This window comes from Microcaecilia unicolor, unplaced genomic scaffold (assembly GCF_901765095.1).
Source record: "Microcaecilia unicolor unplaced genomic scaffold, aMicUni1.1, whole genome shotgun sequence".
NCBI lineage: Eukaryota > Metazoa > Chordata > Amphibia > Gymnophiona > Siphonopidae > Microcaecilia > Microcaecilia unicolor.
The window spans coordinates 34478-178656 of NW_021963104.1; the positions used below are offsets into that span (position 1 = coordinate 34478).

At 46.2% G+C, this 144179-nt stretch overlaps 2 protein-coding genes across 5 annotated transcripts in view; both read left to right on the forward strand.

Moving 5' to 3' along the window:
• The first annotated feature begins 7535 nt into the window (after nt 1-7535).
• On the forward strand, nt 7536-114488 carry LOC115458934 (inhibitor of nuclear factor kappa-B kinase subunit epsilon-like). 4 transcript variants are annotated; one of them, XM_030188795.1, is made up of 21 exons: nt 7536-7615; nt 8958-9081; nt 14294-14434; nt 23549-23678; nt 25199-25380; nt 26652-26812; nt 27068-27178; nt 27939-28118; nt 30179-30375; nt 33130-33194; nt 36867-36958; nt 39378-39479; nt 40737-40815; nt 42657-42769; nt 43269-43345; nt 43991-44030; nt 49672-49773; nt 51889-51985; nt 55864-55964; nt 57006-57077; nt 114442-114488. In XM_030188795.1, the coding sequence occupies exons 2-21, from the start codon at nt 8995-8997 to the stop codon at nt 114446-114448; spliced, it is 2136 nt and encodes a 711-aa protein (XP_030044655.1). In that variant the 5' UTR covers nt 7536-7615; nt 8958-8994; the 3' UTR covers nt 114449-114488. The 4 variants fall into 4 exon arrangements, with proteins under 4 accessions (XP_030044655.1, XP_030044651.1, XP_030044652.1 ...); XM_030188791.1 differs by lacking the exon at nt 114442-114488 and adding an exon at nt 57859-58182; XM_030188792.1 differs by lacking the exons at nt 7536-7615; nt 114442-114488 and adding exons at nt 7670-7824; nt 57859-58182.
• Nucleotides 114489-129456: 14968 nt separating this feature from the next.
• Nucleotides 129457-144179, forward strand: part of LOC115458937 (ras association domain-containing protein 5-like) — a 25012-nt gene continuing 10289 nt past the window's right edge. The window contains exon 1 of the mRNA XM_030188796.1: nt 129457-129842. Coding sequence (XP_030044656.1) covers nt 129750-129842 — 93 coding nt within the window. The 5' untranslated portion in view covers nt 129457-129749. The remainder of the gene's footprint in view (nt 129843-144179) is intronic.

Sequence of the window (144179 nt, forward strand, 5' to 3'; positions counted from 1 at the left end):
AAGGCAGTTACATGCAGAACTGGTGACAATTATCGCCAGTAAGTGAATTAAGTTACGAGTGTGGTCACCTTATTCTGTCACGTGCATGTGCAAATTTGCATGTGCCTTGGAAATTTCAGCACACAAGTTTATAGAATTAAGGGGATAACATAGTAACATGACAGTAGGATTTTATCTACTGTCATGTTACTATCCTGCTTATTTTCGAAGGAGAAGGGCAGCCATCTTCCGACACAAATCGGGAGATGGCCGGCCTTCTCCTAAAGCCGGCCAAATCGGTATAATCGAAAGCCGATTTTGGCCGGCTTCAACTGCTTTCCATCGCAGGGCCGGCCAAAGTTCAAGGGGGCGTGTCGGCAGTGTACCGAAGGCGGGACTGGGGCGTGGATAAGAGATGGCCGGCCTCGGACGATAATGGAAAAAAGAAGGCCGGCCCTGACGAGCATTTGGCCGGCTTTACTTGGTCCCTTTTTGTTCACGACCAAGCCTCAAAAAGGTGCCCAAACTGACCAGATGACCACCGGAGGGAATCGGGGATCACTCCCCTTACTCTCCAGTGGTCACCAACCCCCTCCCACCCAAAAAAAAATAAAAAACATTTTTTTGCCAGCCTCTATGCCAGCCTCAAATGTCATACCCAGCTTCATCACAGCACTATGCAGGTCCCTGGAGCAGTTTTTAGTGGGTACTGCAGTGCACTTCAGGCAGGCGGACCCAGGCCCACCCCCCCCCCTACCTGTTACACTTGTGGTGGTAAATGTGAGCCCTCCAAAACCCACCCGAAACCCACTGTACCCACATGTAGGTGCCCCCCCCCCATTACCCTTTAAGGGCTATGGTAGTGTTGTACAGTTGTGGGTAGTGGGTTTTGGGGGGCTCAGCACCCAAGATAAGGGAGCTCTGCACCTGGGATCAATTTGTGAAGTCCACTGCCGGCCATCTTGTTTCGATAATACGGTCGGGTACGCCGCTTTACGGGGCTGTCAGTAGAGATAGCCGCCCTTATAGATGGCCGGCCCCGTTCGGTTATGCCCCTCTATATGGCTTCCCTTTAATTCTATAAACTTGTGTGCTGAAATTTCACCTCTGACCACCTGTCAAGCCAGCATTTATTAAGCTAAGTTGATGCCATGCCGTAGCTTGAACAATTGTTTACTCAGTTATCTTTAATATTTCTGCTCTATTATGGGCAATTTTGCATGATGCTCCTATCAACACACCAAAATTAAACCTACCCATCTCGGAAACCTTGAAAATTCTCGGAGTTACCATTGACCGACACCTAACGCTTGAGAACCACGCGAAAAACACAACCAAAAAGATGTTCCAGTCAATGTGGAAATTGAAAAGAGTACGACCATTCTTCCCAAGGACAGTCTTCCGCAATCTGGTACAATCATTAGTACTCAGCCAGCTAGATTACTGCAACTCGCTTTACGCTGGCTGCAAAGAGCAAATACTCAAAAAACTCCAAACAGCCCAAAACATGGCAGCCAGACTCATATTTGGAAAACCAAAATACGAGAGTGCAAAACCCCTACGAGAGAAGCTACACTGGCTCCCAATCAAAGAACGCATCACGTTCAAAGTATGCACCCTAGTACATAAGATCATCCATGGCGATGCTCCAGCCTATATGTCAGACCTGATAGACCTACCATCCAGGAATGCTAAAAGATCCTCTCGCACATTCCTCAATCTCCATTTCCCCAGTTGTAAAGGGCTAAAGTACAAACTAATGCACGCATCAACCTTTTCTTATATGAGTGCACAACTCTGGAACGAACTGCCACGCAATCTGAAAGCGGTTTACGAACTGACCAATTTCTGGAAACTGCTAAAGACCCATCTCTTCGACAAGACCTATCACAAAGACCAAGACATCTGAATTTTCTCACATATACCCTGAACGTAATATACTACCTTCTGTTTTTTCTTTTTCCTACTACTATGTATTACATCACCATGCAACCCAATTCCTTTTGTAACACCAAATGTCTACTCTCCTCTCATTTCCACTATCCATGACTTATTGTAAGCCACATTGAGCCTGCAAAGAGGTGAGAAAATGTGGGATACTAATGCAATAAATATGGGCATTTTTGAATGAGTGGAGTAGGGAATATTTACCCCATGAAAGAAACTTGATCACGGGCACAAAGTCTTTTATAGATAATAGTGTCTTGTTGATCAGACCTTGGCAAAAGCCTTGGTTTCTGAGGGTATTTCCCACTTTCCTCATTTCTTTACATTCATTCCACACAACCCTTTGGATTGTGTTTGGCTGTCGTCTCTGCAGGGTAAGGCAAAGTTGTAACATATAGATGAGTAAGAAAGTAGGAAGAATTAGAAAGTAAGGTGACTGATTTGAAGAAAGTTGCACGTGAGGTCAGATAGATGGTTAAATATTATCTCTGTGTCACGTTTTACAAGCTGGAACTAGGTTTGTGAGCCTTTGGAGCCCTTGTGAGCCCTTGGCAAAACCACCCCGCACCGGAGGCAAGGCAGAACTCTGATAAACAGTTAGGCTTCACCTGCACATGGCCACTGTTCACCAGGAGTTGAGCCCCTGGCTGCAGGCGGCCTGCAGGACTTATAGGGCAGGAACAGGATCCCCACAAGGCAGCACAGCACAGGGACTGAGGGTCAGAGGGGAAAGGAATATACAGGGACAGCAAGGCAGGGAAAGGATAAGCTAAAGGACAGGACAGGAAGCTGCAAGCAGCCACTAAAACAGGAAACAAAACACTGAATAACAAGACACAGAACAGAGCAGCCACAAAGATACAAACAGACAAAGACTAAACACAAAACTATAACCCAGAGACAGGACTAGCAAACAAGCAACAACCTAATCTAACTACCCACTGACTAACTAAAACAGACAAGAATCAAGGCAAGGAACCACACTGAGCAGAAGTGCAAACAGCACCCCAACAAACCTCGGGGCCTTAGGCGATGCAAAGGCAAAGCAGAAAGGTTTCAAAATGGCTAATAAGCCCAGCAGCAGCTGAGGCTCAGCTGCAGCAATCACCGGGCAACTACGGGTGCTGTGTAGGTTCAACCAAAGCAAGCAAGTCTGGCAGCCCGGAAGATCCGGACCGGACTGGGCTGAAATCTGGAACGGGGGACAATAACCAGACAGTCCATTGCAGCCACCAGGTCTGGCCACCAGGTGGCGAGAAGGAGAGCACGAAACATGGGCACAACCGTGACACTCAGCTAGGCTAGGAGTGGATAAACATATCCCGCTGCAGTATGTGCAGCCCGAGTCAATCCTTGTGTGTGTGAGTAAGACTAACAAGTTAGTTACTTCTTCCATTAAAGGCTTGGTTGAAGAGCCAAGCTTTCACCTGCTTCCTGAAGTACAGATAGTCTTGTGTTAAGCGGAGCCTTTCAGGCAATGCATTCCAGAGTGTGGGGTCTACTCCGGAGAAGGCTCGCTTGCGGGTATCACATTGTGTAATGTCTTTAGGAGAGGGTGTGGTTAGTGAAAGTCCTTGGGAGAACCTTAGTGTCCTTGACGGTGTGTGGAGGATCATCCTATTCTTCAGATACTCGGGGCCATTTCCTTTCAGGGCCTTGAAGATCAGACATAGAGTTTTAAATTTAGCCCTGTATTGTACTGGTAGCCAATGAAGTTTTTGCAAAAATGGTGTGATGTGGTCACGTCGCTTGCAACCTTCTATGAGTCTTGCTGCTGCATTCTGAATCAGCTGGAGCTGGTGCAGACCCTTTGTGGTCAGACCATTGTATAGTGTGTTGCAGTAATCCAGTCTTGATGTTATCATGACATGCACAACTGGGGTAAGATTTACCTTCTCAATGTAAGGAGAGAGGCAGCATAGCTGTCGTAAATAGTAGAAGCAGGCCTTGAAGGTTGCTTGGATTTGGAGAATCAGAGTAAGTGTTGAATCTAACTGTATTCCAAGGTTCCTGACTTGTGATTTGAGGGGGAGTTCATACTTTCCGAAAGGGATTTTGATATCAGGTATGTATCCACTTGTGTTAGGGACCCAGAGAAGATCGGTTTTACTTGGGTTCAGGCAACGTTTGTTCTGTTTAGCCCATTCTTGAATTGATGTTAGACAAGTAATCAGTTTATTCAAGGCTGTAGGTAAGTCAGGTTCAGTGGGTATGAGTAGCTGCATATCATCCGCATAGATGTAGAACTGAGTGTCCATTGACCGAATCAGCTCCCGCTAGTGGCTTGAGGTAGATATTGAACAGAATAAGTGACAGTATTGATCCTTGTGGTACCCCGCAGGCAGTGCCGTAGTGAGGGCTAATGGCACTCGGGGCGGGTCGCCGCTACGCACATAAGTACATTACATAAGTAATGCCATACTGGGAAAAGACCAAGGGTCCATCGAGCCCAGTATCTTGTCCACGGCAGCGGCCAATCCAGGCCAAGGGCACCTGGCAAGCTTCCCAATGTACAAACATTCTATACATGTTATTCCTGGGATTTTGGATTTTTCCAAGTCCGTTTAGTAGCGGTTTATGGACTTGTCCTTTAGGAAACCGTCCAACCCCTTTTTAAACTCTGCTAAGCTAACCGCCTTCACCACATTTTCCGGCAATTAATTCCAGAGTTTAATTACACGTTGGGTGAAGAAAAATTTTCTCCGATTTGTTTTAAATTTACTACACTGTAGTTTAATCACATGCCCCCTAGTCCTAGTATTTTTGGAAAGCGTGAACAGACGCTTCACATCCACCTGTTCCACTCCACTCATTATTTTATATACCTCTATCATGTCTCCCCTCAGCCGTCTCTTCTCCAAGCTAAATAGCCCTAGCCTCCTTAGTCTTTCTTCATAGGGAAGTCGTCCCATCCCCGCTATCACCCCCCCCGGGTGCAGCACGGCGCGCAACCCCCCGGACCGCATTCTTACCTGCGGGAGGGCCGATCCGCCCCGAATGCACATCACTCAGAGCTGCGTGGGCCCCGCTGGTTCCCTGCTCTCTCTGCCCCGGAACAGGAAGTAACCTGTTCCGGGGCAGAGAGAGCAGGGAACCAGCGGGGCCGGCACCCCCCGAGCGCGTGCACCCAGGGCGGACCGCCCCTCCCGCCCCCCTTCCTACGCCACTGCCCGCAGGTCAGTGTCCATGGTGGTGATGAGTTGCTTCCAAACATTATGGATTGTTGCCTGTCAGATAGGATGTGAACCAGGCAAGTACTGTACCATTGATACCTGTTTCTGTCGGTCGTGCTAGCAAGATATCATGATCCACAGTGTCAAAAGCTGCTGAGAAATCTAGCAGTACTAACATCGAGGCAAATCCCTTGTCTCGGTTTCTGTGAAGATCATCTAGCAGGGATTCGAGGACCATTTCTGTTCCATAACCGGGTCTGAATCCAGATTGACATGGATCTAGCCAGTTACTCTTTTCTAGCCATTCATTAAGTTGAACACAGACTGTTTGTTCTATGAGTTTCCCTAGAAACGGGATGTTGGATACTGGCCTGTAACTTGCAAGTTTGTCCTGGTCACGGTTGTTTTTCTTCAGCAGAGGGTGAACCACTGCCCTTTTTAATGCTGTTTGGTAGTTGCCCATTAGGAAGAGAGGTGTTCACAATTTTTGTGGTGCCTTCTATAAGGCCCATGCTTGCCTGCTGCACTATCTTTGATGGGCAGGGATCGAAGGAGCAGGTAGTTGGTCGAAGGTCTCTTAGGATTTTGTCAAGGTTCTCCTCTGTCATTAGGTTAAAAGTGTTCCATCTGTCTCTGTTAGGAGGGGGCGAGTTTGTGCACCCCTGCTTATAGATATATAACTTAGGAAACGACTTCATATGCTCTGCTCATAATGGAAGAATTGCCAATATAGACGCCAGGCGAGCTTCCTTATCAGTCTAAAATGCCTCCGATGGTTAAATTTGACATGTTCTGTATTATCTTGTTAATTTTTGATCTTCTTTTTTAGTATATCAAAATCTATAGCACTATATCAGGTGCAACTTTTATCAACTATCCAGAACATAACTATTCAAGGACACTTACCTTCATTCAATGTAGTGTGATTGGTTTGCTATTACTACTACTATTAAACATTTCTATAGCGCTACTAGACTTACGCAGCGCTGTACAAATGAACATGAAAAGACAGTCCCTGCTCAACAGAGCTTACAATCTATATTGGACAGACGAACAGACAGCTAGGGGTGGGGAAATTGCCGTGGTAGGGGTGATAAGTGAGGGTGTTGAGTAAGAGAGTCATGGTTAGGAGTCGAAAGCAGTAGCAAAGAGGTGGGCTTTAAGCCTAGACTTGAAAACAGCCAGAGACTGAGCCTGATGTACTGGCTCAGGGAGTCTATTCCAGGCATAGGGAGCAGCGAGATAGAAGGAACGGAGCCGGGAGTTAGCAGTGGGGGAGAAGGGGGATGACAGGAGACATTTACCCACCGAATGGAGGAGTGTAGGGAGAGATGAGAGCGGAAAGGTACTGAGGAGCTGCGGAGTGGATGCACTTGTAGGTCAAAAGCAGAAGTTTGAACCGTATGCGGAAGCGGATAGGGAGCCAGAGATCCTCCGTTTCACCATGAGCTTCCTCGGGAATCAGAACCTCTTTCAACCTTGCCCTTGTGTGAGTCTCTGTTCCGTCTTTATCAATGCCAAAATTTGTCATACTGTTGGGAACAAGGCTGAAGCTTGACAAGTTCAGTCTCTGACCTGTCTCCCCCAGGAGACATCTCTGGATAACAAACTTGAGTCAGAGATCTACTATTAAATATTTCTATAGCTCTACATGGTATAGATAGAGCTTATAGTCTATTCAAGACAAAACAGAACAAATCGAGATGGAGAGTTGCATTTATTGTAGGAATGAATGATTAAACAACTAACCGAACAAGTGAATAAGGGGTTAAAGCCCACCTCTTCAATGTTGCTTTCGGCACCTAACCTTTATACCTATTCAGGTAATCTAGACTGCCCCAATTTGACTGACTGTACACTTGTCCTTTAGATTGTAAGCTCCTTGAGCAGGGACTGTCCTTCTATGTTAAATTGTACAGCGCTGCGTAACCCCAGTAGCGCTTTAGAAATGTTTAGTAGTAGTAGTAGTGAGACTTGTTTGAATTGTAGAGTTTTTTTGTATAGTTTGTTGTGTAAAGAAATGATTTTTATTGCTTTTTAAAATATATTTTGTATGTGATTTGTTCCCTGCTTAGACTTTTAAAGATATAGTGGGTGAAAAATTATTGTTCATTATTAAAAGCAGCTTCAAGGATTTAACGTGCATTTCTGACAGTATTCGACAGACTAAAATCTCACATGGCACCATAGGCTGTCGAGTTACCCATTTCCTGAAGGGAGCTATTAGTCCAGTCCTGGATTGCAAACAACTCCCCCACCACAAATCCCATACTATGGGCAAAAGGTTCCCCTCCAGTTAAACTGAGCAGCAACTTGGCAGCCCTGCGCAGCCCACGAAAAGTCTACCGTCCCTGGAAAAAAAGGTGTTAGTGTCCCTTTAAAAGGCGGGGCCGAACTAGGAAGAGGAGGAAGTGGGAGCTGAAAAAGAAAGTGGAGAGTGTCAGCTGGTGCTGGAGCAAGGAGGTGGAGGGGCTGCCAGTCTGTGTCGGGCACTGCCACCCCCCCGTCACTCCCAGGTGAGGCCCTCCCCCTCCCAGAGATCGCGCCCCGCCCACTGCCCCCCTGGCATCCCTGCTCTGCTCTCTTTTCTGTAGTTTGTGCGTTTATAGCGTGTTTTAGGTACAGCAAAGTGGATTTGAAGGGTTTCAGAAAAGGGTCCGTGAGAATTCGGGCGATCCGTCCTTTACTTTCTTCCGTTTTGTACAGAGGGCAAGCCAGGGAGGAAGTGAGTCGTTAATATGGCCACCGCTAGGGCTATTTAAACCTTTATCTGTGCTGTTTTCCTACTTTATGTGCAGTAGCTTGAGGTGGGTCCGCGTAAAACACAGATCCAACGGGGTTTGCTGTTCAGCTGTCTGTGCTGTATTCATGCTTATGGTGTACCAGCGTGAGCTCTACAACTGACACCGCTCAGCATCTTATCTGCAGCTGTCTGTGCTGTATTCATGCTTTAGGTGTATCGCTGTGAGGTCTGCATGGGATGCTGATCTGGATCTGGTCTTCAGCTGTCTGTGCTGTATCAATGCTTTATTGTAAATTGTATACCTGTAGGGGGCTCTCAATGTAATTGGATTCAGATCGGTTTTTCTCTACCGAGCCTATTGCAAAATAAAATAATATTATTTCTTGAATCAGTTGCCACAAAACGTAAAAGCATTTTTTTTTTCCTTCACACGACCTGAGTCCAGATATAGCCTAACAGGAAAGAGCCAGCCAGTCTTTTATCTTTATTAGCTAAGGAAAATATGGTAAATGAATTTGTTTTTTTAACATCTTCCTTTGGCTGAATGAAGGAGTAGATGCAGCAGTGTAGACACAGCTCTCATCTGCAAGAATAAACATCTGTATTATTGTAAAACAGATGTTGTAAGAAAGAACCAGTAGCAGGTCAGAGAGGAAACGCTGTACTTCCTGCTGCAGTTGGGTAACAAAAAGTCCAGTTAGAGCTGCGTTTATTCAAATAACACCACGAATCCGCACATGGTCCCCTCTGAACTTCACTCTGCAGCTGCCTTGAAAGCACAGGGTAGTTGCTTTTTGCAAAACACTGTGGCAAGGTGACTTTTTCTTTTTGCTTTGAAACTAATTGACACTAAGCTGCTGAAAAGAGAACTGATTTGAAACTGCTCACTGCTGCTCTCTGCTGGTTCCCGTCTCTCCTGTCCTCCAGCCCTTTCCTCTTCTCTGTTCCTGGGCTGAATCTCCACAGGGTTAAAGGTAGAGTTTCTTTTTGGTCCACAGGATATCGGGGTGTCCCTTTCTTTCCCTGTTTCTTGCAACCGGCCTCTAGTCTGCAGGACTTCTCGGTAGAGCAGAAAGTGAATGCTCAGAGGTGACCCGCTCTCTCTCTTCCTGCAGGAAAGTTCGGGATGAAAAGGGCTGCTTGAAATTGGACATGCAGAGTACCCCAAACTACCTTTGGCAGCTGGAGGATGTCTTGGGCCAGGGCGCAACAGCCAACGTGTATAAAGCTCGCAACAAGGTAGGGCACTGGAAGAAACAGGGCCGACACCGCTATTCCCTCTAAGCGGAGCGCATGAGCGATTGCTCGTACATTTTGGGAATGGCGCTCACAAAAGCTTTTTTGTGTGTGTGTTTTCTATATACAGAAATGCATTGCTAATACTGGCGGGCAAAATTGTTGCTTTTTAAAACTTGTTACTTGCACACACCAGGCCACTCCTTAGAGCAGTGGATCCCAAACCTGGCACCCCAGCCGGTCAGGCTTCCAGGATATCCGCAATGAATATTCATGAGAGATATTTGCATGCACTGCCTCTACTGCATGCAAGAATATCAATTGTGGCTATCCCAAAACCCTGACTGGTTGGGGTGCCTCCAGGATCAGGTTTGGGAGCCACTGCACTGACCCCCTCCTGACCCTTATGTTCTCTGGCATTACCAGCATCTGCATTATTTCCTAGTAGGTGGTGACAGTGCCTTTCGCAACCTAACTGCTGGGTGTGCGTTCGCTGTCTCGCAGGTTGAACTGCGCTGGGCCCTGTTGAGGTTCATTCCACAAGACTGCTAGAGTATGCCCAGTAGTTAAATGGGTGGTGGCAGACTCTCGCGTGTCTTAGAGCAGGGGTTCTCAGCCTGAAGTGGCCTAATGATCCTGGGGAACTGGGTTCGATTCCCACTGCAGCTCCTTTGGGCAAGTCACTTAACCCTCCATTGCCCCTGGTACAAAATAAGTACCTGAATATATGTAAACCGCTTTGAAGGTAGTTGCAAAAACCTCAGAAAGGCAGTATATCAAGTCCCATTAACAAGATTCCATGCATAATGTCAAAGAGTAGCAACATTCCATGTAGAACCCCAAAGAATAACAAGATTCCGGAACCCCAAAGAGTAAGTGGTGGAGGAGTAGCCTAGTGGTTAGTGCAGCAGACTTTGATCCTGGGGAACAGGGTTCGATTCCCACTGCAGCTCCTTGTGACTCTGGGCAAGTCACTTAACCCTCCATTGCCCCAGGTACAAAATAAGTACCTGAATATATGTAAACCGCTTTAAATGTAGTTGCAAAAACCTCAGGGTGGTGGACTTTGGTCCTGGGGAACTGAGGAACTGAGTTCGATTCCCACTTCAGGCACAGGCAGCTCCTTGTGACTCTGGGCAAGTCACTTAACCCTCCATTGCCCCATGTAAGCCGCATTGAGCCTGCCATGAGTGGGAAAGCGCGGGGTACAAATGTAAAAAAAGAAAAACGGTATACCAAGTCCCAGTTCCCAGTTCCCTTTCCCTATTTGAGATTATACATGGAATGTTGCTAGTGGAGGAGTAGCCTAGTGGTTAGTGCAGCGGATTCTGATCCTGGGGAACTGGGTTCGATTCCCACTACAGCTCCTTCTGACTCTGGGCAAGTCACTTAACCCTCCATTGCCCCTGGTACAAAATAAGTACCTGAATATATGTAAACCGCTTTGAAGGTAGTTGCAAAAACCTCAGAAAGGCAGTGGAGTGGAGGAGTGGCCTAGTGGTTAGGGTGGTGGACTTTGGTCCTGGGGAACTGAGTTCGATTCCCGGCCCAGGCAGCTCCTTGTGACTCTGGGCAAGTCACTTAACCCTCCATTGCCCCTGGTACAAAAATAAGTACCTGAATATATGTAAACTGCTTTGAATGTAGTTGCAAAATACCACAGAAAGGCGGTATATCAAGTCCCATTTCCCTTCCTTTCCCTAATGGTTAGTGCAGTGGACTTTGATCCTGGCAACCTGCGTTCAATTCCTACTGCAGCTGGTTGTGACCTTGGGCAAGTCTCTTAACCCTCCATTGCCCCAGGTACAAAAACTTAGATTGTGAGCCCTGTAAGGACAGAGAAAGTAACTGCATATAATGTGTACAGTGCTGCGTACGTCTAGTAGCGCTATAGAAATGATAGGTAGTAGTAATCCTCGGGACACAACCCTCCAGCCAGGTTTTCAGGATTCCCATGTTGAATATATTTGCATAGAATGGCCATTTCGAGGGGGAGGTGGTAACCGGGCAGTGATTACCGACAGGTACACACTGGCGCTACAAAAGTAAAACTTTCTGTAGAGCTGGATATGACGCACGCTGGTGGTGGGAACTACCGCTGGGCTGCTGCAATTGCCTGGTGGTGCTTCCTTTTTAGCGAGCGGGATGCCCGTGTTGGGCTTACCGCCGCTTTGTAAAAGGAGTTGATAATGTTGAACCTGTCTGGGCCTACACTGAACCAAAGTTTCTGAGGCCTAAAGCTGCCTGTCTGACCCAGAAATAAGTCTTCGTGACAAGCAAGCTTTGCAGAAAGAGCAGAAATGCTCCAGCCAGGGGCGTTAGAAAGAATGTAGTTAAGAGGTTTTAGAGCTAGCTGGAACTACAGACATAAGAGGTTACTGATGAAATGGACTGGGAAGCAAGAAGGTCATTCCATGCCAAGTGGTCTAAAATTAAAAAAAAGTTCCCACCATCATGTCTTCAATTTTGTTCAAATTTTATCTGTTGTGCGAGTCAGGTGTTAAACAAAGTTTCCCCAAATTTGAGGTCTCTAACTGCAATAGTTGCAGATCTAGACCCCCTTTTCTGAAAGGTTGTCAGTCCATGAGCGCGCGACATTTACCAAATGTCCAAATCTACTAAATGGTGGCATTGCAAAACAAAAACATATCAGTGTTGTAGAGCACAATTTTCTCTTTCAGATGATACTGTTCACAAGCTGATTCAGGCAGACTCTTTTTTAATAATTGGCTTTGAACTTTGGTACATTTTACCATTTGCGCTGACAGTGCCAACTTTGAAGAGATCCTGCAGGGCGGTTATAGAAGCTGGTTAGTTGCAAATCTGGCAGTATTATGTCCAGCACAAGCATAATGCTTGTTCAAACTTTCAAGTCCGTATCTTTGTTTGCATGGAAGTTGTTGCGGTCTGACTATTGGTCCAAATATGTTCCGATGAGTCGTGACCAGTTTTGATGCACACTTTGAGTCAACTTGTTTGACTGGATTTTGCATCCATAATGTTAAAATGTATTTCATCGGAATTAGCATCAAAAACTACAGGATTTGAATTTTTTAGCCATTCTTATAAATGTGTTTGGATTTTATTAGACCCCCAAAATGGCATTTTGGTAAATGTCACGCGCTCATGGACTGACAACCTTTCAGAAAAGGGGGTCTAGATCTGCAGCTATTGCAGTTAGAGACCTCAAATTTTGGGAAACTTCATTTAACACCTGACTCGCGCAACAGTGTGGAGGAGTGGCCTAGTGGTTAGGGTGGTGGACTTTGGTCCTGGGGAACTGAGGAACTGAGTTCGATTCCCGGCACAGGCAGCTCCTTGTGACTCTGGGCAAGTCACTTAACCCTCCATTGCCCCATGTAAGCCGCATTGAGCCTGCCATGAGTAGGAAAGCGCGGGGGTACAAATGTAACAAAAAAAAAAAAAAAAATCAACGGATAAAATGTGAACAAAATTGGAGACATGATGGTGGGAAGGTTTAGACCACTTGGCAGGGAATGACCCTAGAAATAAATATTGTTATCGGTATCATGTTGCTCTGGACCACCCAAAATAATCTTGATCAGTTTTAGAAGAAAAGAGGAACATGAAAAAGGCGGGGTTAATGACGTGTGTCCCATAGACTCAATAGTTTTCCGTATATAAGTGAATGTATATCCTATTTCTGTGGAGATGTGCTGAGAGGCTGCATTTGTCTGTATCTTGTTCTCTCCCATGAGAAAAGCCTTGTATACTCTGCCGTTGTTGACAGTCTATTTTTCTAACACGGTAAGTGAATAAAAGCGCAGTAATTTCTCATATCTTTGTGGCGTCTACTCTGTTTCTCCCTAACTACTGGGAGTGTGTGGAGCATACTTCTGGGATGGGATAAATAAACAGGGTCCTTTAGTAATTTAGTATTGTGAAGTGTAATCATTGTATGTGAATGTTAGGCTGGTTTTGTAAATAGTGAAGGTAATAAATAGAAATAAAACAGAGAAAAGAAAATAAGATGCTACCTTTTTTATTAGACTAACTCAATACATTTTTTTGATTAGCTTTCGAAGGTGACCCTTCTTCTTTAGATCGGAAATAAGCAAATTTCAACAAATATAAGTGAAACACAAACGCTCAAAAGCATTGCAGTGCCAGCCCCACAGGAAGAGGGAGGGGTAGGTTAGGTGAGATACTGGGAGAGCTGGGTGGATGAGAGACAGAGAGAGATGGATGCCATAGAAAATCCAGATCTTTTCGTCCTGTCTTGTGGGTGTCAAAATATTTAATCATTTTGAATTCAAGGGTCTTAACGTTTCTGGATGATCTTAAAGTTTCCTTTTAGTACTCTTACCAAGCAAGGGGGTGCACGGATCAGGTGCATGCTGTTGGCTCCGCTGGTCCCGTGCCTCCTCAGACATCAAGTTCCTGTTCCGGGGCAGGGAAGTGGCAGAGCTGACAACACGCAACCGCCCCGCCCTACGTACACCACTGCTAGCGAAAGGGTATTGGTTGCCTATTAGATTGTAAGTTCTTTGAGCAGGGACTGTCTTTCTTCTTTGTTTGTGCAGTGCTGTGTATGCCTTGTAGCACTATAGAAATGCTAAATAGTAGTAGTAGTACTTACCATAAAATCATTGATGCAGTGTTCCCGTTTTGTAAAGTGCAGTCCCATAGAGGTGACATCCTGGTTGTCACTGGCATTTTTCATATGATGGCTAGATAGATGAAATCTCTTCTTTAGCGTCTGGCTTGTTTCTCCGATATAGCACCCTTCTTCACACTTTTTGCAATGAATGATATATACCACATTTCAGGATGAGCATGTAAAGGGTCCCTTTATGCTGACTGTTTTTCCCATGTGAAAGATTGTAGGATCCTGTAAAATGAGATATGCTGGCACAGTTTGTAGCTAGGCATATTGCAGGGATGTCTGCCATTCTCCTTTTTTTTTTTTAATGCAAATTTGTTGTGGATATCTTGAAAAGCAGACTGGCTTAGAGAACATTGAGACTCCCACAGTATTTTGTGTGGAACAGCCGATCCCCAGCGTAACTGCTGCAACTCCAGCATGCCTTGAGCAGCCCCGTGAGGGGAGGGACTGCGCTGTGGAAATCTCTGAATGTGATGGCTCCGGTGTGCTTATGTCTAAATGTAACTACAACCTTTATTTGAGTAGCTGTTAAATGACTCTCAATTCTACACAATGCTGTAACTTAATTCTCCCGGTGTGTTCTTACAGAAGACGGGCGAGCTGGTTGCCGTCAAGGTGTTCAACAATGTTAGCTATCTGCGGCCCTATGAGGTCCAGATGCGGGAGTTTGAGATGCTGCGGAAACTGAACCATAAGAACATCGTCCGGCTGTTTGCGGTGGAAGAATGCGTACGTATCACCTTCTCCCAATGTCCGAATATCCATGTTGAAGGGGGCATTAGGAGAGCAATGTTACAGATCTGTGCTGGCACTGTCAAATGTCTCTCCTCTCTCCCTCCCCACTCCCAACACAGCACACATACTTGAAACCTTTATCATGGGAGTCAGTGCTTCAGAGACCTGCCAGGTTGACTTGGGGTGGTGAGATTAGGAAACATGAACCCTCTCCATGATCTGTAAGAGTTAATTACTGTCATTCCCTTTTCCACCCAGACACAACTTCACAGATTATTTAAAACTAGCCGTTGAGCTCGTTAAAACGGGCTAGTATGGGGTTTTGGCAAGGCCCCCTCCCCTCGCCGCTACTGGTCCACCGGAGTCGCCGCCACCATCCCTGCACCCGGCCCGGGCCCTTTCTTCAGTATTGAACTTACATTGGCGAAACGCAGCACGCAGATCAGCTGAGCTCCCGACAGCCTTCCTTCTCTGCCTGCGTCCCGCCCTCGTGTGACGTAACGTCGGCGAGGGCGGGACACAGGCAGGGAAGAAAGGGCGACGGGAGCTCAGCTGTTCTGCGTGCTGCGTTTCGCCAATGTAAGTTCAATACCGAAGAGAGGCCCGGGCCGGGTGGAGGGCGGCGGCGGCGGCGACCTCGGGGGGGGAAGCGGTAGTGACGCCGGCGGCTTTACATAGTTACCCTCTATGTCCCGTTCCCGTCATCACGTATTGACGCGGGGGCAGGACAGAGAGGGAAGTCTCTACTGCGCATTTGCGAGTGAGTACGGTCACTCGCCATTTATATGTTTGATGCTTCAATTAAATTGCTTTTTGGCAAAAAGAAATATGATTAGGAAGATGCCAGTGGCATCCGGGGCAGAGCACCCCCCCTCTCCTCCAAGCAAGGGGGTGCACGGATCAGGTGCATGCTGTTGGCTCCGCTGGTCCCGTGCCTCCTCAGACATCAAGTTCCTGTTCCGGGGCAGGGGAGTGGCAGAGCTGACAACACGCAACCGCCCCGCCCTACGTACACCACTGCTAGCAAAAGGGTATTGGTTGCCGGTGACCTTTAGGGAGCTTTCTGTACTGGCCTCTTCCCATTTATATCTACCAGGAATTCTTCTAATTCCTTATGTACCATCAAAATATTTAGTCTTCCCAGCAACATCTTTTGGTTGTACCAACTCTCATGAAGATACACCTGGACACGGCACAGTAGTTGGAACGAAAGGACAGTGCTGGGCAGACTTCTACTGTCTGTGTCCCAGAAATGGCAAAGAAAGACCATGACCATGTACTTTATATTTATTTATTTATTTGTTGCATTTGTATCTCACATTTTTCCATCTATTTGCAAGGTCAATGTGGCTTACATTATGCCGTAATGACGATCGCCATTTCCGGATTGAGAAATACAGAGTGGTATTGTGTTAAAGTTCATAAATGATATCACGTTCATTGTTGGTTTAATCATGAACTGATAATGAGTGTGACTGTTGGGCAGACTGGATGGACCGTTCCACTCTTTATTTGCCGTCATTTACTATGTTAGTATGCTATATTATAATCCTACTACTACTACTATTTAGCATTTCTGTAGCGCTACAAGGTGTACGCAGCGCTGCAGAAACATAGAAGAAAGACAGTCCCTGCTCAAAGAGCTTACAGTCTAATAGACAAAAAATAAAGTAAGCAAATCAAATCAATTAATGTGTACAGGAAGGAGGAGAGGAGGGTAGGTGGAGGCGAGTGGTTACAAGTGGTTACGAGTCAAAAGCAATGTTAAAGAGGTGGGCTTTCAGTCTAGATTTAAAGGTGGCCAAGGATGGGGCAAGACGTAGGGGCTCAGGAAGTTTATTCCAGGCGTAGGGTGCAGCGAGTCAGAAGGCGCGAAGTCTTGAGTTGGCAGTAGTGGAGAAGGGAACAGATAAGAAGGATTTATCCATGGAGCGGAGTGCACGGGAAGGGGTGTAGGGAAGGACGAGTGTGGAGAGATACTGGGGAGCAGCAGAGTGAGTACATTTATAGGTTAGTAGAAGAATGCAACAAATAAATAATCCACACTACATATTCCTTAGAGTCCTTGGAGATGGCCGCCCCCGTTCCATTATCCCCCTCTCTGTCACCTACGAACCTCAATGCAATATAACTCTGTATTTCTCATTCCGGAAATGGCGATCGCCATTACGGAACAATGTAAGCCACATTGAGCCTGCAAATAGGTGGGAAAATGTGGGATACAAATGCAATAAATAAATAAATATTCATTCTGAGCTGTTGAGCAGACGTCACCGATGTGATCGGTAGCCCAAATTCGGAGCTCCGCGGGGACGCGAGGAAATAAGCTGTTAAACCCCTAATCTAGGCGGATTTAATTTCATAGACGAGAAACGGAACTTACCAGAACATATGGCAGCCAGAAAGAAACTTTCAAAATTTAAATATACGGCTGAATCGGCAAAAGCGGGAAGCAGAGGGCCGGCAGGGTTGCCTCCGCGCGAAAACAAAATGGCGTCGGAGGAACCCGAATCGGAGGCCGAACTTGAAGAATGGAGCGGCGGTGAGGTGGAACTGGAGAGGAGCGAAATTATTAAATGGTTCCAGGAGCTGAAAACGGAGATGATTAACACTAGAAATAGCATACACGCTGCTGTTAAAGAATTGCGTGAAGAAGTAAAAGACATTGGTAACCGCGTGGGTGAGACTGAGAATCGCCTGGAGGAGATGGAGGCGGGGGTGGAGAGCCTGGCGAAAACAGTTAAAGAGGAGAGACAGCAACGGGAGGAAATGGAGATTCGGATGGAAGATCTAGAGAATCGCTCTCGAAGGGGGAATCTGCGCTTTAAAGGAGTGCCAGAGGAGGCCCAATATATGGAAGCTGTGAAAGTAGTGCAAGAGATTTGCAACTTCATTCTGAGCCACGGGAAAGACCCCCAGGAGAGTACAGATACGTCTGAAATCAAAATCGATCGAGCACACCGGAGTTTGGGACCGCAGCGGGGGGAGAACCCCAGGGATATCATTGCTTGCTTTCATGATTTCCAGGTAAAAGAGACTGTTTGGAGGAAAGCCCGTGCCTTGGGTGATATACAATGGCAGAACACTAAAATACAGATTTTCCAAGACCTGGCGAAATCTACTTTACAAAAGAGGCGGGAATTCCGCGAAGTGACGAGATATCTGCAAAAAACTGGTTTGCGCTATAGGTGGATTTTCCCCAGTGGCCTTATGGTTACGGTGGGGAACCAGACAAGGAAAATACAACACCCGACTGCAGCAAGGAAAATCCTGGAGAACATGGGGTGCACGGACCTACCGGAGGAGCTGCGAGTCTCCACAAAGGATGGTAATGGAGAGAAAAGTGCCAGCTCAGGCAGATGGCTCCAGCAGGGGAAAAAGGGCACCAGCATAAACAGAGTGAGGAAGGAGCGTGGCCTGGAGCAGCAAGGGGACACTTGAATGGACAAATACAGAGGGGCTGATGCCCGGGTGCTAAGTTTGGTCACTTGACCAGTTGTAGTAAGTGATACCATGTTGGTAATGTTTAACTGATCATATGTCTATGATTAAGATAGAATACATTCGGAATGAATGAAGGAGATGACAGGTTTGAAAGGATGGGGGGGAAAAATGGGAGGCTGGTTCCCCTGGGGACGACACTTTCTTAGGGGGAACATGGCAGCTTGTAGTAGCGGCCAGTCGAGGGGATGGGTAGGGGGGAGGAGGGAGGGGGGGGAAGGGAGGAGGGAGGGAGGGAGGGATTACAGTGGGTTCATGGAATGTAAATGGCTTGAATACACCAGAAAAAAGAAGTATTGTTAGCAAGGAGATACTTAAAATGCAGTGGGACATTATCATGTTGCAGGAGACACATATCCAAAGGAAAGATGTAAGGCTTATTCAATATAAAAACCTGGGTCAGAATTATATATCGACGGACCCCAGAGGGGGGAAAAAGGGAGGATTGGCGATTTATATTAAAGAAAGGGTACCATTTGTGCATGAGCAAACTTTCCTGGAGAGCCAAGGAAGATGTATAGCGGTTACGGGAAAGATCAATGAACAACAGATCACCTTAGTTAATATATACGCACCCAATGAGGGACAAGGGGCATTCTTTGAAAAATTAAGACTAGAGTTGACAAATTTTGTGAGAGGAAAAGTGATTCTTGGAGGGGATTTCAATTGGGCTTTAGCAGATCTAGACCACTCAAAAGGAAAGAAAAAGGGTGGAGTCTCGGCAAATACGACTAAATTACTGAGTCTGGTCAGGGATCTTGATTTGTTAGATGTTTGGAGATTGCAGCACCCTGGGCAGAGGACATATACATTCTATTCGCATGCACAACAAACATATACAAGGATAGATGCAATTTGGGGCTCCCGAACTATCTGGGGGGAGGTGGGAGACTCGGGAATAGGGAGTATACACGTGTCAGACCACGCTCCTATTTGGGCCTCGTGGAGGGGGCTGGGGAGAGAAAAGGGTCACACTTACTGGAGACTGAATGAATCTCTGCTTGATTCAGTGGAGGACTGTGAAGAAGTCCGGAGGGTAATAAAAGATTACTTAGCATACAATGACACGGGGGAAGTGGCTGAGGGGACACTCTGGGACGCTCTTAAAGCTGTGGTGAGAGGACATCTGATTAAAAATGGCAGTCAAAGGAAGAGGGAGGGGCAAAGGCAGGAACTGGAGGTAAGACAAAGGTTAGCGACCCTAGAGGCCCAACATCAAGGTGGACAATGCCCTGAAGTGCCTGTTGAGCTGAGGGAATGCAGGGCAGCCTTACGTCAAATTCAAATTAAACAGATGGATTTTCAAAGGAAGTTGGCTCAGCAAAAGTTTTTTTAATATAGTAATAAATCGGGAAGGATGCTGGCGCGCAGCCTACGCCGGCGAAGGGTGGGCAATACTATCATGAAATTAAAAGGGGAGGGGGACACATTATTATATCAAGATAAAGAGCTTAGAGACCGATTTGCCCAATTTTATGCAGACTTGTATACCAAAGAAAGTGGGGATTCGGGGGAAAAGACCAAAGAATACCTAAACGGGCTGGGATTGCGGAAACTAACAGATGCACAAAGAGAATCATTGGACAAGCCCATAACATTGGAAGAGATAGAAGGAGTTATTAGAGGATTAAAAGGAGGGAAAGCGCCGGGACTCGATGGGTACACGGCTAAATTCTACAAGCTAATGAGCAAGGAGGTAGGGCCATTGATAGTACGGGTAGGAAATGAGTGCTTCAAATCTGGGACTTTGTCTAGGAGTATGTATGCAGCGGGAATCTCGGTGATCCCTAAGCCGGGAAGAGATCCTACATTGTGTGCATCTTACAGGCCAATATCCCTTATAAATATAGATATTAAGATACTGGCCAAGGCTATGGCGGAGCGGATTAATAAGTTTCTGCCCCAACTGATCCATGAGGATCAATCAGGCTTTGTCCCGCGCAGGCAAGTAGCGGATAATATAAGGAGATCTTTAAACATTATATGGGAGGCCCAACGTCGGGGGGGGGGATTTTGTACTTTTAACAACGGATGCAGAAAAGGCCTTCGACCGGGTCGAGTGGCATTACCTATGGGAGGTGTTGGAATTTATGGGGTTCGGCCCAGGGGTATTGACATGGCTCAAGGGGTTATATGCAACACCAAAAGCTTGTATAAAAGTTAATGGGGGATACTCTGATCAGTTTAGGATACAGCGGGGCACGCGGCAGGGATGTCCCCTGTCGCCCTTGCTCTTTGCCTTGGCAATTGAGCCGCTAGCACAGAGAATTCGGGAGACGGTCAGTATTGAGGGGATTAGGGTGGGCGATCAAGAGCATAAAGTGGCGTTATTTGCAGATGATATTCTGTTTTATGTAAGTCGCCCGGAGGAGACTCTACACTCTATCTGTACGGAGCTTAGAGCGTTTGGAGCCATATCTGGCTTCAAAGTCAACTATGATAAGTCTGAGGTGCTGGGCATTACGGGTCCCACTTTGGATATGAGTAACCTGGTAACCAGATTCTCTTTTAAGCATGCCAGGGAGAGCTTTCGATATCTTGGGGTAAGGCTGCCGCGGAACCTTGCACAGGTATATGGGATTAACTATGTCCCCTTGATTAGAGAGCTAAGAGCAGATTTAAGTAGATGGAAAAATGGGTTGCTCTCATGGTGGGGAAGAATAGCGGTTATCAAGATGAACCTCCTCCCTAGGTTGCTATTCCTCTTCCAGACGTTGCCAGTGGAAGTACCCTGGGGTACCCTGAACAAATTACAGGCGGATATGTCTAAATTCGCCTGGGGAGAGAAAAGGGCAAGGTTATCAAAGCGAATTATGTGGAGTGGGGTGGAGGTAGGAGGGAGGGGGATGCCCAACATTACATGGTACTATCAAGCGGCACAACTGAAGCAGGTGGCGGAATGGAGTAAGGGGGAAGGGGCACCAGTAGCAGTGTTAGAACAACTACTGGAAACTAGGTGTAATCTGGAAAGGGGTCTGTGGGGATCTGGAAGGATGAGCACCCCACGTAGGGAAACTGACAATCCATTTATAGGGCACTTGTTACACACATGGGATGTGCTGAAACGCAAATTTAAAAAGGGAGTTAAAACCTCAACATTGGCTCATATTATTCATGAGGTAGAGTTCCCAGGTGGAGAAGAGGGGGGTACGTTTCATGAATGGTATAGAAAGGGCTTGCGGAGATTTCGAGATTTGATGTCAGAGGGTACAATAAGGACATTTGAGACACTAAGGAGGAAGTTCGACCTGCGGGAGTCTGACAATTATGCATATTTGCAAGTCAAACATTATATGAGTAAACAGGGGTGGTTACATGCGGACCCGAGGGAAAAGGAGCCCCTAGAAAATATATGGGTTACACTGGAGGGGGGGAGGAGAGGCATATCCAGGTTATATAACTATATTAGAGGTAGCGCATTGAATAAATTACCTTATATGAAAGCATGGGAGAGCGATTTGAACTGTGAAATGAGTGTGAAAGAATGGGAGAGAGTATGCATTGAGGTAAAAAAGGCATCAGTGTGTGTATTAATAAAGGAAAATGCCTACAAAGTTTTAAGCAGATGGTACTATACGCCAGAACGGTTAAAACGAATGTATTCTAAAGCCTCAGACAGGTGTTGGCGCTGTGACAATGATCTGGGTAGTTTTATACATGTGTGGTGGTCTTGCACTCTTGTACGCTCCTTCTGGGACGATATTACGGTGTGCCTGACCTCTATTCTGGGGGTGCAGTTTCCTGCAGAACCAAAGTGGTGCTTGCTAGGGTGGGGAAATAAAAGGGGCCAGAAATGGCAGAAGCGGCTAAAAAGACTATGTTTATCAGCTGCGAAGCTAGAGATAGCAGCCCACTGGAAACAGAGAGTGGGCCCTACGATGGAAAAATGGAAAACGAGACTCCGAACATTAATGGGACTTGAACAACTGACGGATAGACGGAGGGGTAGATTTGACCCTGACGCGGAGGAATGGATGCATCTAGAGCGTTTATGGACTGCTGCAACTAATATATAGGGAATTCAGCCATAAAGTGAGGGAGGGGGGAGGGAGGGGAGGGGGGGGGAAAAAAAAAATTCATTACGTTTTCAAATGTATATATTGTAGTCCATTCTATTTGCACTGGCTGTACAGCTGTTAGCTGAATAAGTGTATGTACTATGGAACAAAGTGACGGAATAAAAACATTTTTCAAATCAAAAAAAAATATTCATTCTGAGACTTCTTATGGTACATTTAAATGCCTCTTAAAACTTACCACTACACTCGAGCATTCCCTGTTGAGTAACTTGGTGACTCCCTTTCTTGGTGACTCCTACCCTACGGTTCCTTTCTGTGGGTAACAACCTGAGCTCCTGTCCTTATGCTTTTGCACTGCTTTTTCTTATATTCCCCCACCCCCCCTTTTCTTCTTTATTGTACCACACTCATTGTTGGTTTAATGATGAATTGATAATGAGTGTGACTTGGGCAGACTGTCTGGACCGTTCAGATCTTCATCTGCCGTCATCTACTATGTTACTATGTATATGACTCCGCTTATACACCATATTGAGATGTTGTAACATAGTAACATAGTAAATGACGGCAGATAAAGACCTTTTGGTTCATCCACTCTGCCCAACAAGATAAACTCATTTTATATGATATGTGATACTTTATATGTATACCCGAGTTTGATTTGTCCTTGCCATTCTCAGGGCACAGACCGTAGAAGTCTGCCCAGCACTGTTCTTGTACTAAAAGTTCTGAATATTCTGGATTCCTAAAGAGTTGCAAGATTCTGGAATCCCAATTAGTAGCAACATTCCATGTAGAACCCCAAAGAGTAACATAGTAACATAGTAAATGACGGCAGATAAAGACCTGAACAGTCCATCCAGTCTGCCCAACAAGATAAACTCATTTTACAGGGTATGTGATACTTTATATGTATACCTGAGTTTGATTTGTCCTTGCCATTCTCAGGGCACAGACTGTAGAAGTCTGCCCAGCACTCTTCTTGTACTAAGTTCTGAAGCTAACGTTGAAGCCCCTTAAAATTTACATTCCAGCCCATCCTATAGCCCACTCAATCTACCACTCTTGGAGCTTAACAAACACACATAATATTCCATAAAATGATTAACAGAAAGACTAAAAATATATAAACCAAATTTATACATTTTTTATCTGTGTGCCCAGACTATCTGACGTGGAAGGGCATAATCGAAAGGGACGCCCAAGTTTTGCTGAGGACGTCCTTGCAAAACGTCCCGATGGAGGGGCGGGGAAACCCATATTATCGAAACAAGATGGATATCCATCTTTCGTTTCAATAATACAGTCAGAGATGCCCAAACCTTGACATTTAGGTCGTCTTTAGAGATGTTGTAACTTCTACCTCTTGTCCTGTTTCTCTGTCATTGATTTGGTCCTGACCCATTTGTAACCCGCTTAGATCATCTTGTTTCACTTTGTGGGGTATCGGAGAAAGCTCCTTTGTGGAGGATGCCGGGGTGTTTGAATTCTTTGACGGGAGTGATACTGTTGTGTACGGGTCAGTTAGTGACCTTCAATGTGTCCTGGATGCTGAAGATCACGGTAACAAGATGTCTCCTGCCCTCAGGGAAGCACCAAGCAGAAGGTCCTGGTGATGGAGTACTGTTCCAGCGGCAGCCTGCTGACGATCTTAGAGGAACCGGAAAATGCTTTCGGATTGTCCGAGTCTGAATTTCTCATTGTGCTGCAGGGTGTGGGTGAGTGGATTCCCCTTCTGGTACTGGAGGGAAGGGGACATGGATGCCCTTTAGGGTACGGGGAGGGATTGAGGTGAATCCATTGCTTGTAAAAAGTTGAATCACATGCATTCCCCTCCCCCTTCCCTCTCTAACACCTGAAAATGCCCTTCCCCAGGTCTGCATGCCTAGATGTGGTCAATATCTGTCTGTACTTATCCAGATAATGCTGTTAAAAATTACCATGGACCACTGTCTGGATGGTGCAAGGGCAGAACTCGGAGTTACCCGGTTAAGCTACCAGTGTTTAGTAACTCTCCAGGCTGTTCTAACTTTATCTGAGTATCACTTATCACCTGGCAAGTGCCGATGGTCCCTTCATACCAAAACCTTGTTGACCTTGACTGACACTTAGTTACAATTTATTTTGATTGGATTCATTGATTGTGGTTTCTGTTTTTGTTTTGGTTTTATTATGTACTAGTAAAAAAGGCCCGTTTCTGACAGAAATGAAACGGGCGCTAGCAAGGTTTTCCTCGGAGTGTGTGTGAGAGAGATGGAGTGTGTGTGTCAGTGAGAGAATGAGAGAGAGACAGAAACAGTGTGTGTGTGTGTGTTTGTGTGAGAGAGAGTGTGTGTGAGAGACAGAGTGACTGTGTGTGTGTGACAGAGAGATAGAGTGTGTCAGAGAGAGTGTATGTGAGAGACAGTGAGTGAGTGTGTGCTCCCCCCCCCTCGCCACCCGCAGCTACCACTGGTAACGCTATGCGGCCGCTGCTGCTTCTCCTGTTGAGCAGCAGCGTCGGCTACAAAAAGAAAAAAAGCAATAAATGTTTTAAACATCATCAGGCATTGGCTGTCGGCTCTGCAGCCGCTCCTCCTCTCGCCTCTCACGTCGCGGCGCTCCTCCGGCGCCTTCACTGATGATCTCTTTCTGACTCTTTACGTCCTGCATGGGGCTACATACAGGACGTGCACGCAGGGTCGGCGGCTGGGGGGGGGGGGGTCAAATGTAGAGGGGGCCCATGCTCCCGTGGCCCCACCTGGCTACGCCCCTGAGTGGTGTAGTCAGGGCAGGAGTGATCCCCAGTCGCTGTTGTCCATATCGGCTCTACTCTCAAAATGGCTGTCCTGACCTCTTGATGGAAGTCTCGTGAGATTCAAAATGGCTGCCATGACTCTAGTGGCAATCTCGCGAGACTACCACAAGAGGTCAGGGCAGCCATTTTGAGAGCATAGCCAGCACTGGCAGGAGTGACTGGGAATCACGCCTGCCCTGACTACACCCCTAGTCCACTAGGGATTATAAGATAGGCCGAAGGTCACCTACAGGGGAGAAAAGCAACTCCTGTTTGGAGGGCAGAGGGAGTGAACGAAGGAGACAAAATGGGGCAAAGCTTCCACCGAAAACACGTGGTCAGTTTCAGCCGAAACAGAAGCCATAGTATTAGCCTTTTGGCTAAAACTGAAACCAGGCAGAAAAGGGATTAACCAAATTCAGTTGGCCTCTGATCTGACATCTCTTTCTCACTCTTCTCCAGTGGCTGGCATGAATCACCTTCGGGAGAACGGTGTTCTCCACCGAGATATTAAGCCTGGGAACATAATGCGTCAGATAGGGGAAAACGGACAGAGCATTTACAAGCTGACAGATTTTGGAGCAGCCCGAGAATTGGACGATGATGAGAAATTTGTGTCCATCTATGGGACGGAGGAGTATCTGGTGAGTAAAGTGGATAATATTGCCTTGGTGCTGGAGTTAGGGTCCCTGTGTGACTGAATGTTCAGAGGTTAGGCTTTTTTTCCCTGATTGATGCATTTTGTAAGGGGTCTAATCCTAGGTTTGTAACGTAACAGGCTAGTCTGGTAAATCTCTTACAGGTTTGCTAAACCTTGTACAGAAGTGAGACAGATCACAAGCCCATTCTCTCTCCCTATTGTAGTATCTGCCTTCTCTCAAACCTCGCTCTCAACGTTGCTGAAAATCCACCACATTCATCCAGGGTTTAATCCTTAGGCCTCCCTTACAATGATCCCATGTGCCTGTCTCAATCTTTTACACCTCATTCCTCCCTGCTGAGGATTCCTGTATCCATCCTGAGCTTTACCCTTTACTTCCCCTCTCTAGCCCATGTGTCCTTGATTTGGAAAATAAACGGCCTGCTTTCAGTGTTTGTGATACTATGAATTATTCCATCCTTTTCAGGCTTGCCAAATTGAAAAAAAATTTCTCACACAAAACCCCGCCCCCTCCGTCATCACCCTGCCCCTGCCATCATCAGCTCCACCCCCAACATCACTAACCACGCCCACCGCAACCCGCAACGGCCAAAACTTTCCCGCAGCTGGTCGTGGAAAGCCGCCCAATTGGGCGGGAAAACCGCAACCTTGGCAACAGTGTGCTGGGCAGACTTCTATGATCTGTGCCCTGAAAATGACAGATACAAATCAAGGTAAGATATACACAAAAAGTAGCACATATGAGTTTATCTTGTTGGGCAGACTGGATGGACCGTGCAGGTCTTTTTCTGCCGTCATCTACTACGTTACTATGATAGAAAAACAGTGGGTGTGATTTTTATATTTCTGGTTCCATCTATCTCCTGTAGCAGTGGTTCCCAGACCTGGTCCTGGAGGCACCTCAGCCAGTCAGGTTTTCAGGATATCCACAATGAATATTCAGTGCATGTAAATCTCACTCATAAATATTCGTTGTGGCTATCCTGGAAACCTGACCGGCTGAGGTGCCTCCAGGACCAGGTTTGGGACAAATGCTTCATCTTTGCACTCTGACCCACCAGCAAGCTCTGTTCCATCAGGGAATCCTTCAGTTGACCCTGGCTGCAAACTAAACTGAGGATTCTGGGAAGTGTAGTACATAGCAGTGGGAAAGGCGGAAAACCTGGCCTGACCCCTGCTTCCCCTGGATTGTGTGGTGGGCAGACAGGAGGACATTCCCTCGGATTCTTTTCTTTTTTTTCTTTCTGATTTCAGCACCCAGATATGTATGAGCGTGCAGTACTGAAGAAACCGCAGCAGAAGGCTTACGGGGTGACCGTGGATCTTTGGAGTATTGGGGTGACGTTCTACCATGCGGCCACCGGCAGTCTCCCGTTCGTCCCCTTCGGAGGACCCCGCAGGAACAAGGAAGTGATGTAATGTCATCCCAGTTCTAGTGCTTTTCTCCTGTTCCCTTTGTGGGATTTAGGTTGAAGCTCCACCTCTATGAAAGTGAGATGTGATTGCAATTAATTAGAACACGGAGAGGATTTACCCCAGCTATTTCTGCACAGAGCCCTGCCCGTTCACCTCAGTCCTGCCTTGCAGCACCCCTGCTGTTTCCAGGACTGAGACCCTCAGGTGTGTCAGTTCTCTCCAGACATAATTACAAAATCTCTGCCTCTCTTCAGGCATAAAATTACAACCGAGAAGCCACATGGAGCCATAGCTGGAGTTCAGAGGAAGGAAAACGGTGCCATCGAGTGGATGTACGACCTGCCAATCACATGCAGGCTTTCAGCGTGAGTGTGCAGTTTGCATTAATTGCTCAGGACTGTAATTAGCTGATTGCAAAACACTGGAAGCTGTAGTTAGCTGGACTGAGTGATTTCCCAGGATGCCAGGGTCTCGGGTCATTAAACATGATACCTAGGGTAAGTTATTCCAGGCTCCAAAACTGAGGAGAACCCAGCCTGCTAATGAGCTCTGGGGCCTTCTCTCTTTCTCTGCCCTGAGCCAGTACATTGGTGGTTAGTTCTAACTCTGAAGCCGGTGCCAGTCGATGGTAAGGACTTGAATCCCGACCACTTCTCGTTCATGCTGCACTTTTCAGTCTTGGATGTGGTAAATGCAAATGATTTGTTTTCACCAGTCCATGAGGTACAGCTGGTTTGTAAGTGAGACCCTCTGCTTGAAGTAAGAGGGCTTCACAAATCAAGCACAGCTGCCACCTGTTGAACGTAAGGGGGAGAGGAGGGAGCCTAGACAGTTCTTAGGTGGGAAGGGAGGAAAATTTGGACTAATTGTGATTTTCTTTAGATGATTGAAGGGAAAGGTGGAGGAGCATCTGGTTTGATTCATTTAGGGAAGCCACAGAGGGATAAGTGTCGTACGAGACGGGAGTTTATCAGCTTTACAAACTTGAGTTACTTATCTTTGGGGTCTGTATGTGTGCCACGGATTGGTTGAAAACAGGCAGGAGTATGTGAAGAAATCTCTGGCCCACTTCCCAGTCTAAAAGCTCAGCCTGAACCAGTCTCCTCCTGTATGTCTGTTTTTCAGGGGGCTGAAGGGTCCGCTGGTTGCCGTCCTGTCCAATATCCTGGAGGCAGATCAGGAGAAATGCTGGGGATTCGACCAGTTCTTTGCCGAGACCACTGACATCCTTCATAGAATTGTGCTTCACGTCTTTTCCTTGCAGCAAGCCAGCATGCTCAAAATCTACATTCACTCCTATAACACGTAAACTAACCCCCGGCACTCTCTACTACTACTACTACTATTTAGCATTTCTATAGCGCTACAAGGCGTATGCAGCGCTGCACAAACATAGAAGAAAGACAGTCCCTGCTCAAAGAGCTTACAATCTAATAGACAAAAAATAAATAAAGTAAGCAAATCAATTGTGTACAGGAAGGAGGAGAGGGGAGGGGAGGGTAGGTGGAGGCGAGTGGTTACGAGTCAAAAGCAATGTTAAAGAGGTGGGCTTTCAGTCTAGATTTAAAGGTGGCCAAGGATGGAGCAAGACTTAGGGGCTCAGGAAGTTTATTCCAGGCGTAGGGTGCAGCGTGCATATTTATTGCGGATATCCTGAAACCTGACTGGCCAGGTGGTTCCTAAGGATGGGGTTGAAAACCCACAGTTCTAGAAGATCAGTGCATTAGAGGCAGTGGTCCATAGACTTCTCAAGGCAACGGGTTGATGCATACAAGGCAGAGGTCTACTACTACTACTACTATTTAGCATTTCTATAGCGCTACAAGGCGTACGCAGCGCTGCACAAACATAGAAGAAAGACAGTCCCTGCTCAAAGAGCTTACAATCTAATAGACAAAAAATAAAGTAAGCAAATCAATTAATGTGTACAGGAAGGAGGAGAGGAGGGTAGGTGGAGGCGAGTGGTTACGAGTCAAAAGCAATGTTCACTACGTACAACCCTTGGGCAAGGTGTAAATATAGAGCACGTCTGTTTGAACACGAGCAGTATTAAGGGGCTTTCTCGAGGCCGCACAGTAAATGAGGATGATAGGATTGGCCCCTGGATTGTTAGGTCTCATAGCTCTCTGTCCCCCTCCTCTTATTCTGCCATCCTAGAGGCTTTGTCTACAGAATGACATTGGGACGTTTGTCCCCGTCCCTGTGGGTTCTGTCCTCATCTGCAGAAGGCTCGAACACTTATGATTTTATATTTAAATCTTTTATTAAAGTATAAAAAAAACAATATGCTGTGCAAAGTGGGCAAGTCACTTAACCCTCCATTGCCCCATGTAAGTCGCATTGAGCCTGCCATGAGTGGAAAAGCGCAGGGTACAAATGTAACAAAAATAAAATAGATACTATTGGAGATTCTACATGGAATGTTGCTACTATTGGAGATTCTACATGGAATGTTGCTACTGTTGGAGTTTCCACATGGAATGTTGCTACTATTGGAGATTCTACATGGAATGTTGCTATTCCACTAGCAACTTTCCATGTAGAAGCCTGCGCGGCCACATTGGTGATCTGCAAGGGCCGACTTCTACATGGAATGTTGCTAGTGGAATAGCAACATTCCATGTAGAATCTCAAATAGTAGCAACAGTGGAGGAGTGGCCTAGTGGTTAGGGTGGTGGACTTTGGTCCTGAGGAACTGAGTTCGATTCCCAGCACAGGCAGCTCCTTGTGACTCTGGGCAAGTCACTTAACCCTCCATTGCCCCATGTAAGTCGCATTGAGCCTGCCATGAGTGGGAAAGCGCAGGGTACAAATGTAACAAAAATAAATAAAAAACAATAAAATCAAGACGTAACTATAATAACACCCCACCACCACCACCACCACCACCACCCTCTACCCTTCCAACCCCAGCAATAGCTGATTTCTACTATCCCAAGGGATCCTGATCCACCCTGTTAAAATGTCCAGGGGTACAAAATACAACCCGTTCTGTATGCCCCAGAGGGGAGAAATCTGCCCTATGAAGCACTGTAATGATTTTTTAATCTGTGGATGAATAAGTCATCAACAATCTCAGGATTCAGTCTAGCTCTCTTGCCTTCCACAGTCCCTCCTGCAATAGAAGATGTCTTGTTAGAAGATGTGCTGGTAGTAGGATGGACAGGATCCCCCCCCCCCCCCATGCAAATTTTGCTAGTTGTGGCCAGCTTGTTTTTCTAAAAAATTCTCCAGCTTTTACTTTAACACTGGTTTCACTTTGCTGCCAGTCTCGCCTCCATGTGAAAGATGCTAAGTGGCTTCACGTTTGTCTTTGGGTTCAAGAATCTTGTCCGTGACTCATTTATCCTCATGTTTTCTTTCAGTACTGCCATATTTTTGGATGCAGTATTTAAACAGACAAAAATAGCCCCTGAACGTCAGCTGTACTTCTTCGACGGTCACCTCTGTATGCTGAAGCAGAACCTTCCGGCCCAGCAGTTCTGCTGTACCTCGGAGAACAGTCCCCTCGTCCTGGTGAGCACAGAGATGGAACCCGCCATTGGGGTACTCTACAGGGACCGTAAGTACTTTTGTGTTCATTCTCTTGCAGTGAGGCAGGGGTCTGGGAGCCGGGGATCATCGGTTCCTGCTCTGAACTCTAATGACTGCACATAGCCGCCGAGAGGGCGGGGGGGGGGGGGGGGGGGAGAGAACTTCCCCGGGCCCAGGACTCCAGGGGGGGGCCCGGCGCAGGGTCTCTCTCTGTCTCTCTTCTGCTCCTGACGGGACCAGAGTGATTGCATCCTGACAGGAGCAGGAGAGAGAACTCTGGCACAGGCCTCCTTGCATTACCTGCCTAGCAGCTGCTGGGCCCTCAGGCCGCACGTGTTCAGTTTTGAGACTGGGTATGTGTGACCTAAGGAAAGCAGCCGCAGGGGCAGGCAATGCTGGGCACAGGAAGGAGCTGCACTGCCTGCAGCTGGCAGGGTCAGCCAAGGTACTTCGGGCAGGAGGGAGGGGGGCAGCAGCGGCGGCTCTGCTTCAGGCCCAGTTCAGTTTCTCGGCAGCCCTGGCCCTGCAAGAGTCTGCAAATCCACATACCAAAGAATTAAATGTTCCTGGGTTGTTTTCTGTTTTAATTCCCCTGCCCCCCCCCCCCCCCCCAAGGATTTTATCTGCTAAGCTGTGAAATATTCCTGAGCAGGTGTCACACCCAGGAACACAGCAGATGACCGCAGAAAAAAACATTTCACCCATTTGGTCCATACTGAGCACACTAGCAATGGTCTGTCTGAGCTGCTGGTCACAGAGTGTGGCCACTCCTTAATCAGGACAAGTTTTGTCCTCTTTTCCTTTGTACTCCACCCTCCTGGGAAGCTGAGGCCAGGGCCTGCTCAACCTGTGAACCCAGTGAGGCGGTGGCTCAGAGTGCCAGCGATAAAGATCACCAACATCACTGGCCCCCGCGGCAGTCCAGCATCTCTTCCTCTCCCTTCCCTGCCCGCAGTCCAGCATCCCTCCTCTCTCCTGTTCAATCTACCTTCGGACTCCTGGAGGGCGTCGGCAGTGCCTGCTCTGAAACCTTCCCTCTGCAGCCACACCAGAAACAGGAAGTTGGTGATGCTCAGCTCATGTTAGGTCCTAGGCAGATAAATAAAAATAAATATGTCCCTGAGATTCCTGGTTCCCCAGTGATTTGAGGCAGTACCTCTCCCCAGCTATTTAGCAGCATCCTAACAGGTAATCTGGAAGGATTTATTGAAGAATTTGAATTAAATTCGAGGTGCACCATTTATTTAATTATTTAATTATTTTATTTATTTGTAGCATTTGTATCCCACATTTTCCCACCAATTTGCAGGCTCAATGTGGCTTACATTTGCCGTAATGACGGTTGCCATTTCCGGGTAACAGAATTACAAATGGTGTTGCGTTAAGGTGCGTACATACATGGTAACATAGATGGAACAATAACATACGTGGAACAGTTCATGGTATATATATATACTAGCCGTTGAGCCCGTAAAAACGGGCTGGTATTGGGGTTTTCCTTCCTTCCTTCCTTCCCCCTCCCCCCCCGTGAGGTCGCCACCGCTACCGTTCCCCCCCCCCCCCCCCCCGGAGTCGCCGCCGCCATCCCTCCACCCCGCCCGGGCCCTCTCTCTCTCCGCTACTAAACTTACACATCCATTCGCCGGAACGCAGCACGCACATCAGCTGAGCTGCCGTCGGCCCTTCCTTCTCTGCCTGTGTCCTGCCCTCCTGTGACGTAACGTCAGCGAGAGCGGGACACAGGCAGGGAAGGAAGGCCGACGGCAGCTCAGCTGATGTGCGTGCTGCGTTCCGGCGAATGGATGTGTAAGTTTAGTAGCAGAGAGAGGGCCCGGGCTGGGTGTGGGTGTGGGTGTGTGTGTGTGTGTGTGGGGGGGGGGGTAACGGTAGTGGCGACCTTGGGTGGGCGGGTGGGGGGGGAGCGGTATCAACCTCGGCGGCGCAGTTTCCCTCTCTGTCCCGCCCTCGTCATCACGTATTGATGCGGGGGCGGGACAGAGAGGGAAGTCTCTACTGCGCATTTGCGAGTGAGTCGGTCACTCGCCGTTTATATGTTTGATACTAGTAAAAGAGGCCCATTTCAGAGCAAATGAAACGGGCGCTAGCAAGGTTTTCGTCGCCAACACTCCCTCCCTCCCTCCCTCCCTCCATCCCTCCCTGGCCAACCCCTTCATTGTTGTGCCATTGCTCCGCCCCCAACGTCATGACGTTTGACGCAAGGGCGGGGCCCGGAGCGATTTCCCCCCCCCCCCCCCGCCTCCCTGCTTCCCTCCCTGCCAACCCCTTCGTTGTTCTGCCATTGCTCCGCCCTCGAGGGCGGGGCCCGGAGTGGTTTTGGTGGCTTCACCACCACGAACCTTCGAACCTTTTTGAAGGAAGTCAGGGCTTGGCTTCACTGATGTCAGTGTCCTCAGAACGTTGAGGGTGAGTTTTATTATGGTAGATACCATGTGCATACATACATGGTAGAGAAGAATACACTATAGAATTGCACGAAGGTTCCTGAGTGATGATTGGATTATAACATACAGTGTGTTATCGACTATGGAGAGACCATGTTCGAAGTAAGGATAGGAGTGATAGTGCTTGTTCACTAATAGCAAAGAGGTTAATCAGTCAAGTGATAAGATTTCAGTTGTGTCTAGGTCGTGTATGGTCTTATTATTTAGTATTTAAGATGGATGTTTGTGGTATGACTTCTTGAACAGATCTGTTCAATGTGGCACATTGACTGAGCTGGCATCTCACTGCCCGGGTTAATTCTCACTCTCTTTGCCTGCAGCTGCTCTGGACTTCCCAAGGTTCATCCCGAACATTGACGTTGTGGCTGACTGTAACACTGCAAAGGTGAGAAACTCAATGGTTTCTACTGGCAGAGCCTACCCAAACCACCCAACTTAACTCCCGAACCTAATCCACATCACCTACATTAACCGTAACCCATTCCTCCCCCACATCTCTTCCTTCTCTATACAATTGAGTTTGATTCCCAGCACAGGCAGCTCCTAGTGACTCTGGGCAAGTCACTTAACCCTCCATTGCCCCATGTAAGCCGCATTGAGCCTGCCATGAGTGGGAAAGCGCAGGGTACAAATGTAACAAAAATAAAATAGATACTATTGGAGATTCTACATGGAATGTTGCTACTATTGGAGATTCTACATGGAATGTTGCCACTATTGGAGATTCTACATGGAATGTTGCTATTCCACTAGCAACATTCCATGTAGAAGGCTGCGCAGGCTTCTATTTCTGCGAGTCTGACGTCCTGCACATACGTGCAGGACGTCAGACTCACAGAAGCAGAAGCCTGCGTGGCCACATTGGTGATCTGCAAGGGCCGACTTCTACATGGAATGTTGCTAATGGAATAGAATCTCAAATAATAGCAACAGTGGAGGAGTGGCCTAGTGGTTAGGGTGGTGGACTTTGGTCCTGGGGAACCGAGGAACTGAGTTCGATTCCCACTTCAGGCACAGGCAGCTCCTTGTGACTCTGGGCAAGTCACTTAACCCTCCATTGCCCCATGTAAGCCGCATTGAGCCTGCCATGAGTGGGAAAGCACAGGGTACAAATGTAACAAAAATAAAATAGATACTATTGGAGATTCTACGTGGAATGTTGCTACTATTGGAGATTCTACATGGAATGTTGCTATTCCACTAGCAACATTCCATGTAGAAGGCTGCGCAGGCTTCTGTTTCTGTGAGTCTGACGTCCTGCACGTACGTGCAGGACGTCAGACTCACAGAAGTAGAAGCCTGCGCGGCCACATTGGTGATCTGCAAGGGCCGACTTCTACATGGAATGTTGCTAGTGGAATAGCAACATTCCATGTAGAATCTCAAATAGTAGCAACAGTGCTGAGTTATGATTGGAGCGGAGGAGTGGCCTAGTGGTTAGGGTGGTGGACTTTGGTCCTGAGGAACTGAGTTTGATTCCCACTTCAGGCACAGGCAGCTCCTTGTGACTCTGGGCAAGTCACTTAACCCTCCATTGTCCCATGTAAGCCACATTGAGCCTGCCATAAGTGGGAAAGCGCGGGGTACAAATGTAACAAAAAAAAAAAAAAAATCTATGGGATACTTTGTACACAAACATAGTGTTATCTCTGTGACATATTGTACCCATACATTGTAAGCCGCACTGAACCTGCTATCGAGCGGGGTATAAATGTCAGAAATAAATAAATAAATTTTACAGCACAAGTTCAGGGATCCTGTGTGCAGGGTGCTGATTATTATGTAGCTGGGGGAATGCTAGGAGTTCAGGGCAGAGGTGGGGATTGGAACTCGAGAGGAGAAGCTCCCCGGAGCCTGGGTTCCCCAATTCTTCCCTCTGTCATCTCTGCCTTTCCCTGAGAAAAGAGCTGCATTTTTGTCTTTTGTTTTTTGTCCCCGATTGGTGCATTTTCACACATTCCTGAAAATAATTGAAAATCTCAGTGTGGAATAATCCTGTTGGGTGAAAGGTTAGGCAGTGAACTGCAAGAGTTTTGTGTGGCCTGGAGATGCAGCATCAGAGCCTTTGTGGGACCTGCCTGTTCCTAGGGCAGGATCAAGGCATAGGCAGAATAGGCATATGCCTAGGGCCCAAATGTTTGGGAGAAGACCTCCTAAGGTACTAATTCAGTGACCCTCAAGGTAAACTTCTGCAGCTGCTGGCAGAAGGAAGTGTGTATAGGGTTGGGGGGGGGGGGGGGCTGGGAGGGCGGAAAGGGGTAAGCAAAAGCACCCCTGCTCTTGGAGGTCTGTTTGTTCTTGTCGTCCCCTAAAGGAGGAGCCAGTGAGCAGCGCTTCTTCCCTGCACTCTCCCTCCTCTTCGCTCTGAACCGTGCAGGGCCCCATTTGCGGGAGTTTTAAAATGTGTTTGTATTACAGTGGGGGAGTTGATCCAACGTACTTGTTGCCTAGTGCCTACCAAAAGGTTAATCCTGCCTGGCCTGTTCCCCACAGTCAGGAGAATGAGGAGGGAGCCAGAGTGGGTGTTTTAAGTGTGTACTAGTCTATGTAATGGCCCCTGAGGAGCAGCCTGGCTCAATTTGTCGGCCTGAAACTCCATTTGTCCACCTGCTCTGTGTTGTGACAATATGATGGCAAGACTGGTGCTTGGACGTGGGGAAGTGAAGCCAATTGCCGGACAGACTTTGACAGTCTATATGGCAAGACAGATCAGGATGGACTAGAGTGGGTTTCACAATCTAAGGCAGTTCCAGTAGTTAGGAAGTAAGGCCAGTGCAGGGCAGACATTACAGTCCGAGCCCTGAAAATGGCAAGGACAGATCAAGATCAATTATGCGTATTTTATGCCACATTCATATCATATGCTATGGGTGCGGATCCTGTATATCTCAGTGGGGGAGAGGAAGGCATCTTAAAGTGGAACTTAGCAAGTAAAATGTTGTAATAATATTATTGGATTGTTGGTTCAGTAACGATTTGATAATGAACGTGACTATTGGGCAGACTGGATGGGCCGTGCAGCTGTTTCTCTGCCGTCATTTACTGTGTTACTATGTAATCTCTGGTGCATACGTCTAATTAATATGTATGCGTGTGCGACCATGTAGGCAAAAGCACAGCTGTTTCTGAGGTCCCATACTGGGATTTGGGTTTGGATGAGTTAAAATCATCTTATTTAAATACCTTATCCAGTGGTGCACCAAGGGGGGGTGGTGGGGGCGGTCCGCCCCGGGTGCACGCCGCTGGGGGGGTGCCGCGGCGCTCACCTGTGGGCTCCGAGTTCGCTACGCTAACTTCGCTGGTTCGCTGCAGCTCCCTCCTTCTGCCCCGGAAATGGTTACTTCCTGTCCCGGGGCAGAGGGAGCTGCAGTGAACCAGCGAAGTTAGCGTAGCGAACTCGGAGACCCACAGGTGCGCGCCATGGCACATCCCCCCCCCCCCAGCGGCATGCACCCGGGGGGGGGGGGGGGTGCATCGGCGATCTGCCCCAGGTGTCATCGAGGCTAGGAACTCCACTGACCTTATCTATTCCATGTAAGCCGCATTGAACCTGCTATGAGTGGGAAAGTGCGGGGTACAAATGTAAGAAAAATAAAAAAATATATATTCCAGGAAAGGTCCTTAGATTGATGCAGGATTTCAGGATGTCTGAGCCTTCAAGAACTAGAATAAGGGAAGGGAAAGAGCTTTCTTCTGTTTAGCACCTCATTGATGGAGCAGTATTCCAGAAGGATATGTGTACAGTTAAACTCTAGGAAGTTTAAAACCCTGCTCAAAACATTTTACTTTAAGCAGGACTTTGCTTTTATTTGAACAAGGGGAACTTAGGATTTATTAGGTCTCTCTTAATGTGAAAGCAATACTCCTATGTGAATATTCTGGTTGTGTGTCTGTCTTGAGAGCACGTTATGTCTTTCCTGTCAATAACAATGACGTTCTTTTCTTTTAAATTTGTAATTGTTTTGTTAACCGCTGTGATCTGTTTAAGCCAGGCAGTATATTACATTTTTATAACAAACGTAAGCATGGTCACTCCTGATTTGCTTCTCTCTTCTAGAATGTTCTCAGTGCCGTGTATCAGACCTTACGGATAACACAGTCGTTCCTACAATGTCAAGAGCTGCTCCTGAAAGGCATCTACTGGCAGGTGTAAGTACGCAGGGCTCAACTTAATCCCTTGTGCCTTCCTTTTTTCTGAGCAATTTTCATCCAGGGCTACACATGGAAAATACTTGCACCAAGACAGCCTGTTTTCTCATGCTCTGAATATATATATATACCCTGTTTCCCCGAAAGTAAGGCCTCCCCCGAAAGTAAGACCTAGCAAATTTTTGTTTGAAAGCAGGGCCGCAGAGAGCCGGACAAGGCAGCCCCCGGGCCGCCCCCCCCCCCCCCCCCCCACCCGAGGTCGCCGGGCCCTCCCTCCAGCCACCCTCCGGCACTCCCGGAACTAACCTTAAACGCCTCCTTTCACCTTCACAGCAAGCAGCAGCAGAGCAGACCTCTCCTTCCTTCCGTGCCCCGCCCTCGCGGACGTTACGTCAGGCGAGGGTGGGACACGGAACGAAGGAGTGGCCTGTCCTGCTGCTGCTTGCTGCAAAGGTGAAAGGAGGCGTTTAAGGTTAGTTCCGGAAGCGACGGAGGGCGGGCGGGCCAACCCCGATGTTTCCCCGAAAAATAAACAGCCCCTGAAAATAAGACCTAGCGCATTTTGGGGGGCAAAAATTAATATAAGACAGTGTCTTATTTTTGGGGAAACACGGTATATATACACACACACACTTTATATGAGACTCTGAGCCCCAAAATCCTTAATCCCGTCCCCACCCCCCACCCCCCCCGCACCTTTTATTCCCTCTGCACTTGGGACCCTGTGTCCTCACAGGTCCTGCTCTCATTCTCTCCACTTCTCTTTAATTTCTGACTCTCCACCTCTGCTGCCGGATTCTGCCACTACCGTCTCCCGTTCTGCAGTAAAATCTTTCCCTGTGTGCTGCAGAAAGGGACCAACGAAAACCATCTTTCTGTCCTGCCTCCCCAGGATCAGTCTGATATGGGATCATCGTTGCCTCTGCTGACCTCCTCCCCCTACCCCCCCTCACAGGTCTGTCCTGCCCTTTATTAAATGTCATCCTTTTCTCCGGGCTCGTTCAGGGTTCTCCACCTTATCCATCTGCTCCTGAGGATTCCTCGCGCCATCTTCTTCCTCTCATTCTGTTCTCCATTTCAGCATGGATGGCTTTGCCCTGCTTCTTCCTCGCTGTCTGATGCTGCTGTTTGTGTGGTGTGTGCAGAAGGCAGCCCAGGTCAGCGGGCTGAAACGGACAGTGGTGGGTCCCCTACATTGGCTACCCGGAGGGACTTCTTAACTTGCATTGGAAGTAACCATATGAAACGTGGGTCCACCGCATGGCCTTCCAGGGCGGGGCTTTTCTATAACTAGATGCTACATTTCAGTGGCCAATGCCGTGCAGTGAGAACTTATTTTATGTCATCTGGGCGTCAAATTCTGTTCTAGAATTACTAGTATAACCTGGTGTTGGCGCTTCTTACCTTTACATGACTGGCAGCTGCACCAGCCTTAGCCTTGGGGTCACTACGAACATGTAAATGCAGCAGGGACACGTAACTGGGAACCACGTCCACGGTCTTCTTATGTTTGCCACGAGTACCCCCTTGTTTTATGTGCTCCCTTATGGAATAACACTTAAGAGACCTTGCCAGTACCTCCGTGCATGAGTGTACATTTACCCACGAGAGGGCTAGCCATCTGTACGTTTACTTATGCAAGGGACGTGTAAACGAGGAAGATAGAAATAGAGACTGAAATATCCCATGTCAGAATGTGCGCGCAAAGCGGGAAGTCGGCAAAAGAAAACAAGGTTCACACCTAGATTCTAAGTAACCGCAGCAAATGAAGCTTCCTCCTATCCCCGGTTCACCTTCTGCAAACAGGATGTGTAGTGGCACCAGGGCAGAAAGCTGCAGGGGCGTAGCCAGATGGCTAATTTTGGGTGGGCCTGAGCCCAAGGTTCGTGGGCATAGAATTTGCCCCCCTGCCCCCCCCCCTCTGGTTTGCTCCTCTCTCCACCCCTCCCTGCCTCAAATATTAAATACTTGAGCTGGCTGGAATCCTCAAACCCTACTAGCTGAAGATTTCCTCCTCTTCCTCGAGCAGCCAGCACTCTTCCAAACGGCAGCAGGCAGCATTTGCCTCAAACTGATGCTGCTGTCAACAGGCCGTGAATGCTCAGTGCTTATGCGTGTGTGAAAACTGAGCATATGCAGAAGGGCCGGTCTCAGCGTCGGCTCATGGCAAGTGTTGCCGGCTGCCCAAAGAGAGAAAATCTTCAGCTGGCAAGGTTTGGGGATCCCCACCAGCCACAGGAAGAGTGTCACAATTTTGGGTGGGCCTGAGTCCAAAGTGGGTGGGCCCTGGCCCACCTGTGGCTACGCCATTGGAAAGCAGTGGCTGGATTTTCTGAGTTTGTTTTTTTAGAATTCTACCCTTGGGCTGAGCTTTAATGAGACACTTGTAAGTTCATCCACTTATTTTCCCTGTCTTCAGTGAATTCTTGAAGGCTGATTGTGAGAAAGTCTTGGACAGAAGGCGGGAGGCCTGTCTGACTCTGGCCAATGTGCAGAAGACCGAGGTGAAGGTTCTTGCACTGTAAGTGTCACCGCAGTGTTGTGAGTGGTGTCTTGGTGATTGTGTCACACTGTCGGCCCTTCCCGTTCCTTCTACAGGGATTGTCCAGTGAATTCTGTCCCTTGAGGTTCTGGTCCTGTTCTGGCTTCATTACTCTAACCTCAGTACTCTGTGGTTGTTGTGGTCCCACTTTTCCACGTCAAAATAACCCAGAACATGCTGAGATAGCAAATACAAGCCAGAACTGGAACAAAATCTCACATGATGGTGACATGAATAGCAGGACCTGAGGTTTCACGTTGAAGGATCTTTTTCTGTGGGGTCTCTGACCCTGTGTCGTGTATCTAGAACCAAGCCTACAGTTAGATCCCAGGAAGAACTGACTATGGCTTGAACCAGGGGCGCAGCCAGACCTCGTGGTGGTAGGGGGCCAGAGCCCGAGGCAGTGGGTGGGGCACATTTTGGTCTGCCACCCCTCCTTGCCGCCCTATTGCTCCCCTAATTGCTAACTGCAAGCTACAGTAAATACCTTGAATGGCGGGGGGGGGGGGGGGGGGGGTCCCCAACCCCGGGTCCCCAACCCCGGGTCCCCAACCCCGGGTCCCCAACCCCGGGTCCCCAACCCCCTCCAGCTGAAGCCTTCTCCAGCGCTGCAGCGTTGCCTGCCCTGCTCTCTCTTCCCACTCACGTCCTGCACGCTCCTTTTAGTGAAACTGAGCTCAGCTTCACTAAAAGGAGCGTGCAGGACGTGAGGGGGAAGAGAGAGCAGGGCAGGCAACTCGGTGGTGCCGCAGACCGGCACTGGACAAGGCTTCAGGTGGCAGAGGTTGGGGACCCCTATCAGCAACACCAGGGGCCCAGAGGAAATTTGAACTCCCATGGTAATCCGTGGCCACGTGTGCTGCCAGATAGTGGCCAGCCCTGTGTGGCTTAAGCACCAACTATGTAGGCCTCGGCCAGAGAGATGACCTCACGATCACCTGCTTTTGGTGCTGTGCGGGATTGAGCCCTTCATATAGGGACAGTGCTGGGAACTGAATGACAATGTGAGTTTGTGCACTGAGTAGGTCAGACATTCCTTTGGCTCTGGGATACCAGGTCCAGCCTTTAACTTTTGCTTGGGATGAGGAGGGGGGTGAATGGACCAAAACTGTCTCTTCACACTAGCTGTATAAGTTTGAGTAGGTAGAGCCTGTGGGAGCCCATAGAATTGAAATCTGGTTGGGTTCAATCACTAGTAACCAGAACTCCAGTGACTTGGCTTCTGTGTGTGTGCAGGTATCGTGCCATTTGTGACGGAAAGAGTGTGATTCCAGAACTGACAGATAATTCAGACTTGGAAAGGAAACTGCAGATGGTGAGTGGCACCCACAAGTCGGGGGCTGATTTTCCTGTCTTGACTCTAAGGCTTCATCTCCTGCACCCTCTGGAATCCATGCAAGGGTTCAGGTGCTCTGAGCGTAGAGGGAGAATTTTTTTAATTAATATTTTATGTATTTTTAAAAAATACTTATATACTGCAGGCACAGAACCAGAAATGTTTACCTTCCTGAAGAAGAGAGATGCTGGACATTAACTTCCAAAATATCTCTTTTGGTAAAGTTAGGAGATTAATGTTTCAAACTTCCACATTTAGAAATAGTGGTTTTGTCTTGCTGACTTCCTTCTTACAGACAGGTCTTAACAACATAGACAAAATATTCCGTGTGGCCCAGATTTGATCTTAGCTCCATGTCTAACTTTAGAATAGCTTTTCATGCGTGTTCTGCCCTATGTACAAAATAGATTGGTTTCAACCTTTGTGATAGAGAGGTGTGGTAGCCGTGTTAGTCCACTTTTAAAGGTAATCAACAGAAATAAAACAAAATAAAACATGGAAAATAAAATAAAATGATACCTTTTTTTAATTGGACATAACTTAATACATTTCTTGATTAGCTTTCGAAGGTTGCCCTTCTTTGTCAGATCGGAAATAAGCAAAACTCCCTCAAAACACCCAGGGAAAATCTGCTACAGTACAAAGAAAAAAAAGCCACAGACAGAATCCCCCTTATAGTGACATACAACCCAGAGCTGGAAAAATTAAGAAAAATCATAAAAGATCTTCAGCCTCTACTCCAGGAGGATGAATTACTGAAAGAGATATTCCCATCCCCACCAGTACTGGCCTTCCGACAGCCACCCAACTTAAAACACAAGCTGATCAGAAGTAAACTCCCAACACAGACTGAAAAAGAAGAGAATGGCACACATCCTTGCAATATATTCAGCTGCAAACTATGCCAAAACATTTCACAGGACCCCACAGTCATCCACAAAGGAAAAATATTCAACATAAAGGAATCCTTTACATGCTCATCTTCCAATGTGGTATACATCATTCAGTGTAAAAAATGTGACAAAGGATGCTAAATTGGAGAAACAAGCCAGATGCTAAAAACAAGATTTAATTTACATAGACACCATATGAAAAATGCCAGTACCAATAAAGATGTCACGCCTGTGGGGTAGCACTTTACAAAATCAGAACACTGTACCAGTGATTTCATGGTAAGAATCCTGAAAGGTAACTTTAAAACAATACAGGAACGTAAGACCTTTGAAGTCAGAATGATTAAATATTTTGACACCCACCAGACAGAACTTAACAAAGATCTGGGTTTTCTAGCCCATTATAAACCATAAAATTGTACTGCTTTGTCACCCTCCTGTCTGCATGCATATCTCCGTCTCTCACCTATCCACCCCCATCCTGTTAGACTGTCACTGAAATGCTTTGATTTTTCACTTATATGTACTATCATCTACCAACATTTGCTTATTTCCGATCTGATGAAGAAGGGCAACCTTCGAAAGCTAATCAAGAAATGTATTAAGTTATGTCCAATAAAAAAGGTATCATCTTATTTTCTTTTCCATGTTTTATTTCTATTGATAACCTTTGTGATGGTATCTGTGGGTGGGAATAATTGATGTCATGAACCAGACGGCGTTTCTGGTAGTTGGTAGTGTACGGAAGAGCACATGGCATATCTGGCTTTGCGCCTTGGGAAGCCCTTGCCATGCTTGTTTGCACGTCAATATCCACAGGGACTTTGGGGGGTGTTGGGGAACCTCCCCCCTCCTGGCTGCACCGTATAGACTTCTTTCCTGATTTCTGAGCTGTGCTTAACGCCAGTCTGTCTCCTTTGGCTCTAGATCAGTGGGGTGCTGTCCAACTGTTCCCAGAGTGCCGAGGAGAGGCAGGATGAGTTGAGCAGCCTCCGAGCTGACTGGCTCCAGCACTGGGAGCAGGTGCACAAGGACAGAAGGTTAGTTAACTTAATCTCTCTTCCGCAGAATAGCACCCGACCACGTGCCTTTTGCTAAAGATGCAAGCACAGGGTCTGAGCCCTGAGCTACGACTGATCCCCTGCTGGGCCTTTTGGCTAAGATTGAGAATCTGTGTAATGATGGAGGTGGGTAATGCCCTGCCACCTGCAAAGCCCCTCCCCCCCCCCCCCACCGCAACACAATCATTAGGAGTTTGACTAGAAGGATGAAACCTCCTGTTAAAAAAAAAAAAAAAAAATAAGACCCATAGCTGAGGGATGGTCATTATTCAGGTAAATGGAATAACATTTTGAAGGGCGGAAGGTGACAGGATTCCCTGTGCATTTACTCAGGCAGTCAGGAAGTGTGAAATGGGGGTGGGGAGAAGGGGAATAGGTGGACTTAGACTCAGGCGGAGAAAAGTGTCCTGCTACAGCTTTAATTAACCTCTGGCCAGTCTGAGTGTAAAAACGGTGTGTCCCTCTTTCTGTCTGATAGCATCCAGCGGATCGAGTACTGTCTGGAGAAGATGCAGCTTATCTACAAGCGGTTCAGGAAGAGCCGGCTGCAGCCCAGTGAGTACTTGATCGGAGGCACTGACCAGACAGGGGTTACAGGTGGCTCCATGTCAGGTTCAGCCAGTCCTAATTTTGCTCCAGCGCATGTAGGAATGAGATACGGGCAGTAAGACCAGAACTGGCACAGCCTTCTGATGACATGGAGTCATCTGGCTCATTTCGCAATGTACCCCAAAACTACCTCTAAAAACTTGCAGATTTCAGACTGTAGGGAGGGGTGGAGATGGTTGCTCATTTAACTGATGGAATTGTTGCTTTGATGCCTATAAATAATTTGTGATTCACTCATTCTTAAGTGCCATTGCCCCCCCCCCCCCTCCACACACACACTCTGCGCCCCCTGCTGGCCACACACCTTTCTTAAAGTAGCTGCTCAGCACTTGGTATATGGGCAGGTAGCCGGCTGCCCCCATATCTCTTCCTGCGTCCAGGCCTCTCTGGTCTGGACTCCAGGATCTGCTTTTGGTTCTCATCTATACCACACGCGTGTGTTTTAGGGTGGGCACCTGTGTCCCTTTTCTCTGGCCACAATGCTGGTTAAGGGGAGGGGGTCAGTGGCTCAGAGGGACAGTTATCAAGGCTGTAGCCGGGGCTTTGCAGGGAACTGAGACCTGCTCTAACGAGTCTCTCTATTTCTGGTAGGGTTACCGTACAATGATGAGCAGATTCATAAACTGGACAAGTAAGTATATCGCACAGCAGGAGACCGTAAAGATTTTTCCTATTGCATTTCTTCACAGTTTAGCTCCAAAAAGAACTGTACTGAGTAAGCATATTTTACTATTCACCAAATAAGAAGAATGAAAAATATTATTCAGCCGAATACAAATAATTGTAGAGTGGAGGAGTGGCCTAGTAGTTAGGGTGGTGGACTTTGGTCCTGGGGAACTGAGAAACTGAGTTTGAGATTCCCACTTCAGGCACAGGCAGCTCCTTGTGACTCTGGGCAAGTCACTTAACCCTCCATTGCCCCATGTAAGCCGCATTGAGCCTGCCATGAGTGGGAAAGCGCGGGGTACAAATGTAACAAAAATAAAATAGATACTATTGGAGATTCTACATGGAATGTTGCTACTATTGGAGATTCTACATGGAATGTTGCTACTATTGGAGATTCTACATGGAATCTACAAATGTAACAAAAATAAAATAGATACTATTGGAGATTCTACATGGAATGTTGCTACTATTGGAGATTCTACATGGAATGTTGCTACTATTGGAGATTCTACATGGAATCTACAAATGTAACAAAAATAAAATAGATACTATTGGAGATTCTACATGGAATGTTGCTACTATTGGAGATTCTACATGGAATGTTGCTACTATTGGAGATTCTACATGGAATCTACAAATGTAACAAAAATAAAATAGATACTATTGGAGATTCTACATGGAATGTTGCTACTATTGGAGATTCTACATGGAATGTTGCTACTATTGAGATTCTGTTGCTACTATTGGAGATTCTACATGGAATGTTGCTACTATTGAGATTCTGTTGCTACTATTGGAGATTCTACATGGAATGTTGCTATTCCACTAGCAACATTCCATGTAGAAGGCTGCGCAGGCTTCTGTTTCTGTGAGTCTGACGTCCTGCACGTACGTGCAGGACGTCAGACTCACAGAAGCAGAAGCCTGCGCGGCCACATTGGTGATCTGCAAGGGCCGACTTCTACATGGAATGTTGCTAGTGGAATAGCAACATTCCATGTAGAACCTCAAGTGGAGGAATGGCCTAGTGGTTAGGGTGGCGGACTTTGGTCCTGAGGAACTGAGTTTGATTCCCACTTCAGGCACAGGCAGCTCCTTGTGACTCTGGGCAAGTCACTTAACCCTCCATTGCCCCATGTAAACCGCATTGAGCCTGCCATGAGTGGGAAAGCGCAGGGTACAAATGTAACAAAAATAAAATAGATACTATTGGAGATTCTACATGGAATGTTGCTACTATTGGAGATTCTACATGGAATGTTGCTACTATTGGAGATTCTACATGGAATCTACAAATGTAACAAAAATAAAATAGATACTATTGGAGATTCTACATGGAATGTTGCCATTCCACTAGCAACATTCCATGTAGAAGGCTGCGCAGGCTTCTGTTTCTGTGAGTCTGACGTCCTGCACATACGTGCAGGATGTCAGACTCACAGAAGCAGAAGCCTGCACGGCCACATTGGTGATCTGCAAGGGCCGACTTCTACATGGAATAGCAATATTCCATGTAGAATCTCAAATAGTAGCAACAGTGGAGGAGTGGCCTAGTGGTTAGGGTGGTGGACTTTGGTCCTGGGGAACTGAGTTTGATTCCCACTTCAGGCACAGGCAGCTCCTTGTGACTCTGGGCAACTCACTTAACCCTCCATTGCCCCATGTAAGCCGCATTGAGCCTGCCATGAGTGGGAAAGCGCAGGGTACAAATGTAACAAAAATAAAATAGATACTATTGGAGATTCTACATGGAATGTTGCTACTATTGGAGATTCTACACGGAATGTTGCTATTCCACTAGCAACATTCCATGTAGAAGGCTGCGCAGGCTTCTGTTTCTGTGAGTCTGACGTCCTGCACGTACGTGCAGGACGTCAGACTCACAGAAGCAGAAGCCTGCGCGGCCACATTGGTGTTATGCAAGGGCCGACCTCTACATTCCATGTAGAATCTCCAATAGTAGCAACAGTGGAGGAGTGGCCAAGTTTTTAGGGTGGTGGACTTTGGTCCTGAGGAACTGAGTTCGATTCCCACTTCAGGCATAGGCAGCTCCTTGTGACTGTGGGCAAGTCACTTAACCCTCCATTGCCCCATGTAAGCCGCATTGAGCCTGTCATGAGTGGGAAAACGCAGGGGACAAATGTAACAAAAATAAAATAGATACTATTGGAGATTCTACATGGAATGTTGCTACTATTGGAGATTCTACATGGAATGTTGCTACTATTGGAGGTTCTACATGAAATGTTGCTATTCCACTAGCAACATTCCATGTAGAAGCCTGCGCGGCCACATTGGTGATCTGCAAGGGCCGACTTCTACATGGAATATTGCTAATGGAATAGAATCTCAAATAGTAGCAACAGTGGAGGAGTGGCCTAGTGGTTAGGGTGGTGGACTTTGGTCCTGAGGAACTGAGTTCAATTCCCACTTCAGGCACAGGCAGCTCCTTGTGACTCTGGGCAAGTCACTTAACCCTCCGTTGCCCGCCGCATTGAGCCTGCCATGAGTGGGAAAGCGCGGGGTACAAATGTAACAAAATAAAATAAATAATTGAGTTTAACATAACAAATAATGAAAGAAGCAATGCGAAATCAGATCTAGTATTTATTTCAGTAAGATTTAGCACAGTAGAGCCCTGGATTATTCGTATTGGAATTTAAATCTCTATTGGGCAGAATGTGAATAATGCATTCAGGACACTATTCAGGGCCGAATTGAATCGAATATGACTATTCAGCACAGCCCGAGTTCCAAATGGTCAATTGAGGGAGCAGGTGATACCGAGAATCGGCCTCTCTTAGGTTCCTTTTTACTTTTTATTTACGTAATCTTCCTGGAATAAAAATTGCATACATTTGATTAGAGTCCTGATATTTAGAAATCTCCACTGTCTGTGCTGTATTCATGCTTTCAATGTGACATCTGATGAGGATGTGCTGTTCAGCTATTTGTGCTATATTGAGGCTTCAGGTGTATCAGAGTGATAATTGCTTAGGGTTCTGGAAAAGTCCATAGACCGTTATTAAATTGACTTGGGGAAAATCCACTGCTTATTTCTGGGATAAGCAGCAGAAAATGTATTGAGCTTTTCAGGGATCTTGCCAGGTATTTGTGACCTGGATTGGCCACTGTTGGAAACAGGATGCTGGGCTTGATGGACCTTTGGTCTGTCCCAGTGTGGCAATTCTTATGTACTTATAACAGCACAGCGGCAGCCCGATACTTGCTCTAATTCATTAGGGTGTGAGGCATTAAATACTGAGAGTTTTTTTTCAAAAACCTCAAACTGCTGTAACATCTCCTCAGGAACTATGAGTAGATATAAATCCTCCAGGTCAATATTCAGTCCGCGGCAGACCAGGCATCTGTACTAAATATCCAGGCCTAATTCTGTCTGTGTTTGCTTCGGAGTTTCTGTGGGTCTTGGCTGATATTCATCTGGGATCAGCATAAGTAGAAGTTTCTCTGAGGCCCTTTGATACCCCACCAGGCCTACCTCGGTCATCCCTGATAGCCTAGAGGTCCTACGGGACACAGCCCACTTAGTTTTGCGGCTTTGACCTCAAAGTGAACTCCATTCACTAGGCAAATCTCTCCTAATTGCACCCTTCTCCTCCATCGCTAACTCCAGACTCCGCTCCTTCTATCTCGCCGCACCTTATGCCTGGAATAGGCTTCCTGAGCCATTACGTCAAGCTCCATCCCTCGCAGCCTTCAAATCCGGGCTAAAGGCCTACCTGTTTGATGCTGCTTTTGACTCCTGACTTGTAACTTTTATCTTATCCTTATGTGTCCTTCTGTCTGTCCTTCCCTTATCCTTTTTGGTCCTGTCTGTTTGTCCTGATTTAGATTGTAAGCTCTTTTGAGCAGGGACTGTCTTTCTTCTTCATGTTCAATTGCAAAGTGCTGCGTACGACTGGTAGCGCTATAGAAGTGATTTATAGTAGTAGTAGTAGAAAGTGGCCACGTGACCCCTAGTAGCAGTCTTACAGTACTTGCAAGGGGCACGACAGCCATTTTGAGGCCAGAGCCAAAACAGGCAGGAGTGATTGGGCGTCGCTGCTGCCCGTAGGAACCCTAGACCACCAGGGATGACTGAAGGGGGAATGGAGGGGAGCTCGGGCCAGGGCTCTGATTGTCTTTGGTGGAAGGGGGAGGGTGAAAGGGAGGCATCTGAAACTCCAGTGCCACTACTGGGAAGTTAACCAGGCACTGGCCAGTATCCAGATCTGTTCCCAGTAAGCTTGATGGTGAAAATTAAAGACAGCATTTTTGCTGGCCTAATTTTGCCCACTTAACCGGTTAGCTCTCTGAATATCACCATTAACTGGTTAAGTATCGGCTCCGCCCATGAACTGCCCTGCTACTAACCTGACAGTGTAGGGGTGGTTAGTGGTGATATTCAAGGGCAGTGTCTGGTTAACTAATGCTGAATATCAGTGAATAGCCAGGAACCAGCGATTTTAACTAGGCAGGAGGTTCTTTTGCCCAGTTAAATCACTTTGAAAGTTGAATGGACTGTGTCGGTGCCCAGGACCTTGCTCTCAGCTGCCAGAGGCTGACTGTGACCTCGCTGGTATAAGCACATCTTGTTATCGGTCCATAGTGGATTTAATTTTTGATAAATTAAAAAATAAGAAGGGAAGAGATTTTCGATTTAGCTCGCAGCTTTTCAGTAGCAGGTCAAGGTGAGTTACATTCAGGTACGGTAGGTATTTTCTGTCCCCAGGGGGCTTATAGTTTAACTAGCCGTTGAGCCCGTAAAAACGGGCTGGTATTGGGGTTTTCCTCCCTCCCTCCCTCCCCACGAGGTCGCCACCGCTACCGTTCCCCCCCCCCCCCCCCCCCGGAGTCGCCGCCATCCCTCCACCCGGCCCGGGCCCTCTCTCTCTCCGCTACTAAACTTACACATCCATTCACCGGAACGCAGCACGCACATCAGCTGAGCTGCCGTCGGCCCTTCCTTCTCTGCCTGTGTCCCGCCCTCCTGTGACGTAACGTCAGCGAGGGCGGGACACAGGCAGGGAAGGAAGGCAAACGGCAGCTCAGCTGATGTGCGTGCTGCGTTCCGGCGAATGGATGTGTAAGTTTAGTAGCGGAGAGAGGGCCCAGGCTGGGTGTGTGTGTGTGTGTGTGGGGGGGGGGGGGGTAACGGTAGCGGCGACCTCGGGTGGGCGGGTGGGGGGGGGGGAGCAGTATCAACCTCGGCGGCGCAGTTTCCTGCTCTGTCCCGCTCTCGTCATCACGTATTGACGCGGGGGCGGGACAGAGAGGGAAGTCTCTACTGCGCATTTGCGAGTGAGTCGGTCACTCGCCGTTTATATGTTTGATGCTGTTGTACCTGAGAGCTGCAGTGGGAATCTGAACCAGGCTTCCCTGGTTCTCAGCCCACAGCTCTAACCATTAGCCATTAACAATTGGAAAAGTTGAACAGGAAGTGGGTTTTCTGGTTTTCCAATCCTGGGGAATCCTTCAGCGCATTCAGAAATGTGAGCAGTCTTGTCTCTTGAAGTGAACCACAGAACTGGCGCTTCTTTCCCTAAATTTCCATTTGCTTCTCATTAATCACTTGTTTGGTTCTTTTTTTGTTCTCATTCCAGGGTAAATTTGGGAACTCTGGCCCACAAGGTTTTGTCGGTGTTCCAGGAGGAATGTGTGCAGAAGTTTCATGCAGCGCTAGCGACACATGGCATCAGGATGAGGTAAAGATGGGACTTCGCCCTCTGTAGGGGTTCCAGCTCGGCTCCACGTCCTGGTTTTACCCTAGAGGCTGTTTTTCTTAGAGAACTGGGAAACAGAAATTCCACAAATTCGTGGAAATAAAACCAGAAGTGGTAGCTAAACCTGTTCTTCTGTTGTTACTGGATGGAAAATCTTAATCACTCTGTAATAAGACCCAGGGAACTAATTTCAAGAGATTCCAAATTATTTGTTGAGGTCTTTGTAATATAGTAACATAGTAGATGACGGCAGAAAAAGACCTGCACGGTCCATCCAGTCTGCCCAACAAGATACACTCTTATGTGCTACTTTTTGTGTATACCCTACCATGATTTGTACCTGTCCTTTTCAGGGCACAGACCGTATAAGTCTGCCCAGCACTATCCCCGCCTCCCAACCACCCGCCCCGCCTCCCACCACCGGCTCTGGCACAGACCGTATAAGTTTGCCCAGCATTATCCCTGCCTCCCAACCACCAGTCCCGCCTCCCACCACCAGCTCTGGCACAGACCGTATAAGTCTGCCCAGCACTATCCCCGCCTCCCAACCACCAGCCCCGCCTCCCACCACCGGCTCTGGCACAGACCGTACAAGTCTGCCCAGCACTATCCCCACCTCCCAACCACCCGCCCCGCCTCCCACCACCGGCTCTGGCACAGACCGTACAAGTCTGCCCAGCACTATCCCCACCTCCCAACCACCCGCCCCGCCTCCCACCACCGGCTCTGGCACAGACCGTACAAGTCTGCCCAGCACTATCCCCACCTCCCAACCACCCGCCCCGCCTCCCACCACCGGCTCTGGCACAGACCGTACAAGTCTGCCCAGCACTATCCCCACCTCCCAACCACCCGCCCCGCCTCCCACCACCGGCTCTGGCACAGACCGTACAAGTCTGCCCAGCACTATCCCCGCCTCCCAACCACCAGCCCCGCCTCCCACCACCGGCTCTGGCACAGACCGTATAAGTTTGCCCAGCATTATCCCTGCCTACCAACCACCAGCCCCGCCTCCCACCACCGGCTCTGGCACAGACCGTATAAGTTTGCCCAGCATTATCCCTGCCTCCCAACCACCAGTCCCGCCTCCCACCACCGGCTCTGGCACAGACCGTATAAGTCTGCCCAGCACTATCCCCGCCTCCCACCACCAGCTCTGCCACCCAATCTCGGCTAAGCTCCCCCACTCCATTCCTAATTCCCATTTTTTTCATGTGGTCCTGTATTTGGGTTGTGCTCAGAACATGCCCGAGAGGGACCGCTCAGCTCGGCCAGTTTGACCTCCTTGATCTCTAAAGATGCCATACACACTTCTCAGAAAACAGGCACAGCAAGTGCTTAGTAAAGTTTAAAAAAATAATAATAAGGTCAACGCTTTTTAAGCTGACTTCTCTATTCTGAGCATTGTTTCTAGAAATGTGCTGCATTCATTGCCATTAACCTTGCAGAGAAGGGCGACGAAAATGATAAAGGGGATGGGACAACTTCCCTATGAGGGAAGGCTAAAGCGGCTAGGGCTCTTCAGCTTGGAGAAAAGGCGGCTGAGAGGAGATACGATAGAGATCTATAAAATAATGAATGGAACGGGTAGATGTGAAGCGTCTGTTTACGCTTTCCAAAAATACTAGGACTAGGGGGCATGCGATGAAACTACAATGTAGTAACTTTAAAACAAATCAGAGAAAATATTTCTTCACTCAACATGTAATTAAACTCTGAAATTCTTTGCCAGAAAATGTGGTAAAGGTGGTTAGCTTAGCAGAGTTTAAAAAAGGTTTGGCCGGCTTCCTAAAGGAAAAGTCCATAGACCATTATTAAATTGGACTTGGGGAAAATATTTCTGGGACAAGCAGCATAAAATGTTTTGTACTTTTTTGGGGATCTTGCCAGGTATTTGTGACCTGGATTGGCCACTGTTGGAAACAGGATGTTGGGCTTGATGGACCTTTGGTCTGTCCCAGTATGGCAACACTTATGTACTTATGCCTCCTTCACCTGAGCTGTCCAGGGCTTTCCTGGTCTCCCTTTCATCCATCGTTTAAAAACTATTTATTTTTATGCATTGTAATAAATTTGTTTTTATCTCCTTTATCGCAGGATGATATCAGAGATCGGTAAACATCTGAAGTGGATGAGCAGTTCCATCTCCGCCTGTCATGTGGATCTGGAGGAATGCCGAGACTGTCTTGAAAATGTAAAGAGTTTGTTGTCTCTCTTGTTCACATTTTCAAAGTATAGATATGAACAGTGGCAGCATTTAAAACATGTGAAGGGACATTTTTGATTTGACGTCTAACTCCAACTTTGGATGTTTTGCTAAAAAATGTCTAAAATTCAAGTGGGGAATATAGCCATTTTCAAAACAGAAAAACGTCTTTTTTTTCTTTCGAAAATGGCTATTTGCTAGATTTGTACTCTGTGCATTTATCTTTTTTGGTCTGTAAAAAAAAAAAAAAGTCCAAGTGAAAAATGCACAAAATCAAGCCATTGAGATGTAGGAGGAGCCACAGACATCCCAGGAGAGCAATGGGGCACCCTAGGGGGCACTGCAGTGGACTTCAAAAAAATGTTCCCAGGTATGCATCTCTCCATTGTTCCCTTATCTTGTCTGCTGAGCTCCCCCAAAGCCCACCTAGAACCCACTACCCCCAACTGTATGCCACTACAATAGCCCTTATGGGTGGGAACAGTGGGTTTCTGGTGAGTTGTGGAGGGCTCACAGATTCTGCCACAGGTAGGGGGAGGTATGGGCCTGGGTCCACCTGTCTGCAGTGCACTGCACCCACCACTAGACTATTCCAGGGACCTCCATGCTGCCCTAATAGACCTGAGTATAATATCTGAGGCTGGCATAGAGACTGTTAAGTAATGTTTTTGGCGGGTGGGAAGGGGTTAGTGACCACTGGGGGAGTAAGGGGAGGTCATCCCCGATTCCCTCCAGTGGTCATCTGGTCATTTAGGGCACTTTTTGTGGCTTATCTCATAAGTACATAAGTAATGCCATACTGGGAAAAGACCAAAGGTCCATCGAGCCCAGCATCTTGTCCCCGACAGCGGCCAATCCAGGTCAAGGGCACCTGGCAAGCTACCCAAACGTACAAACATTTTGTACAAGTTATTCCCGAAATTGTGGATTTTTCCCAAGTCCATTTAGTAGCGGTCTATGGACTTGTCCTTTAGGAAACCGTCCAACCCCTTTTTAAACTCTGCCAGGCTAACCGCCTTCACTATGTTCTCCGGCAACGAATTCCAGAGTTTAATTATGCGTTGGGTGAAGAAACATTTTCTCCTATTTGTTTTAAATTTACTACACTGTAGTTTCATCGCATGCCTCCTAGTCCTAGTATTTTTGGAAAGCGTGAACAGACGCTTCACATCCACCTGTTCCACTCCACTCATTATTTTATATACCTCTATCATGTACATAAGTACATAAGTAATGCCACACTGGGAAAAGACCAAGGTCCATCGAGCCCAGCATCCTGTCCACGACAGCGGCCAATCCAGGCCAAGGGCACCTGGTGAGCTTCCCAAACGTACAATATATAAAACGCACCTCCAACATTCTAATGAAGCCTCCACAACTCCCAACGTTCTAAATCCATGGTGATGTAGATTGAAATGTGCCCATGAGGGTTTGCCCCGCCCTCGCGTCAAACATGATGACGTCGAGGGCGGAGCGCTGACGAATCGCATCGCTACCAGCAAATGAAAATTAAGGGACCGATCTACACAACCCGTTCCTAAGCTACAAACGTGACGTCAATCGAATCACGAACGCGATGACGTCGAGGGCGGAGCCCTGAGACTCCGGACGAAGTGAGGGAGAAAAGCAGCCTGAATGTGGGAGCGAGGTAGCGAACGAGCCAGCCTAAACGGAAGGAAGTGTTTAATTACCCCTCTATAGACCCCCGTGGGATCCTTCCACACGGAGGTGTACAGAGGGTCTGTTCTTCTATGATCTTGTGGACCGCCTCCCTGAATTGCAGCAATACTCCTGCCAGAAGGCTCAGTTCAGATCTTATTCCCATGACCACAGCTTTCTGTCTCTTTGGATCTAAATGAATCTTTGGCTATTTATGTTCAGTGAGAAATCTTACTTGTGTGTGTGTGTGTGTTAGTTTGCAAAACAGATAGAAGATAGAGAATAAATTGAAGCAAGGACAGAAACAGTGTAGTTAAAGAAATAGTCTTTTTATTCTTACCAATCAGACTTTAATCAGATACATTCATCAGACAAATTCTGGATTCAGCTGACCGGAGCTCTGCGTCCTAGATCCTCCAACGATCTATCGGAGGGAGGGAGGCAGAAAGGGAGGGAGGCAGGCAGCCTGAGCGTCGGAGCCAGACAGCCAACCAGCCAGCCTTCCTGAACGTGGTAGTGGGAGGGTGGGTGGGAAGGCAAGGGGGAGGGGGAAGGAGGGCGAGAGACGGAGGGGGGGGGGGGCCCGTGCCGCACACTGACATTCTTTCTCACACACACACTCTCATTCTCACACACATACTCTCACACAGACAGCCTCACTCTGTCACACACACACACTCGCACATTCACTCTGTCTCTCTCACACAGTCACTCTCCCACAAACACTCTCTCAAACATACACACTACGATGAAAACCATGCTAGCGCCCGTTTCATTGGTCTCCGAAACGGGCCTTTTTTACTAGTTCATTAATAAAACAGGTCTAGACCAAAGTGTCCGACTTTTAGCACTGGATTTTTTGTTTTGTTCCTTTATGGCAGAAAAACGTCCGAGTGTTAGGAACACCCAGATCCCGCCCTTAACTCGCCCCCCTTATGATTTGAACACACTTCTGATGGACTTCATAGAAAAACGTCTAAAAATTGATTTTTGAAAATACCAGTTTAGACGTTTTTGTCAGGCAAATGCCCACCCTTTTCTCTTTTGAAAATGAGCCCCATATTCAAACGGTGGTGGTGAAAACACATGGAAGGTGGTGACTGTCGCTGCCGCTGTTCTGCCGGTCTGGACTTAATGTATAAATTGGTGTTGAATGTTGCTGCTGTCCGGATAATTCTGTGGTTCTGCCTTCCCTCCATCCGTAGTATTGGGGGTTGTTTATACAGATAATAGAGGGCTGAAAATCCATCGGACACGATTTATGTTCTCCGCCTGCCAGCAAATGTATAGTTCGATTGAAGCAGGGGCGTAGCCAGACAACAGATTTTGGGTGGGCCTAGATAAGAAGTGGGTGGGCACCAAATGTTCTCCCCCCCCCCCCCCCCCCCCCCACCACCACCACCAAAAAAATATCTCAGCTGGCAGGAAAATGCTTCTTTCCACCTTGGCAGTCTGCAGCAGGTATGCGCTGAAAACTGAGCATGCGCAGGTGCCAGTATTGTGGAGAGTAGAATTTTGTTACTATCAGGGGAAAGTCTTCAGCTGACAGAGCTTGGGATCTCCACCAGCTACCGCTAAACATGTGCTACTGTTGGGTGGGCCTGAGCCCTAAGTGGGTGGGCCCTGGCCCACCCAGGCCCACCTGTGGCTACGCCACTGGATTGAAGGCCTTGACGTTATTTTTGGATTGCGGAGATGCAAATCTGCTTGCAGAGAAGATTGGTGGTAGGACTGGGGTTAGAACCCAGTCACATGGAGATTGTGTCGGAGCTGGGAGGTTTTACCCATCAGACTTCTTCACCCCATCTTGCACTTTGGGAGGGGGGGGAGGAAGGGTCTTCCTGCCTACGGGGACCATCTTGCTCTTGGTATAGGAGAAAGTGAACTCGGAGCACTGAATCATAAGCATGGATTGAACTCGGGGATCATATTAGGCTTTCATGATCCTTGTAGGATAATTTTTTTTTTTTTTGTATGGCTTCTGATGGGATCCAGATTAATTACGAAGCATCTCTATTTGCATGTCTTCTGATAAAGGAGGTCATGTAAACCAATTAATTAGTTAGTAATTGGAAGCACAGTGATGAAAGGAAGGATGTCTGTAGGAGGTAAATGAGTGGTAATTTGGCTAGATGTCGAGAAATCATCGGTACATATTTTCTCTGCTGTGCAACTCCTGCAAAGACCGCTACAATTTAACTTTGCAGGTCCTGGACCAAATCCCTCAGAGAATGCAGCAGGTCCATTTGCCGCAGGCTCCAGCGTCTCCCCCAGCAGGCATCGGCCAGCCTCCGGACGTGGTGGTGGGGTAAGTGCATTTCAGTGCAGTTGGAAGGAGAATTTAAACCATGCATACTGCTATTTCTTCCCACAAGGCAGTGGCGTTCCGAGGGGCGCTGACACCCGGGGCGGATCGCCGATGCGCCCCGCCCCCCCCCCCCCCCGGGTGCAGGGCCCCCACCCCAGTGAAGGAACCCCCCGGGTGCACGCCGGTCAGCGTCGTTGGTTTCCATGCTCCCTCTGCCCCGGAACAGGTTACTTCCTGTTCCGGGGCAGAAGGAGCATGGAAACTAACGACGCTGACCGGCGTGCACCTGGGGTGGACCGCCCCCCCCTTGGTAAGCCACTGCCACAAGGTTGTAGCATTACCAGCCCAAAAGAACTGGTTTCTTTCCATTCATCCTGTTTTTGTACTTTAGCAGAAGATCCAGTTAATGTGGAGGCAGCCATATTATCTGTCAGTAATGATGAGGTGGCAGTAGCAGGGTTATCTTTAGAGGAGGGTAAGTAGGGTGGTGAACTCGGGTACCACCAGGAGTCCCGAATGTGTGTGAACCAGGAGCACCGCACAGGCCCCTCGCTGATCCCACCCATCCCGAGGAGGCACAAACCAGGAACACCATGTGGTCTCCTGCTGACACAATTCATCCCCCACTCCCCCCCCCCTCCATCTGTGGGTAAGAGGGTGCCATCTGCCCAGAGCAGCCCTGTACGTTACATCACCCATCACTCCCTGCTCTTTGAGTCCCTTTTCAGTTCCCATGTATCTGCTTGTTGTAAACAATTCAGAAGACTATAAGGGGGCAAGAGCAAAAAGTAGGAGGCGGTATTATTGCAAGTGATTTTTGAAAGTAGCAGAGGTTAAGACATCCCCACTCGAGATTTTAAAGACACAATGAAAGAACAATGTAGAAACATTGTTAGTTTCATTTCCCCTGAATTTTAAGTGTTAGAGGAAGGAATTCTCCAAATAGGATTCTCTGTAGACTCCCCTAGGAGATGTCACCCAGCAGATGCTTTGCAGGGTGAGTTTGAAGCTCAGCGCGCTCTCTCTCTCTCTCTCTCTCAGGTTGCAGCATCTCCTGGGCGAAATAAAGGCAGTGGCCCATGATCTTCAGCACAATAACAGCATTATACAGAGGTGAGAGAGAACCACATTGGACTCCACAGCTTCCCCAGAGGTTTGCAGGGAGACTGGCAGGTAGTCTGGTAGATAGATAATTATTTTACGTGTGTGTGAGAAGATAATTCAGGAGAATAGTTTCTAAAGGAATTTCCTCCGTTAACTCTGGTGAATTCCCCCCTCCCTGAGCTATCTTTTCACCATAGGGAGAAGGGGGCAGGAGCTGTTGGGGGGAGGGGAGGGGTGGTGGGTTAGTTCTGAACTCCCTGTGCACATTTTCCACCTGCTATAAAGAAACTGTAACGTTCATGTGTATTTTGTACCCCTGGTTCCCTCCAGCCCAGAATTTTTCAGTGGGAATCTCCATGGGCAATTTTCCATTTAAAATGGCCTGAAGTTATTTTCTTTGTGATTTTGGAAGGGGCTTTTTTTGTTTTTTAAGGAAGGGGTTGCTTCCAGTTTTCTGCCCAGTAACCACTATAAAGTCCTTATCAGAAAGCAGTTACAGGAGGGCATCTGAACCCGCCCCCCCCCCCCCCCCCCCGATCCGTGATAGAGCCCCACAAGAGCTCTAAGCTGCCGTGGATGGAAGACTTCTAAGCAGTATATTAATAATAAAAACTTGTAGCATGCGGCAACCCTGAATCACAAAGCAAAATAACTTTTTCATAACAAGGGGCAAAATGCTGAGTTGCCCGAGTGTGGGGGCGGCTGATGGAAGCCAGGAAAAGCACTTCACGTTAAGCGACTTTTTCTTCCACGCGCAGACCAACTAAGCGTTTCAATTCTGTTCTGACAGGCTGAGTGGAGTAACCCCTACACTAGGCGTCTGAGATGTAACGAGGACCAAGCAGTACTCTTAACCAAAGCACGTTCAGAAGAACAGGAGGCTTGGGTAAAAAAAATACCCTGGATAAGCAGAGGAAAGAGATTCACGGAGGATAATTAAAGGCCGAGCCATTCCCCGGCACGTCTTTCACTTTGATACAAGAGAATTTGGGTGGCTGACAGGATCCAGGATGTAACGTTCAGTCCAGTCAGCCAGCCGGAGGGGGAGAAATATGAAGGTGAGGCAGTGGCGTTCTGAGGGGCGCTGACACCCGGGGCGGATTGCCGATGCACCCCGCCCCCCCCGGGTGCAGCACCCCCCCCCAGTGCAGCGCGCCCCCCCCCCCCCCGGCGAAGGGACACCTCCTCCACCCCGACTAAAGAACCCCCCCCGGGTGCACGCCGCTGGGGGGTGCCGCGCGCTGGTCAGCGCCGTTCGTTTCCATGCTCCCTCTGCCCCGGAACAGGTTACTTCGTGTTCCGCGGCAGAGGGAGCATGGAAATGAACGACGCTGACCAGCACGCGGCACCCCCCCAGTGGCGTCCACCCGGGGCGGACCGCCCCCACCGCTCCCCTCTTGGTACGCCACTGAGGTGAGGGAGAGGGTTCTGTGTGTTGAGCACTTTTGAAGGTAAACATTTAAATTTTTTTGAAAAGGACTTAAAATATTTGCAAATAACTAAAGTGATTTAGGCCGAAAATGTTTCTTAGCCCACTAGGGACAGAGAAAGAACCTGTATATAATATGTAAACCGCTTTGCTTGTACCATGGAAAGGTGATATATCAAATCTCTTATGGACGTTGGGTACTTTTCTCCAGGTGCAAAGGGCATGGGCGTAGTTTGACAATTTTATTTGGGGGGGCAAAGGGTGGGGCGTGTCTCTCTCGATCTCCTTTGAGCCTCCCCCCCCCTCCGCTGCCACCACAGCACTGGTGTCTTCCAGTGGCACCCGGTATCGTCCCCCCTTCCCCGGTCTTCCAATCCCCCGAGCTGCCAGCAGCCTGGGAGAAAACAGCATGCTGCCCCGGAGGCGTTTCTCTCTCCTACAGCTTCCTGCCTACACAGGAACAGGAAGTTGAAGGAGAAGGAGAGGCTTCCAAGGGCAGATCTAAATTAGCATGCGTGCTGCTTTATCGCAGAGGCTGCCAGCGGCTCAGGGGATTAGAGGATGGGGTAGCAGCTCGTTTGGGGGGGCACGGCCCCCCCCCCCAAACTACACCCATGGCAAAGAGTGTGTGCTTTCCATGTTAAAACAGCCGCACATACAGAGGAACTGCGTACTTCAGCATAAAAATAATGGGTGTAGATTTGAAAATACAATTTACATGACCCTCCCCAAAATTCTCCTAGGATTGCCACCTCCTACTGTGGCTGGAAGCCATTGCATTATGAAACCCCACAAACCGTAGAAGTCTGCCCAGAACAAGGCCCACCTCCCAACCACCAGCCCCGCCTCCCCCCACCAGCTCTGCCACCTAAGCTTAGCCGAGATTAGGTGGCAGATCCAGTAGGGGGAGGCGGGGCTGGTGGTTGGGAGGCGGGGCTAGTGCTGGGCAGACTTCTATGGTCTGTGCCCTGAAAATGGCAGAAACAAATCAAGGTCAGATATACACATAAAGTAGCACATATGAGTTTATCTTGTTGGGCAGACTGGATGGGCCGTACAGGTCATTTTCTGCCGTCATCTACTATGTTACTATGTTTTCAGGTGCCATATTGTCTGACTAAATCGCCTTCCAAAAGTTCTTACTGCACGAACACATGAGCTCCATGGGGCTCATATTTCCCTGATGTTGGCTCCTGTGTAAAATTCAGGTTTCTAAATGCAGTTCATAAAGATTCCAGGAAGGATTGGATTATAAACCTGTGCATCCATCTTTTAAACAATAAAATACCTGTATGAGAAGGTTCTTTCTCTTGTCATGAATAGCTGTAATATCGCTGTCATTCCAGCAGCAAACAAGAGAGCAAAATTATCTATCGCTGCAGTTTAAAGGTTCCTCCCATTGGGCTCTTGCTGTCATTGTAAGGTAGAACAGTTGAGGTGCTGCTGAGCTGTTCATCAGCAGAATCATATGTGATGTATAAGTACCATCACACAACAATGGGCATAAAACCACTGTATTATCATATATGGGAAAGGCAAAAAAATCCCATAAATACACACACACACTCAAAATGCTTCTATTTCTAATAATATTTAATGTGCTCATAAATATTTGAGAGGACCTCAAACTGATAGGTCTAAAAATGTCCACAAGGCAACTAATCGTTGCACATTTTAAAAGATTTTTGTGCCATAACGTGCAAATAAGTAAAACTTCAACTTAACTGAACTTTCTCTGCCAAAATTATTGGGTCCCAAAACAGACTGTGTTTCGCAACACTGCTGTTTCAAGGAACCAGTTCAGTTTCTTCATATCGGCGGTAGAGGTCCCTGAAAATAAATGAGAAATCAAAGTGAAGACATCTTTCTTAAACCTACTGCATTAATCCATTCTGGCTAGTAAAGGAGGAAACTCTCTCTTATTTCCAAAATTTTTTTCAACTGGCAAAAAACGGCGTGGCAACAGTGGCGATCCTTGGTCGGCTGCCACCCGGGGCGGAAAGCTGCTGCGCACCCCCCCCCCCCCCCCGGTACATTCGGTTCCATAGGTTCCCTGCGCCCTCTGCCCCGGCACAGGAAGTAACCTGTTCCGGGGCAGAGGGTGCAGGGAACCAGCGGAGCCGACAGCCGCATGGCTGCTTTCTGCACCTCTCCAGCAGCGTGCACCCGGAGCGGACCACCCCCACCGCCCTCGGTATGCGCCTGCGTGGCAACCTCTTTTAAACATAAGGGAGCGCGCCACTGAACCAGGAATATAATTAAAGAGATAGTAATGATAACTTATTAGCAGCACATAAGGGGTCCTTTTACAAAGCCACAGTAAAAAGTGGCCTGCGGTAGTATGAGCGCGTCTTTTAGGCACGCACGCTAGGCCCTTTATTACCACGGCGGGGAAAAAGGCAATTTTTAAAGGGCCTGCGCTAATATTCAAAGTAGCATGTGCCTATTTGTGGCCTGAGCCCTTGTCTCGCCACCCATTGACCTAGCGGTAAGGGGTCACGCATTACCCACCTGCTAATCATGCAGCACACGCCAACACCAGCGTGCTGCTGGGAACACCCCCTGTAATAGAAAATAGGAAATTATTGTCTACCTGGCAGTAGTGACGAATGGAGGTAGACCTAGAGGACATGAAATGAGGTTGAAGGGGGGGGGGGGGGGTCTGACTCAAGAAAAATGTCAGGAAGTATTTTTTCACGGAGAGAGTGGTGGATGCTTGGAATGCCCTCCCACGGGAGGTGGTGGAGAGGAAAACGGTAACGGAATTCAAAAATGCTGGGCAAGACTTACACGGTCTGTGCCCTGAAAATGGCAGGTCTACACATAAAGTAGCGCATATGAGTTTATCTTGTGGGCAGACTGGATGAACCGTGCAGGTTTTTCTCTGCCGTCACCTACTATGTTACTATGATTGGACGCACGCGTTAGCCCTCCAGCACCTTTGTAAAAGCGCCCCTTAATAAATAGCTTATCATAAGTAATAACTTATTATAAATAAGCCCACCATTCCCGTTCCCTGTTGAGACCCTCGGGTTCTACTATATTTCAACGATAGATTCAATATTGTCCTTGTCTCCAAAGTTGCTTAACATAATTTCTACCCCTCCTCCCACTGTCCAGTGTTTCAAGTACTACAAGTCTCAAATCATTCACATCATGACTAAATGTGCTCCAGTGTTGAACCAAAGGAGGTTGTGACCTTCCTGTCTGAATTCCACTGCGGTGTTCAATTCTACAAAGTTTTATTGCACACACACACTTTGGCCTATGTACAATTTTTGACCAGGGCGTTTAATCGTATAACTCGCCCCTTCAGTGGTACAATTTGGGTCTGATTTCAATTAATGCTGCTGAATGCCGATAGGATGAAAATACCACATTGGTGTTGGGTCTAAAAATGTCCAGAAGGCGGCTATGTCTGTGACAGTCCTAAAACGTATGCGCACATCACCCTAAATGCCAGACAACGAAATATCAACAAAACTAAACAAAACCTAACTCCCTATACTGGGCTACCCCACTTATTCGGACACGTGGAACGTACTATGCACCACCACCTGTCGTCCATACTGCAAACGAACTTTCTATTGTTGACTGTCTAACTACCATTTACTCTATCATTTATGAACTTTAATGCAATACCACCTTGTAATTCTTGATTCGGAAATGGTGACCACCATTACAGTGTAATGTAATCACTCTTTCATCTATGAACGTTCAGGCAATTTCAGTTTGTAATGTACATGCTATACCAATCTGTATTTCTCAGATCCGGAAGTGACGACTGTTACGGCATTATGTAAGCCACATTGAGCCTGCGAATAGGTGGGAAAATGTGGGATACAAATGCAACAAACAAATAGATAAATATTACTAGAAATAGAAGCACTTTGAGTATAAGTTTGGATTAATTTATGGGATTTTTTTTTTGTAATAATGACGTATAAATACAGCAGAAACACAAGTTTTATTCTAATATGGTACAGTTTATCGCTTATGACACATAATTGAAATAAAAAATGTAGGTAATTTGGAACAGAAAAGAAAAGGAGGAAAGTACGAAACCAGATGGAGAGAGGAAGCAAAAGACTGAACTGGGATCGAACTGAATGAAGCTGCGCTGACAGCGTGGGCTGTTTTTGCCGTGTGTTGAGGCCCCTTTTACCGCAGTAGGCCAAAAAAAGACATGAAACATATAAAGAGGAATCCAATCAAAATTATATGGAAATATGTTTGATTTTAACAAAATATTTCTAAAAAGCAAGGAAAAGACTTCAAAACGCCCGACCGCGGTGGCTTTAACTGGGGGCGTGGTGTTCATCACTGGTCATAAAACCTTACTTGGGACAATTATTTTAACTTTTAATTTATTTCCAAAACGATTTTAGCAATTTTGCTCTTTTTTACAAAAAAGTTTTTTTTTTAAATACGTTGACAATATCAATGCTAACTTCAAGATAAAGTCAAGTCGAGCACTTATCTGTTGCCCAAGTGCTCGACTTCACTTTATCTTTGTAAAGCTGCTTTATAGCACTTCATGAGAATCAGTGAAGGTTTTTATGAACTAAATAAATTTTGAAGTTAGCATTGATATTCCAAGCAAGGTTTTTATGACCAGTGATGAACACCACGCCCCAAGCTAAAGCCGCCGAAAACTGAAAGTAAGTGGTCGGGCGTTTTGAGGTCTTTTCCTTGCTTTTTAGAAATATTTTGTTAAAATCAAACATCATATTTCCATATAAGTTTTATTGGATTCCTCTTTATATGTTTGCTGACCTTGTACCTTGGAGTCCTGTATAGTGACCCTCCTGTTATTGTTTACAAAAAAAAGACATGGCCATGTGGGGGGGGGGGGGTCTCTCTGCCACCCATTGAGGTGACGGTAAGGGCTCCTGCACTATCCGAGCGGGTAGCGTGCAGCGCTGTCCGATTACCGCCGGGTAACACCTGTAGAAATATCTTGCTAGCGCAGGAAATGCGGCATGCTGGGGGTGGAACGTCTGCCGGCATCTGCATTGGGCCGGCGGTAGCTCCAGATTGCCAAGGGCCCCTTAGTGAAGCTTTGAGGCAGGGGCGCCAAGAGGGGGGAGCGTGCGCTAAAATGTTAGCGTTGCCTAGCGCGTAAACAGGGCCCTAAATAATGCTTCCTCGGTACACCTGGACCAGGATTTTGCAATTGCAAAGCTGGTCATACGGACAGTGGATCATTTGTTTTAATTAGTTTATCCAGTCCTTACATGCACATGGTTTTGCTTTTTAAACCCAAAGGTTTCCTATGATAGCATTGTGCATATTTGAATGAGTTTTTTTTTGTACACGTTTTGCTTGATTTGTCTTTATTTGAAATAAAAATGTTTAAAATGCATCTTGTCAACAGGGGGCAGGGCTAGGTGGGGGGCAGAGGGCCCCACCGAACTGGTCTGTACAGGGCCCCACAGTTGTTAAGTCTGGCCCTGGCTGAGGAATCGGTTTCCAGAGTACATGCCAAAACTGGGAGACATGGGCACATAGCTGAGTCCAAAAACGCAAGATGATAGGGTAAGCCCAAAAACATGTGGCCCAGGTGCGCTTCAGCCCGGGAACACTTAGGACAGGTGGTGGAGATGAAAACGGTAACGGAATTCAAACATGCGTGAGATAAACATAAAGGAATCCTGTGCAGAAGAAAGGGATCCTCAGGAGCTTAGCCTAGAATGGGTGGCAGAGCTGGTGGTTGGGAGGCGGGGCTAGTGTGGGCAGACTTATACGGTCTGTGCTGGGGCTGGTGGTTGGGAGGCGGGACTAGTGCTGGGCAGACTTATACGGTCTGTGCCGGGGCTGGTGGTTGGGCGGCGGGGATAGTGCTGGGCAGACTTATACGGTCTGTGCCGGGGCTGGTGGTTGGGAGGCGGGGATAGGGCTGGCCAGACTTATACGGTCTGTGCACTGAAGAGGACAGTACAAATAAAAAAGTAGCACATATGAATTTATCTTCTTGGGCAGACTGGATGGACCGTGCAGGTCTTTTTCTGCCGTCATCTACTATATATCAGGAGGACGCAATCTCGAACAGAAGGCTCTATCAGGAGATACATACACTCGCATAATAAGCTTGATGATGCAGCGTGCTCTGTGGTTTTGTACATATTTAGAAGACAGAATTAAACTGGCAACCCTGAAAGTTCGGGCCCCTTTTCTAGGAAGTGTGTCATAATCATGTTCTGGCAATTTCTCTCTCAAATGGCCATGGCAGTACTTGAGTGTCTAAGCCAAGAATCACGTGAAAATGATCCCACGCTAATGTTGCCAAAGAAGAAACATAATGTTGTAATTGGACATTGGCAAATATATCCTTAGGAGTTACACAATGGTAAAAAGCTTGCAATTCCCCCAAAGGGTTAAGAGTGTCTTCATCGGTCAGGACATGGGACAGATGCAAAATCCTCCTCCCCCCCCCCCCCACCAGCCCTCCAACGCTGAAAGGAAGGGGAAGTGCTCTCCACCAGAAAAGCCGCTTGTCTGCCAGGAGAGGGGCAATAGAAGACATACCCCCATTATCTAAATGGTGACACTTCCACAACCAAGGCCCTGCTTTTCACAACCCATTAATGGTGAGAGGAAAAGTGCATTTCATAGCAGCAGCTGTTTACGTGCTGACTGTTGCCTGCGGAAGGATTTATGTGGACTGTTCTGAAAAGGACCTAACTGGCTGTCTATGCCCATATGTCTTAGCGCAGGCGCACGCCAGCCATAGAGCCAGCAGTGTAAATGTCACACCTGGACTGGGGCAGATAACACACGTTAGTCATAGTGTTCTCGAAGTGCATAAGAGTGAGCCCCCCCCCCCCCCCGCCGCTGTGAATGCCCACTGAGAGCACCACGTGCAGACAGCAGGGACAGCCCTGCCACTAAGCGGGTTTTGGTACCTACCTAGGGCAGCAGAATTTGGGGGCAGTTGGCACAGCTCCAGTGTGTATGACAGCTTTTCCCTTGCCAGGTTTTGCTGTTGCCAACTCCTTACCTCCTGCTGTGCCATCCCCCAACCCAGTACAGGCCTACAGTGAAGCACTGCTTTCTCCCACCACCTCTGAGGCAGACTCCGCTATTGCAGGGGGGGGGGGGCAGGTATGCCTTTCATAAAGTAAGTAGTTCTGATCATCACAATTTATAATACTGTTCCTACATTTCCTTGTTTTTACTGCATTCTTTACCATGTAAGATGCTTTCTTTTACTATGTAAGCTGCATTGGACCTGCTGTATGTGGGAAAGAGCGGGGTACAAATGTAATAAATAAAATAAACCCCAAAGAATAGCAAGATTCTGGAATCCTAAAGAGTGACAAGATTCCATGCAGAATCTCAAAGAGTAGCAACATTCCATGTAGAACCCCAAAGAATAGCAAGATTCTGGAATCCTAAAGACTGACAAGATTCTATGCAAAATCTCAAACAGTAGCAACATTCCATGTAGAATGTTATACTCAATCCCTCATCTTCTTCCCTCCATCCTTTACCATTTCCCTCCCATTCCCCTTCCCTTTCGCCTATCATATCCTTGTCTACCTTCCCTATTCTAGTTCATTACGTTCTTTTCACATGTCCTTTGTAATGCCTTTCATAATGTAAGTAGTTATGATCATCACAATTTATAATACTGTTCCTACATTTCCTTGTTTTTACTGCATTCTTTACCATGTAAGATGCTTTCTTTTACTATGTAAGCTGCATTGGACCTGCTGTATGTGGGAAAGAGCGGGGTACAAATGTAATAAATAAAATAAACCCCAAAGAATAGCAAGATTCTGGAATCCTAAAGAGTGACAAGATTCCATGCAGAATCTCAAAGAGTAGCAACATTCCATGTAGAACCCCAAAGAATAGCAAGATTCTGGAATCCTAAAGACTGACAAGATTCTATGCAAAATCTCAAACAGTAGCAACATTCCATGTAGAATGTTATACTCAATCCCTCATCTTCTTCCCTCCATCCTTTACCATTTCCCTCCCATTCCCCTTCCCTTTCGCCTATCATATCCTTGTCTACCTTCCCTATTCTAGTTCATTACGTTCTTTTCACATGTCCTTTGTAATGCCTTTCATAATGTAAGTAGTTATGATCATCACAATTTATAATACTGTTCCTACATTTCCTTGTTTTTACTGCATTCTTTACCATGTAAGATGCTTTCTTTTACTATGTAAGCCGCACTGGACCTGCTGTATGTGGGAAAGAGCGGGGTACAAATGTAATTAATAAATAAGACACAACAGCAGTTCAGTGTGGGCTTGTACCTGGAGGGACTTATAGTGTTCACTCTTTATTTTATTTTTTAAAATTCTTTCTTGATTAGTTTCATAAGGAACAATGAGTAGAGAGGTGTGGTAGTCGTGTCAGTCCACTTTTAAAAGTAATCAATAGAAATAAAATAAAACATGAAAAGAAAATAAGATGATACCTTTTTTATTGGACATAACTTAATACATTTCTTGATTAGCTTTCGAAGGTCGCCCTTCTTCCTCAGATCGGAAATAAGCAAATGTGCTACCTGACAGTGTATATAAGTGATAACATTCAAGCATTACTATGACAGTAAAATAGATACCATTGGAGATTCTACATGGAATGTTGCTACTACTGGAGATTCTACATGGAATGTTGCTATTCCACTAGCAACATTCCATGTAGAAGGCTGCGCAGGCTTCTGTTTCTGTGAGTCTGACGTCCTGCACGTACGTGCAGGACGTCAGACTCACAGAAGCAGAAGCCTGCGCGGCCACATTGGTGATCCGCAAGGGCCGACTTCTACATGGAATGTTGCTAGTGGAATAGCAACATTCCATGTAGAATCTATAGAAATCAAACAAAATAAAACATGGAAAAGAAAATAAGATGAAACCTTTTTTATTGGACATAACTTAATACATTTCTTGATTAGCTTTCGAAGGTTGCCCTTCTTCCTCAGATCGGAAATAAGCAAATGTGCTGGCTGACAGTGTATATAAGTGAAAACATTCAAGCATTACTATGACAGTAAAATAGATACTATTTGAGATTCTACATGGAATGTTGCTACTACTGGAGATTCTACATGGAATGTTGCTGCTATTGGAGATTCTACATGGAATGTTGCTATTCCACTAGCAACATTCCATGTAGAAGGCTGCGCAGGCTTCTGTTTCTGTGAGTCTGACGTCCTGCACGTACGTGCAGGACGTCAGACTCACAGAAGCAGAAGCCTGCGCGGCCACATTGGTGATCCGCAAGGGCCGACTTCTACATGGAATGTTGCTAGTGGAATAGCAACATTCCATGTAGAATCTATAGAAATCAAACAAAATAAAACATGGAAAAGAAAATAAGATGAAACCTTTTTTATTGGACATAACTTAATACATTTCTTGATTAGCTTTCGAAGGTTGCCCTTCTTCCTCAGATCGGAAATAAGCAAATGTGCTAGCTGACAGTGTATATAAGTGATAACATTCAAGCATTACTATGACAGTAAAATAGATACCATTGGAGATTCTACATGGAATGTTGCTACTATTGGAGATTCTACATGGAATGTTGCTATTCCACTAGCAACATTCCATGTAGAAGGCTGCGCAGGCTTCTGTTTCTGTGAGTCTGACGTCCTGCACGTACGTGCAGGACGTCAGACTCACAGAAGCAGAAGCCTGCGCGGCCACATTGGTGATCTGCAAGGGCTGACTTCTACGTGGAATGTTGCTAGTGGAATAGCAACATTCCATGTAGAATCTATAGAAATCAAACAAAATAAAACATGGAAAAGAAAATAAGATGAAACCTTTTTTATTGGACATAACTTAATACATTTCTTGATTAGCTTTCGAAGGTTGCCCTTCTTCCTCAGATCGGAAATAAGCAAATGTGCTAGCTGACAGTGTATATAAGTGATAACATTCAAGCATTACTATGACAGTAAAATAGATACTATTTGAGATTCTACATGGAATGTTGCTACTACTGGAGATTCTACATGGAATGTTGCTGCTATTGGAGATTCTACATGGAATGTTGCTATTCCACTAGCAACATTCCATGTAGAAGGCTGCGCAGGCTTCTGTTTCTGTGAGTCTGACGTCCTGCACGTACGTGCAGGACGTCAGACTCACAGAAGCAGAAGCCTGCGCGGCCACATTGGTGATCTGCAAGGGCTGACTTCTACGTGGAATGTTGCTAGTGGAATAGCAACATTCCATGTAGAATCTATAGAAATCAAACAAAATAAAACATGGAAAAGAAAATAAGATGATACCTTTTTTATTGGACATAACTTAATACATTTCTTGATTAGCTTTCGAAGGTTGCCCTTCTTCGTCAGATCGGAAATAAGCAAATGTGCTAGCTGACAGTGTATATAAGTGATAACATTCAAGCATTACTATGACAGTAAAATAGATACCATTGGAGATTCTACATGGAATGTTGCTACTATTGGAGATTCTACATGGAATGTTGCTATTCCACTAGCAACATTCCATGTAGAAGGCTGCGCAGGCTTCTGTTTCTGTGAGTCTGACGTCCTGCACGTACGTGCAGGACGTCAGACTCACAGAAGCAGAAGCCTGCGCGGCCACATTGGTGATCTGCAAGGGCTGACTTCTACGTGGAATGTTGCTAGTGGAATAGCAACATTCCATGTAGAATCTATAGAAATCAAACAAAATAAAACATGGAAAAGAAAATAAGATGATACCTTTTTTATTGGACATAACTTAATACATTTCTTGATTAGCTTTCGAAGGTTGCCCTTCTTCCTCAGATCGGAAATAAGCAAATGTGCTAGCTGACAGTGTATATAAGTGAAAACATTCAAGCATTACTATGACAGTAAAATAGATACCATTGGAGATTCTACATGGAATGTTGCTACTATTGGAGATTCTACATGGAATGTTGCTACTACTGGAGATTCTACATGGAATGTTGCTGCTATTGGAGATTCTACATGGAATGTTGCTATTCCACTAGCAACATTCCATGCAGAAGGCTGCGCAGGCTTCTGTTTCTGTGAGTCTGACGTCCTGCACGTACGTGCAGGACGTCAGACTCACAGAAGCAGAAGCCTGCGCGGCCACATTGGTGATCTACAAGGGCCGACTTCTACATGGAATGTTGCTAGTGGAATAGCAACATTCCATGTAGAATCTCCAATAGCAGCAACATTCCATGTAGAATCTCCAATAGTAGCAACATTCCATGTAGAATCTATAGAAATCAAACAAAATAAAACATGGAAAAGAAAATAAGATGAAACCTTTTTTATTGGACATAACTTAATACATTTCTTGATTAGCTTTCGAAGGTTGCCCTTCTTCGTCAGATCGGAAATAAGCAAATGTGCTAGCTGACAGTGTATATAAGTGAAAACATTCAAGCATTACTATGACAGTAAAATAGATACCATTGGAGATTCTACATGGAATGTTGCTACTATTGGACATTCTACATGGAATGTTGCTATTCCACTAGCAACATTCCATGTAGAAGGCTGCGCAGGCTTCTGTTTCTGTGAGTCTGACGTCCTGCACGTACGTGCAGGACGTCAGACTCACAGAAGCAGAAGCCTGCGCGGCCACATTGGTGATCTGCAAGGGCTGACTTCTACGTGGAATGTTGCTAGTGGAATAGCAACATTCCATGTAGAATCTATAGAAATCAAACAAAATAAAACATGGAAAAGAAAATAAGATGATACCTTTTTTATTGGACATAACTTAATACATTTCTTGATTAGCTTTCGAAGGTTGCCCTTCTTCCTCAGATCGGAAATAAGCAAATGTGCTAGCTGACAGTGTATATAAGTGAAAACATTCAAGCATTACTATGACAGTAAAATAGATACCATTGGAGATTCTACATGGAATGTTGCTACTATTGGACATTCTACATGGAATGTTGCTATTCCACTAGCAACATTCCATGTAGAAGGCTGCGCAGGCTTCTGTTTCTGTGAGTCTGACGTCCTGCACGTACGTGCAGGACGTCAGACTCACAGAAGCAGAAGCCTGCGCGGCCACATTGGTGATCTGCAAGGGCCGACTTCTACATGGAATGTTGCTAGTGGAATAGCAACATTCCATGTAGAATCTATAGAAATCAAACAAAATAAAACATGGAAAAGAAAATAAGATGAAACCTTTTTTATTGGACATAACGTAATACATTTCTTGATTAGCTTTCGAAGGTTGCCCTTCTTCGTCAGATCGGAAATAAGCAAGTGTTGGTAGATGACAGTGTATATAAGGAACAATGAAATCAAACATAATACTTAAGAAGGAAAATCATAGCAGAGGGAAAAGAAATCAATAATTCTCAAGCCCACATCCATGGGAGCAGTCTTGTTTTTTAAGTTCAGGGTGAACAGCAAAGGATGGAGGGAGTTGGCAGCAGCCCAGGAGGTGGGGGAGAGCGGAGGGGTTGGAGAACAGAAGGGGAGATGCTGGCAACCTGTGTGTGTGGGGGAGGTAGAGAGGGGAAGGGGAGATGCTAAACTACGATGGGGGGGAGGGGGAAGGTGCCCTTGGTGGTCGTGGTGGTGGTGCACGGTTGAAGGTTTGTTTAGGGGGTCTGTGACCTTTAGACTGGCCCTGATTTACACAATAGCACACAGCCACATTGTCATTTTACTCACATACCTGCTTCCTAAATCTACGCAGCTCCTTCTGGAATTACCCTCCCCCCCCCCCCCCCCCCAACTGCTTGAATTTGGTGGGGGGTTTCCTAGCAAGCTCCCTCTCTTAGCTTTCATTTTCTCCTGAGCATGATTTCTTTCCTCATCCTGTTCTGTGGTGGGGTTTTTTCTCTCTTCAGTGAGGGTGTAGCACACACAGGAATTTAGCAAATGACCTGGTGGTTTACTGCATGGCTTTTAACAGAGTCCACGTCATTAATTCTCTCTCAAAGCACTGCGCTGCTTTTAAAGGAACTGCTTCTAACAGGAGGATGGGTCGATGCGGAAAGCCCTGCCCTACGGCTGTGCCCCAAGGGCGGCGGGTACAGTTTCTACCCTGGCAATGCAATATTGCCATGGTAGAAGTGCAGGAACTGGCCCTAGTGGTTGGGTGCAGTGGGTTCAGATCCTGGGGAACCAGGTTCATTTCCCACTGCAGCTCCTTGTGACCCTGGGCAAATCACTTAACCCTCCCTTTGCCCAGGTACAAATAATACTTAGATTGTCAGCTTAGGAGCCAACTTTTGAAAATTATTGGGGGTGCTAAGCCCAGTGGAAATAACACTTCCTTGGCCACATACAAGAAATGTCCTCAATATTGGGGGTGCTCAAGCACCCACAGAGTCAGCTCCTATGATTGTCAGCCCATTTGGGACAGAAAGTACCGGTTTGTGTGTGAACCACTCTGTGCCTTACGTGTAGGCTCGAGCAGTTATATCAAATGCGATCAAAAAAAGAAATTCAATGAACATGCAAGTTACTGTTGCATTGCTGTAAAAAACAGTTTCCAAAATGACCCCTTTCCTGTCTGTGCCTGATCTGTGACTAGCTCATGCACTCAGGAAGTGGACCAGTGGTGTAGCCACAGGTGGGCCGGGGCCCACCCAACAGCAGCACACATTTAGTGGTAGCTGGTGGAGATCCCAAGCTCCAACCGAAGACCAGTGGCGTTCCAAGGGGGGTGGTGCGCCCCGGGTGCACGCCGCTGGGGGGTGTCGGCTCCACGCTGGTGCACTGCCCTCTCTGCCCCGGAACAGGTTACTTCCTGTTCCGGGACAGAGAGAGCAGTGAACCAGCGCGGAGCTGACACACCCCAGCAACGTGCAGTTGGGGCGGATCGGCCCTCCCGCCCATCCCTCGCCGCAGGTATGCGCTCCGGGGGGGGGGTGCGCTCCAGCGGGAGGAGGGTGCGCCGTGCTGCACCCGGGGGGGGGGTGCAGCGGAGACCCACCCCGGGTGTCAGCTCCCCTCATTACAGCTCTGCTATGACTAGCTCATGCACTCAGGAAGCAGACCAGTGGCGTAGCCACAGGTGGGCCGGGGCCCACCCAACAGCAGCACACATTTAGTGGTAGCTGGTGGGGGTCCCAAGCTCCGCCAACGGAAGACCAGTGGCGTTCCAAGGGGGCGGTGCGCCCCAGGTGCACGCCACTGGGGGGTGCTGCAGCGCGCGCCTGTCCGCTGCGAGTTCGAATCGCTACGCTAAATTCTCTCGTTCACTGCAGCTCCCTCCCTCTGCCTGTTCCTGTTCCGGGGCAGAGGGAGGGAGCTGCAGCGAACGAGAGAATTTAACGTAGTGATTCGAACTTGCAGCCGACAGGCACGCAGCATGCACCCAGGGGGTGTCATTTCGCTGGGGGGGGGGGGGCATTTCACCAGGGGGGGCGCATCGGCGATCCGCCCCGGGTGTCATTGAGGCTAGGAACACCACTGCTGAAGACATCCTCCTGATGGTGCTGAAAACATTGCTCTCCACTTCAGAAGTCTGAGCTTCCTAAGCTGCCGATCCCGGCACCTGCGCATGCTCAGTTTTCAGCGCATGCCTGCTGCAGGCTGCCAAGGTAGAGAGCAGCGTTTTCCTGGCAGCTGAGATATTTTTTTTTAAGTTGGTGGGGGAGGGGGGGAGAACACATGCCCACCCACTTCTTGTCTAGGCCCACCCAAAATCTGCTGTCTGGCTACGCACCTGAAGTGGACATTTTGAAAAAAAAAAACTGTTGCCACATGAAATATTATCTCCGCACCCCCCCCCCTCCCGAATTCTTAAGTGAAGCATTCCTGATCATCCAATCTCCTGTGACCTCCCTCTGCCCCCCCCCCACAAATAAAAAAAACAAGTAGCCCTGGTTGTTTGTGGCTCCCCTGACCTCCCCCCCCTTCTGCTCCCACAAACAAAGCCCCCCTCCTCCATGTACTTTTAAGAAGAGGAAGGATTGATGCCCACTCACTCCATACTGCCATCTTTGAAAATGGCAATACCTGACCCTATCCAGGCTCCCAAATAAGAGAAGAATTCCCTTCCGATCCCACATGATGTGTCCCAGGACCTATTGCACAGGGCCAAGCACTGCCCTTTTTGAAGATGAGGGGCAGAGGCGGGAGCAAGTGGCCATCGCTACGTCTACCTCTTAAACGTATGCTGACGGAGGATCTGGGGACCCAGGAATGTGGTAGATAGGGCTATAAGTACATAAGTAATGCCATACTGGGAAAAGACCAAGGGTCCATCAAGCCCAGCATCCTGTCCACGACAGCGGCCAATCCAGGCCAAGGGCACCTGGCGAGCTTCCCAAACGTACAAACATTCTATACAATCAAGCCATTGTGACATCACTAATGAGGTTGGCTCTTAATGAGCCACTATGACATCACAATAGGTTAAATCACTGCTCTATGTAATAAAAGTGAGCCAAGTAGAGGACATAAGTACATAAGTAATGCCACACTGGGAAAAGACCAAGGGTCCATCGAGCCCAGCATCCTGTCCACGACAGCGGCCAATCCAGGCCAAGGGCACCTGGTGAGCTTCCCAAACGTACAAACATTCTATACATGTTATTCCTGGAATTGTGGATTTATGGACTTGTCCTTTAGGAAACAGTCTAACCCCTTTTAAAACTCTGCCAAGCTAATCTCCTTCACCACGTTCTCTGGCAACGAATTGCAGAGTTTAAATACGCGTTGGGTGAAGAAACGTTTTCTACAATTTGTTTTAAATTTACTACACTGTAGTTTCATCGCATGCCCCCTAGTCCTAGTATTTTTGGAAAGCGTGAACAGACGCTTCACATCCACCTGTTCCACTCCACTCATTATTTTATATACCTCTATCATGTCTCCCCTCAGCCGTCTCTTCTCCAAGCTGAAAAGCCCTAGCCTCCTTAATCTTTCTTCATAGGGAAGTCGTCCCATCCCCGCTATCATTTTAGTCGCCCTTCGCTGCACCTTTTCCAATTCTACTATACCTTTCTTGAGATGCGGCGACCAGAATTGAACACAATACTCAAGGTGCGGTCGCACCATGGAGCGATACAATGGCATTATAACATCCTCACACCCTATATTTTAGGGGTGTCAAGGAGGATTACAGGGTGGGGGATCAAAAGTGTTGGGTGGTCCAGAGGGTTTTGGGGTGCCATTAGACTCCAAGGAAATCAGTGGCTCAGGGGGTCATCTTGGAGGGGGGGGGGGGATATTAGCATTTCTGCCCCATGCAAAAGGGCAGGCTAAACCTTCTACATCTTCTCGGACCTGGTGGTAAATTTCTCGCATTGTGCTCGTTCTAAAATCTTCTGTGAACTTCCCTGTATCCGGGTTGAATAGGTAATAGCCCTTCATTTTAATATACTCTTCCTGATGTCTACCAGCTGTGTTACCTTTGCATTGAACCTCTTCCTTCATCATGCAGCTGGTACTGTGTGTGCAGATCTCTTGCTAACCATGCATTTCTGTCTATGGAGCTTCTCCATCAGCCCAGACCCATAGGTGCCCTAACAGGCTCAGAGAGGCTGGCTTCCTATCCGTTTCCGCATACAGTTCAAACTCCTCTTATTGACCTATAAGTGCATTCACTCTGCAGCTCCTCAGTACCTCTCCACTCTCACCTCTCCCTACATTCCTCCCTGGGAACTCCGTTCACTGGATAAATCTCTCTTATCTGCACCCTTCTCCTCCACTGCTAACTCCAGACTCCGTTCCTTTTATCTTGCTGCACCATATGCCTGGAATAGACTTCTTGAGCCAGTACGTCAAGCTCCATCTCTGGCCGTCTTCAAATCTAAGCTAAAAGCCCACCTTTTGGAGGCTGCTTTTAACTCCTAACCCTTATTCACTTGTTCAGAACCCTTATTTTATCATCCTCACTTTAATATTCCCTTATTTCTTGTTTGTCCTGTTTGTCTGTCCTAATTAGATTGTAAGCTCTGTCGAGCAGGAACTGTCTCTTCATGTTCAAGTGTACAGCGCTGCGTACATCTATTAGCGCTTTAAGAATGATAAGTAGTAGTCTTTGGGATTCCGGAATCTTGCAACTCTTTAGGATTCCGGAATCTTGCTACTCTTTGTCCTTATCTCTTGTTTGTCCTGTTTGTCTGTCCTAATTAGATTGTAAGCTCTGTCGAGCAGGGACTGTCTCTTCATGTTCAAGTGGACAGCGCTGCATACATCTATTAGCGCTTTAGAAATGATAAGTAGTAGTAGTAAGCCTCTGTAGCCCCAACCACTATCTTCTCCTGTCCGTAGCCACTTGTTCTCCTGATGGCTAGCTATCTTCTTAAGTCTGCACAGGCAACAAGAAATGACTCCCTTCTCCTCCACGCATCCCACCTGCTCCTTTGCCTGCTCACTCGGGCTGTTGACTCTCCAACTTGGTGGCTGTAAGCCATGAGAAATTGCGGGATCACAGCCCCATGGCTCCATGGCCCCATGGTTGCTCATTGTTTGCAGCCACTTGTTGGAGAGGTGGCAGTCCAGCCGGCAGAGTGAGTGGGATGTACAGAGGGGAAGGTTGTGGATTCTATTTCTTGTTGAGTAGCTGGTGAAGGAATAAATGACCAGGGGCGGCGGGAGAGAGAAGATGGGTGATGGTGGTTGGGGAGGGGGAACACAGAGAAAAAGATGAGCGACACAGGATGGTGGCATAAGAGGAAGAGAACTCAGGCAATACTGGATAGTAGAGGCTTGGAGGAAAGAGACTGGATGACGAGAGAGACAGGGGTGATGTTGGAGGGGGAGACAGGGTACTATTTTTTGGCAGATAATTCCCTTGAGTGTGTTCACCTTACGTATTACAATCATTATGGGGGGAGGCAGAGGGACATAGCAATGTAGTAGATGATGGCAGATCAAGACCTGTACGGTCCATCCAGTCTGCCCAACAAGGTAAACTCATACTAAGAGGTACAGTGGGGGAAATAAGTATTTGATCCCTTGCTGATTTTGTAAGTTTGCCCACTGACAAAGACATGAGCAGCCCATAATTGAAGGGTAGGTTATTGGTAACAGTGAGAGATAGCACATCACAAATTAAATCCGGAAAATCACATTGTGGAAAGTATATGAATTTATTTGCATTCTGCAGAGGGAAATAAGTATTTGATCCCCCACCAACCAGTAAGAGATCTGGCCCCTACAGACCAGGTAGATGCTCCAAATCAACTCGTTACCTGCATGATAGACATCTGTCGGCAATGGTCACCTGTATGAAAGACACCTGTCCACAGACTCAGTGAATCAGTCAGACTCTAACCTCTACAAAATGGCCAAGAGCAAGGAGCTGTCTAAGGATGTCAGGGACAAGATCATACACCTGCACAAGGCTGGAATGGGCTACAAAACCATCAGTAAGACGCTGGGCGAGAAGGAGACAACTGTTGGTGCCATAGTAAGAAAATGGAAGAAGTACAAAATGACTGTCAATCGACAAAGATCTGGGGCTCCACGCAAAATCTCACCTCGTGGGGTATCCTTGATCATGAGGAAGGTTAGAAATCAGCCTACAACTACAAGGGGGGAACTTGTCAATGATCTCAAGGCAGCTGGGACCACTGTCACCACGAAAACCATTGGTAACACATTACGACATAACGGATTGCAATCCTGCAGTGCCCGCAAGGTCCCCCTGCTCCGGAAGGCACATGTGACGGCCCGTCTGAAGTTTGCCAGTGAACACCTGGATGATGCCGAGAGTGATTGGGAGAAGGTGCTGTGGTCAGATGAGACAAAAATTGAGCTCTTTGGCATGAACTCAACTCGCCGTGTTTGGAGGAAGAGAAATGCTGCCTATGACCCAAAGAACACCGTCCCCACTGTCAAGCATGGAGGTGGAAATGTTATGTTTTGGGGGTGTTTCTCTGCTAAGGGCACAGGACTACTTCACCGCATCAATGGGAGAATGGATGGGGCCATGTACCGTACAATTCTGAGTGACAACCTCCTTCCCTCCGCCAGGGCCTTAAAAATGGGTCGTGGCTGGGTCTTCCAGCACGACAATGACCCAAAACATACAGCCAAGGCAACAAAGGAGTGGCTCAGGAAGAAGCACATTAGGGTCATGGAGTGGCCTAGCCAGTCACCAGACCTTAATCCCATTGAAAACTTATGGAGGGAGCTGAAGCTGCGAGTTGCCAAGCGACAGCCCAGAACTCTGAATGATTTAGAGATGATCTGCAAAGAGGAGTGGACCAAAATTCCTCCTGACATGTGTGCAAACCTCATCATCAACTACAGAAGACGTCTGACCGCTGTGCTTGCCAACAAGGGTTTTGCCACCAAGTATTAGGTCTTGTTTGCCAGAGGGATTAAATACTTATTTCCCTCTGCAGAATGCAAATAAATTCATATACTTTCCACAATGTGATTTTCCGGATTTAATTTGTGATGTGCTATCTCTCACTGTTACCAATAACCTACCCTTCAATTATGGGCTGCTCATGTCTTTGTCAGTGGGCAAACTTACAAAATCAGCAAGGGATCAAATACTTATTTCCCCCACTGTATGATGTGAGACTTACTATTTTCAGTGGACAGACCGTAGAAGTCTGCACAGCTCTGGCCTTGTTCTCCAGCTACTGAAGCTGAATCTGTCCAGCCACGATCAGGACACAGAATGTAGAAGTCAACTCTGCACCAGTTTGCTTTCCAATTACTGGTGTCCTTCCCTGCTATGTTCAGAAGTGCTGACCCAGTTGTTGCCACCCCAAGGATGCAAACTTGCTAGGCCATGCTGTAGCCCACCCTGCACTGCCCCACTTCAGACTCCACAAACATCTTTTACCGAACCATTTCTAAGCTATCGCTTACTGATGGGCTAATGTCCGCCATGAACCTACATCATTAGTCCAATCTCTGTGGCACAGCACCGATACCCAATATGAAGCAAAGCAGACCAAGGGTGGACGTAAAACGAATCCAAATGACCAGCCCAAACAAGAGAGTAAGAGCTGCAAAGGACTGAAATACAAACCAACTTACGCAGCCGGCTTCTCCTACATAAGCGCACAACTATGGAATGGGCTCCCAAAAGCTGTGAAAACAATCCATGACCACTTGAACTTCAGGAAATCACTAAAAACCAACCTCTTCAAAAAGGCCTACCCTAACGACCCCACGTAACCCTCTTCACCTACCAACACAGCATGACTATGACCGAACAGGACATCACGCAATCTTCATCCATTCTGACCCTCCACTTATACCTCGTACGATCACTATACAACTTTGTATCTGTTATCCACCGACTGGGCAAACGCCTTTGACGGTACTATGTAAGCCACATTGAGCCTGCAAATAGGTGGGAAAATGTGGGGTATAAATGCAACAAATACATAAAACAAGTTGGGACCCAACACGCTCTGCGTTTCGACAACAAGCCTTCCTCAGGGGTCGAGAAGCATAAACTTTCAACACAATGCCAAAAAAACCGTGGAGGTGCTAGAAAAGCACAGGTGGGAGAACGCTGAATCCACAAAGTACACAGTCACAGGGAAACAGCCAAAGCTCCATGGTTTTTTTGGCATTGTGTTGAAAGTTTATGATTCTCGACCCCTGAGGAAGGCTTGTTGCCGAAACACGGACCGTGATGGGTCCCAATAAACTTGTTTTGAAGCTCATACTCTCCTGTTTGGGCTGGTCATTTGGATTCATTTTATTTCCACCTTTGGTCTGCTTTGCTTGTGGTTCTGTGGAAGAGGTGGGACCCCCCCCCCCCCTTCACCCAATATGGACCTACATCATCATTAGGCCACATCTTTTCTGTTGTCTTTTTGTTCCAGGCTTGTCCAGACCCACTGTAAGCGCACCCTAATTTAGTTCACTCAAGCAGGAATGAGAAATGCTCTGTAAAGATTCTGATAGTGTAAAAAAAAAAATCCCCTTGGACTTTTCTGGGGTCGGTGGTGGTTGAGGCTCTGACGTTCACCAGTGCCTGAGAAACTCCTTTAAGAGAAGGGGATTTCTTTGCTCTGTAAACCTCTGAGACATCCCCGCACCCCCACCCCACCCCACCCCACTCCAGCCTGCTGAGAGGAAACCTCCAAAGTGAGCAGATCTTAAGTCAATTACTGTACATTAAACTTTTTTTTTTTTTTTATTAAAATGAGCATGTGGAACACACTGAAACAGTCAAAAAAATTGGAAATTGGGTAACTGAACCAAACGTTTTGCCCTGTGGGTCTAGGATGAAGGGGGGTGGGGGGCTTCTGTCCATATGGTGCAGTTTGCTGAGGCTACCTCACTCCTGCATCTCACCAGTATTTACCTTTAGCGAATGGGAAATGGTCCCAGAGGCTCACTTTAGAGGAGGGGGTCGTTTTTGGACACTTTGCCTGACTTTCGGGTATTTAATCGACTTTACACATATTAATTTGTAGATTAGCGTGTGTTAAATCAGTTTATTGTGAAGCCATCGAATGCACCTGTGACCTGTCTATTTTGGACAGAGCACTTTGTGGCAAGATGAGGCTTCCTGGAGCAGTAGGGAATAGGAGTGGGATCGGGTGGGGTGGGGTCCATTTTCTCTCCCCCCTCCCCAGTAACACCTGAAGGCACCCATGGGTGTAGTTGGGGAGGAAGAGGGCCCCCCCATGCTCACCTCATCTTTCAGGTGAACTGACCCCCCCCATGGGTGTAGTTGGGGAGGAAGAGGGCCCCCCCATGCTCACCTCATCTTTCAGGTGAACTGACCCCCCCCCATGGGTGTAGTTGGGGAGGAAGAGGGCCCCCCCATGCTCACCTCATCTTTCAGGTGAACTGACCCCCCCCCATGGATGTAGTTGGGGAGGAAGAGGGCCCCTCCCCATGCTCACCTCATGTTTCAGGTGAACTCTTCCCTTCCCCCCACGTAAACAAGCAAACTATCCCTAGGGCGATTGTGGTAACATAGTACCATAGTAGATGACGGCAGAAAAAGACCTGCATGGTCCATCCATGTGCTACTTTTTGATGTGAAAGATTTGCCCCAGCCCACCCTTTGCAGTGTTGCATTTGCTCCCCTCCCCGTTCTCTTTCAGAGGTTAGTGCCCCCTCCTCCATCCTCTGAAGAGGGGGGGCGGGGGGTGAGACTTTCCCATTTCTCCACCAGAAGTTAATCACCTGGTCTGTAAATGAGTTGCCCCCAACCTGCGTTCTGGTGTGATGGGGTTGGGGGGGGGGGTTAGATGCTCGAGATTCTCCTCCCCTTTCCCTGCAGTGCTCGGCCGGCCCGGCCCCGGTACTTTCCGTGGAACTCTTCATGGATTCCTCCCCGCCCCCATCCCGGGGGAGGAGCCGTGCGGGCCCTTTAAGAGCGGGGGCGGCGGGCGCTGGAGCTGGGTTGCCCCGGCCCGATCATGGCGTCCCCAGCCGTGCAGCAGCGGCTCTCGGTGCAGGGGCTGCAGATGCACCGGCGGCTGCGGCTCCGACCCGGTAGGGCCTCGGCCCGCCTCCCCGACGTGCGGACCATCTTCGAGCAGCCCAGGGATCCGCGGGTACCGGAGGAGACGGGCGACGGCCACCGCTTCGGCGGCTGCCCGTGCTGGCGGGGCTGGTGCGACCTGTGCGGGAGGCCGGTGCAGGGACAGGCGCTGCGCTGCGAGCGTGAGTACCGAACCGATCCGATCCACTGCACACACAGCCTCCTTTACAGCTTGTTCTGCCCAATTCAGCAAACGAAAGGAATGGGAGCGACAGGGTTCAGCAAAGCCCAGAAATAGAGAAATTACTGCTCCCAGCTTGAAAGGGGAAACGGGCAAATCGGGGGGGGAACATGTCACCCTCCAACCTGACAGCAAGAAATGGGATTGTGATCCTGACGCCCCGCACATCGCAAACCAGCTCTTCGGGTACCAATGGTTCCTGATCACCCCCCCTCCCCCCAGCATTGAGCAAGGGGGGGGGGGGTTGCATTGGGCACTACTATGGGCCCTGGAGGTAATTTAGATTGGGTTTGGCACCCCCCCCCCCCTCTGCCAATAACTGAATAACCCTCCTCCCCCCCCCCCCCCCCCCTCTGCAGGACTCCGTTATAAAGCGATGACAAATGCCTGGACTCCCCTTTCCCCATTCAATGCAGGGGCACCTATAGATTCTATAGGGTCAGTGCGCACTGGTTTTGGCATTGGTGCTGCCCCTCAGGACAGGCTGTACCTTCTCGAACTACTTTTTACCCCCCCCCCCTCCAATACCTTTAACATAAACGGACAGGGTGACCCTATAGCTTTCGTGGCCAGGGGTTAACCTAATCCAGGCCTGGTTTTACCCCATCACGGGCAGTTCTGACTTGCTAACAAAGGCGGGCTGGACACTCCGGGCTGGACTGGCTGCAGATCAGGCGATTGGGGTTTGTGTGTTGGGGGCACTTTGGACTCCAGTGGTGGAAAGGAGCCGGTCAAGACTGGCCTGTGCATTGGGTATATATTTCTTTAAATGGACGTGCAGAAAATTTGGTTTTATTGGGAATGTGGTTACTGGAGGGGAACTGCAGTGTTGATTTATTATGCATTGATTCCCCCCCCCCCCTAATCAAAAATCGATTGCTATCTTGGGGTAATTTTAGTCCCTGTAGCTGCAGGAAAAGTTCTTTTTGGAGGGGGCTGTGCAAATACAGTAAAAGCTGAATGTCGCCTTAATGTCATTTCTTTGACTCTTTGAGAGCCCAGTGGTTTTGCTGCCAGGTGCCATGGGAGTAACCTGGGTCTGGTTCCAGCCTCGGATCTTTCACTCCCTCGTTTTGTTTTTTGAAAAAATAAATGATGATCCAAAATGCATCTGCCAAGCAGCTTATAATGATCATATAACAATGGATAAAATCCATTAGACAATGTAATAGAAACAGTGGGGGCGATTTGCATAAGGGAGTCCCTGTCATGTGCAAAGGCCATTCGGTGGTGGTGGTGGGGGGGGGGGGGGAGTCCTAGTCCATCGTCCCCATGACAATGTCCTGGGATGGGGGTATGAAGTGAGGAAAACTGGGCCAGATCCCACCCAACCCACATTTGAGAGACCCATGGGAGGAAGAGGCGATTGCCAGATGCAGAAACTATTCGGTCATAAAACTGAGCCTGATTGAGAGACGTCTGTCCCGCCAAGGCTTTAAAAACAAAACGGATTTGGGGGGGGGGGGGGGGGTGAGGAGTTCTCTGTTTTTTCAAAGCACCTTTTTGGTGGTCTGGACTTAAATGTGTGGCCCTGGGGATGTTCATGTCGTGAAAAAAGAGGCTTTTGTGAAACATCACTGCTCTTTCTGGGCTAATTCTTGGTTTCCTGGCTGGGATACTGTAGAGCTGCCGAAGATGCCGAAGCTCAGCAAGGTTCTTCTCGGGACTTTGAAAAGATTTTAGGAGTACAAACTCGTTCTAGTTGGCCGAATAGTCTAATGGCTTCTCTCTGTTTTGGCCTTGTTTTCTCCTGCTGTTTGGGTCTGGCTGATCTGCCTCATGAGTTGGTGACAGATGAGACCTTCAGCTGAGTAGAGACTTCAACCATCTGGTATCCTGCCCCCCCCCCTTTTTTTTTTTTATTTTAATGGAGACCTCCACCCTCTCCTGGTAGTAATCATATGCCCAATCAAATACCTTTTGTTTCTCTTGTGCTGGATTTTAATGCATGAAAGTCAACTATCTTGCTGTTTGAAATTCTTTTTATTTTATTTATACAAGTGATAAAACAACTTGCTGGAAATACAGAGAAAGTAATATATAGGAATTATTTCAATCAGGTAATTCTATTCTCTTCCTTAGACCACTAAATAGGGAGAGTGAGACAAGATAAGGAGATCAATTAAACAATAAACAGAAAAAAAGGTGGTATTAACCCGATTATCCCCAGATACTCTATTCCACATTGATCATCTGGTTGGCTTCCTCAAGACCAAATACCGCATATAGTCAAATCATTTCATTGAAAACATACTTATTGTCCAATATTAGTTAGAAATAATACATCTGATTACATTCTTTCTCTTTTAAAAACCAGAAGTTGAAATTCTTTTGTTTGTTTTTCTGCAACTTATCAGTGGCAGTCTACCTAAATACTTAATTCTGAATCTGACAGATCTATTTTTGCAAAACGTTGTGATTCGTCTCAATAAAAGCCCTTTAAAAGTTGAAGGGAGAGTAGATGGTTAGACAGGCTGGATAGGCCATGTGGTCTTTATCTGCCTTAATTTTTCTCTGTTTCTAAAGTAGTTATTTACAATTTGAAGAATGTCGGGTGAGGAAAGGGAAGGTTTTAGTGGCCTAAAATATCCACAAGGAATTCACGTGACAATATAGAAATCTTCAGGGCTTTTTTTTTTTGAGGGGGTACTGAGTACTGGCACCCGAAACCTCCGTTCACAGGACAAATCCCTTCTCTCAGTACCCTTCTCCACCACCGCCAACTCCAGGCTCCGCTCATTCTGACTCGCCTCACCCCATGCTTGGAACAACCTTCCTGAGCCCTTACGCCAAGCCCCCTCCCTGCCCATCTTCAAGTCTTTGCTTAAAGCCCACCTCTTCAATGCTGCGTTCGGCACCTAACTCTTACCGTTCAGTAATCCAGACTGGCCCAATTTGACTGCCCCTCTCGGACTGACTGTTCACTTGTCTTTTAGATTGTAAGCTCCTTGAGCACGGACTGTCCCTCTGTTAAATTGTACAGCACTGCGTAACCCTAGTAGTGCTTTAGAAATGTTAAGTAGTAGTACTTTTCCATTGTCTGCTAAAATTGACCATGGTCCCCAAGTTTTAATGAAAATGCTCAGGCTCTACACATCAATTCTACCTTGTCATAGGTTCTGTGACTGGTTGCAGGGGGCCTAGTTGTTGTGGGGTGGGTCACTCTGATCACTCCACACCTGAAGGTTGGCCTGGCATTTGAGTATGGGCACCTTTTTTGCTAGAAAAAATGCACTGGAAATCTTGCATGCTTGGTTACTGTAGACAGAAATCCTCAGTGACTGGGCGTGTCCTGAGGACCCAGCTGAGAATCGCTGCTCCCAGGTAGAGCTATGCAGAGAATGTGTGTGTGTGTGTTTGACCATAACCCTGTGGTGGGTGTTGCCTTCCCTAAGGCATAGGAACCAGCTCTGTGGGTACCAGCGGGTACTGAGCACACCAAATATTAAGCAAGCTCCATTGTAGCTAGGGAGGGTTAATTTTGCATTGTTTGGCACCCCTTCCCCCATCATGAAAATGTTGGGCACCTATGCATGTGAGTAATCTCTATAGAAGTCGTCTCCTTTAAATCCCCCCCCCCCACCCCATGTGGTCTGGCAAGCAGGGTAGCATTGCCTTGAACTGTTTTTCCTAAATGGATGGGCCTCCAGTAGACACAGCTGAAGTCATGCAAAACAGTGGGAGGGAAGGGGGCAGTCAGTAAGGACAATGTAGATGACATTGGGAGCAGGGAGGGAGGGAGGGAGGGAGGGTATTTTTTCTAGCTGTTATACCCTAGAGTAGTCTGTCTTCCTTTATACTGGGGATTAAATTCCCGAGCTTCTGAACTCTGCTTTCTGGACTTGGTCCAGCTAAGATGATGCAGCTAGACCCAGGGGCTGGAGACTGGTTGAACATGCCTTGTTCCTTAAGTGTCCTTAATAGGGAGACGGAGGAGTCCTGGGAGACTTCTGGGACCAATCTGAAAGTGTTTTTTTTTTTTTTTTTTTTTTAGTCCAGATTATTTATAAATGTATTACTACCAGTGATGAGGAAACCTCAACCTAATATATTGGTGTCCTTAATACACAGCATAATAGAGCTGGCTATGTGTTTCTGAAAGCAGCTCCAGATGTGGTGGTGGTGGGGGGTCTCGCCTTTTCAGTCATGGTGTTGCAAGAGACCTCGGCTGTCTTTAACGGACACTGCTCGGAGCATGACAGTTCCTCAGTAGGGTTGTCTCGAATCCAGTGATTAATGCCAGTGTTTTCTGGGCATAATGACTCTCCTTTTAATGAGTCTGCTGTTTTCTGATTGTGGACGACAAATTGAAATGAATAGGTTTTTTTTTCTTCAGCTGTGAAAAGGTGGAAATTGAACCCCATCTGGAGGGGCGCGATGGCTACTGAAAGTCATTAATCAAAACTATCCCAGTGCTATATATGGGGGAGGGGGAGCTGCCCAATGATAAAGTGTAAGATTGGATCTGCTCGGCTGGTACAGCCCTAGAAATGCTGTTTACTCTATAAAAAAAAAAACAATACAGATAAAACAAACTTTTCTCATGACATTATGCCTTTTTTGTAGTGAATAATGCAGTGGACTTTGATCCTGGGGAACTGAGTTCGATTCCCACTGCAGCTCCTTGTGACTCTGGGCAAGTCACTTAACCCTCCATTGCCCCAGGTACAAATAAGTACCTGTAAATACTATGTAAACTGCTTTGAATGTAGTTGCAAAATACCACAAAGGCGGTATGTCAAGTCCCATTTCCCTTTCCCCCTTTCCCTTATGACATCACAATATCTGAGCCAAGTATCGGGCAATCAAGCCATTGTGACATCACTGAGGAGGTTGGCTCTTATTGGTGGAATGAGTGGAGGAGTAGCCTAGTGGTTAGTGCAGTGGACTTTAAGCCATTGTGACATCACTGAGGAGATAGGCTCTTATTGGTGGAATGAGTGGAGGCGTGGCCTAGTGGTTAGTGCAGTGGACTTTGATCCTGGGGAACTGGGTTCAATTCCCACTGCAGCTCCTTGTGACTCTGGGCAAGTCACTTAACCCTCCATTGCCCCTGGTACAAAATAAGTACCTGAATATACTATGTAAACCGCTTTGAATGTAGTTGCAAAAACCTCAGGAAGGCAGTATATCAAGTCCCATTTCCCATTCCCATCTCTCTAGTGTTGGGAGGGCAGGCCTGGGTGTAGATCTTTTATACAGGGAACACCAATGATTGGGAGACAGGCAGGACCACCAAAGCTCCTGTTGCAGTGTTATCGTTAACCTTAGCTGTTTCTGGACACAGTTGGTTAGTGTCTTTGCATATCTGGTACATACATGAACCATTTCAGTAAACATAACTAGATGCAGATGGGACCCCCAAAGCACTGACCATCACAGGGCAATAATGTGTTAATAAAACCAGCAATTCGATTTTTGTTGACCGAAATGGCTGATGTGGTCCAGCTGAATAATAAAACTGGATGGAAAGATCTAAAAACCATTAATTTGTAAGAACAGTGAGAATGTATCAGCTGTTTTCATTGAGGTCATCATGAAAAGAGAAGCCATTAAATACTGTTTCCCATGAACCACAAACCAATAAAAATAACCCTTCCTGGCAGACCAACCCTTTCCTAGCAGAAAGAAGGTTTACATGTATTATTTAAACTAAAGAAGAAAAGAAAAATTCCAAGTGTGCCGAGTCAGGGACTCTTCTCTTAGATTAATTAAGAATCCACTGAGGTAGGTATTTCCCAGCCTTGTCAGACTTTTCAACGTAATAGAGAAGCTGAGATTGAGAAAAACCCTGAATCACCACTTCTTCCCAATTCCAGTTTCTAATAGAGGTCAGGAAGAGTTAAATATTTAGAAACCAAGACCTAGCAGGAGCACAAATGTTCAAGCTGTGGTGATTAACAGCAAAAGAGGGGCGGTTTTCACCTCACAGGAAACCTGTGCTTTTGACAGGCACATTTGAATAAATAGGGTGCAGTTGTAATTATCCAATTGCAGGGGCTGAGCAAGATTTTCTAGTTTTGGGAGAGGGATTGGGGAGCAAACTATATCTTGCCGGCTTAAAGCAAAGGTTGACCCAAGTGGTGGATCATTGCCAAAATAAGATTTCCAGGGACCTCTTGGCAACTGTGTAACATTTGGAAGTGAGGGGGGGTCTGAAACCCTTTGGAGACAAGTCTTAAGAGTGGCACACTGTTTACCTGTGTAAAAAGCAGATATGGTATATGTAAATTGGCAAATGTGCCTTAGTAATGATTTTAGAAAGCAGGCTGTGACATGCATTTCAAAGAGGCATGTTCTGGGAAGCCCTTGAACGGTAAATGCGTTCTCTATTTGGAATCACTTCTACCCAGGAAAATAGCTAAGGGGACTAAGAACATACTTCAGAAAGTGGAAGAAGGATCTGACTGAGAAGCGTGGGTGTAGTTTGACAGTTTCATTTGGGGGGGGGCAAAGGATGGGGCGGAGCATATTAGCATATTCATTTGCATATATATATATATATGTTTCTATCCAGCATCTCCCCCCCTCCCCCTTCCCAGCATCTGTCTCCCATAAAGAACACGTGGATGCAGCAGCTCACAGGTTTGAGTGAATGGCGACGGCTGCGCGGGGGAGTGGAAGCAGAGATTTACCAAATGGCTTCCTACCTTCCAGTGGACTAGACAGGAGCGAGGAGCCAGCATTTCCCAGTGGCGAGCAGGCGGGTCGGCGAGCGAGCGGAGGTTGTAAAAGCAGCAAGCAGGCACGCTCGTCTCCGTCCGCTTCCCTGCCCTCTCTGAGTCTGTGTCCCAACTTCCTCTGAGGTCATTTCCTTTCGGGCGGGATGCTGAGAGGGCAGGGAAGCGGACAGAGACGAGCGTGCCTGCTTGTTGCTTTTACTCAGTGGTGCCCCGCCCACCAGTTCGCCAAAGCGTCGTCGGGTAAGTCGCTCATCATTTGGGGGCGCACTGCCCCCCCTCGCCCCCCAGTCTACGCCCATGCTGAGAAGACTATGAAACAGCATAAGGAATGGCAAGCCAAATGCAAAGCATGGATAAGGAAGCTTTGAAAAGAAGATTGCCTTGGAGGTAAAAACACATACTGTAATAAGAACCATTTTTAGGTATATTAGAAGCAAGAAGGTGGTAAAAGAATTGGACTATTAGATGACCATGGAGTATGGGGCACTGAGGGAAGACAAGGTCATAGTGGAGAGACTAAATGAATTCTTTGCTTTGGTCTTCACTGAAGAAGATGTGGGGAGATACTGGTGCCAGAAATGATATTTAATGGTGATGAGTTGGAGGAACTGAAACAAATATCTGTAAACTTAGAAGATGTAATGGGGCAGTTTGACAAACTAAAGAGTAGTAAATCACCTGGACTGGATGGTATACATCCCAGAGTATTAACAGAACTAAAAAATGAACTTTCAGAGCTTTTATGTAATTTATCTTTATAATCAATTGTGGTACTGAAGATAGCCAATGTAGCTACAATTTTTTAAAAAGGATTCAGAGGTGACCTGGGAAATTAGAAAGCAGTGAGCCTGACGCTGGTGCCAGGCAAAATGGTAGAGACTATTATTAAGAACAAAATTACTGAGTACATACATAGGCATGGATTAATGAGACAAAGCCAACATGGATTTAGCCAAGGAAAGTCATGTCTCGCCAATATGCTGCATTTCTTGGAAGGCATGAATAAACATGTAGATAAAGGTGAGCTGGTTGATATTGTGTATCTGGATTTTTAAAAGGCATTTAACAAAGTATCTCATGAATGACTCCTGAGGAAACAAGAAAGTCAGTGGCTTAGGAGAGGGTGTTCTATTGTGTATTAAGAACTGGTTAAAAGATAGAAAACTGAGAGTAGGGTTAAATGGTCAATATTCTCAATGAAGAAGGGTAAACAGTGGGATTCTCCAGGGGTCTGAGCTGGGACCACTGCTTGTTAACATATTTATAAATGATCTGGAAATGAGAATAACAAGTGAGGTGATTAAATTTTCTGACAAAACAGTTATTCAAAGTGGTTGAATCACAAGAGGACCTTACTAGACTGGGGAACTGGGCGTCCAAATGGCAGATAATATTTCATGTGAGCAAGTGCAAAATGATGCATGTGGGAAAGAGACACCCAAACTATAGCTACGTGATGTAGCGTTCTACATTGGGAGTCACCACCCAGGAAAAGGATTTAGTTGTCACTGATACATTGAAACCCTCTGTTCAATATGCAGTTTAGGCTATGAAAGCAAATAGAATGTTAAATATTAGGAAAGGAATGGAAAACAAAAATGAGGATGTTATAACGCCTTTGTATCGCTCCATGCTACGACCGCACTTTGAATACTGTGTGCAGTTCTGGTCACCACATATCAAAAAAGATATAATGAAATTAGAAAAAGTACAGACAAGGGTGATGAAAATGAAAAAGGGGAAGGGATGACTTCCCAATGAGGAAAGGCTGAAGCAGCTAGGGCTCTTCAGTTTGGAGAAAAGATGGCTGAGGGGAGATATGATAGAGGTCTATAAAATACTGAGTGGAGTGCAACAGGTAGACACGAATCGCTTGCTAATGCTTTCCAAAGATACAAGGACTGGGGGGCACGTAATGAAGCTACTAAGTGGTAAATTTAAAACAAATTGGAGAATACATTTCTTCACAGAATGCATAATTAAACTCTGGGATTCATTGCCAGGGAATGTGGTAAAAGCAGTTAGTTTAGCAGGGTTTAAAAAAGGTTTTGGACAAGTTTCTAAAAGAAAAGTCCATAAGCTATTCAGATGGGGAAAGCCATTACTTTTTTTTTCTTGGATATGCAGCATAAAATCTGTTTTACACTTTTGGGATCTTGCCAGGTACTTGTGACCTGGATTAGCCACTGGTGGAAACGGGATACTGGGCTTGATGGCCCTTAGTCTGTGCCAGTATGGCAACGCTTGTGTTTAGAGCTGCACCGACTATCTGGTGAATAAAAGGTGTATTTAACCTGGCCCAATCTAACAAGACATTTACAAGGATAGGCAAGAAAAAACATCCCTCCCATCTCAAGCGTTCTTTTTTTTTTAATGCCAAGAATGCTTCTCTGTTGGGTCGATTTTGTAACGTCAGGAAAAATCTGCACCTTTACTCCACCAAAACAGGTTTGTAAATTCCTAAAATACATTTTCATAATATTTTTCAAATCCTGTTCAAAAATTAAGGAAACAATCAAAGTTGACCTTTGTGTAGTCTCATCTACAGTTTGTTCCAATATAGCTGATATATCATCAAGATCTAGATTAGTGTGTGATACATCTTGGGTTTTTTTCCCAATTCTCCCTTAGAAGCTGAAATATAATATAATTTGTTTACAGGCGGTATTGCATTCAGGGGAATTTTCAGAACTTCATTGAGGTATTTTTTGAATAAGTCATGTGGGTTAATCCCAGGGAGTTGAGGAAAGTTCAATAGTCGCAAATTAAGCCTTCTATTAAAATTTTCAATTTGTTCCACTCTTCTTCGAATCTCAAGATTATCTTTTATCACTCCACTTTTAAATTCTTGAATAGAATCTACTTTCTGCTGAAGATCAGTTACTTTCTCAGCTATTTCCCCTTTAATCAGGTCTATCTTTGAGTTCAAATCTTGAAATTTTTTATCAAAAGTGCTGACTTCTCCTGAGGTCTGTTGTAACGTCACATCCATTTTATTCAGCATTGTCCATATCATTGCTAGATTTACCTCCTGCGTTCGTCCTGAGGCTCCTGCCTCTGCTCCCGGCGTCTGCTCTAATGTCTCCCGACCCTCACTGGGAGCCTTGCCCACAACACTTCCGGTAGGACAGCGCTCCTCATCGGGCTTCGCTACTGACACCGGACAAGGAGGTTTCATGGTTAACTGTGGAGAAAGAGAGATATTTCCTCTCCCAGCAGGGTCCCCGCTTCCCCAGAGATCCCCCACTATGGGATCCATACCTCCAATAGATTGGGAGACTGGCGCGAAGAAACGTTCGAGGCCTGCTTGGGTCGTCGAGGTAGGTGGGGGAGCTATCTGCGTCACCCCCTTTCTTTTTGTGTGTGGCATTTTATCGCAAGAAAATTTGTATTTCCAAGTCAGGTTTCAGAGCGTCTCTTCACACAACTTGTTACGCCGCCATCTTGGATCGCCCTGTCAAGACCATCTTAATCAATAATTCAGAGAGAAACCCATATAGTATCTCTAGGAGATTCAGTTTCCTGCTTTTAATGTATCAAAAAAAAATATTTACTATCAGTTTTCGCCTCTAACGCTATCTTTCTTTCAAAATCCCTCTTTGCCTTTCTTATCAGCGCTTTGCATCTGACTTGACATTCCTTCTGCCGCTTCTTATTTTCCTCATTCGGTTCCTTCTTCCATTTTCTGAAGGATCTTTTTAGCTCCAATAGCCTCCTTTACCTCACTTTTTAACCACGGCGGCTGTCGTTTGGTTTTCCGTCCTCCTTTTCTGATACGTGGAATATGTTTGGCCTGGGCCTCCAGGACGGTGTTCTTGAACAGCATCCACGCCTGTTGTAGGTTTCTTACCCTCTCAGTCGCTCCTCTTTTTTTTTTTTTTAATTCTTTATTTATGATTTTAAATTATATACATTCAAGGATAAACCTTGTACAGAAATTCAGGTAGAAATCAAAAACGTATTATTCCAAAGAATTCACATAAACTAATTTTCAATGAAAATTATTTGAAGTATGGAATAATTAAAGAAAACAATACACTTAAGATAATTACGACCTTTCTTAGACCCCAATTTTAAACAAAGGGGGAGAAAAGAGTTAGAGAAGATTATATACAAGCAATTTTTTAAGATAGTAATTCAGGCTACATTTTCTCCAGTAACTTTTACTTCACTTGTTTCATCTCTACAAACGATTTTAGTTGTTCCGGTGTAAAAAAGATGTACTTGGTTTGTCCCAGCCTCACCACACACTTACATGGGTAAGCAAGAAAAAAAGAAGCCCCTATATCTATAGTCTTCTGTTTTAAAGTCCGAAATAATTTCCTTTTTTGTTGTGTAGCCTTGGTGATGTCTGGATAAATCCATATTTTAGATCCATAGAATTGAGCATTCATATTTCTGAAATAAAGCTTTAAAATAGCATTATAGTCTTGCTCAAATACCAAAGATATAATCGTTGTGACTCTGTTAGTTATAATGTCTGAGGATTGTTCCAGTATATCAGAAATATTTTGTAAATTTAGGTTATCTTCTTCAGGGCCTTGCACTCTTTCTCTATTCTTAGGAATATAATAAATTTTATTTAGCGGGGGTACACCCTCTGAAGGAAAATGAAGAGTCTCTATCAGGTATTTCTTAAAGGTATCAACCAGAGATACCCCCGCTATCAATGGAAAATTTAAAAGTCGGAGATTAAGGTGCCGATTAAAATTTTCAATTTGCTCAATTTTTTTGCCTCATGTTTGTAGAGTCCTTCACTGTCGTGATTTTAAAGGCATTCAGGGCTTCAACCTCCTTCTGTACCGATTTAACTTGTGTAGTTATATCGTCTTTAACAGAGTCTACTGTCTTTTTTAAGTCCTCAAACTTAGTATTCAATATTAGTACATCACCTGAAGTCTTCTGAAGTGTAGTGGTGATCTGGTCTAACATCACCTTCAGCGTTTGCAGCGTCACCTCCGAAGTCTGTGCCATAGGGGAAGTAATCCCCCTGGCTCCCCGAGTCGTTGCCTGTGCCTCTGGGTCCTCACTAGAAACTCCTTTCGGCACACCTTCCGGGTCGTCGGGGTTTCCCACCAGGGCCGCTTTCGACATCGGGCTGGGAGGGATCAGTGAGAGCGATGGTGGCGATAGGGAGACTTCCTCTCCCAGTGGGGCTTCCGCTTCTCTGGACCTCCCCACAGCGGGATCCTCTCCCCGAATCCTGGGAGCACCGGGGAAAAAACGCTCCAGCGATGTTTGACCCGAAGAGGGAGTTGAGGTAGGTGGAGGCACTACCCTCAAAACTCCCTTACGTTTATGGGGCATTTCAACGAGGAAAAAAAGAAACTGTTCAGCTCAATTCTCACAGAGCGATTTCATGTCCACCCGGTGCGGCAGCCATCTTGGTTTTCTCCCCCTCTCCTCTTTTTTTAACTGTTCTCATTTTATGATAGCTTCCTTTTTTAAAAGTTAAATGCTAACATACTGCAATCTGCTTCTTGCTGGCCTCCCACTTAGTCACCTCTCCCCTCTCCAGTCGGTTCAAAACTCTGCTGCCCGTCTCATCTTCCGCCAGGGTCGCTTTACTCATACTACCCCTCTCCTCAAGACCCTTCACTGGCTCCCTATCCATTTTCGCATCCTGTTCAAACGTCTTCTACTAACCTATAAATGTACTCACTCTGCTGCTCCCCAGTATCTCTCCACACTCGTCCTTCCCTACACCCCTTCCCGTGCACTCCGCTCCATGGATAAATCCTTCTTATCTGTTCCCTTCTCCACTACTGCCAACTCCAGACTTCGCGCCTTCTGTCTCGCTGCACCCTACGCCTGGAATAAACTTCCTGAGCCCCTACGTCTTGCCCCATCCTTGGCCACCTTTAAATCTAGACTGAAAGCCCACCTCTTTAACATTGCTTTTGACTCGTAACCACTTGTAACTACCCGCCTCCACCTACCCTCCTCTCTTCCTTCCCGTTCACATTAATTGATTTGATTTGCTTACTTTATTTATTTTTTGTCTATTAGATTGTAAGCTCTTTGAGCAGGGACTGTCTTTCTTCTATGTTTGTGCAGCACTGCGTACCCCTTGTAGCGCTATAGAAATGCTAAATAGTAGTAGTAGTAGTAGTAGTAATATTTGTCTTCCTATGTTTACTTTTTTGAAAGAAAATTTCAAAGGCGATCATGTTATGATCACTGTTGTCAAGCAGCCCCCGGACTGCTACCTCCCGCACCAGATCATGCACTCATAGGAGCCGACTCTGTGGGTGCTTGAGCACCCCCAATTATTGAGAAAATTCCTTGTATGTGTCCAGGGAGGGGTTATTTCCACTGGGCTTAGCACCCCCAATAATTTTAAAAAGTTGGCTCCTATGCGCGCCACAAATGACTAAGTCTAGAATTTTTCCTTCTCTTGTCGGCTCCTGTACCAGCTGCTCCATAAAGCTGTCCTTTATTTCATCAAGGAAGTTTACCTCCCTACCGTGCCCTGATGGCGGGTTAAGTGACTTGCCCAAGATCACAAGGAGCAGCAGTGGGATTTTGAACCGGCCACCTCTGCGGATTGCAAGACCGGTGCTCTAACCACTAGGCCACTCCTCCATTGAATGCAATACCTTGAGGTCGTATCATGAGGAGATACAGAGGTATTATAATGGTCTTATTTTGCATCCCTCTCCTAATAATTCCTAGCATCCTGTTTGCTTTTTTGGCTGCCGTCACACACTGGACAGATGATTTCAGCATATTATCTACAATGATACCTAGATCTTCTTTTCTTCAGTGCTGAATCCTACGGTTCATAGGAGCCAACTTTTCAAAATTATTGGGGGTGCTAAGCCCAGTGGAAATAACCCCTCCCTGGACACATACAAGGAATTTTCTCAATAATTGGGGGTGCTCAAGCACCCACAGAGTCAGCTCCTATGCTAAGCTTGACTCTAGTGTCGGGTAACCATGATTCAGATTATTCTTTCCAATGTGCATCACTTTGCATTTGTCCACATTACATTTCATCTGCCATTTGGGTGTCCAGACTTTCAATTTAAGGTTCTCAGCAAGATTTGGTAAAAGGACCCTGTTCTCTGCACTCGGATCTCGCTTCTGACTGGCTGCACTCATAGGCGCCTGGTATCGGAGGCTTGGGGAGGCTAAGCCTCCCCAGCCGAAGATCGGATCCTGATGACGACGACGCTCATCCCAATTGCCCGCCCTCTTCTCCCCCCAAGATCCGTTTCCTTTTTTTCTTTTAAATTTACCTCCAGTCCGGCAGCGCAGCAACAGACAGCTTCAGTAAAAGCGCTTCTCTCTTTTTTCTCAGTGCCCCGCTTTCACTGACGCTGTCTGTCGCTGCGCTGCCGGACTGGAGGTAAATTTGAAAGAAAAAAAAAAGGTAAAAGGGATCTTGGGGGAAGAAAAAGAGGGTGGGCAGTTGGGGCAGGGGAGAGAGTGAGATGAATGGGATGGCAGGGCTCAGGGAAAGATGGGAATTGCTGAATATGGGTGAATGGAGGGGGGCAGGGGAGAGAGGATCATGGATGGGAGGGCAGGGCCCAGGGAGAGAGGGGAATTGCTGGATATGGATGAATGGAGGGGGCAGGGGAGAGAGGAGCATGGATGGGAGGGCAGGGCCCAGGGAGAGAGGGGAATTGCTGAATATGGGTGAATGGAGAGGGGCAGGGGAGAGAGGATCATGGATGGGAGGGCAGGGCTCAGGGAGAGAGGAGAAATTGCTGGACATAGAGGGGAGGGGAGGGAAGAGAGAGGAATGAGATGAGGGAAAAGGAAAAGAGGAGAAAAACTGCACGTGGATGGAGAAAATAGGCAGAAGCTGGATCCACTGGACAGTCAAGTCTGCGGAGGACCCAGCTTTTACTTACAGATGTAGGACAAGAAATGAAGAAGAAAGGCGGAAAGTAAAGAAATAAATGGAAAGGAAGCCCTGGAAATGGAGTTAAGAGGACAGATAGCAGCAGAATCGGATACTGGGCCAGCATGATCAGAAAAACAGTCACCAGACAAAGGTAGAAAAGATAATTTTATTTTCATTATAGTGTTTGGAATATGTCCACTTTGAGAATCAGGTGCTCAACATTAAAAGTTTATATTTACTTATTTATGGCATTTTATCCCACATTAAACATGAATTAGGATGTTTTGTGGCTCTACATGAGAATTGTGATATTATGATCCCTTGTTTCATATTGTTGACGGTCTGCATTTTCCGTGTGGTAGTATATTGGTGTATTAAGTTCTGCCCAGTGTAATATTTATGGTACAGTAAGGTTCTGAGTGTGTGTTTGCACAAAGTCGTGCATAGTGTTTTGCAGTTGAGCGATTGTGCTTAGAATATGCTTTGAGCAACCACTTTATTCTTTGACATATGATACATATCTAATATCTAAATTTAATAAAAGGTATTAATTGTGACTTTTATTTTTATTTTTTTTTCTGTGTGTTATCAGACAATTATGGATTTAAGCTCCACCCCACCCCCCTTTAGCCTCCCCAAACAGTTAGGCCACCGACCGCCTATGGTTGCACTTGATCCTCCTCGGGGTTTACTGTGGATTGATTCTTTGCTGGGTCTGGGGCTATAGGACAGAGCCCACTCTGAAGGCAGGTGATGGAATAAAAGCAGTACAGGATAGGCACATATCTGACAAATGAGTGGGAACCCACCCCCTCTGTCCTACATTGGAATAATTGATAAGTGTATTTAAGGTGGAGGTTTTATTCTAAACTAGTGCTTCATTCAGGCAGAGTGGGGGGGGGGGGGGAATGACATTCCTCAGAAGATGAGGACAGTTAGCGGAAAGAGCTCTGAATTTAGATGGAGGCAGAGGGTTTTTTTTTTTTTTTTTTCCTACTGCAGTGAAATCAATACACAGAAACCTCCCCGTAGCTCCTTCTGTGACACCTGAGCAGAACTTGAATAATTTGGATGTGCTGAGGCTGGAAGGCAGATTAACTCAGCTGTGAAAGACAGAGAATGGTGACGGTCTTTCTCTTAAATTCATTTAACTTCTCCTTCCTCCAAGGTGTTACAATTACTATTTTGTAAATATCTTTTGCTGCTGTGAAGACTAAGTTCTAGCAATCCTGGTGGTCCTGGGCATAAATTCGACTCTTTGTAGGTTATTAATGGAACGTCACATCCGTCAGTGAAAAGATGTAGGGCTTGATATTCAAAGGATTTATAATCAGTTATGCTCCTAAAGTGGCTTCTTTGGAAGTTTAGTAGGGTTCATTGCCTAACTTTATACTCAAATAATGAATTTGACCCAATTGCTGGTACTTGCCCCTGAGAATTACTACCAAACTATGAAGGCAAATGATGAGAGCAATTCTTTAAGGAGGAAAGACTTTTGAAAACTCTGTATTCACTCTATATATTCGTGAATTACAGACTGTTATCAATCTCGAGCATATTTCACCATCGAGATCATGATACAGGTTCCTCATTAGTCAAAACCTCCACTAACATAATCAGTACTATAACTCTGGTTTTAATATGTCTTAAATACCAAAATAACACCTATCTGGGCTATGCGTGGATTGGAGGGTGTGCTAGACAGAAAGCTTCCGTTTCCCAAACGCTTCATCGGGAGCTCCGCCCTCGAACGCCAGATATTGCCCTGAAAAAGTTAGCAAAGAAAGAACTCTTAAATAGAGCATAGAGACCAAACAGACGCCTACAAGATAGAACCCCAAAATGCCTACCTTCAAGGAGCTGGTCAGTCCTACTCCAACAAACATGGCGTCCAGGATTTAAAAGGACGCTAACACCAACCCCCAATCAGCTAAGAAGGAGGAATTAAAGGGACAGGCTCTAATAAGTAGATAGAAAACAGCACAGAGAGGAGTTACAAAAACGCCTTCCACTCAATGCGACTCTTCAGCCCTATTGGCATGAGAGTGTTCAGGCAATAAATCCACCTCTGCTCCCTCTGAATAAGTGCGCGGTCCAAGTTACCTCCTCTAATCGATACTTGCAGCTGATCCATAACTATGCATCGATAGTCTGAGAAAAGTGTGAGACTGGTCAATACTGTGAACTACGAGAGGAGCCTCTCGCTTCTGGGGCACGATGTTAAACTTATGATCTCGTAGCCTATGCTTCAAAGCCCTAGATGTCTGCCGGAGAGGGTGTGGAAACCGAGGTTAGTGTATCTGGGTTTAAAAAAGGTTTGGACAAGTTCTTTGAGGAAAAGCCCATTGTTATTGAGATGGACGTGGGGGAAGCCACTGCTTTGTCCCTGGGATTGGTAGCATGGAATGTTGGTATTATTTGAGATTCTATATGGAATGCTGCTACTCTTTGGGATTCCAGAATCTTGCTATTCTTTGGGATTCTGCCTGGAATGTTGCTATTGATTTGGTTTCTCCCAGTTACTTGTCACCTGGATTGGCCACTGTTGGAAGCAGGATACTGGGCTAGATGGACCATTGGTCTTAGACCAGAATCTTTTGGCTAATTTTAGATCCTGGTCCAACAAACACTTTTTTTTCCTGTGTGACCTTTGCTAAGAGTAAAGACCAAATTCTGGCACTGGCCCCACTCTGGAATCAGGTTTTGTTTAAAAAAAAAAAATGTTTTGAGTTCCTCCTTAGTCAAGTGTGAAATTGTGGGGCCTGGTGCAGCTTATGTAACTGGGACAAGAGCCAGAAGTGAGTTTTTAGAGAGAATTTTTCTCCCTTTCCAGTCACGTAGGATGATCAGGGCTTGATCTTATCTTTCTCTTGCACAACTCACTGGCAAAAACTGGTCAACTTTTATTATCATAGCACTGCAGAACTGATTTTTCTTTCCCTATCAAAAATGTTTCCTCCTTGTGGCTAATGAGCCTTCTTAAACTATACATTGTTTTCTTTTTTTTTTCCCCCATTTAATAGAGACTAGTAAAATTGACCTTAATTACTACTTGACATTTATAAAGCGCTACCAGGGTTACGCAGCGCTGTACAATTTAACAAAGAGGACAGTCCCTGCTCGAAAGAGCTTACAATCTAAAGGACAAAAAAAGTGCAGCCAATCAAATTGGGGCAGTCTAGATTTTTTGAATAGAGGTACAGTGGTTAGGTGCCGAAAGCGACATTGAAGAGGTGGGCTTTGAGCAAGGATTTGAAGATGGGCAGGGAGGGGGCTTGGCGTATGGGCTCAGGGAGTTTATTTCAAGCATAGGGTGAGGCGAGGCAGAAAGGGCGGAGCCTGGAGTTGGCGGTGGTGGAGAAGGGTACAGAGAGGAGGGATTTGTCCTGTGAGCGGAGGTTACGGGTAGGAGCGTAAGGGGAGATGAGGGTAGAGAGGTAATGAGGGGCTGCAGATTGAGTGCATTTGTAGGTTAATAAGAGAAGCTTGAATTGTATGCGGTACCTGATCGGAAGCCAGTGAAGTGACTTGAGGAGAGGGGTGAGATGAGGGTTCAAGAAAAACGGAGAGCCAGGCATCGAAGTCGGTGAGGAAGGAAGGGAGGGACTTATCAGGGGGGCGGTAAATGACTGCAACTCTGAGTGGCAGCGGGTAGAATAGATGATGGAGTGAACTTCAAAGGATGAGAAGCAGTGAGACTGCGGTAGGGGGAGAGGTTGAAAACTGCAGGAGGGCGAAAGTAGTAACCTGACGCCTCCTCCGCGGCCAACTGGGCGGGGAGTGTGGGAGAAAAGATTGCCTCAGTTGCGGCCCTATGCCATGGAGGTTGAGTCGTCAGGGGTGAGCCAGGTTTCAGTTAGGGCGAGCAGTTGAAGGGAACGGGAGATGAAGAGATCATGGGTGAAGGAAAGTTTTTGTTGCAGACCGAGCGGGCATTCCACAGGGCACAGGAGCAGAGCCAGATTATAAAGCCAAAATAAAAGTTCTGTAGCACAAAGAGAATGTTTGTTTGTCTGAAGTACATATCGCTTTTTCTCCAGGGCCTGTGTCAGGCTTTAAGATGTAAGGCAAATTCCAAATGACCAAGGCAAACAGCAGTGAAAGCTACAAAAACTTAATTTGCCACAAAGCAGACTCCAAGACCCTACATGGGCCGTGTTTCGGCACAGAGCCTTCCTCGGGGGTCATAACAATTCAAAGCAAGTCAGCTTCACAGAGTTACAAATAGAAAGACATCAATAATGCACTGGAACAGCATGGACTGCAAGACAGAACAAGGTTTCCATCCATAGTGAACTAGGAAGGTGGTTCCATAGGTACGGAGCACGCCAGTAGTATGAGCTGCCACGTGTGACAGGCGGGATTCTTGTGTACTAGGAGTACATAAGCATTGCCATACTGGGACAGACTGAAGGTCCATCAAGCCCAGCATCCTGTTTCCAACAGTGGCCAATCCAGGTCACAAGTACCTGGCAGAAAAACAAAGAATAGCAACATTCCAAGTAGAACCCCAAAGAGTAGCAAGATTCTAGAATTCTAAAGAATAACAAGATTCCATGCAGAATTTCAAAGTGTAGCAACATTCCATGTAGAACCCCAAAGAGTAGCAAGATTCCATTCAGAATCCCAAGTACATAAGTATTGCCATACTGGGACAGACCGAAGGTCCATCAAGCCCAGCATCCTGTTTCCAACAGTGGCCAATCCAGGTCACAAATACCTGGCAAGATCCCCAAAAAGTACAAAACATTTTATGCTGCTTATCCCAGAAACGAGCAGTGGATTTTCCCAAAGTCCATTTTAATAACGGTCTATGGACTTTTCCTTCAGGAAGCCATTCAAACTTTTTTTTTAAACCCCTTTGCCTTTACCCAGTACGTTTTTACTAGCAAAAAAGGTGCCGGTACTCAAATGCTAGGCCACCCTTCAGGAGTGAGGTGATCACTGAGGGATCCACCCCCACAATAGCCAGGTTCTGGAACTCTCTGCCGGAGGATGTGGTAACAGTGGTTAGTGTATCTGGGTTTAAGGTTTGGACAAGTTCCTGGAGGAAAAGTCTATAGTCTGTTACTGAGATGGACATGGGAGAAGCCATTTCTTGTCCTGGGATTGGTAGCATGGAATGTTTCTACTCTTTTTGGGGGGTTTCTGCCAGGTACTTGTGAGCTGGATTGGTCACTGTTGGAAAACAGGATGGACCATTGGTCTGACCAAGTATCTCTTCTTATCTTCTTGTATAACATAATAGGGGTGACTGTGACCAGATGGGTGTCATGGCCAATCCTTTCTGTCAAGGAAGGGTAATGACACCCTCTTCATCTGTCACCAGGAGGATGGTGCCGAAGGACATGTCTTCCACTGACATAGTGATGGCAGTAAAAGGTCAATTAGCACCCTTATTTCTGTCTAGGCTGCAAGGGTATATCCAAGCTGTAACACTTCCTGCCAGTCTCTGTGCTTAGGGGGGGGGGGGGTGGGGGAAACTTTGACCTTTTCCCTCTGTGCCCTTCACTAGCCCAGTTCTGCAGAATCTCATTGTTTACTGGGTAAAGAAGCAGTTATCATTAGTATCATTCTAGGTAAGGGGTCCTTTTACACAGGTGTGGGAAAAAGTGGCTTTAGTGTGTGGGACTCAGGCACACTAAAGCCACTTTCCACCGCAGCAGTAAAATGGCCAATTCCTCCCATTTTTAAAAATTAATGGCTACGTGTGAGCTCTTAAGGAGACCTATTTTTAGGCAGTAAGGACTCTCTTGCTAATTGTGCTGTAATTAGTGTGCAGTGCGCTAACTGATCAGCTGACGCGCCCACTCTGTCCCCTGACACGCCCGATCTGCCTTACAAATGAAAATAGTTTTGTGCATTCACTAATCTGAGACTTACTGCAGGACCTTCCACGGTTATTGCGAGCTAACATTTACTGCAGCTTAGTAAAATTACCTCTAAATGAACAATTATTTTGTAATATATAATTACTATTATAGACCTGGGTAAATATATAATTGCTATTGAATACCTGGGTAAACAGGCTTTTTGAAATATCCAACTCCCTGCAGGTAAAAATACACACTGATGGTTTTGTGACTCTCGGGGCTTCTTTTATTTTACCTGCATCTGTCATCCTAAGCCACCGCCTAGTTGAGCTGCTCGGGGGCAGGGAGGGAGAAAGAAAGATCGTGTTAAGGAAACGGATGTCATAGGTGTAAAGGTCAAAGGTTCTGGTAAAGTCTTTTTTTTTTTTTTTTTTCCTGAGGGCAAATCTTCTCTCTACTCAGAGGCTAAAAATGTGAATAGACAAAGCCACCTGATAAGCAAAACAACAAACCAGAGATGTGGACATGCATACATGGCTGTGTGTGTGAGATGCAGCTTCTTTCTTACTGATTTCTCTCTGAAGTGAAATCAGTGCGGCAGAGATAACAAGTTACTGTGTTCCAGCCTGGAGATTTTAGGACCCTCCTGGATTTCTAACCACCCCACCTTGGTGCATTATGGGACCTGCAGCACTGATTTCAAAGGGCAGCATCAGGCACTACATTTCCCACACTGCCTTGGGATGTAAGATCAAAACCAGGCCCGGCCAAAAAGTTTCCAACCAGCCTGGAACTGGGAAATTTGGCATCTCTGGTGTGGTGTTGTGCTTGTGCTGTCTGGCTTTTCGTGTTACGCTTCCCTGGGTTGGTGGGTCTGCAGGGGCCAGTGGTGTAGCTAGGTGGGGCCACAGGGGCCTGGCCCCCCCCCCCAAAAAAATTTTGCCCTTTTAGTGAAGACTTCAGCGGTGGCGCCAGAGACTAGAGCTGGACGAAGTCTTCAGCTGGCAGGGGGGACCCCTGCCAGCCAAGATGAACAGCGGTGACAGCAGCGGAGGGGGGTGGCAATGGGGTGGCAACCAAAATGTGTCCCCCCCCCCTACCTTGGGCTCTGGGCCCCCTGCCACCTTGAGGTCTGGCTACGCCCTTAGCAAGGGCATTCTGTGTTTTGATGGATCTAAATCTGGCCTACAGGTGAGTTTCAAAATGAGAGAGAGCTGGAGCTAAAGTCACTGCAGGCTGCTTCTGTACAGGGAGGGCCAGCAGTGTAGGTGCTGAATGACTTCTGCCTTTCTCTGCAGCTCACGAGCTGTGTGTGTGTGGTTTGAGCTGTACAGAGCCAGGGAGCTTTTCCGTTTATTTCCAGTCTTATGTAGGCGGTGTCCTCCGGCACATTTTCTCTTTCTAAGCAGACCTGTTACTGACTTGACACTTGCCCTCATGCAGAGCAGAAAGCCCCCTGTAATCTTAAGTATTACAGGAGGTTTTGGCCACCTGCTCAGTGGCGTACCAAGGTGGGGGTGGTCCGCCCCGGGTGCATGCCGCTGGGGGGATGCTGCGCACCGGTCAGCGTCGTTCGTTTCCATGTTCCCTCTGCCCCGGAACAGGAAGTAACCTGTTCCGGGGCAGAGGGAGCATGGAAACTAACGACGCTGACCGGCGCGCGGCACCCCCCCCCCAGCAGCGTGCCCCCGGGGGTTCTTTCATTGGGGTGGGGGGATGTCCTTTCGCCGGGGGGGGGGGGGGGGCGCACTGCACCCGGGGGGTTTCTTTCACTGGGGTGGGGGTGTCCTTTCACTGGGGGGGGGGGGGGCAGGGCGCATCGGCGATCCGCCCCGGGTGTCAACCTCTCTAGGAACGCCACTGCACCTGCTTTGATAATGCCAAGTTACCCAGTTCCAGGCTGCAGACTTTTTTTGGCCAGTCCTGCTTTTGAACTTGCATCCCAAGGCAGTGTGGGAGATGTAGTGCCTGGTGCTGCAGGTCCCTAATGCACCTGGATGGGATGGTCAAATCCAGAATTGTCCTAAAATCCCCAGGTTGGAACACGGTAATGGTTAGAACGTGTGTCCCCTGTAGGGTCAGGTTTTCAGTGTCCAATCTGGGAGCTGAGTATTTGATTGTGGATGTTTTTTTTTTTTTTTTTTGTATTCTGCCCAGAATTGTAGATGGTGTGGATTAGAATATTTTAAAATAAAAAAACCAACCTGTAACAGTGAGGACCTGGCTAGGTGTTTGAGAGCCAGGCTGCAGGATGTTTCTTCCCCTTTCCTGTCTGTCTTATGGGTCAAGGTCCCTAAGTGGAAGGCACTGTCTCTCTCCCCCAGACCTCTCCTCTAATTCGAGCATGGAGAAGGGATATACATAGTAGATGACGGCAGAAAAAGACCTGCACGGTCCATCCAGTCTGCCCAACAAGATAAACTCACATGTGCTACTTTTTGTGTATACCTTACCTTGATTTATTCCTGTCTTTTTCAGGGCACAGACAGTATAAGTCTGCCCAGCACTATCCCCGCCTCCCAACCACCAGCCCCGCCTCCCACCACCGGTTCTGGCACAGACCGTATAAGTCTGCCCAGCACCATCCCCGCCTCCCGCCATCGGCTCTGCCACCCAATCTCGGCTAAGCTCCTGAGGATCCATTCCTTCGGCACAGGATTCCTTTATGCTTATCCCACGCATGTTTGAATTCCGTTACCGTTTTCATTTCCACCACCTCCCGCGGGAGGGCATTCCAAGCATCCACTACTCTCTCCGTGAAAAAATACACTGGTTTGGCTCTTGTTCTATTGCCCCTATTCTTCCCTTTTTAGCTTCTAATTATTAATAACTTTGCTGTGTATTCTGGCTGTTTGAACAATTGTGTGGGCAAAAACAGAACGGGCGAGCGAGCACAGGACCCTGTCACTCAGCTACTGCTGAGGATGCAAAGCCACTTTGAATATGCCCTGATTAAAAAAAAAAAAGATACAAGCTAATGAATGTTTTTCAGCGTTTCCCATGTGAACTAATGATCCATTTGAGTGGGAGGCTGAAAAACCTTAATTAGTGATTTAAAAAAAAAAAAAAAAGCTTTTCTGAACAAAATGTTAAAATATGTTGTTCTTCTAGTGAGTGGCCTGGAAAAGTATCTTAAAAAGAAAATCTTTGCCAATTTATAAACAAGTCTAATCTTGAGCTTAAAAAAATATTATTGGTAATCAGCAGGATTTTAAAAACCAAAAACCACAAACAGGAGGCTGGCACAAGACAATGCTGAAGATTCAGCATTGCCAGGAAGAAGCAGAAAGGGTCCTCAAACCTAGAATTGCTATTCCAGTAACTAACTCTCAAGGTTAAGCTTGCTGCACCCAGCCCTTGTGCACATCAGAGTAACAGGGAGAATGGAATGGAATTTTGAACCTTTTCCCAGATCTCCGCTTCCCTGCCTGCTTGCCCTTACCTGTCATAGACTGGCTTGGTGGGATTTTACAGCCAAGTTGCCCTGCCCTGAATACCTTCAGCCAGGATGTTCCTCCACAGACACACAGAGGTCGCTTTTATTTCCCTGTAGCAAATCTGATCCATGACTTCTTTTACCTGCCCTCCCCTTAAGCAAGGGGCAACTTAGACAGCCCCTTGGACTTGCCCCTTAAATCAGCTTTCTCCGTGGACTGCTTTAGCTGTATCTGTGTTTTTGAAGCGATGTAATGGCTCTGAAAGGTGGGGGTACTGATGTATGGGGACAAATTAGTGTCTCTGCAGACCTGACCCAGCTGGGATTGCAAGAGTAATGCAAGATTCTCAATGCTGACATGTTTGTTCCTGTTTACCTGCAGCCTGAAAGGAATTTTCTTGATGGCTCTGTAACCATGGAAATGGTTTTTTATTGTACAAAATGTACTCATTTTTAGTGTGGTCTACTGAAGGTTTTCTGTCAGATATGGGAATAAGCATATTTCTGATTCTGGAGATCAATAGAAATCAAACAAAATAAAACATGGAAAAGAAAATAAGATACCTTTTTTATTGGACATAACTTAATACATTTCTTGATTAGCTTTCGAAGGTTGCCCTTCTTTGTCAGATCGGAAATAAGCAAATGTGGTAGATGACAGTATATATAAGTAAAACATCCAAGCATTTAATTGACAGTCTAACAGGGTGGGGGTGGGTAGGAGGTATGCATGGGAACATCAAAGCATTTCAGAGATAACAGGATGGGGGTGGATAGGTGAGAGGAGGGTGATAAACATAGCAATACAACTTTATGGTTTATAATGGGCTTCTGGAGAGAGAGCCTATGTGCCACCGACCCCAGCCCACACTCCGAGCAAAGAATGCAATGGACAGCAAAACACTGAGATGTCCAAGTCTTTCCCCCCCCCCCCCCAAAAAAAAAACTCTTAAAGCATCCTTGACATTTTAAAATGGCATGACTTGTGCATTCAATTCAACATCAAATTTCTCTATGTTATGGGAATCTGAGACAACTGAAGTATCCATCACATTTACAGTAAAATCTAGAATTTTCAGCAACTAGTTCATTGGTTTTTTTAAATTGTAAACAGATTCATAAAAATCCTCATCTAGTGACTTTTTAACCCGCTTGGGGACTGGATGGTTCAGAGGGATTATCTGAGCATCAGAATTCTTCACCTCTGTAACCAGTTGAAATCCAGCTCAGATCAGTAGGGGCTTAAGAAGGTTCAAGCCTGCTGGTGCAAATCTTAGGGTGTATATAGGGCTGAAGATCCTCTACCCCCGCTGTGTTCCCAAGTAGCTGTGGCCCCACAGGGGGATAGAGTGAAACTGCCTTTCTTCTCCTAGTCACCCTCTCAAATTCCATCTTCATTACCTTGCAGAAGAGCTGGGCTAGTAAATTGCCCGTCCCTACTTCTCACACTCTGGTCTTTCCCCCTCCTGCCACTGACATTTTCCCCTTCCATCAGGTTGAAACAGCTGATCTGAATGTCCAGAAGGGAGAGAGGCGGGGGGAGCAGGTTAGAGCTACTGGATCACTGGTGCCACCTGCTGGCAGTGCCCATGTAGAAAGAAGTTGGTGGGGTAGTGGGTGGGGCAAGACAAGGAGGACAGAGGTTCCATATAGCAGAAGCAGCTTTGAATTCTGGGGAAAGAACAGGAATTGAGTTAGGGAGAGTTCCAACTCTCTAGTCTTGGTGGGAGGGGGCAGCGCAGACCTGAGTGAGTGGGGCACGTGAGATGGAGGTGAGGATGGGCAAGGATCAAGAGACGCTGTGAAGGAACTGGAAGGGGGTGAAAGAAAAGGGCAAGGAGGAGAGCACAGAAAATGGTGGTAACAAGCTGGTGACGACGTGGTCGATTTTAAGGGAAAGGATGGGGTTGGCAAGAGGGAGATGTGGTCTGGAAAGAGTCTCTCAACGAGTGGATTTCAGAATCTATGCTTTCAAGTTCAGTGATGCAGAGTGAGATCATACGTAAAGAAGGGAACACCCAAAATCTTCCAATAAAAGATAAATAACCACATTCATCGTTGGAGCCAGAAAGCCGTTAGCTCTGACCATAGTGTGAGGGAAAACCCAAGATTGATTGCAGCTCAAGATGTCACCCAATGGACAGCTTTTGCTGCTGCTAAGGAGAAAACGTAGAGGAGTGGCCTAATGGTTAGCGCAGTGGGTTGCAGACCTGGGGAACTGGGTTCGATTTCTGCTGCTGCCTGGCAGTTGGCAGTGGGTTGAGATCCTGGGGAACCAGGCTCAATTCCCTATGCAGTGCCATGTGACCCTGGGCAATTTAATCCTCCATTGCCCCAGGTACAATATGCAATTTAGATTGTGAGCCCATTAGGGACAGTGCAAAACACCTGTAATAGAAACTGTAAACCACATAGTCGCCTCAGGGGATCACTTGCAATATATCGAAGTGCTGAAAATGAATAAATAGAAATAAGTTGAGAGCTTGGCTAGAATGAGGTGGTCAGAAGAACTACAATGGGCCCTGACCACAAAACAGCTGATAGCCAATCATAACAGCTTAATGTGAGTTCTAGAACTGACTGGCAGCCGATGTGGTGTAACCAAAAGGGACGTGACCTTCCCTGGCCTCGACCTATGTGTACCCATGCATGCTGTGGTATTTTGCACTTGGTAAAGCCTACATTGATGGAATTGCAGTAATCGAGGTGAAAGAGGACCACAGCGTGCTTGACTGTAATCCGTGATCGTAAGGAGCAAACCTGCCTAATCAGCCTTTCTAATCTACGATTCATCTCTGATGACCTGTGGCTCCAGAGAACATGACCTAAGAACATAAGCGTTGCCATAGTGGGACAGTCCGAAGGTCCATCATCCTGTTTCCAACAGTGGCCAATCCAGGTCACAAGAACCAGGCTCGATCCCAGAACAGTAACACAGATTAATGCTGCTTATCATAGAAATAACGCGTGGATTTTCCCAAGTCCATCTTAATAATGATGACCCCCCCCCCCCCCGGCTTTTTCCTTTAGAGGAGGTAACAAGAACCTCCCTTCAACTCCTGAAAGCAGCAAGAAAGCTGTGGCAGGTGCAGGAAAAGAAAACCCAAAGCAGTTGTCCTCGGGTGGTAAGGTCATGGATGGATGAGCATAGGTTAAACATTGTTGAAGTCGTACAGTATTCCAAGTTCAGGCAAAATGCTACCGCTTCCTGATCCCATGGCAACAGAATTTGAACATCGTCGGAAAAGTATAGTACTTATCGTCAGTAACTGCTATCCCTTGCAATATTAATCTGCAAACACTCCTGATCAAGGGTAAATCTGAAACCTTATCCTTTTTTTGTACTTTTTGATGGTCTGGGATCTTTTTCTCCAAAGTACAAAAAGGATAAGGTTTCAGATTTACCCTTGATAAGGAGTGTCGGAAAAGTAAAAGCCTTAAAACCCAGGGACTCAATATTCAAAGCATCTATACTCCCTAACTTTGAGAGTTATAAATTGGCCTCTGAAAATTCATTAGGGCTGAGTGCCAACCGTATAGCCAGGAGGCTTTGTTTTTTCTTTAAGCAGGGGGTTCATCTCTCGTGTGTCCTCCTCATCTGGTACCTTGAAATCATCTCTGCTGCAGTTTTTGCCTAGGCAGGCAGCACTGGCACTCATAAACTGCCTGCACCAGGACTTCCTCTCTGAACCGTCCCACCCTTCACAAAACAGGAAGTTGTGTCAGAAGGGGCGGAACGGTTTAGAGAGGAAGTCCCGATGCAGGCAGCCTCCTAGTGCCGCTGCCCGGGCGAAGACTGTAGCGGAGATGATTTCAAGGTACAGGCGGGGGCTGGGTCTGACGGGGTGCGTACACAACACGTGCACCTTGTATAAATACGCCACTTGTGAGTGCATACATTTTTACTCAAAATTTCACTAAACTCTTATATTTAGGAGCATGAAAAGTGGGTGACAACAGGGATAGATGTAAGGCAGGGGAATAAGGTTAGATGTTTAGCACTGATTTTCAGTACTAGTTCTTATATTAGACTTGTAAATCTAGCCAGTGGTGGAGGAGTGGCCTAGTGGTTAGGGTGGTGGACTTTGGTCCTGAGGAACTGAGTTCGATTCCTGGCACAGGCAGCTCCTTGTGACTCTGGGCAAGTCACTTAACCCTCCATTGCCCCATGTAAGCCGCATTGAGCCTGCCATGAGTGGGAAAGCGCAGGGTACAAATGTAACAAAAATAAAATAGATACTATTGGAGATTCTACATGGAATGTTGCTATTCCACTAGCAACATTCCATGTAGAAGGCTGCGCAGGCTTCTGCTTCTGTGAGTCTGACGTCCTGCAGGACATCAGACTCACAGAAGCAGAAGCCTGCGCGGCCACATTGGTGATCTGCAAGGGCCGACTTCTACATGGAATGTTGCTAGTGGAATAGCAACATTCCATGTAGAATCTCAAATAGTAGCAACAGTGGAGGAGTGGCCTAGTGGTTAGGGTGGTGGACTTTGGTCCTGGGGAACTGAGGAACTGAGTTCGATTCCCACTTCAGGCACAGGCAGCTCCTTGTGACTCTGGGCAAGTCACTTAACCCTCCATTGCCCCATGTAAGCCGCATTGAGCCTACCATGAGTGGGAAAGCGCAGGGTACAAATGTAACAAAAATAAAAAAATTCTTTAAAAAGTGGAATGGATTAACCTAAATAGTCTCAAAATCTTGCCGAGACCGTCAGGAACCAGTCAGGAGGACGGAGAGCAGCGCGCTGGGCAGGAAAGAGGGAGCTCTTTCCTGCCCCGACGTCACTAGACCACCAGGGAACATCGCGTCACGTAAGTAGGGGAGGGCGATCCCGAACATCAGGACATCAGACTCACAGAAGCAGAAGCCTGCGCGGCCACATTGGTGAACTGCAAGGGCCGACTTCTACATGGAATGTTGCTAGTGGAATAGCAACATTCCATGTAGAATCTCAAATAGTAGTAACAGTGGAGGAGTGGCCTAGTGGTTAGGGTGGTGGACATTGGTCCTGGGGAACTGAGTTTGATTCCCACTTCGTTCAGGCACAGGCAGCTCCTTGTAACTCTGGGCAAGTCACTTAACCCTCCATTGCCCCAGGTATAAATAAGTACCTGTATATAATATGTAAGCTGCATTGAGCCTGCCATGAGTGGGAAAGCGCGGGTACAAATGAAACAAAATAAATGGGAGGTCTAACTTTATGAGCAGAACCTTTAAGATGAATTTTCAGCTGAGACATTATGTTGATAGGTTTGGCAGAAAAACAGACCAAACAGCCTTTACCCACTGCGCGTGTCAAAAACATATGCCGATGCCCCCTTTTTGCTGCAGCTTAATAAAAGGGACCCCTAAGTGAAGAGGGCTTGGGAGGGGGTGAATGGGCCTCAGAGGAAGTGCTGAGACAGCTCCCCTGTCAGTACTTTCATTGGAAAGCTAAACAAGCCAGATCAGTACAGATCAATCCCCCACAGGCCTTTTTCACACATGCAGAACTCAAACGGACATTCAAGCACAGAATAAATAACCACAAACTAAAAACAGAAATATGTAGACAAGAATTAAACTAAACCCCTAAGAAGCCAGACTTGCATACAGTGCAGCACCAGAGAAAGAGAAAGGGTGGTGCATTCCCCTCCCCCCTGTGCAAAATGTAAAGATAGCAGATATACCTTCTGCAGCATCAGAAGTTTGAGCTGGCCATGGCTGCGAAAAGTCGGATGATAGTATCTAAGAAAAGAATTTGGTCTATTTTGGACAACTACCTCCAAACTATTCAGGCCACACCTTAAACCAGTACAAAGGACTTATTTGTTAAACACCTGGATGCTTTCCCCTCCTTTTTTCCTTTCCCACCTGTTGTGTTTCTTGCTTCCTATGTTTTTCCATCATTGTTTTCCTGTTATTTGTATTCTTGGAAATTAATAAAATATTTGGAAATAAACATACTTTATCGATGTTAAAAAAAAAGATACAAATTTCAAAAAAGACATATTCCACTCACTAAAAAACTAACAAATAAAAATGGAAAATAAGATGATGGGGGGTTGAATCAGGGAAGGGTGGCAGGGTCTAGAGGGATTGGAGGGGTCACGGTGGGGAGGGGTGAGCGGTGCAGACCACCACCGACAGCTGTGCGGATGCCAGTCGGTGTTCAACGTGGGCACTCATATAGCTAAACAACCAAAGTTAGGAGCGCTACTTACGCAGTCCTGTTCGGTTGCTTACGTATGCGGGCGGCATTGCCCAGTTAAGCTCTGCTAAACATCGGCAGCCGACCCACTACAGGGCAAGAACCCCTCCTGCCCGCTTAAATCACTGTGAATATTGACTGTTTTGTATTTTGCACTGTGTACCAGAAAATTCATTGTTGGCTGAGTCTGGCCTCCTTATGTCTTTTTAATTCATCTCGGTTGTTATCCACATGTTCTGATTATGTGACCAAGTTGAGGAATTGTGCTAGAATGTAATTCTAGCTGTTTTTTTTTTTTTTTTTTTCTCAATAGGGGGTTCTAGGGTGTAATATGCCCTGGTGCTTTTTCATAGGTTGACTTAAGCTGTTTGGTTCCTAGCTGTTATGGTGTGGCAGGTTGCTGCATAATGCTAAGTGTCGTCTTTTCCAGGGTTTTGGGTTGCTGTTTGTGTTGCTGTTACTGATGTGTCACCAGCGATTGTTGTTCTCTTTTAAAAGAATATTCATTCTTGTTCTGTATCCATGTTACAAAACAGGAGATGCAGGATTTCTATTGGGTTGGACATTTTAACAGGGTGGATTAGGATTCCTTGGGGTAGTAGAAATCGGCTATTTTTGGAAGGGTAGAGGGTGGTGGTGAGGAGGGTTATTATCTGCTCACTTGTTTTTTGTTTGTTTGTAATTTATACACAATAGTTGCACAGCATATTGTTCCTTTTTATACTTTAATAAAAAGATTTAAATTAAAATCATCATTGTTTGAGGCTTCTGCAGATGAGGACAGAGCCCGTGGGGATGGAGTGGGGACAGAGCCTGCGGGGATGGGGGCAAACTTTTTCCCCGTGTCATTCTCTAATGGGCAGTTTCACTATATTGTCTTCAATCTGTTAGTTTCCATATTATGCACGTTTGTTTTGTGTGTGTGTTAATGTTTGTTTTGACGGTAACCTAGATCTCCTCATATGCTACTCACTTTTCCTTCTCCTTTTATATCTATTATTTAAACCACTTAAATATTCTATTTTATTTCTGGTATATCAAATGTGAGTGGCACTGAAATTTCAACCCTGGCTTCCCTGGTTCTCAGCCCTCTGCTCTAACCATTAGGCCTCACTTCTGCAAGCTCGTCTGATTTGAGGCAAAAAGTTCCTGTATCCGGACAGAACTGTTAATCTCGTCCCACTTGAACCCACACAAACAAAATCAGAACAAGCTGTAAAGTTGAGTTGCATTCCCCCCCCCCCCCCCCCCCCCCCCCGTGTGGCAGTTGTGTGCTGCACAGGGTTACTATCGGGACACTCTGTAGTACCAGTTGCTACCTGTAGATGAGGCTGTTCACAGAGCTGAGAGCAGCACTGGGTGACTTCAAGCTGTGTTCGGTGCCCACCCAGGGCTTGAAGGCAGGCGGAGAGGCAGGAGGAGCCTAGACCTGCCTCCTGATTTGATGATTCATTATCAGTCTTGTGAGCAAGGTTGTATTTTGGGCTCTGTTTAAACACACTCACACTTTCTCCTAATTAGCCCTCTCATTGCTAGTTGCCAGCTGGTCCCAGTTTCACCAGACAAGGCTGAGCCAGTGTGGGGATGTGGGGTAAGAAGTCCAGCACTGGATGAACCCCGTCAGGCGAATCGGAAGCCAGTCGGCAACCCCACAATCCTGTATCCATGAAGAATTCCTTATATCTAAGAAACTCCATCACACTGTTGTGGATCAGGCCAGAAGTCACACAGGTTCCCAGTGTCACCACACATTCTAGCAGTAATTTTATAAGAGGTTTTTTTTTTTTTTATAATCTGAGTTACCTCTTACCCCTAGGTTATTATTTTTTTTAATTAAAATGAGTGGAGGAGTGGCCTAGTGGTTAGAGCACCTGTCTTGCAATCCAGAGGTGGCCGGTTCAAATCCCACTGCTGCTCCTTGTGATCTTGGGCAAGTCACTTAACCCTCCATTGCCTCAGGTACAAACTTAGATTGTGAGCCCTCCTGGGACAGAGAAATATCCAGAGTACCTGAATGTAACTCACCTTGAGCTACTACTGAAAAAGGTATGAGCAAAAATCTAAATCTAAAAATACCTTGTCTGCTTCTGGCATGGATTGTGTTCTGCATGTTGTTAGGCTAGAATCTCTTATCTGACCACAACATTCAGTTCTTGCTGCTGGGTTTATTCTCACCCCTTTAAGAAGATTGTGGCTATCATAGGTTAGATGTCTCCCCCCGCCCCCAGCCCCCAATGCAGGAAAATGGTGTTTGGGGCAAAGGATTATAAATTCAAACAGTATGGGGGGGAAGGGGTAACCTTAGAATGATATGGCCCTTGGGTGCCTTTATTTTGGAGGGGGGGAGGGCAGAGGTATCTCCAATCAAAGGGTGATTGAGAGATTTTATGCTTTCTGGACATCCTTAATTTTGATAGACAGATGAGGATGGGGTTCACCTTCTTGTGGTTACAATTATAGCAGTTTACATATTATTTGCAGATACTTATTTTGTACCTGGGGCAATGGAGGGTTAAGTGACTTGCCCAGAGTCACAAGGAGCTGCAGTGGGAATGGAACTCAGTTCTCCAGGATCAAAGTCCACTGCACTAACCACTAGGCTACTCCTCCACTCATTCCACCAATAAGAGCCAACCTCATCAGTGATGTCACAATGGCTTGATTAACCAATACTTGGCTCACTTCTGATATTGTGATGTCATAAGGGGACGGGAAATGGGACTTGATATACCGCCTTTCTGAGGTTTTTGCAACTACATTCAAAGCGGTTTACATATATTCAGGTACTTATTTTGTACCAGGGGCAATGGAGGGTTAAGTGACTTGCCCAGAGTCACAAGGAGCTGCAGTGGGAACTGAAGCCAATTCCCCAGGTTCTCGGGTCACTGCACTAACCATTAGGCCAATGTTTCCCAAGTCAGTTCTGGAGTAACCCTTTTCCAGTCGGGTTTTCAGGATAGCCACAATGAATATGCATGATATTCCTGTACATACAATGGAGGCAATGCATTCAAATGAATCTCATGTGTATTCATTGTGGCTATTCTGAAAGCCTGACTGCTAAGGGGTAGTCCAAGACTGACGTGGGAAAAAAGTGCATTAGGCCTGCTTCTTCACACAGGAAATTTGAAGGTGTGCAAAAAAAAAAAAACACAGCCATAAAGTTCAAGGGAACTGCACTGTTTGTATCTAGCTCTCTCCCTCCCTACCCAGGCCAAAGCTTTTAAGAAAGATATGAAATCAAATGCAAATCCCCAGCGGTATAGGCTATTTACATGGTACAGGAAGTTTGTGGGGTTGGAGTCCCAGTTAACAACCAGTACCTGCTGTAATTTGAAATGTTATTTCTGTGGTTTTTTTTCTCTCTACAGTTTGTGAATACACTTGCCATCCCCAGTGCAAAAGCCTCATCCAGCTGGATTGCAACCGGCAGGGTGGATGGACACGGGGCAGACCTTCCCCAGAAACTGTCATCTTCCAGGTAGGTGCCACAGATTCCACTTGGGAGCAGATGGGGGAGCACTGTGAGGATCACTGGACTTACTGAAAAGGTTTCTTGTGCTTTTGCATTATCCAAAGATCACAAGGGTGTGTGGGGAGGGGCAGGAGACAGGTACATAAGTATTGCCATTTCAGAGTTGAGCGGTTAATGAAACAATACTTCCCCTATTGCATATGGACCTGTCTGTGCAAACATCCAGAAAATGAGGTCTAAAAATTCACAACAGAGCTCGGACTTGGAATGTCATTAACCTCGGGGAAAATTTGGGGATGGAACTCAAACTTGTTTCTGGAGGCAGAATAACTACAGGGTTTGGATCTTCTAGAGCAGTGGGGTTTTTTTTTAACCCATTCCCACGTCCACCTGGCCAGTTGGATTTTCAGGATATCCACAATGAATATATAGGAGAATGACATGGGGACAAACTTTGTCCCCATCCCTGCCCTATCCCCGTGGGTTCTGGCTCCTTCCCGATGGGCTCTGTCCTCGTCTGCCGAAGCCTTGAACAATTATGATTTTATATATGATGTGCAACTATTGTGTATAAATTACAAGTAGAAAACATCTTTGACTCTTCTCTCTCCTTCTCTGCTCATATCCAGCAGACCGCCAAGACCTGTCGTTTCTTTCTTTACAACATCCGTAAAATCCGCCCCTTTCTTTCCAAGCACTCTACCAAAACCCTCATCCACACCCTTGTCACCTCTCGTTTAGACTACTGCAATCTGCTTCTTGCTGGCCTCCCACTTAGTCACCTCTCCAGTCGGTTCAAAACTCTGCTGCCCGTCTCATCTTCCGCCAGGGTCGCTTTACTCATACTACCCCTCTCCTCAAGACCCTTCACTGGCTCCCTATCCGTTTTCGCATCCTGTTCAAACTTCTTCTACTAACCTATAAATGTACTCACTCTGCTGCTCCCCAGTATCTCTCCACACTCGTCCTTCCCTACACCCCTTCCCGTGCACTCCGCTCCATGGATAAATCCTTCTTATCTGTTCCCTTCTCCACTACTGCCAACTCCAGACTTCGCGCCTTCTGTCTCGCTGCACCCTACGCCTGGAATAAACTTCCTGAGCCCCTACGTCTTGCCCCATCCTTGGTCACCTTTAAATCTAGACTGAAAGCCCACCTCTTTAACATTGCTTTTGACTCGTAACCACTTGTAACCACTCGCCTCCACCTACCCTCCTCTCTTCCTTCCCGTTCACATTAATTGATTTGATTATTTTTTGTCTATTAGATTGTAAGCTCTTTGAGCAGGGACTGTCTTTCTTCTATGTTTGTGCAGCGCTGCGTATGCCTTGTAGCGCTATAGAAATGCTAAATAGTAGTAGTAGTAGTAGTAGCAGCTATAATAACCCTCCCACCACCACCACCACCCTTCCAACCCCAACAATTGCTGATTTTCTACTACCCTAAGGGATCCTGATCCACCCTGTTAAAATGTCCAGGGGTACGAAATAAAACTCATTCTGTATGCCCTAGAGGGGAGAAATATGCCCTATGAAGCACTGTTATGATTTTTTTAATCTGTGGATGAATAAGTCATCAACAGTCTCAGGATTCAGTCTAGCTCTCCTGCCTTCCACAGTCCTTCCTGCAATAGACGATGTCTTCTTAGAAGATGTGCTGGTAGCAGCATCCCCCCCTGCAAATTTTGGTAGTTGTGGCCAGCATGTTTGCTTGTTTTTCCAAAAAAATCAAGATATCATTGTCTGCATCACTCAAATATAAATAACAATCCAGTTCATTAACAGGCTTCAAAGTACAAAATGACATAGGGACAAAGTTTGTCCCCGTCCTTGTGGGCTCTGTCCCTGCCCCCTTCCCCCTGTCATTCTCTAATTTGCACGCACTGCTTTCTTAGTAAACAAATCTCTCTTGCATATTTATTGCGGATATCCTGAAACCCGACTGGCCAGTTGGTTTCTGAGGATGGGGTTGAAAACCACTGTTCTAGAAGATCAGTGCATTAGAGGTAGTGGTCCTCGGACTTCTCAAGGGTTGATGCATACAAGGCAGGGGTCCTGCTTTTTCAATGAAGAAAGCAAAGAGACCTACGGCAGGACTCCCCAAACCTGTTCTGATGGTTCTATGGCCAGTTGAATTTTTAGGATATCCATATGAATGTGCATGGTCTAAATCGGCATATTTTGATATTCAAAGCTAGTTATCCAGCTAGCAGGCGCTGCACCCTGGAAAAGTGCTGCTAACCATGGCCCTGCTCTGATTTTCGGTTTCATTGTCTGCATAATCCAGCCTTCCCTGGTCCAGGGGTGGAGGCTGGGCAGAGCCTGGAGTTACCTGAAGACTGGTGATTATTCAGCTCAGTAGCCATTTAACCACCCAGATAACTTAGGACCGGATCAGAGCTGTCCAGGTGGTTCATCGGGTAATGGTGTATGAGAAAACATTTGAAGACTTGCATATATAAACCCAAGAGGAGAGAAGAGACAGGGGAGATGTAATAACAGATATTTAGATATTCAAAATGTATTAAAGAAAAATAAATCTTTTTCAAAAACAGGGAAACTGTATAACTAGAGGCCATGAGATAAAGAAAATTTAAAAGCCATATCGGGAAATATTTTTTCATGGAAAAGGTGGTAGATGCTTAAAATCTCCTGGTGGAGGTGATGGAATATTCAAAACGATTGACACAAGCATAGACGATGGAACCAACTCAGAGCATCTCCACTCAAAGGAAAACATCAGTGGTTTTTAAGTGTGAGTCATGGGGGGATGGGGGGGGGGGGAGGGGGGAACCAGCACAGTGGCAGTTACAACCATAACCACCTTTCAAGGCAGACTCGATGGGCCATGCTGATTTTTATCTGCCATCATGGTAACTTTATAAGGTGGTGATAAATAGAAATAAATCAAGAAAATAAGATGATAAACCTTTTTTTATTGGACTAACTTAATACATCTTTTGATTAGCTTCAAAGGTAACGAAGAGCCTAATGTTGACCCATGGAAATCAGCAACTTATTACAAAGCTGACCACCAAGTTCAACAAAAAAAGCTAGATCTTCAATGCCGGGCCTAATCGGTACCGGCATTTAATATCCAGCTCATCAAGTAGCCATGGGGGGACTGACCAACCAGGCAATGCCCGGGGGTCCAGAGGCTCTGCCCAGATGCCTGGCGCGCCGCTGGTGATCTAGTGGCCTCAGCAGGGAATAACATGTTCCTTCCTGCCTGGCCCGCTGGGCTGCTATTCCTCCCCTGCTCGTCACCACTGTATTTAAAAAAAAAATGTTGGCCAAGACTCCCTTTGGAAGTCTCACGAGACTGTCAAGACCTGCGAGACTACTGTGGGAAGTCTTGGCTGCCATTTTGAAAACAGTGGCGGTGGCAGGCGGAGGAGTAGTGGCAGTGCAATGGGCAGGAAGGAACATTCCCCCCCCCCCACCCCCCTCGCAGAGGCCACCAGACTACCAGGACCCTTCAGATAGGACCGGGGCAGCGGGGGCGTCAGCTGCGGCGGCATGAGGGGTGTCAGGCAGCGGCTGAGTGGGGGGCCCAGACCACCCTCAGTCCGTCCCTGAGTAGCCACCAGAAGTTACAAAAGTGGTTACGTGCCACTGAAAATCCAGGTAGGACTTTCTCTTACCCAGTTTTCTTCCTTTGGATCTCAGCTCCGTTTTCTAGATTAGGGGTGGGCCACAACCCAGTCGGGTTTTCAAGATTTCCACAAAGAATATGCATGAGATTTGCAGGCAAGGAAAGCAGTACATGCAAATCAAATAGATTCTCCTGCATATTCATTGTGGAAATCTTGAAATCCCGACTGGACTGTGGCCTTCCACCCCTGGCCTATATAATGCAGCCGATGCTCAGTGGAAGGGGGAGCTTCAGTGGTAGGAAGCCTGTCATTTAATTTTCTGCAAGTTATGAACATGCTTGGCCCCTGTGTGTGTGATGTGTCGTACACTTTTGACTGACTCATTCAAGAACTAGCAACCAGAAGATTGGAAGGGGGGGGGGGGGGAGAGAGACGAGGAGAGGAAAATAACCTTTACATTTCATTCCCACTTAGCACAAACAGAGAGCGGTGGTAACATTTCCCTGTGAAAAAATTTAAATATTCCCTCAATGACTAGCAGTATTCTGCCAAAAAATACCCTAAAACTTTCCAGAGCCACCCCCTCACACAGCAGTGAAAAGGCTTTCATGATGCAAGGCTGGATTAATATTTTCTTCTCGAAATGCTGACGCATCTCAGGTTGAGTGACACACGGGCTGCTGCGTGCTGACATGTTGCACTATTTGCATTTTAACAAATGCATAACTGCGGGGGGAGATGCACCAATTTTAAAGCGTGCAGAAAAAAAGAATCCATTCTGTCTTTCTAACACACAAGATTAAAGTATAGACGTAGAAAATGACTGCTGATAAAGACCATGAGGCATATTTTCAAAGCACTTAGCCTTCCAAAGTTCCATAGAAACCTATGGAACTTTGGAAGGCTAAGTGCTTTGAAAATATGCCTCCATATGGCCTATCCAGTCTGCCCGTCCATACCAACTACTAATCTCCCTTACAGATACTCCACCCGATGTATCTGCTGGCAGCAGTCAACATTTTTTTTAAATGCTGACCATCGCTGGCTAAATTGGCCTCAGATATTCAGTGCCAGGCCATGTGCAGCTATGGGCACTGAATATCTGGCACGCAAGTATCTGATGCTAGCCAACGGAGCTTATGCGGGTTGCGGCCAATATCTAGCCGGGTCCTATTATCAGCTGGAATTTTCATAATTTCCACTGCCCCCACCCCCAAAGCAGATCCCTCCTGTAAGATAGCCCCCCCACCAGCCCGCATGGTGGTCCAGTAGGGGAGGTGGGGCCAGGAACAAACCCCACTTGCTCCTGACTCAAGTGGCAGCATCTTCAAAATGGCTGCTGCGAGAGAGCTTCTATGCTATTTACCTCCAGGGATCAGCAATGGCTTTCCTCAGGTCTACCTTAATAACAATTTATCACCTTTTACCGCCAGGAAATTTGTCCAACCCTTTTTAAAACCCAGCTACATTAGCTGCTTTTATCACATCCTTTTCCTGCTGGCCATTCTTCTCCTAATGCATCCAAACACCCTGCATTTTTCAGCATTAACTCTTGGCTATTGAATTCTAGACCATTCTTCAAGTTTTGCTAGGTCCCCCTTCATGTTATCCACACTTTCCAGGGTGTCTACCCTATTGCTTAATTGCCATTAAAGAATACAGCCTTAGTGTGGCCATTGAAAAAAAAAAAAAAACGTTAGTCTGGGATCTGATTAGCCCAGGAGCTCAATTTCATTTGGAATGTATTAGTTTTTGCCCCAGTCTTAGCTATGGAGAAGAGCGAGACAGATCTCTTTGCTGAGACCCTCTGATCAGTTATATATCATAATTTTTGAGCAGCATATTTCCTGATCTCCCCTGATACTCTTTAGAAAGTAAACAAATGTTTAGATGGCTTTATAATTTATCCATATTTCAGTTACCTGTTATTGTTTGCTGATTACACAGGAGTGGAGGCGTGGCCTAGTGGTTAGGGTGGTGGACTTTGGTACTGAGGAACTGAGTTCGATTCCCAGCACAGGCAGCTCCTTGTGACTCTGGGCAAGTCACTTAACCCTCCATTGCCTGCCGCATTGAGCCTGCCATGAGTGGAAAAGCGCGGGGTACAAATGTAACAAAAATAAAATTTTCTGTTCACTGTTCAAGGTGTGCCAATAAACCTTTTTAGTTTATTGACTCTGCTGTCTGGACTGATAAAGAATCCTGGTGGTTTGTGTGTTGGGTCTTTGAGTGCTTTCTGGGAACTGTGGGACCACTGGGAGTGTGGCCCCAGTAACCTGGAATTCACTGAGGATAATTTTGAGAGCTGGAGACTCGCCAGAGGCGGTTGGGACCCAGTCGGTGGGAGGAGGGTGCTAGTGTAGAGCACAAGCAGCAGGTGAAGACGACCTGAGCTGTGCTGGGGACAGACCCTCTAAGTGGCCATGGGGTAACCTCAGGTGGGTGGCTAGGTGTGTCGTGACACATATGGTTTACATAAAAAGGAATACAGAATAATTTGCTCAATTCAGCAAGTACACAGTAGCTACAAAATAAACTTATTGTAAATATTTCACAAAAATAGCCAATTTTTCAAAGCTTTTCTAAATCTCCAATCTAATTTGCATCTCAATTCACATGGAATTCCATAAATTTGGTATCACTGCACTTCTGAACATAGCATTTGATAATTCAAATTTGTTCCAAAGTACTCTTAGATCTTAGAGTGCATTTTATGACTCGATATTTGGTAAGTCAAGTAGAGATTCACCCTACAACGCTTTAAAAAATTAAGTATAAAAATCAATTCATTCTGACACGGGAAGCCAATGTAATAAATGCAACAAAGGAGTTAACTCTTGCCAATCTGTTTTCCTAATTCAATTTTTGCAGTAGCATTTTTGGATGAATTGCAATCTCCAAATCGCAGTTCGAGTTCTTTTATTGTCGGTCTCCTAAATAAATTTGTCATCGCGTTATTTTGCCAAGGAGTGTGAAGATGTAACGTGTTAGAGAGAACCTGATTTTACATTTTCCTTCAGCAACAGGTGGGGGCCTTTTACTAGGGTGTACTAGTGTTTTTAGTGTGTGCTAATATTTAGGGCGCACTAAACGTAACAATGTCCATATGGGTGTCACTAATGTTTAGCGTGTGCTAAAAACACTAGCACACCTTAGTAGAAGAGGCCCAGTGTTAAATATTATCACTATGTTAATTATTTATTTATTGGTTACATTTGTATCCCACATTTTCCCACCTATATGCAGGCTCAATGTGGCTTACATAGCGCCATGGGGCGAAAGCCTCCTCCGGTGAAGAAACAAATATAGAATGAAATAGATACAGACACATTAGGGAAACAGAGAGAGGGAAGTTATATAAAGTTTGTAATAAGTTTGGGTTTCTTTGAGTTACTGGAGTCAGGTAATTAAGTTGTATAAAGTTTTATATAAAGTTCATTATGTTAATATGAGAATATCTTACAAGACCGCTCTTATGTTGAATTCTGCCATTGTATGTGAAAACAGAAAGGGCTTATTTGGGCTTTTGCAAAAAAATTGAAAACACTTTTGATCAAAAAATTTCTTTTACAGAGTTTAGTTTTTCAATGTGCAAGCTTTACTTGTATTTAGGGGGGGTGGGACTTGATATACCACCTTTCTATGGTTGCAATCAAAGCAGTTTACATATTATATACAGGTACTTTTTTACCTGGGGCAATGGAGGGTTAAGTGACTTGCCCAGAGTCACAAGGAGCTGCAGTGGGAATCGAACTCAGTTCCCCAGGATTCCTTTATGCTTATCCCACGCATGTTTGAATTCTGTTACCGTTTTCATTTCCACCACCTCCCGTGGGAGGGCATTCCAAGCATCCACTACTCTCTCCAAGAGACTTGGCATCTCAAGGGGACCAAAATATTTCTTTACACAGGCTTCTGGATTAGAAGAATAATGGTTATCTGGTTTCAGTGGTTGGAAGTTTATATTTTGTCTCTGGGTATGCATCTCCTAAAAGTGTTGTGTGGGGTGTTTGTTTGTTTGTTTTTTTATGTGTGGTCTTGTGTAGGTCTTTCCTATAAATAATTGGAGTTTTTTTCTTATTTTTTGTTGTAATTTTGTGAACCTCTTTTGATATGTTTTATGTTTAGTGGTATAGCAAATTTTACTAAACCATAAATCATTTGTAAATCTGCCACTTACATATGGTGTCAGTTGATACGCAGATTTGGTATTTAATTATGATCAGGAAGGCTGATCTTTGTCACTTCAGAGGTATCAGCTTGGAAAACTTAATCTGAGGCAAACTTTCACCTGTGATCTGCTTTTATTTTCTGTTTTAGGGGGATGTGGTGTGGGGGGTGGGTACCCAGCTTGTCTGCAGCCTAAAATCTGTGTTTTTCTTTTTTTTTTTTTTTTTTTTTTTTTAACAGAATCTTATGGTGCTCATTCACATATAATGAGTCATTTTTCAAGGTCCAGTAGAGAATTTAGCAGCCACCAGATGGGTGACAGCAACCGCTCTGCTATTACCTAACATCCATGAGTTCAGGCTCTGGCCCTGCTCACTGCTATTGACTGACTAGGTTATCCCACATGAAATCTGTTAAATCTTTGCAAGGAATTGAAATAATTCTGAAGGTTTTCCAGAGTTTTCCACTAATTTCCCATGTTGCTAACTGGAAAAGCACAGCTGTGCTGTACTGACCAGCTGCTGAGAGTATGAGACTCTGCAAGTCCTAGGGATTTATTGAAGTGAATGAAAGGAGAGGTAAACATTATTCACCTGCACTGAGGCATTTGCTGCTGCGTGCCTTACTGGATCTGGGGAACGCCTTGAGCCTGTCTCTGTTCAGCAGCTGCACACCAAAATAAGAAACAAGTAGACAATTTGATAAAACCTTCCCTGAGATGTGAATGATTTGAATGCCTAGAGCAGGCCTATTTATAGACTGCTGAGCAATTAGCATGCCGGATGTGTTAGGAGGTGATGGTGTATTAAAGGCAGTGGGTTCTCATCCCTTTGCACGACAGATTAATCAGACCGATTAATAATGGATTGAGCAATTAAAGTTGGGGGTAGGGGGACCTCCCTCGCCCATCTAACCCATATGCAGGGAGGGTTATATGTTCTCAGTGCTGGGCAGGTACTGATGTAAGCAGGTTGCTGGTGAGTCTGTCTGTAGGCGGGAGGGGTATCTGATGATGGCGCACTAGTGGAGGCGTAGACGAATCGTTAGTGCAGCGCTGCGTACGCCTTGTAGCGCTATAGAAATGCTAAATAGTAGTAGTAGTAGTAGTAGTGGGGACCAGGTTCAATTCCTACTGCAGCTCATTGGACTCTGGCCAAGTCATTAACCCTCCATTGCCCCAGGTGCAATATGTAAACTGCTTTGATTGTAACTTGATATAAGTTTGGTCACAGCAGTGTACAATATAAAGCTAATCATAATATAAATTAAAATTCAATGGAAAAAAATGCCATTAATAGGACAGAAAGCATGCATACCAAGAGGGTGGGGTTAATTGATGAACTGGAGACCATGGAAACAGGTCAAGAACTCGGTTATTAAGTAATATCCAAGTCCTAGCCAAATGGAAAAAGTGAGTTTTGAGAAGAATTTTAAATTTAGCAAGAGAAGGTTCAGATCGAATTGGAGCAGGGAGAGCACCCAGAAATGCCAAAAGATCATCCCAAACTCACCTCAACCTTTACTACCCAACTTGCAAGGGCTTGAAGTACAAGACGATACACGCGTCAACCTTTTCCTACAAGAGCACGAAGTCTTGGAATACATTACCGCGCAACCTAAGAATGATTAACGAACAAGCCCCCTTCCGTAAACTACTGAAGACTCACCTGTTTGAACAAACTTACGGAAAGAGCCAAAACACATAGAGACCACACTCACTGTTCACCAATGCAATACACATCCACTTCTGATCCATCATACCTTTATCCGGTCAATCATACATTTATTCACGGAACTATGTACACTATATGTCTAGGTGTCTAATAATGCCCTTTTTTCCCATTGTCTCCTTCTAATGTTTCTATGTTGATGTCCCATTGTTATACTCCCAATGATATTCGAATGTCTCGCACAACTCTGTTCAATGTAATCCATAACCTAGTCGTAACAAATGTATTTCTATTATTCAAGTCTTATTGTAAGCCACACTGAGCCCGCAAATAGGTGGGAAAATGTGGGATACAAATGCAATAAATAAATAAATAAATAAATAAATTCCAAAGTTTTGGGCCAAGAATGAAGGTGGCAGAGGATTGGGTAGATTCATAGTGAGCAAAGTGGGGCAAAGGTAGGACAAGACGATTTAGCATCAAGGAACCGATAGGTACGGTTGGGTGTATAGGGTATGATCAAGGAAGTTAAGTAAGGGGGGTAAACCAGTGTGAAGGGCTTTGCAAGTTAAAGGATTTTGAAGCGAGGTTGGTATCAGATGGGGAGCCAATGAAGAGATGCTAAAAGTGGAGAGACGTGATCATCCTTGCATGTTCTCAGGAGAAGATGAACCGCTGAATTCTGAAGGGTTTGAAGGCGACAGAGGGAGGACCCGAAATACCACAGAATTACAGTAGTCTATATGTGAGATCAGAAAAGCATGAATCAGAATATGAAGTGATTGAGTATCAGTGTAACTGTAGATGGACAGAGTCTTCGAAGAGTTAGAAAACCTTGCTTGATAACTTATTTGACCTGAGGTTCAAAAGATAGTTTAGAATCAAGGCATATACCTAAGCACTGAGAGCTATCAACTGGGGAGAAGGGCCTTTTAAAAAGAACAGGCGTGAGAGGGACGGGGATGAAAGCTGGTGATCCAGGAAACAATAGTTTATGAAGGATTAAGTACAAGCTTAAGTTTGGCAAGTCACAGCACAAGTGCTTCTAAATAGGTTTGAAGCTGGGCAAGGTCAGGAGATACATGGGAAGTCGGAAAAATCAGCAAAATGTCTGCGTAAAAGAAAAATTGGGTATTCTGAATTACAGGAATTACAGTGGCTAAAGGACTCTGAGAGAGCATGGAGCCCTGGGGGACTCTGCATGCCAAGGAATGCTAAGAGGAGGTCTTAACAGTGAACGAGCAATTGGAGAGATAGTAGGTAAATCAATTGACTACTGAGCTGGAGAGATCAATTTCTTGAAGATGGGAGAGAAGGTCAAAAGCAGCGGACAGATGTAGAGAAACAACTAAAGCAATTTGGCCTCTATCACGAATAGTGTGAAACTCACTAAGGAGTGCGGACTGACACAGTGGTCTCTGTGCTGTGTAAAAACCTGAAACCAGTCTGGCAAGGGTGTAGGACGGATTGCTGTTCACAGTGGCAAAGGAGCTGGTCGAAGACTATTTTTTTTTTTTTTGTGTAGTTTAGATATTAAGGGCAGATTTAGAGATGGGACAGAAATTGGACGGGCAAGAAGGGTAAAGCAAAGCTTTTTTTCAGAAGAGTAACAATGGCTTTCTTCCAAAGAAGAGGAATTATGCCGGCGGTAAGGCTATGTGATATTAAATGGAGACTAAGAGACAGAAGTCCATGAGCTGGGAAAGTGAACCATTTCGAAGGAACTGGATGTAAGGAACATGTGGTAAGATGCATAGAGTGTAGGATAAGTGTGGTCTGTGAAACAGAAGGGAGGGAGAAGGTGTCCCAGACTGAAGGGCCTGAAGGGTGTCCCAGACTGAAGCAACAGTCCATGCTACCAATCCCAGAGCAAGCAGTGGCTTCTCCGTCTTGTTTCAGTAGCAGACTATGGACGTCTCCTCCAGGAACTTGTCAAAACCGTTTTTAAACCCAGATATGCTAACTCCGGCAATGAGTTCGAGCTTAACTATTAGTTGAATTAAAAAATGCTTCCTCCTACAGTATTTCCATGTAATTTGAGTGTCCCCTGGTCTTTGTACTTTTTTTAAAAGAGTAAAAAATTGACTCGTTCTACACCACGCAGGAGTTTGTAGACCTCGATCATATCCTCCCTCAGCCATCTCTTTTCCAAGCTGAAGAGCCTTAACCTCTTTAGCCTTTCCTCATATGAGAGGACTTCCATCCCGTTTATCATTTTGGCCACTCTTCTTTGAACCTTTTCTAACTCGGCTATCTTTTTTTGAGATACGGCGACCAGAACCGAATGCAATACTCAACGGTGAGGTCGCACCATGGGGTAATACAGAGGCATTATGGTATTCTTGGTCTTATTTACCATCCCTTTCCTAATAATTCTTAACGTCCTGTTTGCTTTTTTGGCCGCCGTCACACACTGGGCAGAAGATTTTGGCGTATTGTCTACAATGACACCTAGATCTTTTTCTTGGATGCTGACCCCCCCCCCCCCCCAAGGTGGACCCTAGCATCAACTAGCTATGATTTGGATTATTCTTCCCAATGTGTATCACTTTGAATTCTGCTCAGTGTGCGGTGGTGGCCAAAAAAGCAAACAGGATGCTAGGAATTCAAATTATGTGGGATATAAGTACAAATAAATAAATAATTAGGGGAACTGAATCTGTAAGCTTTGAAAGTGAGTGTGAGCAGCTTAAATATAAATACGCTTGTCAACAGGGAGCCAGTGAAAATTTTGGAACAGAGGAGAAACATGATCGTACTTATATGCATGACAGATTGAGTTTGATAGCAGGATTTTTGTATTGACTGAAGTTTTTTTTCAGATTGGAGTGAGAGCATCCTAAATAAATCACGTTGCAATAGTCGAGTCTGGTGGTTAGATACAGAAGAAGCGAGTGGAAAGTGTCTTGATCAAAATTATCTGCGGACTGAGAATAAGAAAACTAGTTTAACACAAGCTAGAGACTTGAGGAGAAAAAGTGAGTTGAGAATCTAGGATAACTCTTAGGTAGTGAAAACAGTCCGTTGGACTCAACCAGAGAGTTTGAGAGTGCTGGAAGGACCGCCGGTGAACCAACAAGCCACCGTTTTCTGCTTATTTAAGACTAGCCTATGAACACTTAGCTATTCGGAGACGAAACCTTTTTTATTGGACATAACTTAATACATTTCTTGATTAGCTTTCGAAGGTTGCCCTTCTTCCTCAGATCGGAAATAAGCAAATGTGGTAGCAGAGAGTATATATAAGAGAAACATCAAAGCATTACTTTGACAGTCTGACAGAGTGGGAGGGTGGGGGTATGCATGGGGACATCAAAGCATTTCATTGATATTCTAACAGAATGGGTGTTGGTAGGTGAGAGGAGGGTAATAAACAGAGAAATACAGCTTATGGTTTGTAATGGGTTAGAAAACCCAGATCCTTATTAAGTCCTGTTTGTTGTGTGTCAAAATATTCAATCATTCTTATTTCAAAGGTCTTACATTCCTGTATTGTTTTAAAATTACCTTTCAGTATTCTTACTGTGAAATCACTGGTGCGGTGTTCTGGTCTTGTGAAGTGTTGGCCCACAGGGGTGGGGGCTTGACTGGCATCGGCTATTTTCATGTGATGTCTGTGTAGATTGAATCTTGTCTTAAGCATCTGGCCTGTTTCTCCAATATAGCATCCTTCGTTACATTTTTTACACTGAATGATATATACCACATTGGAAGATGAGCATGTAAAATAGTCCTTTGTTGAATATTTTTCCTTTGTGAATGACTGACTGTGGGGTCTTGTGAAATGTTTGGCATAGTTAAAGGGAAACGTGCCCTTTTCTTTTTCCGTCTGTGTTGGAAGTTTACTTCTGATCAGCTTGTGTTTTAAATTTGGTGGCTGTCGGAAGGCAGCACTGGTGGGGATGGGAATATCTCTTTCAGTAATTCATCTTCCTGAAGTAGTGGCTGTAGGTCTCTTATGATTTTCCTCAGTTTCTCCAGCTCTGGGTTGTATGTCACTACAAGGGGAATTCTGTCTGTGGCTTTTTTTTTCTTTGTACTGTAGCAGATTTTCCCTGGGTGTTTTGAGGGAGGAGGCAATATTCTTGGAGATTATCCTCCCTCAGTGTAAAAAATGTAACGAAGGATGCTATATTGGAGAAACAGGCCAGATGCTTAAGACAAGATTCAATCTGCACAGACATCACATGAAAATAGCCGGTGCCAGTCAAGCCCCCACCCCTGTGGGCCAACACTTCACAAGACCAGAACACTGCACCAGTGATTTCACAGTAAGAATACTGAAAGGTAATTTTAAAACAATACAGGAACGTAAGACCTTTGAAATAAGAATGATTGAATATTTTGACACCCAACAAACAGGACTTAATAAGGATCTGGGTTTTCTAACTCCATTATAAAACATAAAGCTGTATTTCTCTGATTATTTCTCTGTTTATTACCCTCCTCTCACCTACCAACACCCATTCTGTTAGAATATCAATGAAATGCTTTGATGTCCCCATGCATACCCCCACCCTCCCACTCTGTCAGACTGTCAAAGTAATGCTTTGATGTTTCTCTTATATATACTACCTGCTACCACATTTGCTTATTTCCGATCTGACGAAGAAGGGCAACCTTCGAAAGCTAATCAAGAAATGTATTAAGTTATGTCCAATAAAAAAAGGTATCATCTTATTTTCTTTTCCATGTTTTATTTTGTTTGATTTCTATTGATAACCTTTAAGAGTGGACTAACCTCTCTACTATTTGGAGACCAAATCTAAGCAATGTCTCGCATCCCCCATTAGAGCCTGAGGGTGACCACCTTCATGCAGAGCCTGAGGTTACCGGGGCGAGGTGGGATGACCGACCAAAAAATAGGACCATATAAAAAGTCAGTCCTATCTTTGCGGTACCACATAGCTGCTTCAGTCCTGAATATCGCACTTAACTGACTATGCGTTAGTTGGCGCCAGAAACCCAGAAATTCAGTGCTGAAATCAGACATGGCTCAGTATTGAATTTCCAGGCATAAGGCCAGCAGCGATCAGCAAAACGCTGAGCACCATCAGTTGATTATTGACCCTCTAATTCATAGATTGAGCACAAGTTTAATTTCAGTCCCTTCTTCAGAATTGTCTCACTGGTCTATTAAAGGAACTGATCAGTTTGCCAATACCCCAGTGCCAGAGATGGTATCGGTGTGGACCAGGTGCTGCTGCTTGGGGATTCCTGGCAGTGTCTTATTAGCACTGGACTGGATTCTTTTCCCAGCCTAGGCTCTTTAAGGCGGTGCATCTACTTGACACTGTCAACCTCAGTCACAGGAGCCCTGAAATAGTGTCTGTCCTCCACAGCCTTTGCTGAGAAATCTTGCAAGAGGAAGTGGCTTAGTGTTCTCCTAGCTATGAGCAAGGCAGGAAGGGGGGGGGGGGGAGGTGGTGCTAATCCCCAGTGTTGCAAAGAGATTAAACCACAGATGAGAGAGAGGTGCCCAGTTCAAGACCTTTCTCTAGTTTCCACAGCATTTACAGAGGAGAGGACAGAAAAACAGCAGGGTGTGGAGCACTACAGAACCATGGAGAGCCCAGCGGTTCCCTAGAAGGGAGGAGGGCAGCCTGCTCTGGACCCAGAACACATGTACATCGCATCTTGTTGGCAGAGTGTCGAACTGGATCAGGACGGTGTGCCGGTACCAGAGCACGTGGGACCCAGATGACCACTGGCTCTATGGCTTGTTGAAGCCCTCTGGCTTTGGCCTCCCATGACCCTCGGCCCAGCAGCATGAGCAGCGGGTACAGCAGCCTGGATGAGGAGCTGGAGGAATTTTTCTTTACGGCCAAGTCGACCTTCTTCAAGGGGGGATCTGCAGCAAAGGTAGAAATGCATTCTCTATCCTAAAACCCCAGAGGCTGGGAGGAGCTGCTCTGACTTGAGGAGCTGAGAATGAGCCTGGCACCAGGTGCTGGCAAACGCTTAACCAATGGCTCTGTGCTGAGAGCTGACATTTCCTGTTTTGTGAGACAGTGTCTGTGATCTTTCAAAATATATTACTAACACACTGTATCTTTGATAGGTCAGATGCCCCTCGCTTCCTTTATTAAATCGTTTTAGTACTACTGTTAAAGGCTATGGCAGTGTTGAGAAAAAGAAATCCTGAATTAGTCCCCCTGTCCATGAGAGCAGACCTGCATGGCAGTGATTTTTATTTGTTTATTCATCTTGATAGTCTGAGCATCTCTATTATGAAACCAAGACAGCAAATTAGCTCGTACAAAAAAATAGAGAACGTTAGAGTAAGTTAAAAAAAAAAAAAACAAAGTGATGTTGGTCTGTGTGTGTTAATTTTTTGTTCTGCATTTTAGCACATACAGAGAAATGTGGATCCTTCATTCCGCTCACAGCATCTGTTAGCCGATGACTGTCCCTTTGTCAAGATAAGAACTGTTTTTGGGTCATTTCTTAGTAACTCCAAATCTTTGCATCTTGGGGGTGCTTGCAGTTAGTCCTGCCACGTGTACCCCTGTGGCTGATGTCAGGTGATGTCCTGGAGCTGAGAATCTACAAGCCACAAAGGGTTAAACCTTAATTTAATTTACAATTAAGATTGTCCTAGTGAACCTGGAAAGTCTGATTTTTAGAAAGAGCACAGTGAGCCTGAATATTGTCATGGTGAAACTTTCTAAAATCTCTCTCCTCACCTCCAGGAATGATGGGAGGTAAATCCCAGTCCCAGGTGGAGGAAACTTCTCACAACCTGGGGATTTTTATTATAGGGCTGGGGAAGGTCCCCAGTGTCGCTACCCAGGAAGCCAGGGTATGCTCTGTCCTCTGTTTCCAGTGTCTAATGCAGCAAACTGTACATGCCTGATGCCAAAGGCACCAACATCCCAAAGTGATTGGGGGAGGGGAGGGAATCCAAAACAAATTACACCCCCCCCCCCCCCCCCCGGGACACAGTGAAGGAGCTTGCTCAATATTGGTGGTCTTAGCACCCACAGAGCGGACTCCTCTGCCTGTTGCCCTGTGATAGAAGCCATGTCAGCTTTTGCGCTTTAGTCTGTCGAGATAAACTCAAGGCTGCTTACTGGAGCTCCAGGTTAAAGCTGGACTAAGGGAGCAAACCAGCGACCGTCCCTGGCATCAGGACATCGAAGATGCTGGTGTTTTCGTTCAGCCACTTTTTCTGTAGATCAGTAACATGAGGAGTTTCCAGCAGCGATGCTGACGCATGCCTTTCCGGAGCATTGGGTCGGAAATGTTGGCTGGGGTGGCACAGTAGATTCTAGCAGTCTGACACGTAGCCTTGAGCTTTACATACAGGCTCTGAGTCTGTAAACAGCAGGAATCTGAGAGCTGAGGATTATCTCTAGCATACCCTGGCACAGGAGTAAGGTTCATTGCTGTCACAGCATACATAGAATGAACCAATACCTCACCAGAGACTTCGCGGACATACCGTAATGACCCCAGTGGGATTGGGTGCTGTTGGTTGAAAAACCAGGGGTTTTGCTTAACTCTTGAAAGATGAATTTGATCTGTGATGCACACGGACTGCTTTCTCTGGGGTGTGCACTTCCATGCAAGTACAACAGAATGGCTTATCAAAGCCAGACCCACTTCTAAACTCTGTCCAGCACAGCAAGTGGCAGATCGCGCTGCAGTAATGAGTTTTGCATCGACTAATGTTTCTACGTGGGTTATACTATAGTGCATTACTATGACAGGAGTGAACCTCACCCCTCTGCCAGGGTACGTGGGAGATGATCTTGGTCCCTGAAATGGAGACTGCTCTCTCAGTGCTTGCACTATGCCACAGACAGCTTCTTTCTGGAGTTCACCAGTGGCCTGCGTAGATCACTGCTTCACAAGATGCTTTTGGAAATTCAGTGGTGCTCTGTAGTTGGGATAATTCTGTATTTTTCTGTCACAGGGTTGGTATTTGAAGATCTTCTCTTCACACATAGAAGAGAATAGGTTTCGCCTTGATTTTTCAGTAATGACATTTTTTAAAGGCACAAGTTATTTTTTTTTCTTTAGCAGTGAAGGAGTAGCCTAATGTTTAGAGGAGCAGCTACGTACGCCATGTAGCGCTATAGAAATGCTAAATAGTAGTAGTAGCAGGCTGTAAACCAGGGGAACCAGGTTAAAAATTTTATTCATTTATTTAACAAAACTTATAGCCCACCCAGCCAACCATTTGAGCGGGTTACAATAAAACAAGTAAATCAAACAATCAATAACAAACATACAACAATAACATAAACACCCACAATAAAACAAAACAAAAAAATGCTCTGCTAAACAGTCTCTTCAACTGCTTTCTGAACAATAAGAGAAGAAATTTGGCGCCAACTGGCAGGAAGAACATTCCTCAAACTCGGGCCAACAACAGGAAAAAAACCCGGGAACGAATGTCTGCAAACGAACACGATGGAACAAAGGGCCATCCAACAGTCCCAGAATCTGAGACCGAAGAGGCTGTGCAGGACAATACTGCTGCAACCTTTGAAACAAATCCAATGGAGCCTCATCGTTCAAAGCCTTAAAAACCGGCACCAACAATTTAAACTCTGTTCGCCACACAATAGCCAATTGATGCAATTCCTGTAAGCTGTGGGTTTATATGATCCTCATGAGCCCGTAATGTGTTCGCAAGACCACACAACAGAGCATTGCAATAGTCAAAATGCAGCAGCTCATATCTCTGCAGAACATATCTCTGCTGCTCAGAGAGAAAATTCCTTATCTTGGCAGCCGACCGCAATTTTAAAAACACTACTCGAATCACCGATTCAACATGTGGTTCGAAAGACAGGGTAGTGTCCAAAATCACACCCAAACTACGAATCAAAGATTGATACTGGCACAAAAACAGCCACATAAAAACCAGAATAAGGACGAGCCTCACCCGATTGAGCTAATGACAAAATTTGAGTCCTAGCTACATTCAAAGTTAATCCATTAGTCTTCAACCAAACCTACACAGGCCAAAAATAAGACTCAACCAACCAAACTCCATCAGCCACAACAGCAGGAACAGGAAAATATCATACAAACAGTAGCCAACACCCAAATTGGCCAACACCTTACAGATCGGAAGCATAAACAAATTGAACAACAGAGGACAAACATGAGCCCTGTGGGACACCAGCAGGTCACTGTCACCCAACAGGGCGTAGAAGAATGTTGAACAACCTGAAATGTACGCGCATCCAACAATGAGCAATACCAGGCCAACGCTTTACCGGCAATCCAAAAGGACTGCAACTGTTGTTAAAAATAATTCATGGTCTACAGTATCGAATGCAGTGGCCACATCCAACAAAATCAACAAAAAACCCAATCGACTATCATCCAACAATGTCTTGGTATTATGCTGTGTTCGAAAATGAAATCCCTACTACAGTTCTTTGTGATCTTGGACAACTCACTTAACTCCTCCAGGGACAGGGAAATGTCTAGTGTACTTGAGTGTAATTTGCCTTGAGCTGCTACTGAGAGAGGCTAATGCTTCATCCAGATCCCCTTGTGGGCAATGCTATATCCTGGGTAATGAGCAGCCAGTGCATTGTCTTCTCTCCTATCTACTCCTACATCATAGGTGCCCTCTCTGCAGGTACTTCAGCAACCCCATTACTGAAAAAATGCCTTCGCTTTATCCAAGTAGAAGTATTGTTGGGTTGAGCACCCCCCAATCATGCTGAAACATTGGCTCCTATGTCACATACATGGTAGTGTTTGCCTTTGCGTTACTGAGATTTGGTAGAAGTCTTACTCAGCGAGGTCACTTGGGCAAGACTTGTGGATTTGATCTCTTCTCCCCTCCAGAGTTTGGTAGCAGAAATTGGGAAGGGGCCTTCAAAGCCAGTCTGTGCTACTTTCAGCATCAGGCAGGCTTAGAACCCCTGTGACCTGGGAAGCTTGGCAGTTCTGCTGGTGTGCAGTGAGTGAGTGTCTTAGTCTGGGGTTTTCCCTTGGTTCAGAATAGAGAAAACATGTTACAGTAATACTCTCTTTTTTTCCTTGAGATGCAGTACAAGCTCCAATGAGATCTAATATGACTTATGAAGGTGCTGTGTGCCCTGGTAAATTTGCTTTGGCAATGTTGTGGAGTCAGCCCAGGAGATTTCCATAGGGTTACCAGGTCCACACTCCTGGATACTGCAGATATTCTAAACGGGGTAAAAAGATGTAGGACCTCAGTTTCCCCTGTGAGTTTTCTAAACATGAATTTGGCCTGGTAGCTACTTAGCCCTGGGATTGGTAGCGTGGAATGTTGCTACTCTTTGGGGTTCTATGTGGAATGTTGCAGGGGCGTAGCCAGACAACCAATTTTGGGTGGGCCTGAGTCCAAGGTGGGTGGGCATAGAATTCATGCCCTCCCCCCCCCTGTCCCTAGCCCCCCTCTGCTCTGCTCTTCATCCCTCCCTCCACCTGCAAGCCCACAATATTAAATACCTGAGCAGGAGGGGATCTACCAACCCCGCCAGATGAAGATTTCCTCCTGCTCAGACAGTCAGCGCTCTTCCAAACAAGCCAGCAGCACTTTCCTTGAGGCTGTGCATGCATGAAAACTAAGCATGTGAAGAGGGGCTGGTGTTGGTTTCAGCTCCAGGCAAGTGCTGCCAGCTGCCGTTTGAAAGAGCACTGGCTGCCTGAGAAGGAGGAAATCTTCAGTTGACGGGGTTTGAGGACTTCTGCAAGCCATAGCAAGAGTGCACAATTTTGGGTGGGCCAGAGTACAAATAGGGTGGGCTCTGGCCCACCCAGGCCCACCCATGGCTACGCCACTGGAATGCTGCTACTCTTTGGGGGTTCTACATGGAATGCTGCTACTCTTTGGGGTTCTACGTGGAATGCTGTTACTCTTTGGGGTTCTACGTGGAATGTTGCTACTCTTTGGGGTTGTGCCAGGTGCTTGTGACCTGGATTGGCCACAGTTGAACGTAGGATACTGGGTTATATGGACCATCAGTCTGACCCAGTATGGCTATTTTTCTTAAGTTCTTAGTCTACTGGCATTTCTGTGGTAGTAATCTGTATAATCAATCAATTTATTAACCACCTTTACGAAGAGATTTACCCAAGGCAGTGTATAGCTCGACATAAAGCCTACAATTTTGTTAACAGCATAACAAGAGGAAACTGATCAAATAGAAGCATAAATACAATCAATGAGGTAAACTTGGAAATTAAATTTGGCCCTGTAAGTTTGCTTTCTTGCTTATTTTATTAGGATTTATTTGCTGCTTTTGTTCCTGTGCCAGTGCAGTTTTTGCAGAAATGGTAAGATGTGGTCACGCCACTTGCAGCGTTCTGAATTGGAGTTGGTGCAAATTGTGTTTTTTGGTGTGACCAGTGAACAGGACATTACAGTAGTCCACTCGTGATATCATTGTGGTCAGACTTGTCTTTTTTTGAGATGTGGAGAGAGATTTTGTATTTGCTACAGGTGACAAAGTTGGTTTGTTTGTTTTTTTTTTTTTTTTGGGGGGGGGGGGGGGGGATGGAAGTAAATAATGTGTTTAGCAGCTGATCAAGATTCCTGATCTGTGATTTTAGAGGAAGTTCATACCTTTTTTGAAGTTAGGTACTTTATCTGCTTTGTTAGAAACCCACAGATTCTCTGTTTTGCTTGGGTTCAGGCAGGGTTTGTTTTTGCTCATTCTTGAGTTGCTGTTAGGTTTGTCAGTTTCTTACTGAAGGCTTAGTAAAGGTAGGTAGCCTTACAGGTGGTCTCATGGTCCCCCTTCATCTTCCAAGTGACACTGGACCTGTGAATTACCAAGTGGCCCGAGGTGACTGGGCAAGACCCCATGGTCTGCCTGGCTCAGAAAGTGCCTGGTTACAGCCCCTCACTTTCTGCTCAGAAAGGCCTTTTTTTCCCCTTGTATTTGATTTTATACAGGTTTTATTTGTCAACTTGACGCTGAATCACATCAGTTTGAAAATTAAGACCATTTAAATGTAGCACTTAAAGGCCTTTCCTCATGTTTGCTGTGTGAGGAGATAGGAACAAACATTTAGAGACTGGTCTGTAGAAGGCCTACTATATGATCTAGGGCTTGAAGCCAGGTTTCTTTGTAGCTAACATGGTCCTGTGTCTCTGTGACACCCACTGACCCCTTACTTTCATCCTCCTTAAATGTTAGCAGGTAATCAGTTCCTGGCACCCCAGTGGAGGCTGCGTTACTGTCTATTTTTAGAATTTAGCTGCTGTAAAATTGGTGTGGAAATAGCTGTAAATGTTCTGCTACTACTTGATATTACTTTTGCTGAGGGGCTGCAGTCTAGATTCTTGTTCTTCCAGAGATACTGACCAGATTCCTTTGGTCCCTTTGACCCCAGTGGCAGGCCTCCTCCTTGCATTGTAGGTTTTACAAATGGTATCGAGCACAGCCCTGCGGTTCCTGAAGCCTCACGTTCCACTAGATCTTCACACAGACTCGGGAGCCTTGGCAAAGGGGGAGGGAGACCAGGACTCTTCTCCCAGTCCTGTCAAGATATGCTGCCACTTAGATCATTTCTAAACTGGCCCTGTGACTCTTAGTAACCCTATTCACTTTCTTCAGTGTTCTGAATTTCCAGTTTTATGAACTCTGCAGTTCTCGGGATGTACCATGCGCGGTGAACTTCCAGTCATGAGATATAGGGCAGCTGAAAGCAGACCAGGTCAGCTGCCATAGAGTGACTGCTTGGGACATTGAGAAACTGGGGAACATTCAACAGCTGTTCCCAGGGCCGGTGTTAGGGGATGGCATTTGCCCTGGGCATCCATGCCATAGGGAGACCCCAGACCTGCCTCAAGCTAAAGGAGGATTTCTGCCCTGGGCCCCTGAATACCTAACACCAGCCCTGGCTGTTCCAGGCCAGCTGCTATAATGAAAGACTCAAACAGGGATGCAAGGATGCTGAGGGAAGGTCACCAGCCAACCTTGCCCTTGAATGGATGCGTCAGTTATTCAAAGCTGTCAAACTGCAAGAGGATTGTAAAAAATTACAAGGATACCTTTTGAGACTGGGCAACCAAATGGCAGATGCCATTAATGTGAGCGAGTGCAAAGTGATGCATGTGGGAAAGAGGAACCCGAACTATAGCTACGTGATGCAAGGTCACCGACTAGGAAAAGGATCTAGGTGTCATCGATACGTTGAAAGCCTCTGCTCAAAGTGCAGAGCGGCTAAGAAAGCAAATAGAATGTCAGGTATATTAGGAAAGGAATGGAAAACAAAAATGAGAATGTTATAATGCCTTTGTATCACTCCATGGTGTGACCGCAGCTTGAATACCGAGTGCAATTCTGGTCACCGCATCTCAAAAGAGATATAGTGGAATTAGAAAAGGTACAGAGAAGGATGATGAAAATGATAAAGGGGATGGGATGACTTCTTAATGAGGAAAGGCTAAAGTGGCTAGGGCCCTTCAGCTTGTAGAAAAGACAGAGGTCTCTAAATATTGAGTGGACTGTAACAGGTAGACGTGAATCCTTGTTTACTCTCCAAAAATACTAGGACTAAGGAGCACGCAATGAAGCTACAAAGAAGTAAATTTAAAACAAATCGGAGAAAATATTTCTTCACGCAACAGCAACATATAATTAAACTCTGGAATTTGCTGCCAGAGAATGTGGTAAAAGCAGTTAGCTTAACAGGGTGTAAAAAAAGAAAGGGTTGGCTACGTTCCTAAAAGTGCATAAGCCAAACTATGGAATGTGCTGTCTGAAAGGCTCCTCTTAACAGAAGACGCTCTGTTTCAGGAAGCAGGTGAAAGCTTGGCCCTTCAACCAGGCCTTTAATGGAAGAAGTAACTAAATTGTTAGTCTCACTTTCACACACAAGGAGTGACTCGGGCTGCACATACTGCAGCAGGACATGTTTATCCACTCCTACCCTAGCTGAGATAATATTTGACCATCTCTCTGACCTCATGTGCACCTTTCTTTAAATTAGTCCCCTTATTTTCTAACTCCTCTTACCCTCTTACCTATCTATATGTTCCATCTTTGCTTATACCCTTTGCTGTCTATTAAAATGTCCTATTACATATAGTGTTGACATTGTAAGTAGTGTACTATGCCATACTTTGTATTATTTGAATATTTTACTGCTGTAATTGCCTATTGCTCATATTTGATCTATTCTTACTGTACACCGCCTTGAGTGAATTCCTTCAAAAAGGTGGGAAATAAATCCTAATAAATAAATTAATTAATTAAAGATGGACTTAGTAAAATCCACTGCTTATTTCTAGGATAAGCAGTATAAAATGTATTGTACTGTTTCGGGATCTTGCCAGGTACTTGTGACCTGGATTTGCTACTGTTGGAAACAGGATAGTGGGCTTGATGGATGTTCGGTCTGAACCAGAATGGCAACACTTATGTTCTTGTGTCCTTCTTAAGTGTGCATTATCTGCTCCAATAGGCTGAAATACCTCCTTTAATCTCCCCCTATTTAGCACCAAGGTAAGAGATTAGTACTGTAACACAAACTTGATTTGGTTTCCTTATGGAGAGGGGACCTGGGAAGCCTTGTTCTACTCCCCCCACCCCACACACAGCTTTTTCTGTGATAGGGCTTGGGCTAGGCTCTATGGGGTCTGGGATGGGGGGCACTGAAGGCCATGCATCCAAAATCCAAACAGAGAATTTAAAACACTTTGAAATAAACCAATGGTTGCTTTCTTTCAGTCGACATCAATCCTCTGTTCTATGTTCTCAGATGCTCTTTCTTTCCCATTTTTAAAAAATGTATTGACTGACTATTATACACAATTTTGCTTTGAATATTTGAAAGGCAGCTGGTCTGAGACTAATGTAAACTTCGCTGTTGTTCAAGAAGAGGTCACTTTGTCAAGAAAAAGATTTAGTATGAAAGCCAGGACTAGTGTTGGCCAAAGAGGCTGGTGTTCTGGATTCTGTCCTTTTGTTTTGGGGGATTTTGGTCAGTCTTCATGTTTTTTGTTTTTTTTTGTGTGTGTGGGTTTGTGCGTTTTTGTTTTTAATTGTATTTTATATTTTTAGTGGATATGATTTCCAACTTGCGTATGCTAAAAAGGAAATGATGTTTGTGTTTGAAATGAAGTTAACCTGTTTCTTTGCATTATTGTTATCATTATTGTTGCTTTTTAGTTTCGCAACAAATCCATATCCCTATCCTCCAATGATGCAACTGGCCAAGTTGCTGAAGCACACAAAAGCAAATCCTGTAACAAAACAAGTAAATGATGTGTCTAGCAGCTGACCAAGATTCCTGATCTGTGATTTTTTTTGTTTTGTTACATTTGTACCCTGCGCTTTCCCACTCATGGCAGGCTCAATGCGACTTACATGAGGCAATGGAGGGTTAAGTGACTTGCCCAGAGTCACAAGGAGGTGCCTGTGCCGGGAATCGAACTCAGTTCCTCAGGACCAAAGTCCACCACCCTAACCACTAGGCCACTCCTCCACTGTTGCTACTATTTGAGATTCTACATGGTTATCAATAGAAATCAAACAAAATAAAACATGGAAAAGAGAATAAGATGATACCTTTTTTATTGGACATAACTTAATACATTTCTTGATTAGCTTTCGAAGGTTGCCCTTCTTCCTCAGATCGGAAATAAGCAAAGAAGGAAGAAGGGCAACCTTCGAAAGCTAATCAAGAAATGTATTAAGTTATGTCCAATAAAAAAAGTATCATCTTATTTTCTTTTCCATGTTTTATTTTGTTTGATTTCTATTGATAACCTTAAGAGTGGACTAACACGGCTACCACACTCCTCTACTTAAGATTCTACATGGAATGTTGCTATTCCACTAGCAACATTCCATGTAAAAGTCGGCCCTTGCAGATCACCAATGTGGCCGCGCAGACTTCTGTGAGTCTGACGTCCTGCACTTACGTACGTGCAGGATGTCAGACTCACAGAAACAGAAGCCTGCGCAGCCTTCTACATGGAATGTTGCTAGTGGAATAGCAACATTCCATGTAGAATCGCCAATAGTAGCAACATTCCATGTAGAATCTCCAATAGTATCTATTTTCTTTTTGTTACATTTGTACCCTGCGCTTTCCCACTCATGGCAGGCTCAATGCGGCTTACATGGGGCAATGGAGGGTTAAGTGACTTGCCCAGAGTCACAAGGAGCTGCCTGTGCCTGAAGTGGGAATCCAACTCAGTTCCCTAGGCACATTTTCCTCAAATCATTCTTTATCAGCATTATTATTGTATCTCGTTCCTTTCCATCCACCAGTCGGCCTGTGCTGTTCCATCCCCTCCCCCTCCCCCTCCCCCTCCCAGTTATTAATCCTTCTTCATCTTCTCCAAACACTCCTTGCTGGCACTACGCTCTGGAGCAGCTCTTCTATTTGGGCATAACGAGGCCCTCAGTAAATTTGAGCCTAATGGTGCCTTTTGAGAATACGGCAAGATCAGGCATGGCACAGCTCAAAGCTCTGACATGGACATTGAGGGTTTGCTTTCTACTTGGCCCTGCATTTCAGCCTCCACTGACTTAGGCAAATAAGGCCCTGAATGAACCTCTACAGATGGCCCTCCCCCCATCCACCCCTCTGCTGGAGGTGTACTGGCTCTTTAAAGGATTTTTTGACACCTTTTTCAGTAGTAGCTCAAGGTGAGTTACATTCAGGTACTCTGGATATTTCTCTGTCCCAGGAGGGCTCACAATCTAAGTTTGTACCTGAGGCAACAGAGGGTTAAGTGACTTGCCCAAGATCACAAGGAGCAGCAGTGGGATTTGAACCGGCCACCTCTGGATGTCAAGAGCGGTGCTTTAACCACTAGGCCATTCCTCCACCCCATCACCATGAAGACCACTGAAACACCTGTGTGCCCAATATTTTAATCTTTCCTCCCCACACATCAGTGGGGTATTTGGGTTGATGTTTTTAATGACTGAGCTGAAGCAATACCTGTAGACGCTGGCCTCCATCTCAAACAGAAAAGTGCAGAGGCCCATTAAATTATAGCAATAATTACAAAAACAATTAGTCTTTTTTTTTGAGGGGGGGGGAGTGAATCCTACTTTTCCACCAGCTCCTGGGACATATAGGCAGCAAAGAGGAGTCACGGGAGGGGGGGAGGGTGTGCACTCCCCAGGGGCGTAGCCAGACAACAGATTTTGGGTGGGCCTAGGCAAGAATTGGGTGGGCACCAAGTGTTCTCCCCCCCCCCCCAAAAAAAAATCTCAGCTGGTGGGAAAACGCTTCTTTCGACCTTGGCAGCAGGAATGCACTGAAAACTGAGCATGCGCAGGTGCCGGTGTCGTGGAGAGTAGCGTTTTCGTTACCATCAGGGGGAAATCTTCAGCTGGCAGAGCTTGGGATTCCCACCAGTTACCACTAAACATGTGCTACTGTTGGGTGGGCCTGAGTCATAAATGGGTGGGCCCTGGCCCACCCAAGCCCACCTGTAGCTACTCCACTGGCACTCCCTGAATCCTCTCGATGCTGGTTTTTTTTAACCTATTTCTGCCAAGTTGCAGTTTTTTGTCCCAGATATCGTGGATTTTGGGGTACAAATGGTGGGTTTTCATTTTGAGAATACGTGTTAAGCAGTTGTCCTGTAACCTGCACTCCGGAAGCCTGTAATTCTCTGGGTTCTTGACAGGATGTTTTAAACTCACATTTCTTGTTGACAGCTGTTGGGTTCTGTCTATGTATAAAGAGGAAATGTAGCAATGGTTGGGGGAGGGGGGGATTATGGTTACTGACTTCCACTTTTGAAACGAAATTCATTATACCAGTGTTTCTCAGCCCTCTCCTGGAGACGCACCTTGCCAGATGGGTTTTAAGGATTACCACAATGAATGCGCATGAGATAAATTTGCATATGCTGGGAATCCCTTGTATGCAAATATCTTCATTTTGGTAATGTGCCTTCAGGTGAGGACTGAAGTCAGCTATAACCAGCACAGATTCCAGCAGGAAGCTTTGGGAGGTGTTCTCCCTGCCAGTTCTAAACCTGAGCTCCCAGGGCAAGATGCACTAAACGAGCCTTTAACCACACTTTAACGAACAAGTTTTTAACCCTGGCATGTACTAAAGCCCAATTTCCGACGACGGTAGCAGCAAACGAAAACGGAATGCAGATCTCATCTCATGGTTTTCAGTATCATCTTTATGCTGATGATACCCAGCTATATCTCTCCACACCAGACATCACCGCGGAGACCCAGGCCAAGGTATCGGCCTGCTTATCCGACATTGCTGCCTGGTTGTCCAACCACCACCTGAAACTGAACATGTCCAAAACCGAGCTCCTCGTCTTTCCACCTAAACCCACCTCTCCTCTTCCTCCACTCTCTATCTCAGTTGATAACACCCTCATCCACCCCGTCCCATCTGCCCGCAACCTCGGAGTCATCTTCGACTCCTCCCTCTCCTTCTCTGCGCATATCCAACAGACTGCCAAAACCTGTCGCTTCTTCTTCAACATCAGCAAAATTTGCCCTTTCCTTTCTGAGCACACCACACGAACTCTCGTCCACGCTCTCATTACCTCTCGCCTTGACTACTGCAACTTACTCCTCACCGGCCTCCCACTTAGCCACCTATCCCCCCTTCAATCCGTTCAGAACGCTGCCGCATGTCTTATATTCCGCCAGAACCGATATACTCATATCACCCCTCTCCTCAAGTCACTTCACTGGCTTCCGATCAGATACCGCATACAATTCAAGATTCTCCTCCTTACCTACAAATGCACCCAGTCTGCGGCTCCTCACTACCTCTCTACCTTCATCTCCCCCTATGTTCCTGCCCGTAACCTCCGCTCACAGGACAAATCCCTCCTTTCTGTTCCCTTCTCCACCACTGCCAACTCCAGGCTCCGCTCATTCTGCCTTGCCTCACCCTATGCTTGGAACAATCTTCCTCAACCCCTACGCCAAGCCCCCTCCCTACCCATCTTCAAATCTCTGCTTAAAACTCACCTCTTCAAGGCTGCTTTCGGCACCTAACCTTTCGAGAAATATAGTATGCCCTATCAGATGGATGCTACACTTGTCTTTTAGATTGTACACCTGTCTTTTAGATTGTAAGCTCCTTGAGCAGGGACTGTCCTTCCATGTTAAAATTGTACAGTGCTGCATAACCCTAGTAGCGCTTTAGAAATGTTAAGTAGTAGTAGTATGAGCAAATTGTGTAGAAACCCTATTGAAATGAGATGCATCAAAGTTTTACCGCTTGCCTAACGCTGAAAAACTCCGGGAAAGGTAACGAGAGGTCTGTACCTCTCGTTAGGGCTGCCCGGCACTTTAATAAAACAATGTTAAAGCAGGAGGGAAAAACTTCTTCCTAAAACAAAACCTCTGAAGAATAATGTGTACGCATACGGGGTCTCTGTTGACTGCCAAAAGCATTCCTTCGTGCATAGCCGTTCCGTACCGATTCGTTATGGAATTCGGTACGGAAAGGGCTCTAACGAGGACTTTTGTGCATCTTGGCCCCAGTGGCTGAGCCTGTGCTGGGGTGAAGGTAATGGGAACAGCTTTTCTGACCCGTCTGTTGTAATAAATTCATTGCATGAGAGATGTCACCTGAAGCAATTCTAATCTCCTTGGGCTAGTCCTGGCTTTTTATTTTTTCCAAGATATTAGATCATGCCAAGTACAAAATATGTTTGTGTCCCTTTAAAGTCATACTGTTTTCACCGTGGCTACTTGAGACATCACTTCCTGAACAAAAATGAAGTTACAAAATACACTGAGGAGAGTTGATGGGGCTGGAGATCAGCTGCTGATAGATGAACTTCTCTTTTCCTAGTCTTTTGGCTTAGTGTGAGGCAGAGGGACAAAGCTCAGCCTAGGGCAAACAGTTTTAAGGGTGCCCTGCTGCAGCACCATTTTTGTTCCTGTCCTCTGCTGGGCCCCCTGCTGCTTCCCCAGGTGTGAATGGGAGGCTTCCAGTGGCAGGCAGAAGATTGGCTCGGTCTTCTGCTCCTGTGCCGGGTTATTGCGTTTTAATTCTGCTCTGCTGGCCTCGGGTCCTTCTTCCTGCCGCATCCCACTTCCTGTGAAGTAACTTCTTGTTTCCGCATAGGAAGGACCCATGGCTGGCAGAGCATAATTAATGCAATAACCCGGGACAGGAGCAGAAGACCGAGTCAGTCTTCTGCTTGCCACTGGAAGCCTCCCTTCTCTCTTGATTTGCTGCTGTGGCAAGTAGAGGACCGGGGGGGGGGGGGGGGGGGGGGGGGTGCAGTGG

Excerpts from the sequence above, each read along its gene's own strand:
- LOC115458934 (XM_030188791.1), top strand. The coding sequence starts at position 8,995 with ATGCAGAGTACCCCAAACTACCTTTGGCAGCTGGAGGATGTCTTGGGC. Across the intron at positions 30,376-33,129 it reads TGGGGTACTCTACAGGGACC|CTGCTCTGGACTTCCCAAGG; the intron begins GTAAGTACTTTT and ends CTTTGCCTGCAG. Across the intron at positions 51,986-55,863 it reads GCCGAGACTGTCTTGAAAAT|GTCCTGGACCAAATCCCTCA; the intron begins GTAAAGAGTTTG and ends TTAACTTTGCAG.